General features: G+C 41.2%; 2 protein-coding genes and 1 non-coding gene across 12 annotated transcripts; 2 read left to right on the forward strand and 1 right to left on the reverse strand.

Moving 5' to 3' along the window:
• The first annotated feature begins 554 nt into the window (after positions 1–554).
• On the forward strand, positions 555–672 carry LOC116280133 (small nucleolar RNA SNORA76). The gene has a single exon (XR_004189464.1). It is a non-coding gene; the product is annotated as a small nucleolar RNA SNORA76 (small nucleolar RNA).
• Positions 654–64680, forward strand: ESM1 (endothelial cell specific molecule 1). 9 transcript variants are annotated; one of them, XR_012071491.1, is made up of 10 exons: positions 654–810; positions 4171–4256; positions 4973–5094; positions 7745–8949; positions 22394–22621; positions 51017–51125; positions 55609–56350; positions 59401–59553; positions 63149–63374; positions 63757–64680. XR_012071491.1 is itself a non-coding variant. In XM_072958685.1 (10 exons), exons 8-10 carry the CDS (start codon positions 56050–56052, stop codon positions 63247–63249), a joined length of 555 nt encoding a protein of 184 aa, XP_072814786.1. In that variant the 5' UTR covers positions 654–810; positions 4171–4256; positions 4973–5094; positions 7745–8949; positions 22394–22621; positions 43318–43532; positions 51017–51125; positions 55609–56049; the 3' UTR covers positions 63250–64680. The 9 variants fall into 9 exon arrangements, 8 of the variants coding, with proteins under 8 accessions (XP_072814786.1, XP_072814784.1, XP_072814785.1 ...); XM_072958685.1 differs by adding an exon at positions 43318–43532 and having other exon boundaries at positions 63149–64680; XM_072958683.1 differs by having other exon boundaries at positions 63149–64680.
• GZMK (granzyme K) lies at positions 24952–43862 on the reverse strand. Of its 2 annotated transcripts, none has more exons than XM_072958681.1 (5): positions 43792–43862; positions 32870–33017; positions 27705–27855; positions 26659–26928; positions 24952–25335 (listed from the first exon to the last, which is right to left on the reverse strand). In XM_072958681.1, the coding sequence occupies exons 2-5, from the start codon at positions 32959–32961 to the stop codon at positions 25174–25176; spliced, it is 675 nt and encodes a 224-aa protein (XP_072814782.1). In that variant the 5' UTR covers positions 32962–33017; positions 43792–43862; the 3' UTR covers positions 24952–25173. The 2 variants fall into 2 exon arrangements, with proteins under 2 accessions (XP_072814782.1, XP_006206054.1); XM_006205992.4 differs by lacking the exon at positions 43792–43862 and adding an exon at positions 33290–33404.
• Positions 64681–132956: the final 68276 nt, after the last annotated feature.

The following is a 132956-nucleotide window of genomic DNA, read 5'->3' on the forward strand; positions in this document are numbered from 1 at the left end:
TGCCTGGTAGGGGGAGTAATGAGGTGGAGACAGGGTTTTTGGAGAGTTCTTGAATGTCAGAGCTGAAAGAGTTCTTGGAGATCTGTTTTAGAGCGGTGCAGTCCAATATGGTAGTCATTAACCACATACAGCTGTTTAAATTTAAATTAAATTGATTAAAATGTAAAATCCAGTTTCTTGGTCTTAATAGTCACATTTTAGATGTTCACTATTCACATATAATTGGTGGTTACCACATGGGGCAGCACTGATATAGAACATTTTCATTCTCTTAGTTCTTTTGGACATTGCTGTTCTAGAGTCTTCTGGACTAATCCTCCAGCCACCCCCCCTCACTTTTTGAGCAAGAAATAAACTTTAATTGTTAAATCCACACGGTTTGAGATCATTTGTTACTGTAGCATAATTTAGCCTAAGCTGGTGAAAACAGTTGAACATTTTAATTATGAAATAAAAACAATGGTAGAAGTATATAAAAGTATATGTAAATTCTTCTTAAAGACTTCAAAGTACAACTCAATGTCTTAGCATAAAAAACAAAGATATTTTCTAACGCGGAGCCTTTCAGTCCTGACGCGCCTGCGCGTGGCGCCGCGGGTCAGGCGGCTGCGCTTGCGCAGAACGGGCCGCTGGAACCGGCCTTGTTGGCTCTTTTAGCCACAAGCAAAGAGGCCGACCCTGGCTGCCAGCGAGTGAGGGGCTGCGGTGACTCAGGCCTCAGCCCTACGGCCGAGGTTGAAGTTCCTTCAGGAGACGCCGGGAATCCTGCAGTGTCTGTTACTCAGTGCCCAGCGTATCCTGTGCCTCCTTGTAAGTCCGAGCATCATCTCTTTGTGCCAGTCCCCTTGTCTTGAAAATGAGGAAACTGAAGCTCAGGGAAGGGACTTGCCCGACTGGTTCATACTGGAGCAGGGACCAAGACCAGGTTATTGGCACTTCTTGCCTGGGGCCACCAAGACACGTCCTAATTAAGTTTATGGCACTGTGCCAGGTATTAGGGGTAATGACTGGTACAGCTCTGACCTCTTGCCCTCCTGGAGAGCACAGTCTAGTTACATGGGCTACACCGGTGTTTTTCAAATATCTTTTTTTTTTTTCAAGCAGGGAAGATTTTTCCCGTGAAATCATCTGTGGAATAGTAAAATATAAACCAGAGCTGCTTTTGCTGAAGCACAACGTGAGTGTGTGTGTGGGTGTGTATGTGTGTGCGTCCTAAGGCCTTGCCATCCTAGTCTCCTCATGGCTCTTTCACCCTCTTGGAACTAGAGGCTCCAGGGAAATGTTGGAAAATTGTGGTCTATACTTAGACTTCTTTACTAAAGGAATTGGGGCTCTGAGGTTTGAAGTGACTGTAAGGCTGGTGGTAGAGGTGTGCAGAAAGGGGCCACGAGGATTATTGCTTGTCTGGTGTTTCAGAGGCTCTAGGGGTAAAGATAGAGGTTTGAAGATGATGGCAGGCCTTCCAACTACAACCCCTGTTTCCTGCAGAGGTGAGGAGGAGCAGGGCATGGCCAGAAACACAGGCATTTGAAAAATGAACGGTTGGTGGCCCAGATTTTTCCAGGCTTGATGGGCTTTTCTTGTAGGATTTCATGCATGCATTCGTTCATCGGTTTATTCATTTATTCATTCAGTTGTGAGATATTTACTGACTTCCTCTTATGGGAGAGATGCTGAACTAACATTCTGTGTGGGGTGTGTACTAAGGTGAATCAGACAGGGACCTTGTCTTAAAGGAAGTTAGAGCCTAGTAAGGGAGATAAGATAGAAAAAGCAATACCTAATATACAAGGTAGAAAATGCTAAATGCAAAAACCTGAGTATTGCCAAAGTATTATGGGATTCTGGAAGAAGAAGAAATTACCTCTGACTGTGGGGATTAGGTAGGGATTCGTGCAGGAGAGGGTTGGATTTGCATGAGCAGAGACTGGGGAGAGAGGGCAGAAGCATCTCTCTCCTCTGAAGGGAGGCTTGTGCACGCCGCAGGGTGGTGGGAACTGAAGAGCAAACAGTTCAGTTTGGTGGGGGCATGAGGTTACTGAAAGCCATTAGGAGGCTTTCTTCTCACTCACCCCCTGCACCTTCAAGAACAAGACATCCTATGGAAGACAGACCCAATCAGGCCCCAGTCTTGCCTCAGTTAGTGCTAATGAGATAGGAGTTGGGGACGAAAGCTACCTCCTTCGTGGAGTCTTGAGGATCCAGCTGAGGAGACAAGCCTGCCAATAGGTCTTTGAAAAGGCACTTGAAAATCGCCTTCTCTGATGGCTTTCTAAACAGATTCTGACAACCATTCCAAAGGGGGCAGGTGAACCAGCTCTCATCACTGACACCCTTGGCAGATCTCTGCTGCCAATTCTTTCTGGGTATTGAAAACTTCTGGTTTCTTAAGCTGTCTCTTTGCACAAACACTAGAAACATACAACTGTAAGTGAACCATGTCTTGGAGAGAAAGCTGAAGCGAAAGCATTCCATTTTTGGACCTAGCACTGCCTTTATTCTGGCATGAGGAAGACCTTGGATGTGTATGCAGTATCTTAAAAAATTCATCTGTATTGCTGCATAGAATAGCAGGTCATTCATTCATTTTTAAAAGTTTAAAATTTTGCAGGATTTAAAAAATTGCAGTAAAATATACATAAAATAAGATTTACCATTATAACCATTTTTAAGTGTACAATTCAGTGGTACTAAGTGCATTCACATTGTTGTACAGCTTTCACTAGTATCCACCTTCAGAACTGTTTCCATTTTCCCAAACTGAAACTCTGTGCCCACTAAACAGTAACTCCCATTCCTCCCTCCCTCAGTCCCTGGAGATCACAGGTCTGCTTTCTGTCCCTATACATTTAACTGTTCTTGGTACCCTGTATAAGGGGAACCACACAGTATTTGTTCTTTTGTGACTGGCTTATTTCACTTAGCATAACATTTTCAAGGTTTATCCATATTGTAACTTGTGTCAAAATTTTCTTTCTCTTTTAAGGCTAGATAATATTCCTTTATATGTATATACCACATTTTGTTTCCCTGTTCATCCACTGATGGACACTTGAATTGCTTCTGCCTTTTGTCTGTTGTGAACATGGTGTATAAAATACCTGTTTGAGTCCCTGCTTTCAATTCCTTGGGGTATATACCCAGAATTAGAATTGTTGGATCATACGGATAATTCTGTTTTTAAGTTTTTGAGGAACTGCTATACTGTTTTCCATAGCAACTGCATTTTACATCCCCACCAGAAATGCACAAGGGTTCCAATTTCTCCAAATCCTTGTCAACACTGGCTATTTTCTGGTTTTTTTTTAAATAACTATCATAATGGGTGTAAAGTGAATGAATGCCTTTTGAATAATAATAATGTGCTTAGCTTTCCACAGCGTTGATTACTAAACGAAACAATTTAATACATCTCTGTCCCTAGATACCTATTTGAAGTTTCACATGGATGTTACCTGACTTCTCTATGAAACTTGAACAATTAAATCTGTATTTCTCAAAGCAAATAGAAAAGCAATGGCATAGTAATGTGAGATTACCTCTCAGCCTATGAGCAGAGCAGCCTTGAAGTGTTGGGGAATTAAAACCTCTTGGGAACAGCCCTCAACTAATGACTGGTGGCAGTTAGTGCAGAAATACCCTAGCTGTTTCACTCCTTGGTTGGGCTAACTCTGCAGCGTGTTCCACACTGTCTCCCAAAGGTCTCCAGTGGGGACTGAGCCCTGCTCACTGACATCCTTCTCTGTCTCACTTCCTCAGTTTCCTGCTTCTTGGAATCACCTCCTAAAGAAGCTATTTGCATTCATATCTGTCTCAGCTTCTGGAGGAACCCAACCTACTACAGTCGTTACAGTGATGACTGTGAGGACTTTGTTGTTGTTACATGGTAAAGAGTTTATAAAATAATGATAACTGGATTAAAATTATGTTTGTGTGAAAATAAGTTTCAGACCTAGTTATACATTTATGTAAACAGTTTTTTTCCTGGTGAAAGTATTCTGTGTGTTTTCCTTGTGAAATTATTTACATATGTGATAAAAATGAATTTTCTTGAGTACTTTAAGGTTTTGACCATCCTGCTGTATACATTTGAAAATGTCTTGTCTCTATTATCCTTAGAAGACAGCCTGTATCTTTCACAGATGTCTTAGGTTATGTTTGATGTTTCAGATACATGCAACATCCCACCTTGGAAAGATGGTTTCATGCTTCCTCCTGGGTATATTATTGTTTCCAGTTGTGCTTAATCTTAAAAGGTAAATGGGACTTGAAGTTCTATTCTTCTCACTTTACGTAGGTAGGGGAATATTTATTGCCTTTTCCTTTTGTGCTCAGAGTCTCATTGGTGAAATTTAACCCCATCAAATGTATACCCTTTAGAATGGGAAATATTTTAAATTTGACCTGATAGACCATTCTTTGAATTTACTAGTTCCAAATGTTACTTTCATGAATGTCAAGAAAGAAGATGATTTAAAGAGTCTTGGACAAGTTACTTCTAGTTCTGTGAGAACGTGATTTGCCATAAGTTGTATACTCTGTATGTCTTAAGTGAGGATTTATGTGGAACATGGAAAGTATGTGGTCAAGGAGTTATTTTTAATTTTTTGAGTGCTATTGGCAGTCTAAATGTTTCATAGCAGATTCACTAAGAAAATTTTAAATCAGTTGAAATTTATAGCCAGGAGCTCAAGGAAGGGGATCCTGTCCAGGGGAAAAATGCAGTCTCTGAGGAGGTAACTTCTGGTGGGAAAATGCAATTTCCATTAAAGCTTTGGGGCCAGATGGCGGCTAGATCTAGTTGATAGCCAACAATCTTACAAACCAACCTGAAGATTTTCTCTGAGAAAGTGAACCCATCATGAGTGAGGACATTATTAATTTAAGGAGAAACTGTTTGACCTTGGTGTGATTGTTAATTAATTGTTACAAAATAGGTGATAGTAAACTCATTTTCCTTAATAATTCACAGAGGTTTGGAGGTGAGATGCACAATTTATAACCTTCCCGTAGGCCTTCCAGCAATAGAAACATTTCTGAGAAGCTCTTCCTTAGGACTCTGGACAAGTGCAGCGAGGCACTGAATTCCAAAGGGTAAATTCATTTTGCTTATCAGTTCCTTCTTTATATAAATCTCTCTGCATCGAGGGCATGGAGCTTGCTCCTGAAGAATGGAAGCATCAGATACCATTGCACATCTGCTGGGTACTGTGTTGGGCACTGGGGACACACCCCTGAACAAAAATCCTCAAGAGTGCGGATTATCCGTATCTTTGCTCGAGCACATTCTGATTTCTACATGTGCCCATCTGCCTTTTTGATCTTTAGGAACAGCATTAAATTTGATATAGAGTTTGTTGTCAGCCAAGTGGGTTCTAAACTACCAGTTTATCTTCTTCAACTACAATCTTCCCCTATCTGCCCTTTGTCCCCCATTCATGTTGTTTTTGAGATGGATAAAACTGTAAAGATGGCACCTATATTGTATTTTATTTTAATGGAAACATGCAGAAGACTGGGTTAGGCCTTTAATATGTTCAATAGAGGGATGAGTAGATGAAAGAAATCACAATTTGACAAGTCATTAACATTAAGTAAAGCAATACAGCAAACCTATTCTAAATACAAGTTTACTTTTCAGTCAATATTTACTCATGAAAGAAAACACTGGCTCAGTAGCATACTGGTTCTGGCTTGTACCAAGTCACAAGAGCCAACTGTTGAATTTTTAGGAAATTTATAAGCCCGTAGAACATAGACACTTAAACACAGTCAATATTAAAAATTAAATTGAATAAACTTGTAATTAAGTAAATCACATAAAAAGGAAGATATTTAATACTTGAAACTCATCACGTCAATAATTTTACTATGTTCTATGAATATCTGTGCTCTTGAGGTTATTTATTTCATTCATGTCTGTTCTATACAGTGGTGGGCTGATGTGCATTCTCTTCCCAGCTCCATGTTCAGTTGTTTGAAATTGGCTATAATGGAGTATTTCCTCCAAAGAAATTGGCAAACACTATAAATTAGGGTTTTTCCCGCCAAGGGCCAACCCGTTGCTAAACATTTACCAGTACACCACTGATTCTGTTCTTTCAAGGGCACTGCACTTACATTGTATTTTCAGTGAGATCTGGGAGTCATCTCAAAGACTGAGGCATCACCCCAGCTTTTGGTGGGGGCACTGGCACAGTCTGACTGGCACTAACTAGCAAGAAGTAGTTTTCTCTCTACTTTGAAGCTGTGGCTAGGGATGAAAAACATGCTGTGGCCCATGGCCAGTTTTAGGTTAGGCTGAGGGATGCAGACATCGGGACTCTGTGGGTTCACTTGCTAAGCAGCAATCTGTCTGGACAGTGTGCCTTTTCACTTTCTCAGTTTGTTGTCTAGAATTGTAAACTTTGAGTGCATTCAGTGGATGCTGCCTGATGGACTATGATCATTTTTGAAGCAACATGTGGGCCACATTGGGTGATCAATGACTTAGCTCTGTCTTGGTCAGTTGGCCAGTCACTTCCTGGCAAAAAAAAAAAAAAAAACCCAAAAAACCAAAAAGACACTTTTGCCTTTCTCAACCCTCTAGGTCTCCACTTGCAGGCTTTCAGTGTCTTCTTCACAGATGGCCCTTTAGAGTGTCCACATCTAAAGTTTCCTCCCATGCTATTCATGGTGTCTGGCTAAATGTGCCCAATCTTCTCCAGAATTTTTTTCCAGAATCCCCCACTTCCCCTTTAGTAAACATAGTATAGATTTTGTGATCAGTCCAGTTTGGTGCAAATGCCAGCTCTGTTATTTACTGGCTATTACTATTGGCTGTTTTTGCTGTTATCACCCCTGACCCAAGTTTACCTATCTATATAATGGGTGTGGACCAAATAACCCTTAGTCTCAATCATTTGAGTATATAAAGGAGACTACATGAAGTCTGCTATTATGTGAATGTCCCCACTAGGTTAGAACAGGACCTCTGCTGGCTCTTTTCAAGGTTCTGGGGGATTGGCTGGCAGGTGTCACCTCATCAGACTCCACTGCATCTGTGTCTTTGCAGTCACCTGGGTGACTTAGCTTCTGGCCACTGTGCCTGTAGTTCTGGATGCTCCCCCTCCAACTCCCCTTATTGCTGCCCTTTTATTTCTCCGGCCCACATGTGAACGTATCCTTTCCCTTAATTCCCCATAACACCACAGTAAGGCAACAGTGCTGTCCAGGCTGAGCATCCTCCAGACTGGCTCAGTTCCAGTTCCAGCTATGATGAGGATTTACATCTTAACTTCTGGTTTCCTGTGAGCCTCTCACATGAGAATATATGTCTCTCTCCAAAACAAAAATTCTTGCTTAGAGAAAAAATATTCTAATAAATTAGCAAAGGTTGTCAACTGGTCTCACACAGACTATGCTCTAATTACTGTTAGTGATTTCATTTGGTCTTCATGGTATCAACCAACATACTGTTTTAAATAATTTAAATAACTAGTTTTTATTATTTTAAAATAGGAAAATTATGTACAAAAATCTGGATGTCTGACTTCTTAAAAAAAATCGGAATATCTGGTAACATCACACCTGCAACCCCATTCACATCAACAATAAGAGCTGAATAGCAGCTGCTGCCTTTGATCAGGGTGATGACTTTCCAGGTTGCCATGGTCCCCACCACTCTACAGTGTTCTCCAACAATGAGATCAAGTGCTAATTACTATTTATTTTTGTGCTTTCGTTGTTATTTTTCTTTTGGTAGAATTAAAAGGATCCTGTAATGTGTCCTGTACTCATGCCTCTAGAATAAGCTGGAACCAAATGAGATCAGAGAAGTCTGCCTGTATCCAAGATTTACAGGTTTCAATTTAAAATCACTCAGTATACCAAAACCTAGGAAGATCTCAGAGTGAATGAAAAAAGACAAAAGTGCCAACACTGAGGTGACAGAGATGTTAGAATCACCTGACAAAAAATTTAAAGCCGCCATCTTGAAGTGTTTCAATGAACAATTATAAAAATGCTTGAAATCAATAAATAGAATATCTCAGGAAAGAAATAGAAGCTATGAAGACGAATCAAATGGAAATTTTAAAACTGAAAAGTACTATAAGCAAAATAAAAATCTCAAGAATGGGATCAATATCAGAATGGAGAGAACAGAGAAAGGATTAGTGAACTGAGATACAGAACAATAGAAATTGCCCAGTATGAACAGTAGAGAGAAAACAGACTGGGAGAGAAAGAAAAAAAAACAGAGCCTGTGGAACTAAAATGAAAGATCTATCATTCATGTCTTTGGAGTTCTGGAGAAAGGAGAAAGAAAGTGGACCTAAAAAAGCACTCAAAGAAATAATGGCTGAATGCTTCCCAAATTTGCCAAAAGATATAAATCTAAAGCTGAGTAAAACCTAAGCAGAATAAATCCAAAAAAGTTCACACCAAGACACATCATAGTTGGACTTCTAAAACCAAAGACAAAACAAAAATCTTGAAAATAGTGAGAGAGTTGACACCTTACCTTTAAGGGAAAAGCAACTCAAATGACATTCTATTTCTCATCAGAAACCATGGAGGCCAGAAGGAGGTGACAGAATATTTTTCAACTGCTGAAAAAAAGAAAAATTGTCAACCCAGAATCCTATATCCAGTGAAAATATCTTTCAAGAATGAAGAGGAAACCAAGACATCTTCAGATGAAGGAAAACTAAGGCAGACTGGTCTCAGCTGACCCACCGTAAAAGAATGTCTAGAGGAAGTTCTCTCAACAGAAGGAAAATGATAAAAGAAGGAATCTTGGAACATTAAGATGAAAGAAAGAACATAACAAGGAAAAATATGAATAAATATAATATATTTTCCTTCTCCTGAATCTTCTAAATTATGAGCTTGGACACTCAACTACAAATATCATATATCTATTGTCGTAAGATAGAAGAATAGCTTAAAGCTCTGGAAAAACATCCTGTAAGTTCTCTTTTGTTTGTTTTTGTCCCCCACCCCCCCGGGCAAAGAATGGGCAATAAACTTGATCTGATAGGAGTGAAGTCTGTGGTCCTGTTGTAAGGTCAAGGGGTCATGAAACAGACCACAGTAGGGGACAGCCAGTCCAGGAGAGCGCCCAACAGCAATGTTGATTGTCACTGCTGGACCAGATCCTCCCCTCGATTACAGCTGCAGCTTCCGTAGGCTGTCAGATGAACATGCTGTTCCAGCCAAAGCCCATCAATTTCAGGCCCACTTCCTTTATATGTAGGCCTCCCAGTAGGAATAAGATTGAGTTTGGAGACTTAGTTTAAGTTCTTCCTTCCAGCCTTAATATCTTTATCTTCTTACTTTCTTGATCTTTTGTTCTATCATTTCCACTTTTAGGGCAGCAGTGACATAAATAAACTTCATGGGAAAGTTTCTGAGGCTTTCAGTTGCTGGCAGACACAAATGGGCCACAAATTGGTTAAGAGACATGCAGCAGTCCTCTCTCTTTGGGGTATGATTGTGGCAATGCCTGGGGAACGTGGAACTGACAGACTGTTGACGGAAACGTGCTTTGGCTGGATAAAAAGAGTAATTCACAACAACCAGGTGTGGAAGGAGACTCAATTCTGCCACAGCTGAAGGGGAAGTGTGTTTTGCCATCCATGTCGTATAGCCTGCATAAGTTTTGCTTGAGAAAACCTGTGGCTCTGGCCTTTTGTGACATGATCTGTTTTCTGTCTCATCTATTTTCCTCTCTCATCTCTTACCACTTTTTTTCTCTTATCCCATGCTCCTCCCGTATGGAGCTGCTTGCTTTTCCCTCCTGTTTCATGCCTCTGTGCCTTTGTTCATGCTGTTTATTTTGCCTGTAATGACTTTTCCCTCTTTTCCTCCTGGGATACTCCTACTAATTCTTTAATCTAATTCAATAACTTCTTCCTTTGTGAAGCCTTCCCTAAATCTACTCCACCCTCACCTCTACCCCATTCCAAAGAATTTCTTCCTCCTCCATCTCTTAAAGCACTTTGTACAGACCCACTATTATAGTCTGTATCACTTTGTATTGTCTCCTCCACTAGACTGTGAAAGTGAGATCTTGTTCATCCTTGTAACTTCAGGGACTGATTCAGTGTTGGATGTGTGGTGAGAGCTCAGGAAATTCTCATTGCATTAACAATAAATGGATGAGGATACACACAATGTCACAGTGATAAAAACATTGCCTAACACATCAATGTTAGAAAGAGGGAATAAAAAAAAAGCAATGCCAGAATTCCACTTCTGGGAAGACATAATAGATATACTTTCTTCTATTCCTTCCTGGATATTATGTAAAAAATAAACATAGGAAGACTCTGAAAGTTGGACAGAAGAAGGCAGCCTGCTTAGGATCTGAGAATCTAAGGACATCAGCAGTGAGTTCTTCAGGTTTTCTTTCTGCCTTTCATGTCCCAGACTTATAGCTAAGGGAGCTGGCAACCTGGAAATACCATTATGTTCAGACAAACAAAACAAAACAAAACAAAACAAAAAAACCCCATCAAAAGCCTGCTGTCTCTAGTCAAAGAGCCAGGAAAGGAGCAGCCTAGAAAGACAGAAAACTTTTAGGCAATAACTACTCTACTCCAGCCAAACACCAGGAAAAAACCCTCAAAAAACAAAAACTGCAAACTGTGGGGCCCCTGCCATGCTAGCAGAAACCAGGTGGAAATCTTAGATGTCTATCCTGTTTGTAATGAGTTTACCCAAGCTCCCTGCTGGGATGGTGACAGAGAGAGCTGAGTAGGTAGCTGGGACTTCATCCCCACCGAGAGGTAGTGCACATCCTGTGCTCATGTGGGGCCAGTAGAGGGCATATGAGGAGCAGTCCTGAGGCACTCCTAACCCTCCCAATCAGACACTGCAATGGAGGTCTAGTGGGAAGCTGGAACAGCCCCTTCTGCCCATTAGTAATGAAGGGCCCCACCCCTCAGGAATCGATAAAGGATGAGTGGGAAACCTTGACTTCTGCCTCCACTTTCCATTAATGGGGTAGCAGCCCGTCTTCTCTCATTGGAGCAGTGTCAGAGGAAGACAGCGTAAACCAAAGGTTAAAATCAGATCTGCTACCCAGGAACTTTTTGTTTTGCACCGAAAAGAGGTGTTTCCTGTTAAAACCCTGGATTCATTTATTTGTTCAGCAATTGTTCATTGAATATCTACCATGTGCCAGGGTCAGTGCAGGACACTGAGGATAGAACTAAGAAACAAGACAGATACAGTTATAATCTCTGTCCATGAAGAGCTTACATTCTAGCAGGGAACACAGACATCACAGAAACAAATAAATTATAGCATGATAAAATAATTATAGAGCTATTAAATCGTAAGAGTATAGTGAGAGAACCACATTATCATTAACCTTTCAGCAGTGCCTACCACATATATGTACAACTACCTAGGAGCCGGACTCTATTCTCTTCCACAGTGGTTCCCAACACCTCTAACCCCTTGCTCAAAAATTGGCCCAGAAAGTAAACCCAAGATTCTATGATTCACTAAGAGAGTCTTTTAAAAAACACATCCTCATGATAAATTAGCTAGGCGTTTTCAGATTCACAGTACATTAATAGACAAAGGAGTCTTTGAGTATATAAAATATTCACTAACCTATAAGATTTGCAGTAGCCTCAACAACATTTCCCACTTTTCATTCATGTAATTAGCTGGTGTATTTGTAGATTTTACACATGAATGATTGTACTCTTTACTTAGCAAACATTTTCTGACCGTCTACTATGTGTTGGACCCTGTACCAGGCCTTAGGGACACAAAGAGGAGGAAGATACAAAGGGTTGAGCATTGAGGCAGAGAGAATGTCTCCTTCAACCCTCTATGTGTCAGTCTTACAAGAAAAAACAAAGAAGAGACATCCTATTTATTGCAGCATTGTTTAAAATTGAAAAAGACTGGAAATAATCCAAATGTCCATCAGTAGAGGACTGATCGAGTAAATTGTATGTCTATACAGTGGTGTACCATGTAGCTGTAAAAGAGATGAGGAGTATCTCTGTATAATGCCATGACATGATCCTTAGAATACAGTGTTAACTTTAAAAGAAAAGCAAGGTGGATTAAGTATATAAAGTATTCTATCAAATAAAGTAATAGAAGGATAAATTAAAAACAAATTTTGATAAAAACATAGTTATCTATTAGAAAGGAAAGGAATAAGACTGATCAAAGCTACACTTATCTGAATATTTCTTGTTCTGTAGATTTGACCTTGAAACCACATGAATGTTTCACATAGTTGAAAATAAAGTTCAATTGAAAAATATTTTCTAAAAATTGAAAGCAATAATAAACAAATAAACCTGTGTATCAAGTTGGTTGCATAACCACACAAATAAAAACTCTTTTAAGAGACTGTATAATACAGGATTTTGTCTGTACATCCTTAGTGGAAAAGGAAAAAATATCCCTGTAAAACAAACAAGTAAATCTCCCCCAAACAAAACAAAAAACCCCTTAATATGCTTTTAGTAATTATATTTTTGGTGGCAGTGTTGATATGGTCATTATGAGAGCATTATGTGTGTATTCTGTGAAAGAACAAATGAGTAACCGTGTTTTTCTATCATTGAGAACTGGGGTTTCAATGAGAAAAAGGAGCTCTGAATACAAGAATAAGATTAAGTACATACCCTGTGAACCTGAGTTCAAATAGTAAGTATCAGTGTGAACTGATTACATTACCTTCAAACAAACAAACAAATTCCTTCCCTATCTATGTCCACCAAAAAGGCCTAGAAATAATGGCTAATCCACTAGCCAGGAGCATTCTAAATTCTGAATTAGTGGATTTAGGCAATGATCAATAACTGCTAACATCACAACAAGACAGAGAGATATTTTATATTTCTAACAAATACAAACTGGACCTCAATCTGATCAAGTCTCTGGATCTTACTACCAATTCACCGAAAATAGTGTGGAGAGAAGAACATGTTAAATGACACGGTGGAAATGCAATAATCAAAAGCTGCTCTGGGAAACTATGCAGGAAAAATGGCCCAGTTTCTTCAACAACTAAATTGCAAGGGGGAAAAAAAATGATGGCAGGAAAAGCTATATATTTAAAGAAATTAAAAAGATATGTTAATCGATTTCAATATATGGAGCATATTTGGATACTGATTTAAATGTTACTTGTTTAAGAAACTAAACTATTGGAGAAGCTTGAACATTGGCTGGATATTTGTTTGATATTAATGAATTAATGTTAAGTTTTAAAATATGCTAATTAAAAGTTTTGAAAACCACAATAATGGTTATGCATTTATAAAGAGTCCTTGTCTTTTAGAGATAGATATTGAAATATTTATAGGTGGCATGATATAGATGGGCATTTGCTTCAAAAATTTCCAGAGTTGGTAGTACTGAATGGGATGGACATGAAACAAGATTAGCCATGGATTGCAAAGTGTTGAGTCTAGGTGATGGGTTCACGGGGACTCACTATAGTATTCTCTATACTTTTGCATATGTTTGAAATGTTTCATAATAAAAGATTAATAACAAAAAGAGACAACCTTAATAAAAGGTTTACTTTCTGAGTTCAGTTAGGCTTGGTCTGACCATGTTTAGGACCTGTCATCTGGTTCCCGTTTCCTTAGATACCAACAAATATTATTATAAAGAGAAAAATGACTTTACTGAGATACTTTTTCCGTATGCTCCCCTAATGTAAGAAAAACTGGGGGCTGCCAAACTTGTGAAACTGACACTGGGGTGAGAACTCATGTGGTTGCTGACTTGCTCTTTAGGGTTCTGCTTCTTCCATTTAGTCTCTGATACTGATACCCAGCAGCCATCTGTGGTTGTGGCTTGGAAATGATGTGGCATCTGAAAAGGAGGGAACTCCAACAGCAGGGCCTTGTCAATTGCTCAACAATGAGGAACATAAAATACTGCCTCCGTGTAGCAGCATAATAATTGAGAAACATTTTTGAATCTAGGGTCATGGGTTTTTAGGAACCTAATAACTTGTCTAGTCCAAATCACTTTTGGCAGATGAAAACATGAAAGCCCAAAGAAATGAAGTGACTTGGTCAAGATGGCACAGCTAATGGAAGAGATGGGATTGGAGCCCATATTTCACCAATTTCCAGAGTTCAGTGCCCTTTCCTCTACACTGCGTCTGGGGTGGGTGGGACCTTGATTTGTTTCTTTGCTCTTGGTCTGAACTCCTTATAATTGATAAAACTAATTCTCTGGAGCAATGTTCTATTGCAATGTGGAATCTTTAGTTCTTCTAGTACAAGGGGAAGAGGACTAGTGAAGTATGAGTTGGTGGGACAGGAATCTGTGATTTTAAAGTAATTAGCATAATTGGCTGAAAGAAATTTGTTAGGGAGTTGTGACTCATGCTTGGTAGTGAAGAAAGCTGCATATCAGAGCATGAGTTTGTGCTTGCCAGATCCTAGGAAAGCGTTTATAGGACAAGTGTGCTCTGGAGTCAGATAATCTGAGTTTGAATGCATACTCTACCACTTTCTAGCTGTGTGGCCTTAAATGAGTTATCAATCTCTATATCTCATTTACAAAATGAGGATAATTATATCACCTCCATCATGGTGTTGTTATGAAAACTGAATGAATTAGTACAAGCAGAACTTCTAGCCCAAGGCCTGGCACCATTCAGTCAATGTTGGTCGTGGTCTAAGCCTGGATGCTGGTAGCAGTCACTGGGCATGACCAATAGGAGAGCATTGGAATCTTGGTAATTTCAAATGGGGCTGCTTGCTGGAACTGCCTGTGGAGTGTGTTAACTACTTGTTAGGCAATTAAAGTCTCCTTCAATATAGAGCTGATACAGTGCCTGAGTCTCAGCCCCGATTAATGAAGTTAAAGACTATGTTACTATCAATTGTGTTACCTAGAAGTACAAGTGTAGTCATATAAGTCATTAACGCCTCATCACTAATTCACTTGTCATCAGAGAGAGCTAGTTGGCTAGCCAAGCTTTTATGGTAGGAAGCACAGCCAAGAACAATATTGAGGGGGTCTGATGAGCACCTCCAAAGCAGTTATAGCAGACACTGCTGGTGCCTGTAACCCCCTGGTATTCACCTATATACACTGAAGGCTGCTTTCTCAGAAACCTAGAACTCTGTCACAGGGTGCTTTTTTCTCTAGCTGTCGGAGTACATTTAGACCATGAGCAGGACAAGCTGAAAGTATGGGAACGTTACTGGAGAGACTCACCAACAATGATGGTAGGACAGTTGGTGACTAATATCCCATCTTCCTAGCCCCTTAGTCGGAATAACTCTGGGGTGTGTTCTACACTGTTTCACAGGTTCACCATGGGATTGAGTTCTGTTGCTCATAGTAGTAACCAGCATGAAAATGCACCCTTTATTGACTTTTTATTCTTTCTCTTCTCACTCTTCTCTTCTGTTGGTTTCATGGTGTGCCTCATACCTAAGCTAAAATTATGCATATTCAAATTCTGGTATCAGTTTCAGTGTGTGTCTATGTGTGTTGGGGGGTGTCTCCTCCATACCACCAAGCAATGCTCTGACACCAGCTGGAGTGTCCTACAGTTTGACTCAATTCTGACAGTATCTACCTGTCAGAGATAGCATCAAGTTCCATGTGTTAAGGGCTCAGTCCCATAAGACTGCCCCCACTTCAGATGCCAGTTGAAAGTTCAAGTTGTTACTTGTGTTTCTGACCAACTGGCTATAAATCAGAGGTTCCCATGAACCTCTTGACTAATTTTTGGGAGAAGCTCACAGAACTCAGGAAACCCATTTACTCACTAGATTATGGATTTATTACAAAGCATACTAAAGGATACAAATCAACAGTCAGATGAAGAGATGCATAGGGCAAGGTCCCAAACAAAGAAGCTTCTGTTCCCATGGAGTTTGGGCCCTGCACAGTGGCACATGGAAGGGCTCTGTTTCACCAACCTGAAAGCTCTCTGAACCCCTTCTTTTTGGGTTTTTATGGAGGCTTCATTACATGGGCATGACTGTTTAAGTTATTGGCCACTGATGATTGATTCAATCTCCCCAGAAATCAGGGGGCGGCAGGACTGAAAGTTCTAACCCTCCATTCATGGTTGGTTCCCCTGGCAACCAGCCTCCAATCGTAAGGTACTTTCCGAAAGTCATCTTATTAACATAAACTCAGTTGTGGTGGAAAGGGGCTTGTTATGAATAACAAGACATCCATTTCACCTTTATGACTCAGAAGCAATTTCATGAGCTGAAGACAAGAGACCCAGTATTTTAACAAAAGATGCTCCCATTATTCTTATCACCTAGGAAATTTCAAGGGTTGGGGAGCTGTGAGCCAGGAACCGTGGACAAAGACCAAATATATATGAGAAATACATTTTGGTCATCTAAAGGACCAAATATATATACCTAATAAATCATAATATCTCACATTCACATCTACATCATAGGATTTGCTTTTGGGGAAGCCCAAACCAAGATAGCAGCCTTAAAGTATTTGGTTGGGGTCCCACATGCCTCTTATTCTTTCTGCCTCTCTCTATTATCCACATCTCCAACTGCAATTCCAACCCCACAGTGTAGGAGCTATTTTTCTGACATAGCTATGGGTGCAATTTGGGATCGACAGCCTCTTTGCCTCAGATATTTCTATGGCAATTTCCCTGGGGTAAGTAAGTTATAGGTATTTAGAATTAATAGCATCACAAAACCCTCCTGAGATAAGCAAACCACACAGAATGACACTTGGGAAGGGGAAAAATGTCAAAAAGCCATTTCTCTGTAGAGCTTGGGACTTCAACTTCCTTTGACAATGAATTCCTAAGTGAAATCAGAAAATTTGCATTTGGGCTAAAGGCAAGTTATCTGACATCTCTTGTGTCAATACTACCAACAACAAGATTTGCAGGTTATATCCATTCTCAGACTTACTGACCCAGATGTTTTTATAATGACTACATCAAGTTCATCAGACTCTTTTGAGATACAGTTTTTTACAGAACTGGAAAATATTAACATTCCTAAATCCTTTAATTATATGATGAACTGAAGAGAACAATCACATGAAAATTAATGAAGTAATTTACCATTTAAAGTTCAATATTGCTAAAAGCTGACTAAGTATTTGACAAAGCCAAAACAAGTAACTCTGAAAGTAATCTCTTTCACACCAGGCATACTAATTATTTTTATAACCTTTTTTCCCCTTCTTACAAAGTAATGACAATGCTTACTAAGTCTTATGTAAAGAATGGCTCATTGAAATTTCAAATAAATAATAATACTCAATGTTTATATAGTGTTTTTTTTTAACCATGGTGCTCCAAGAATTATCAAATTATAGAACTTTCTAGTTCACCTGCTTTATCCCTAATACCATCTTACTCCTTGTGTTTATGAATCATTTTTAAAAATGGCTTCAAGCATGTGATAATTACATTCTTAAATGGTTTCAGGAGTAGAGATTTATTAATTCATCATTCTTTTTTTTTCAATCATTCATCAATATAATAGATTCTTCCATTCATCTGTCTGTTTATTCACCCACTCATCCATCTATTTACAAAATTTTTAAGCAACCACACATATGAGGTCCTATAGCAAGTTCTGGCTGTACAGTGGTGATCAAAAAAGATAGGGGTATGAAAACGAATATATGTATGTATATGCATGACTGGGATATTGTCCTGTACATCAGAGAAAGACACATTGTAACTGACTATACTTCAATTAAAAAAAAAAAACAGATAAGGGTGGGTCCAAGTGCTCATCGGGCTTGGTATAGTGAATTTTACTGCATAAATTCTAATAAGATTTCTGTGATTATACTGTTTCTAACTGAAATAATTTTTGAAATATGTTTTTCCTAATTGAGATTCAGTTAATTTGAGATATAATTCTTTTAACTACACAAATGTAAAGGTCAGAACACTTGAAAGGAGAAGAAGCTCCTGTCTAAATACAGCTGAGTTCAACAAACCCAAACCTGTAGTCTTTGCAGGTTAATGTGGTTAGATCACACTATGAGGTGTGCCATTCCCTTGCTTGGCAAAGCAAGGTGGTGGCCCATGCAACCAATATATCAGCCCACTTCTGTTTTAATATTGTTTTGTTGAGGTGGGTTTGTTTGTTTGTTTGTTTAATGATTGAGAGAACAGAGGCTGCAGGCAAGGCAAAATTTGGAATGCGTCTATCCTTGAATTTCCATGTCAAGTTGGGGTTCACAAATTTTTCTTCTGTTACCCGGTCATTAGATCTTCTAAAAGGGCAAATAAATGATCATTCCTGACTCACACAACAAGCTGAATCATCTCTTGGTGGGAGAAATGGAACATTTCCTCTGGAGATTTATCTATTCACATTGCTTGGTCTTGGATGTCTCCATGATGGGTTTAGGTCCAGACAGAGCCAAGTTCTCAAAAAGAGCAAATGAGTTCACCTTTATTTTTATTGACATGATTTTACTACAGCAATTGCTATAACTCTTGTTCTTTTTCATCTGGTCAGAGGTGGGTAGTACAAATCTGGTGATCTAGATATTTCCTTCCCTCTGCCTTGGGAAGTTGTTGACGAACTACTAGTGAACCAGGCCTCATCTGTATAGGCCCAGAGTGGTAGAGCAAATTGTCTTGCAGGGATCTGAATGACTCCCACTTGACTAAGCTTTTTGTTCCCATGTTCACATCTCCATTAGAACAATTTTTGTCTTATAACATAGTTGTTTTGTGTGTGTCTCCATTATGACTATTCTACGCATGTCACCTTTATAATAATTTTTGGAGCATAGTATATTTTTTTTTTTGCATGTTCATGTTTACTTGCTAGTCTATGAATTCCTACAGAGCAGGAATTGTCTTTTCTTCTTGCTATTTCCAGGGATCAGCACGGTGCTCAGTAAACAGAGGTGTTTGGTAAGTGTTTGTTGAATGAATGACTGAATTAGAGAATCTCTGAATGCTCAGTAGTGAGGACTCAGGAGTCTATGGGTTTGTTAACATGATCACTCTTTGCACTGTTGGCTGGTCTGACCACATGTGGGCCTGCTTTGATTTTCTATAAGATTGCTAATATTCAGAGTATTACTATATTCAGCTGTCTTTCAGTGGAGTTGCTTTTGTAGTTTGGATGGAAAAGCTGCTATATTATTTCAAATAGTTGTGAAATAATAAAACAAATAATAACCTCAAATGCCAGAGAACATTATTTTCATGGATCTTTACAAAAACCAGTTCTACAAGATCCACTTACAGAATATACACAAAAGGAGAAAATAGTGTTACAGGCTATTGAGTGCCATGTATTTTTATTATAGGAACAAGAATGTTTGCCATGCAGCAGTATGTGGTTAAGATAAAAGTATCTTTTCGAGTAAGTCAGGGCATTTTCTCCATGTTAAGCCACAGGATGAAACAATAAGAAGGAAGTGATTTATTGACTATAACATTTAAAAGTTACTTTTCTGAATCAATTTTTGTTTAAATAGGGCATAGTAGAAAACTAAAACCATTTGGGATTTTGGATCTGGGCATAAGGGCATAAAGACATATGTTTGTCATTGTTTGGAGCATACATCAGGAGAGAAATTTTCAGTTTCTGATTTTTATCTTTTAGGATTTGGCAGGGGTGTATGTAACAGAAAATTTCAAATAATAGTGGATTAAACATATAAGTGTTTGTTTTCTTTCACACAGAAGAAGTTCTCAAGTAAAGAGTACAGGATCGGTATAGAGGTTCCTTTCTGCTTCATTGTCACTAACACTTGGTTTCTATTCAAGTTTGCCTCATGGTTCCAGCATTGCTGCTGGAGTTCTAGCCATCACATCTACAATCCAGGCAGTAGGAAGGAAGAAGGGGAAAAGGGCACTCCTTCCTGTTGAGTAAGCTCTCTTTAAAGGAACTTCCTAGAAGCTCCCAGCCAGTGATTTTCACTTATATCTCCTTGACCATTACTAGCAGTGAGAGAGGCTGGAAAAGACCATCTTTTAGCTGTGTACCTTTGTGACTCCAAATAAAATCTGAGTTTTGCTATCTGGAAAATGTAGATGGCTGGTCAGTAGCAAACCAGCAGTCCCTCCTACTGAATGAACCAGATAAAATACAGCTAAAAAACCATAATACTTCTTGGAGTTATTGGATAATCAGAGCACCAATGGGAATATGTATGTAAAGATACTCCAAATATGAGCACATTTCATTTCCCTGGCCAGAGCAGAGATGCTAGGAGTACTCTCTAGGAGAAACACAGGTTGTTGATCTGTTGAAAAATCTCATGACGTAGTTAAAATTCATTATGTTGTCAAATTTACCAGGGTTCAGAGTTGATCTTCATTACTGGAGGGATTGAAACTTGATTTATTTTTTTAGCATATCAAAAGTGGATTTCAGTTTTAAAAGAAAAATTCAAATTATCCCAACTTTAAGGTAAAAAAAGATCATAGATGTAGAAAAGCAAAATGTTTATTTATTTGCAATAAGAACTGTCCCAGGGAGCAAAGTGCTCACAGAAGTTTGTTTGGTGAGCATCGAATTAGAAAAATAACAGACAGATCAGCTGAATGCCTAGTGGAATCAGGCTAAAGGAAGGATGGGCTTGCCAGGAGACCAGAAGGCAGGGGTATGGGCTTCCCTCCCTCCTTTCCCCATCAGTTCTTGTTGGTCCTCTTCCTGTGTTGTCTCCTCTTCCCTGCATCCACAGATGTCTTCCTTCTCTTCTGACTGGGGCACTATTGAGAGTTGTTAATCTTCAAGCAGATCACAGCCTGTAATAGGCTGTTACACAGACATTTATGGTTAAAACCAGAAAATGAATGTGATCCTTTCACGGTAGAGGAAAAAAGTGATGAGGAGGATTTGTCAGTCTAGAATTGACTGATATGACTCACCAAAGAGACTGAAGAATTTAACGTTTGTAAACAGGAAGTCGATATGAGAAACCTTAAAAGCAGGGCTGAATCGTTCAAGACTCAAGGAACCCAACTGTTTAGCCAGCATGCACTTGGCATTCAAAGAACTCATAAGACAACATCTAAGTGGTTTTCATTTGTGAAATTGTAAGCTTTTTGAGAGATCTGAGTACATTGCCCTTGGACAGTCTGCTTTCTCCCTCATCACATGTGTCCCCTTTCCTAAACTGAGAGCCTAGGCAAAGAGGAAGAGGGGTGCTGATTGACTGAGAGCAGTTCTCCTTTAACGAGATACATTTCTGAAACCATCCAGCTCTGCAGCTTTGTTCTTCCGATCGTTCAGGATGAGATCCTCTTCCTAGCATTTATTTTGTGCAGTAACTATGAGAGACACTGACTCTGCTACCTAGTTCTAGGCTGGTTTAGTCGCTCACCTGAATTAATATTGATTTATTTAATGCATTGTATTTGGACCTAATTGTTTTTAGTGTTATTATTTTCTGTTGAAGATGACTGGACATAAAATAAAGCATGAAGCCTTTTTCTGTGTCTGTGGGGAAAACAAATGTGCTCTGTCCACAGTCATGAAGAAGGGAGAAGATGGGCTAATTCAGAATGACAACAGCCGACCACGTATCCCTGAAACCTTTTGATACAGGAAAAATGTAGGGCGAGAAGATGGCCATGTCCCAGGTCTTCATTGAGTCCCTGGGATGTGCCCCGCCAAGTGTGGGTCCTTGGCTATGTGCAGGAAAGAATTAAAGAGTGAGCCACAGTTGAGTAAAGGTAGATTTATTCAGAGAGATACATACTCCATAGACAGAGTGCAGGCTGTTTCAGAAGGCAAGAGAAAGACCGAGAGGTATGTGGGTTGGATGCTTAGTTTAAAGTAAAAGTAGATACACACTCCATAGACAGAGTGCGGGCCGTCTCACTCAGAAGGGAAAGGGGCCATGAGATGTGGGGGTTGTTCATTTTTATTGGCTCAGTAACTTCATTTTGCTAACATGTGGGAGGATTATACGAACTACTTTGGGGAAAGGGCTGGGATTCTCAGGAACCGGGCAATCCCCACCCTTGACCTTTTATGGTCAGCCTTGAAACTCTCCTGAAACCTGTGGGAGTACCATTTAGCAGCTATTGTATTTTAATGAGTGTGTATTAAAGCTCAAGGTCTACTGGGAGTTCAGTCTTCCACCATCTTGGTGCTGACTGCTGTGTCATTCTTTTAATGGTTGGGCTCTGCCCCTTTCCCTCTTGTCTCTCTTTGAACAGTTTTAAAATCTGAATATTTGCCTCACTTTGACTGTCAACTTGTCTTTGAGGCCATAGATGGAATCAAATAATGTCTCAAAGACAGAACTCTCCAAACTAAAGTGCTATATTCTTTTAGGCTATGTTGGGAAGATTTTGGTATGTTTAATAAAATACTACTTCCCTGAAAGGATGAGGGATACTTTTCAGTTGCGGGATCCATCATCAGTTGCTTGTCAAAATAAACTTTTTATCTTCCAATTTCAGAGCCACCAGAACTTCCATAGCTGTTGACAGAAGCTTCCTCTCTGGCAGTCTGATCTAGTTGGACTAGTGGATGTGAACAGCATGGAGTCTAAAATCAAAACACAACTCTCAGGTTTTAGTGACAAATTTTCAGACCAAACTGCAATTCGAGGAAATCTTTTGTTACATTAAGGAGATTTACAATATATTCCATGGATTTGAAATTTGGATGAGATTATTTTTTTAATGGTGAGTCCAGAGTTTCTATAATTCCCCTACCCCTTTTTTTCTAATGAAATGTAGTCTTGGATTTCTGGGTCATAATTGGTATATTTTTAATGAATCAAGATGACACAAAATGGAATATTTAAAGAACCTTTTTATTACCTTATTCTTAAAGCAATTTTATAATTTTAATTAGGTTGCTTTTAAACTCAATGCTTCCATTAGGCTAAGTATTCATAGTGGAATAGTACTTGTTAATTGTTTCTAAGAACCGTGACAACAAACATAAAAGAATCCATTTCTATATGAATGTAAGAAAATTCAATGATGCCATCTGGAAATGAGCACTGTTTATCTTCTGAAGTCCAAATTAAACATAAAAGCTTAGATGAATACTTGGTTTCTGCCTGTTGAAGGAGAAGCCTGAATGACACTCCCATCCTCTGCCACCACCCACTCAAATTACAAATTGTTTCTATCACTGAACCACCACAGTCAAGGACAGCTGAGACCCTCAAGTGCACCTACTGAATTGCACTTTGGTCTTCAGTCATCAGTTCACATTGACGGATTTATAAAAAACAATCCATGAAACTGATCGTTCTTTTTTTGTAAGATGTTAATTATCAGTGGCTTTTGGATTTGACCATTTATCAGAATCAACTGAAATGCTTTTATACAATGCATATTCCCAGGCCCACCTCAAGCCTATTTAATCTGAATTTCTGAGCAAGGAGTAAGAACAATCTGTATTTCAAACAATCTTCTCAGGTGATCCTGATGCAGTTGGTAGAGACCTAGGAACCACAGCACAGTGTCTTTCTTAAGATGATAGTGGAAGAAAGTTCTGTGTAGTTTCAGTTCCAGCACAAGCGGCCCTACCTCTGGGCAAATGTTTTATTTTTATTTCCTGGATACTGTAATTTGTATAACTGATTGTGTTGATCTTTTTGCATTGACTCATGTGAAGCATGGGGCCAGATATGGCTCCTTCCAGCAAAAGCATAGGGAGAAAATTATGGCACTTTTAACAACACTCCTATCTTCTCTTTCTTACTCTCATTTCCACCTTCCTCAGTTTCTTCACTGAATTATTATTTATTTAAATTAATTAGTTACTTAATTAAATTTATTTGTTTATTTATTTATTTACCTTTTGATCCTTTTACCCCCTTTCTTCCACTCCTCATCCCCCACCAATCTGTTCTCTGTATCTATGAGCTTTTTTTCCCTTTTTTTTTAAGATTCCACCTATAAGAGAGATCATATAGTATTTCTCTAACTTATTTCGCTTAGCATAATGCCCTTGAAGTCCATCCATGTTTTTGCAAATGGCAACATTTTATTCTTTTTATGGCTGAATAATATTTCATATTGTGTGTGTATGTGTGTATCACAACTTATTTATCCATCATCCATCGATAGATACTTAAGTTGTTTCCATATCTTGGCTGTTGTAAATAGTTCTGCAGTGAACATGGGGGTGCATACGTCTTTTTGAGTTAGTGTTTTCATTTTCTTCAGATAAATACCCAGAAGTGGAATTGCTGGATCACATGGTAGTTCTATTTGTAATTTTTTTGAGGAAAAATTATTTTTAATTTTTACATTTTGTTTTATTGTGGGTGTTTTTTTTTCCTGGTTGAATTGCTTAATCTCTCTTTTCCTTGGTTCTTTTTTTATTGAAGTATAGTTGATTTACAATGCTGTGTTAGTTTCAGGTATAGAGAAAAGTGATTCAGTTATACTTATACATATATATATTCTTTTTCAGATTCTTTTCCATTATAGATTATTACAAGATGTTGAATATAGTTCCTTGTGCTATACAGTAGATCCTTGTTATTTATCTGTTTATGTATAGTAGTGTGTATACGTTAATCCCAAACTCTCCTAATTTATCACTCCCCCAACTTTGGTAACCATAGTTTGTTTTCTATGTCTGTGAGTCTATTTCTGGTTTGTAACTAAGTTCATTTGTATAATGATTTTTAGATTCCACATATAAATGATACCGTATAATATTTGTCTTTTTCTGTCACTTGCAGGTATTTTTATATGTTGCTTTAAATGCTTTTATATGCTGTTTTGAACAGGATTATTAATAATAATACTGTCCTAAATATTTGTATAAACCTTGATGATTCTTCCTTAACTTGAGTTGGGGTGTTTCTTATTTTAAAAATACAGCTTAGGATGATTTGGAGAAATCACAACATAGACCTGGTTGAAGGTGGTGCCATAACTGTCTTGTTTAATCACCTTTTGCCCTCTTGGAGGGGTCTGGGCGGAGTGGGGGATATACCATCAACTGTTCTTTATTTCCATAAAAGACAAACAGATAGTCTTCTAAATTTTATTCAGAATAAAATCAGCATAGTATAAATATATCAGTGGAACATGTGAAAAAGAACTTGGTTTCTTAACAAAATCAGCCCTAAGGGGTCAGGAGGGGACCCTGTGTTCACTTTAACTACATTCAACTACCTTTGAAGTTGGCCTGTAGAACGTATTATGAAACAAAAACAAAAACAAAAAACAAGCAGCTGGTAGAGCAGAGAAAATTATCTGTAGTCTTAGTTTGCGTGAGATGGGGCCAGCGTGCTTTTGATCCAAGCCTGGTATTTCTGGTTTAATAGCATGTAGATTCCAGGTTTCTTGGCATCACCACATTTGTGACCTCCAGAGACTAAGGCATAGAAAGCACCTTTGCAGACCAAGGGGCCACCTGAGTCACCCTGGGAAGAAGAAAATGAGCAGATACTTGGTAAGAAGCTGTTGAACTTTTTCCACCATCAACTGTTAATTACTCAAAGGATCATTATCTGAGTCCTTGGTTTCTGTATGTCCTGCAGAGTGCTTGATAACAGCCTCTGACTCAGTATAGGTTCTCTGTGTCTCTGTCTCCGTCCAAGACCATGGTTCTGTCCATCTTTCTGTCTGTCTCTCTTTGTCCATGTCCCGGTCTCTGTCCAAGACTATGTATATATACATCCTTTGGTAATCAGTGACTGTCAAACTTTATTCATCAAGAAGCAATTTAGACACAAAGTTTGAAATAACCCATGAAATACAATAAATTTTTAAACTGTGAATTTCATTTTGGTGCTCATGGATCTCAGATCAGGTTGCTACTGGAACTGGCAGAAAAGAGCAACGTATTAGAGTAAATGTCTTGGTGGCAGGGACTGTATCTCCTCTGTTATTTTTTTTCCTGTTTTGCATCCTCATGTGATTGAACATGGGGCTCTGTATGTACCCAACACTCAGTATATACTTGGTCAATGAACTGATTCTTGAGGACTCACTCTGCTCACTCTGACAACAAAACATGTGACAACAATTCTGTCAAGGGAAGTGACAAGGTGTTAGAGGGGGCAGCCTGGTCTTTCAGATAAGGAGCTGGCTTTTAAATCTAAAGAGCAGCCTTTGCCTCTGCTGCCACTCACATCGAAAACTGCAGTACTTTGTGCTTTGGTTGGCTGCAAAAATAGAGACTTAGGGGGATGACAGTCTTGGTGCACTGCAGCTACATGTGATCTTTGAAATCATCACATCCTCCCCTCGATAATGCTTAATACAGTATGGTGTGAATAGTGTATTCTACCTTTTAAAAAAATTACTAATCCATCTGTGCTAGGTAGCCTTTGTCACCTGTAAACATGATCATCTTTTTTTTTTTACTACCTCAGGAAACAAAAGATTTTGAAAAGTATTTTGAAAAGTTATCTTCTAATCACCACTAGTGAACTTAGAGTTAGTAGGCTTTCTAAGGATGGTAACACCCCTCAGAAGAAGTCTGTAAGAGTTATCAGATATAGTTAATTATCCTGATTAATGAACATTTAATGAGTGTTCACTATATGTTGGGGAAGTTCTTATGACTCATTCATATTGGTAGATGGGAAAGAATACAGAACACTGTATGCAGGAATGGAGTGCAACTTTTCCGAGTCGTGGTTTTGTGTTCTCCGTTTCTCTCCTCCTCTGTGCTAGTGTGCAAAGGGAATCCGACTGTAGCTCAGCACCCTGAAATATCTGTTTGAATGACAGGTTCTTACCTGGCAGGAATCCTTCTGGCCTCTGGCATCTCCTGCACATACCATGTTTTTAGTTATGATAGGATTATGGTTGTAATAACTTGGGCTGTTGCAAACTTTTCGACTTATGACAGTAACTGTGACTTCTCGCAGAGTATCAGAGGGACTAAAAAGTTCTGGGTCAGTAGCTCCCCAGCCAGTAACCTGGCATTTTGTTCCAGCTCTAATATCATTTTTGGATTTTGGGTAGAGCAGTTGGACATGCTTGTTGAGTTTTGCGGCCGTGTGAAGCTGTCAGATTGAAAAAAGAATAAATTATCATTTGTCCCCAGTAATATTCTGTTATTAGTCTGAGCGATGTATGTGTGGTCCCTCTGTTCTAGGAGGGCGTCCCCCTTCTTGAATCTACTTTGGTGGTAGCCCACAGCTGCATTTGTGGTTGTTGCTTTTCTGAACATACTCTTCATTCCCCTTAGAGTTCAGTGATGCTTGGGGAGGGAGCTTACACAGAGCAGGAATTTTGCCCAGTCTCAAGCAAACTGGCCTTTATTCTTCTTTGGATGGTTTTCTGTGGAATAACATCCATAGGTCATGACTTTGAGGGCTGCGCTGTTTCCTGCTGGATAGGACCCTTGGGTATGGTCTAGACTAAGTTTGGACTAGACTAAGTATGGTCTAGACTAAGTTGTAACTCACTTCTGTGTCTCTGAAGTCACTTGGTTGGCTCTGTTGTCTAAGTGCCTTGTATTTTTTACTTGCTAATGATAAAAGCATTTGGGAAAAAAAACTTTCAATGTGGATCTTTGGGCCTGTTGGGATGGTCTCCTCCCACATATGTGAACATCAGAGCTTTTTTCCCTTGTGTAAACACAGCCTAGATGCATTTGTGATAAATTCTCATTTCTTTCAAGGCCGTAAATAGAGTAAAATGGGCCCAATATAGAATATGTCACAGTCACCTCAAACATGGGGAGAGTGCTAACAAAATGCTTCTGTGTAGATGATTTGATAACTGAACTCGCTGTATAAGAATGTTGGAGGAATTGAAGGAGGTCAGTGTCACATACCTCAACCAGCATAATATCATTCGATTTAGGATCTGATGTAAATCTTGGGAATCGTATGAATTTTTTAATCTCAAACGTTTGTTTGGAGGCCTCATTCTTTGAGAGAGAGTGTGCTCCTAAAACCACTTTGGAAGAATGGCCTTTGGCAAACCTAAAAAAAGCATAGAGAATAGAGGCAACAGAATGATTCCCAAATCCCCCAGTGGGATTTGGAGAAATGGTGGAGAAAGCCATATGAATATAGAAATAAGGACCATCTCTAAGATAACCTGCCTAGGATTTGGTGGAGTGACAGAGGTCCAGTGGACCCAGTCATGAATGGATGATATCAAGGGCCAAACCCACCCCACTCCAATTCCCCAGTGTTACAAACGATTATCAGAACTTGTACCCTACTAGGGGGACAAAGGAGTGAAATCCTAAATTGACTGAGATCAAGTTTACAACAAAATTGTGTTAATTTATGTAAAAATAAAGGAAATTATATTTCTCAGGTTTGTGGGTTGTGATTTACATCCACCATTGTTAAGAATTTTTTTTATTAAAGTAAAATATACATAATATAAAATTTATGGCTTTAACTGTTCTTAAATGCACAGTTCTGTGGCACTAAATACATTTACATTGTTGTTAATCCATCATCACCATCAATCTCCAGAGCTTTTTCATCTTTCCAGTTTTAAGTATTTTAATAACTAAAAGGTAGAGACTCAACTCTACACTTGCTAATCTGTTATGTCTAGACATCATCTCAGGGCAATATGGAGAAATAAGGTCCATTACCTGACTGTCAACTATGCTTATATGTTCTGTCCCCTCAATTAGAAAGATGATTTGGACAAGAGAGGAAAACTTTCCTCAAGGTGAAAGAAGGACACTTCAGAGTTAGTACCTATTGATAATTCCATTGTGGGGATTTAGAGGATATAAACTGTTGAGTCAGATGAAGAAACATTTTTTTGTTTGTTTGTTTTTTTAAAATCCCTGGTCATATATAGTTTTAGTACCAGTGTTTCACTAGTGCCATAGTTGATCTTTACTGTATGTTGAATAAAATTACATTTACATCTAGTTACAAAAATAGAAGTGGTATTTTTTGAGATCTTGACCACACCTTAGAGCCATTTGCATGCTACAAAAATATCCCATTTTAATGTGTGTTCTCAGGAAGCAACTTCAAATCCTTTTTTGGAACAAGGAAGGTTATGAAAATAATTATATTTATTTATTTACATACAACTGTTACATGGAAAAGGGTCAAGGCAGATTACAATAAAAACACACACACCCATATATACAGATGAATAAAGATTAATAAAAATTAAAAAGATCACAGAGACTTACAGAAAAGGAAGAAAAGTTTGTTTCAGATTTGGGGAACCAGTGAATGGTTATGGTGGGGTGGGTTTTAATATGGTAGGGCTGTGACTGCCAGGAATTACCAATTTTTGGTTTCTACCAAAAGAGTTTATTTGGGGTTATTTTGGAAATTCTAGTTCTATTTGTTGAAAAGTTTCTGTTGCAAAATCAGGATGGGGATGAAATTTCTCAAGGGATGTGGATCAGATTTCCTAGGATTGATTCAAACTCAAATTCAGCATACTCACTAAACCCCAAACTTTGGAGGGGAAGGATAATGTAAAATCCCTGGGACTACTGGTCTAATAGAAAAGATGTATACATGCATAAATAACGAGCCTGGAGAAGCCTGGGAGGTACAAATGTGGGATATGGAAGGTGAATCTAACTACGGGAAGGGAGCTGAGAATATTTCTGATTTTCCTTCATCTTTTACCAATTTCCTTGATTAGTTATGGCTTTGCAATGCTTTGGTTATTTTTGTCTCCATATATTAATACCCAAAACAACCCAAGACCATGAATGCTTTCTGAACTTTCCATTTCTAGATATGCTTCAACTGTAATCTGTACTACAAAGGTCAATCTTTTCTGCCCACTGGATACCTGGAATTACCTGAGTTCCAAGATCCCACCTCTTTAGCTAAACTCAGGTCTGAATTCACGCTGAGGATAAGTTACAATATCGATGTCTCATTTGCACAGCACAGTGTTTCTCCCTGGGGGAGTCTTTGGACCACCTGCTTCAGAATCATCTGAAGATGTTTGTTTAAAAGCAGCTTTCTGAGTCCCATCCTGGACTCACCTGGAACAGAACTACATGCAGAGCAGAACCAAAGTATTGCTTACAGTAAATCTTGTCATCGTCTGCTGAAGGCATCCATAAACGTCTCTATTGAGCCTATCGATAAACCCTCTCTGTGTTAAAGCTGAGGGACTGTATAGTCCTTATGAGTTAAAGGGTTCTTCGACTGGCCAGAGGTGACATACCTCATAAGTAGGGGAATCAGGACCCAAACCCAGCTTCTGTGACTCTAAGTCTAGTGCCAAGGTAGACTGGCAGAGGAAATAAGAGTCTTGAAGGGGGCTTGGCTGCATGGTGCCTCTATAAGCCCTGTGCTGAGCCCTTTCAAGCCTCTTAATTCCTCTGCCGTTCTACCTTGGCACTGAGCAATGTTTCTACTTAGATCCATTCCTCCAGATGTGATAATGAAGGCAGGATCCCTATTTCTTGGAAGTCTCTTACCTAAGAGAGGAGGGAATGACGCTGCTGTCAGAGAGGCTGTTATGGTCCTATCCCATCAACATGACTGGATCATGAATTGTGTTCCTCAGTGATTACCATGGAAGGTATAGGTATAACATTAGATAACATTTATTAAGTTATTGCAGTGAGCCAGGTTTTGTGCTAAGCATTTTACATATTTTCCCTCATTTAAACTTCACAACAGCCCTGTGAAAGAGGTATTATGATTATCCCCATTTTGCAGATGAGGAAATTGATGCTCAGGAAAATTAACAAACTTGAGAAAGTCCCAATGATATTAAGTGGAGCCTCCAGGATGCAACGCAGTTGGGATTAAAGCTCAATTGGTTTGAACCCAAGGTCTGAATTTTTAACCATACTACTCTGGAAGCCTTGAATAATTTGAGATGGAGTGAGGCCGTGTGGAAGGGATTGTGGGGTTTCATCTAATCACTGGCGAGGCAGGTGAGAGGACGGGGGAGTGTTCAGTGAAAGAAGGCATTGGAAGAGACTCAGGAAGACAGTGAGGCAGTGGGCAAGAGTTGGTGAGAGTTTTGCTTCTGATAAATTAAAATGCTGAAAATAAAACAAGCTTTTTTTTTTTTAAAGCCAGTTTCCTTTTATAATTGGCATGGCAACTAACAAAGGGGTCAGGAGACTAAGTGAGGAACTTAGGATGGGTAGTGAGGAGGGAACACCCCAGGTTTGGCCTCCTTCACCATTTTGCTGAGAGAGGGGCCTGGGGTTAGTAAGCTATTCCCACAGGATACTTGGGAGTACATTTGTGGGAAGCCACCATTGAACTATTTCATAAATATTTTGGATTTCATAAAGCTTAATATTTTTCTAAGCACAATCTGCCTACATTTTTACACCCAAGTGTCCTGTAGAGGAAATCTGATACACATACTCTGGAGTTCTTTAAACTCCAGCCATTTAAAATAATATTTAGCAATAGGTTTTTTTTTTTTAACTGCAAGACCTCTTTTTCCCCAATTTGTCAATTTGGAAATCTACTTCTACTGAGTCAGTTCACATGACAAAATTTAAAATTCAACTTAATAATACTATTTACCTTTGGATAGCACTTTGTGGCTTGTGAAGGACTTCACATACTGTGTTTTAAGTTTAGCAAAACCCAAAAAACAAAACCCTAAAGAAAGCTCTCCAATTTATTTCCTTTTTTCTATCTAGCATTTGTTCAGCATTTATAATAAGTCAAACTCCATGACTGGGGCGATTATAATCCACTTGAAGTGTAACCATAAGCGTATTTGAAGATGTACATGGTTTGAATTGAATGAATATCTATTGATAGTCACCCTCTACCTAGCTGGTCCCCAGGGGACAAATGCCCTGGAAAGAACAGAAGTGATAGGGACACAAGGGTGATTTCTATGACAGCAAGAACCCCCGCTTAAATGAAGTAGCCATATTAAATTGGAAATAAGTGGCTTGCTATTTAGAAATAAAATAAAAGTTATCAATTTGCAGGGTTCAAAATTTTAAATTTGTGTTCAGTCTCATTAAAATGGGGCAACCAAACAAAACCCCCAAAACATAGAGAAGCAAGTCAATTCAGTTGTTCCATTTAGATACAGCTGACTCCTGGAGAATAAACCATTACCGCTAAGAGGTTCTTAGGTGAAATGTCATGTTTGTAAGGAAAGGGGAAAACCCCATCTCTTCTCTTAGCTTATTCAGTCAAGGAATATAAGGAAGAAACTTACAAGCAAAAAACAATCCCCCAAACACAAACAAACAAAACAACCACAAACACCAAATTAGTTTTCTATCGCTTTTCCTTTTGTGATGGTGGCAGCATGCCAAGAAAGGTTTCGGACATTTTTATGAAGTAAGAGAATCATAGGGTGAGAAAACCTTTCTGTCTTTAGAAAACCTTTCGTTCTAAGTATCCCAGAAAAATGTATTCTACAATTGTATTCTACAATCTCTCTCTCTTTTTCTGTGTAAATCAGTAATACTTTCTTTTTTTCACCTGGGAAGACTATTATCCCTTACAGCTGTGATTCCCAAACTGTGGGTCTCAGACCTCATGTGGGGGGAGTGGGCAGAGGAGTTAAGGTAAGGGGTCTAAAAATCTACTAGCAAAGCAACTCCTCATACAGATAACAGTAATAATAGCTGCAACTTATTTGTATTCACTGTGTGCTAAGCATGCCAAAATGTTTAAATAGATAGTATTTAATCATCAGAACCCCAAGAAACAGGTATGCACTACTATTATTATTACCCATGTATAAAATGGGGAGCAAACTCAGATTGTCTGATTTCTCCTAACAAGCCCAGGAGTACTGTGGCTTCAGTAATTACTGTTGCTGAGTTCCCTGGCATTACACTGAGGACTTGAATTTGTCTAACGGGTTGCCTAGATCTCCCTAAAAAGAAAAACGCAGGCAGAATTGCAGATATGTGAGAGAGTAAATAAACTCCAGTTGGTCAGTTATCTCAGAAGCTAAGGGAAGATCAAAACCTCTCCTGGGAGAAGTGAGCTCTTCTTCTGGCCAACTTGGGGAAAAACATGTAAACATAGTACTCACCGAGAGTGGCAATGGGCGGCTGTCAGCACCCACTGCGGATGGATCAGAACTCCCCCACAAATGTGATTACCGCCATACTGGATGGAAGCCATAAATGGCCTGGAATGAGGTGACACCTCTCTCCCTCCGATAATCTCCACGTTGAAACCTCCAAAAGAAAACCAGAAGATTTAACGTAAAAGATCTAAGCCGATTACTTCATGTAATTCTTATTTTGACTGCCACTGTATCATTTTCCAAGTTAAAAAAAACCCTATAGTCACCTAATAGTTATTATAATTACTGACGAACAATTGTTGAATACATTACAATATAGAGGGATCGACGTGGATGTAAAAATCATTTTCACTTATAACATGACAATAGAATCCCTAGAAATTCATTTAATGCTCACATGTGGTAGGTATAGGAGATACTTACACTCTGGAGTCATAGAAGTCCCAGCTATTAGGAAACACAGAGAAAGAGAAGAAAATTTAGGCATTTTAATGGCTTAGATTTAAGAGGCCCAGGTGAAATATTCTGACTGTATTGGTGAAGGAAGAAGATTCTGAAGACTGAGTTTTGATTCTGCAGATTTAACTTTCTCACCACAAGTGTAGTAGAGTAAAGTTTTTTTCACACCTAAGATTAGAGGTATAGAACAGTTCGGGAAGTTTCAGAATTATGGTTTGGCACTTTTTGGGGAGAGGTATGTGTGCCATCAAGAACTCATTTCTGGAGTTAACCATCTTCAATATCTGTATGTACTCATGTTATAAATGGGGAGAGAATAAAAATATGCAAGCCATAAGAACTTAATGAAGTTGCAGACAGAGTTCAAAGATGTTCATTGCTCTAAAGCAATACTTACTATTTTTCCTGGCAGCAAATGGTGCCTATCGTATTTAATGTCTTTCTATTTTTCTTTTGGACGTAGATTTATTATGTAGAGAGACACAGAACCTTTCACAGATCGCACTTGCCTTACAATAAGGCTTAGCTAAAGCCTGAACATCATCCAGAGAAACCCATATGTTTTGTAGCAAACTTATTCCTAGTCATGCCATTTTCTCTAAATTTGACCAAATTTCGTTAAATTTTAGTTACATTTTTGGGAGATTTCATAATGTTATTAAAGGGGAACATTGGCAACATATTTTTAATTCCGATTCTCTCTTTTACTCATTTTTAATTGAAAATGACCATGTTTTTATCCAGGGCCTTGATAGTATCTTTTAAAAATCAAGGACTGCATCTTGTCATTCTCCCCAGGAACAGATAAAATGCATTGCCAGGCTTTCTACACTACTTTCTTCTTTACTATGAAAGGTATTAGACTCTACAAGATTCTGCTCGTACCAGGTGCAAATGTTATAAAATGAGTACAGATAGACAAATCAGGCACCATGACCCCAAGAACTTTCCAGAAACACTGACTAAAGTTTACCTTGAATTAGCAGATTTTATTTTCTTTTTTTCTAAGATACGTATATCCTATCTTTAATTTTTTTATAAAGGAGAATTGAAATCCAGAGCTATTATTCTTGGCAGATTGCAAGAGACTCCTACTAAATTGTTTTCTAGCATTAAGACAGTAGTAATAATAATAATATTATAATTATATATTATAATTTAATAATATAAGTAAAGTACCTTAAATTATTTCCCAAATTCTGTTTACATGGTTATTTATGTTTTCATATCTTATATCCATGAGGGAGGCAGGACAAACTATTATATTCATGTTACATCTGAAGAAATAGGCTCAGGGAGGCTAGGTAATTTGCCTGCGTTTACACAGCATACTACCTGGACCAAGTCATTTGCCTGACCTGAAATAACTTATATATTAATAAATATACCACCAGAGCACAGAATTTGAGAAATATCCTGTTTTCACTTTACAGGGATGCAGTAACCATAAAATTTTCCTATATATTAAATAAGAAGAATGAACAAAACCATTGTAGAGCAGTGACTTCCTGTTTTGTAAACCTGTGGGTGAAGCAAAGAGGAGCTGGATTAAGAAAAGCCACAAACTTAATAAACCAAACTTGTTAGTTCTAGCCAAATGTCCCCATTAATTTTCAAGCCATCTTTGTCACTGTTGGTGTGCCTTCGATGGATTCCTCATGTGCCACTTTTGCAAGCTGTAAAGTGGACCTCATGATGCCAGCTCCCCACTGTATCACAGTGATGTTGGAAACATAAGGAAGATAATGTGTGACATTTGGAAATGATTTGAACTATGAGGAAGAAATGAACTGTGTAAAGACGAAGCTTCATTTCTGGTGGGGCCTGGAGGGAGGAGGCATAGTCAAAACCATCTTTCAGCTGCTTATTTCTGTGTAGGAAGGACTAACATCCATTTGGATTTTTACCAATTGCTAGGCATTTTCAACTCTGTTTCCAGGAAGGTGGCTGTCATTAGTCTTGTTCTGTGGATAAAGACTGGCTGGAGATTACTGAACTGGCAGGTGGCAGAGTCAGTTCTTAAACCCTTAGATGCTGGCTCCAGGCTCCATGTTGCCTTCAACCTGACCACATGCCTGCCCTGCTCTGAGAAGTTCTGAGGCTTAGATGCTTTAAGAGGCAAGCTGGCTGTGCGGAAGGAAAAAGGATTTAGCCATATACACTGCAATTAGACATGGTGAGATTTAGTTCAATTGGGAGGACAGTCTCATAACTCTTTCTTGTAGCTGACCCGGAAAATTCTGAGAATCATGTCGATTTATAGTAACGAGTTATTTAGTTTTGGCTTTAGACTGATGCACGGGTTAATAGTATCATTTGTTATAACCTTCAGGATCCTGGATTTGAGAACAGTGGGCTGTGTAACATGATGAGCTCCGCGATCTAATTTATTTCTGGGTGTTGGTTTTTGTTCTGTTGAGTCTGCTGCGGGAAGAGCTGTGTTTGCTTTGGATGGATTTTGCAGCAGCTGTGCTGGGCTGAGCAAGTGTGAGGTGGTGCTTAGCGCGGGACTGGTTCCTGGGTCAGAATCCTTGTGGTTCTCCTTCGCTGTGTTGTGTTCAGCTGTCCTCATTAGTTGCTCATAGGTATGCTGATTTTGAGCATGGGGATTTTGTTTTCCTCCATCCCATCTCTTTCTCTCTTGACCCTTCTGTGTTTTGAGAGACCCATATAGAGTAGCTATCTGGAAGCTCCAAAGGTCACATGTGGTTCTCTCCATTGAGCTTTCTTTACCAGCCCACACATTGGTTTCATCACATTCATTAGCCACCCGCTCACTCTAAAGCCTTGTCACTCAAAGCATGCCACCCAGACCTGTTTATTACCCATCCCAGGCAAGGTGGGGACAGAAGTTGAGAGTCAGAGTTCAGAAGCTGTTACAACCATTTATCATGATCTGATACTAATTTATTTTATTTACTGAAGTTTAATGTCTGTCCAATCTAATCATAAAATAGAGCAGGCATTTTGTATGCTTTTGTTTTTAAATTTAATTTAATTTTTCTACTCATTTGTGTTGTACTGTATAGAAGTATCAGTCCACAATGAATTGAAATTAAAACCAAACAAATGAACAAACAAAATTCCAAAACACACCTGGTTTTCCGTATGGTAGCTGGAGCACTGCTCTGTAGACAAAACTGCAAAGCAGGTCTGTTTCAAGCCCTTCCTATCTCTTCCCTTTGGGCCTCCTTTGAAAAGTTTTCCAACACTAAGGTTTCCAAGACTCCCATGGCTGTCCAGTCCTCCCCTGCCCCAGGCACTTGAGATCAGGATTTGGCAGAATTCCCCTGGGTCCTTCCTTTATGACCACCACCCTCTGGGCCTTGATTTCTCTCCAGTAATGGTTTAGCTAATCTGATAAATGCATCTGTTAACAATTATCATGAAACTATGGCAGTTTTGAAAGTTAGAGTAGGGAGGGCTATTGGGATGCTGTATGATGACATTATACTCAAAGGTCCCAGGAAAATAAATCCTACTTCAGATTCCAGCCATCTCTCCCATGAGTTTCCTTAAAATGGATGAACTGGACAGCAATTGCAAGGGAAAGCAAAGTATCTCTTGACTCAAACCTGGAGCTTTGGCCTTAATCTCAGTGCAGAGAAACTGAGTAGGCTGGGTTGGGGCATATGAAGCACTGTCTTTTCCTAAGCTATTTAATTTAAAATACTTTAGAGAGCAGCTCTATAACCTCTTGGTGGAATAATGGTGGTGATGAGAGTAGGATAGAAGGAAAATTGTTTTTATCTTTCTCTAACTTTTAATCAGAGCATATTTTGCATATTCATTCTCTTTCTTTATTAAATATAAATGTTTCCTACTCACTACTATTGAGCTAAATAACAAAATAGTCCTTTAACCTCCTGCTCCTTTACTTCTCTCCAAGTCAGCTGTGAAATGACTGCAGTGGATGAGAGGTGCAGTGGGTGAGCACAGGATCTTGGCATGAGGAATAACCACTTGAAAACACCCTGAGAATTTGGCAAATGGGGATTTCCCAGTAGGCCTGGAGCTGGCTACCTGGTCAGACACTGTCTTCATCTCAGGTTTTCTCTAGATCTCAAGTGCCCTTTTGTGATACCTCTTTTTCTTCTCTTCTTCAAGGTGACTTTTGATGTTCATTTTCACTGAGTTGAAATCGTATAGGAGGGATGGGGAAAGTCCCACATGGGGTGGTCCCATGATGTCATTGGACCCAAGGCAGATCACACACTATCTGCGGTATTTGTCCTCAAAGATTTATACATGTGAAAATCTTTTTAACAGGGATGACTGCCAAAGGAAGGTTTGCAGCCCTGACCTCTCTCCCAGCAACCGATTTGTAGGGACACTGGCCTTGCACAGAGGAATTGAGGACTTGGACAAGCCTAGTGGGACATTAGAGAGAAAGTTGGGGTCAACATGTAGTCAAGTCAAGGGAAAGATGTCAGGGAAGGAATTCAGTGATAGACACCAGAAGAAAGGTGGAAGCAGGAAGGGAAAGGAAGGAAATAAATAAATATTGTGGAGGAAAGAAGGAAACACTCAGTTGAGGATGGAAGACCTTATAATGAAACACTTCCATTTATATTTGAATATCTTAGATACTCTTATGTGTCCTAAGCCAAATATATCATCTCTTTAAAATAGAGATAGTTCTGTTAAAAGGAATAACCTTATCATATTGAAAGCAATTTGGTTGTTTAAATGAATCATATTGGTTTCATGAAATAAAGTCACAGCAGGCCAAATAGTAGATATTTCAGAGAGGATGATCAGATTCATTAATGAAGGAAACACAGTAAATGCTGTGGCCAAGCTAGAACTCAATAACTCAATCGACTCAGTATTCCTTAATTTTTCACGTACAATGGATTAAAGTAGAAATTGTCATACAGTTCTAGGTGAGATAAAAACACTTTTTTCCAAAAGTGAATGATTAACCAAAGACCCACACATTCACGCATTCCCCCACCCCACACTCACTCATCCCTAAATCCCTATGCTAGTCTTTATCATAAATTCCATGTACAGCAAAGATTTTCTATGAAAAAAAGTGAAATCATTGTAAACACTAAATGAAACAGTAAGTTAAAAATAATGTTTGAGAGAGGAAGGTGTAAAAAAAGCCACCGATATATTACAGTATATAAAACATTGACTTTTGTAAGGCAAAAACCACCATAGGCAATATCCAAAGACATATGACCAAGCACTTCCCCCTAAAGATAATATCTTTAATATATGAAGAGCTCTTACAGCTCCATCAAGAAGATAACAATAATAAATGAGCATGATGATGAACAAATCCATATAAATGCAAATAAAATAATGCTTTAGTTAAATTTCCTTATTAAGGACCTAGCATATAAATAATATTTTAAAAAAATCTTGGTGATTGTAGGATAAAAGATAAAGCACATTTCACATATTTTCAAGTCTTAGTAAGCATAAGTTTGGTGCACTAATAGCAAAACAACTACAGCAAGTACTGATAAAAAGACCACCAAGCTGAGAAGAGATAAATCAACAAAAGCATAATCTACTAAATTCTCATTGCTGGTTGATGGGTTTTAGCAACAATATGATGATTGTGCTATTTCTTTTAGATCTTGAACTTTGGAAATCCTCTTCCTCTCTACAACTTCCTTAATTCACTTACATTTCTCTCTAAATTCCAAAACACATACTTCCTCTTCTCACCAGAATTTCAGAGTACTGCCCTTCTTACAATTTAGCCATGCCCATTATCTTCCTTCTGGGCACATCTGCCCTCTTTTCAGTCTGAACAAGACAGTCATGTTAACAAGGCCCACCTATCAACTTCAGCTGTCCATGCCCCCTTAATCTTCTACTGTGGAACTGTCTAACCCTACCTCTGCCTTACTGTTTGCTTTCTCAGATTAGAGCTTAAAAAGTATGCTGCAGAAAAGTCACAGGACCCTATTGGGCTAACCCACCAGCTCAAGAGTAGAGTGTTCACTGTACTCCGGAAATCCTTTCACTCATCTCTTGTTCATTCTCTAAATCACTGGCCACTTCCAGTAGCTTTCCAGACTATCTTCATTTTTCCCAGGCCCCCATTTCCCTCCATCACTTCACCTTCTACTTCAGATCTTGAAGGTGAACTCTCTCTTTGTATTTAACTACTCATTTTTTTCTTCTTGGTCAAGTGGGAACATTTCCACAGAGGGGCACCTCTATCCTTCTCCTCATCTCCCAGGGTCTTTAATTATTTCTTTATATAGCAACTTAAATTTCTACATCTTCACTAGTTTATTCTTTCAGTATCCATCTATCTATCCATCCATTCTTTCATACATTAATTTTGTATACAAGCACACACACTCCTATCGCACTTGAACATGTTTGATCCTCAGTTTATCATTTCTTTTCTTTCATAATCAGAGTTCTTTCTTTCATAATCAATTTCTTGCTCTCTTGTCATCCTGACAAACTGTTTTCATTTCTCACTGCACTAGTAAAACATGCTGTCAGTGAATCTTGTGGGCTGTTATCAAACTGCATTCTCCTTGATTTCTTTGCACCTTGCCTTTCTGTTGACCAGCTTTTTCTTGAAGCATTCTCTGCTCCGACTCCTGTCATACTCTGTTCTGATATTTTTTACCCCTTTGACCACTATTTGTCTCTTTACTGCCACTTCCTCTTCCTGTTCTCCATATTCTCTCTGTAAGTCTCTTATATTCTCTTTAGCCCAGACTTTTCTACCGAGTACTAGCGTAAGGTGTGATGATAACACTTGTCTTGAGAAAAAAGAATTCTGTTGTCCAAGAAGTTTCAAAAACAGATAGGCAATTAAACTGTTAAATGTTGTTCTAGTCTTCAGGACTTCTCAGAGCCTTTCAGTGCTAATTTGTATTGTTAATACCCAAGGGAATATGTGGGGATATAGTTTGCTCAGTGTCTCAAACTTGTTGAACTAAAGAACATTTATTTTCACAGAGCATATCAAGGGACCTGGGTTCCATAGAACACATGGTGGAAAAATTGTGTACATTTCCAATTTTCCACCTGAACTTCTCTTCATAATGTTGCTCCAACAACGTTTCCTTCTGCTGCTCTTCACTGGTCATCTTACTCTCAAGAGAGAAGAGATTGTTTTCTACTCACCACCTCTATGTCATACAAGCACTTACCTTATTATTCAAGTCCTACAGGAAATTCCACCTTCTCCTTGAAATGTTTCCTACTCATTCCAGGTGGAGGTACTTTTTCCCTCTTTCCAAAGCAAGAGGAATCCTTAGGAGTAATGGTTAACATCTTGCTCTATGTTATTATGATATTCATCATATTCAGCCTACTAATCTCTGAGACTGTTAACTTCTTGAGGGCTGTGTCTGTGTACTTTGTGCCAGCAAGGAATGCTTTTAGCTGCAAGTAACAGAAAACCCAACCCAGAGGGATTAAACAGCAAAGAAATTCACTTTCTCACATAACAAGAAGCTCAGGGGTAAAGTGGCACCAGGGTTGGTGAATTCAGTGGCTCAATGTTACTATGAAGACTCAGGTGTGCATCCTCAGTCCTCATGTTCACCAACTTCATGGTCCCAGATGTCACATCTGGCTATGACAAGGCTAAAGGGAAAGTTAAAGTATGCAGCCCTTCCTGTAGGCTTATTTTATGATCTCACATCTCTTCCAGAAGCATGATGGCACTTCTCCCCTCCCACATCTAGTTGGACAGCACAAGATCACATGCTTTCCTGAAACCAATCACTGGCAAGGGAGTTTTCCACTGGACTGGCTTAGACACAGATGCCAAGCTGGGGTTTGGATCATTCATGATAAGGAATAGAGACCTGAAGAAGGATAAGGATTCTGTTAGCAAGGTGGGATGGGCAGAGGTGGATTTCTATCTTAATATCCTGTTCAGCTTCCCACAGAGTAAGCTGCACATTCTGTAGATTTGCTAAGCGAGTAAAAGGATGAACAGAGGGTTGTGCCAAAAACGTGCTTACTCAAGATTTTATAACTTGTAACCCATCTACTGCCTTTCCTGAATTTCTAGGAGGAAGATTCAAAATTTACATTATAAGGAGGAATATTTGTGGGTGAACATTTATAGTTGCTAATTCTATATTTGAAAGATTAAAAACCACTCTCCCTCACCCCGTACTCTTCACATCAGTAATATCAGGAACTAGGAATATAATAGAGCCATTCTGAATAAATGTCTCCAAGGGAATTAACAATGATAAAATCAAAATAACATAAAATAGAGTCTAAATTAAGATTTTCATTGTCTTCATCAGCAAAATTATAACGTTGGGAAGCTTCTTTTTCTTCTCCCTCGTATTTAAGATAGCAACCATATTTCATTGCAAGTGATTTGATGCCAGTAGTTGAATCAGTCTGTCTTTTAGTATTTCCTCCAGACATTCTTTGAACATGTGTCAACAGGAAAGAACATGTTTCAAAATCCGCTTCTGCCCATTTCTCCCTTAATAAACAAAATGAAGTTTGAAAATATGTCTTTCAGTTCTCGTGCTTTCTAAAATTTGCCAAAACTCAGAATTACCAGAGCTGGCCAAGACCACATTCTGAAGCAGGTAAAATTGATGGTGGGGACCCTTTCATTTCCATTCTCAGTGTTCCAATTTCTCTTAATAGTCCTCATCTGCAAAGATTTATTGTCAGCAAATACTCATAACATCTCATAGCTCAAGAAAACATATTTTAAATTAATGGAGGTGCTGAGGGTTGAACCCAGGACCTCCTGCATGCTAAGCATGTGCTCTGAGCTATACCTTTCCCCCAGCTCAAGAATATTTTAAAGTGTTGCTACTTTACAGTGTATTCTCATTTTATTTAATGTTTCTTAAATAATAAAAAAAACACCTTTAAATATTCAGAAGAAGCATCTCTAATGATGAGCTTCCAGGTATGGTTTCAAGGATGGAGATAGTTTGGGTAGAGATTATTCCTTGCTTGGATTAAGTCACATCACATAGATACCACCTACTCTGAGTATGTAACAGGCTCGCTCTAGGAATGACTCTTTTTTTTTTTTTTGCATATTGTTGGCTAAATGATAAGCCAGAAGTTCCTGCACTGCTGCTGCCAGGAGGATGTTTAAAACTGTCACACTACAAGTGCTAAGGCACCTATATTTCTGCCCAGTGTGTGTGTAGGTTGTGTGGGAGATGGCCAGAGAAATATTTTAAGTTTGGACTTCAATCAGAGAGTGCTCTACTCATTAGAATGAGTTTTAAATTCCTTTCTGCAGAAGCAAAGAACACAAAGAATGAGGGCTCCAGAAAGAGTGTGGGCTTCTGGTTCACAGACTGCACCCCCCGCCCCTGCCCAGAAGCCATTTCCAGGTGATATGTACTAAGGATACAGGAAGCCAGGCAGTAGAATAGCACGATATTAGGGAAGAAGGTCCTTCTCTGAGTGACACTCCCCTTGAGTTACTAACTGTCAGACACCTGCTATAAGAGCAAAGTCTCATGCAGTCAGAAGTCTTTGAAAAGTGACAGGATCCAAGCTAGCAGGTTGCAGCCCCAGCTGACAGCATGCAAAGAGAGCGACCCAAACCAAAGCCAAGGATGCTTGTGGGATCTAAATCAAAGTACTCAAGATGTTCTATACGATGAGGAGGCTTTTAATAATTCATAGTTCAGGGAAGAAGGAAAACTCTCTTAGCAGACTTGTCAGCTTTCCATCCCAGACATCTAGATCACTCTTCATTCTTCAGGCTTTTAGTCTTTCAATGTTGTTTTGTGAGTTTCAGAAGAGGTCCAGAGAGAGAAGAGACGGGTGATGAGAAAGGTTGTGTGCATCTAATGGCCAATCCTCTTGGAAGAAAGGGTCAGAAAAATTGATGTAAAAATTTCTGGGTCAAAAACCAACATGTGGTAAACCTCTATTTTATTTAAAAAAATCATTTTCTGGGGAAAATCTCTTCCATCTTGAGTTTTAAAAGCAGTAGTAATAACCATTGGCAAGAACTGGCATCTTGAACTATATTTTAAACTTATTAAATACAGGTTACCCTTCCGGTGGGAAAACAAGGGATAAAGGAAGTAGGCAGTCAACATCTTGCCAAGTGTGTCAGAGCGAAGCCAAGACTCCATAGCAATTTAGCAATGAAGGATTAGTCCCTGCTGAAATTCACTTTATAGACCATGAATCAAGTCCTGGACACAAAACAAGATCAACATGGAACATACACAGAAGGCTTGTCAGAATGTGGACAATGCAAGTAAGAGAGAAGACGATGCAGACAAGTCTGCAACAGGGATGACTCTGTTAGTGAATGCAAAGTTTATATATGAACTCTCACCAGTAATGCTGTTTAGTATTTATATGTGTTTATGTATATGTCCTTTTAAAGGTAACTGTTTAGTACACTTGATACAATTAGGTGCAATCGTTACCAACAAATCCTTTTATAGTCTAAAGTCCTGAGTTAAGAAATAGCCCAGGGAGGGTACTTACTGGTGGAGCAGAACAAAACCCACCTGAGTTAAAAGTTGTAGTTCTGGTGCCCACAAGGTACTTCTTTCAGGATGTTGTTGCAACAGAGTGTCTGCCTGGGCTGTTAAGTGTTAGAATCACAGGATGTTATTGCTGAAAGACACCTGTCGCAATCAGATCCTGTCAGGGCATAGACTCTGACTCAGGTGATTCAAATGAAGAAACTTTAATGAAGGGACTATTCACAGAGCTGGGCACAGAGGCAAGGGACTTGAGGCACCCAGGGACCTGCGACTGCAGGCAGCCCACAGTGAGAACCCAGTGAGAGCTCCTGAGAACCCAGTGAGAGCTGAGTGTGGAAGGAGGGTGCCCCACAGGAGCTGGGAGCATGGAGGGATCCAGTCCCTGCCGTAAATGCAGGCCAGAGCAGGGAAGGCGCAGGGAAGAATTGCCACGGCCCCTCTGCCCGCCTTGGATCTTCTGTAGGTGCCTCGCAGAGGCCAAACCCAACCAGAAGTCAAAGTAAGGAAGCTCAGGTGATGTCGTCCATAGCAGGCATGGAGCAGGGTAGGAAAGGGCAGAGACTGGATTTGGGATGGGGGGGAGGGCAAGTGGCAAAAACCACACAGTTCCTTAGAAATTTGTCCCTTGTGCTCTGACGGGAAACTCCAAATTCTTTCTTTGGTCATAGATGGGGCCCAGGCATGCAGTGCAGGCAGCAAATATGTGACTATATAAAGCAGCTTACAGTGGGTAGAGGTAAGAGTTCACTTGTTAAAAGCCAGAGGGCTGGCCTCCCCAGAAAAAAGGTGGCCTTCTCTGTGAAAACCTGGGTGCCCCAGTGCTTCCAGCAGTCAGTCCTGGTCAGCCTATGATCATGCCAGGAGAGGGGCTGGTACGTGCCCAACCACCAACACTTCTAGGGGAATTCTGCATCTAGCTGTGGCATCCTAGAACCGTAAGAGTCAGCCCACAGCCCCTATGCCAGGAAAGAGCAGCCTCTACCCAGGTGTGAGTGCTGAGCTGGTGCGACAGGGCTGGAGTTAAAGTAACATGTCGTGTTACTGTTGTGTCTAGTCTCTGATCACACCAGATAAGGAGCTGGTGCTTCCTAGTCACGCAGTCCAAAGTCTAGTTCTGTTTGGCTTTCAGTGCACTGTTCTAGGATGGGTCATGAGGAAACAATTCCCATCTCCCCAGAGAACTCTGCTCTGTCAGATCTGGTTCATGTGTATGGCTTTGCCAGTTGCCCTTGTTTATAAGAAACCCAGGCAGGAACTGACAGAGTAGTGTGGGTGGCAGCAAGGCTCCCACAGCAGACTTGGAGAGTCCCCTGTTCCCCAGCTCTCCAGTCAAAATGTCCTTTAACCAACTGCATGTCAGCTCAGGAGGCCAAGATGACTGTGCAGCACACCTATGTTGCTTTGCAAAGTGAGCCGGTCAATGAGATGCATCTTGAACGCTGTGTCTGGCACATGTGACGTTACTGTGACGCCTCACCTGTGGCTAGTGGGCAGGATTCAACAGGAAGAGCAGAATAGATGTGTCCATTACAAAACAGTTACATAAGTGCCCCCGAATAAATAAATAATATTTATTTGCAGTGCATTGCTGGTAGCTCAGTTACGTCCGTATTTATTTCTGATCGCTTTGCAAGTTGCTCAGTTATGTCTTTAATCCCTTCATCACAAGTAATGTTTCCCCTTCCATTCATTTTGTTTGGGGGAGGGTATTGTGAGAAATTGGCTTTTTATTATTCCACTGAAGCCCACTTTGTCAGGGATCCAAGTGGCTATAGCAACTAAATCTCCTGTTGACTCTTCCTCTAGACTCAATCCCTGAAAATTAGTTGGAACAGATTATAGTGAGCCCTGTGAAATGCGTCTTTTGGTTTCAGAGGGGCAGTGAGCTGGAAGGCTCATCCGTTCTTTGATCCTCCGTGACTTCTCTGATCCTGTGAGTCCGTGTGACTCATCTTATACCAGGTCTTGTTGTGTTTCACTGCCTTGGAAACTGATGGACTGTCATAAATAAGACTCACTCCTGGCTGTCTTGATTTTCAGACCCCAGAGCCCCCAGAGCCCCGGACCAGTGCTGAGGGCTCTTTCCAGAGGCATGAGACTGTCTATAAAAATAAAACACTTTAACAATTTGGGTTTAGATTGACTTTTTATTGTATGAATTAAGCTTCGTCCACACTTCCCTCCCCCATAAGTAAGTGGAATCAAAGGGTGTAGTGGATGGAGACGTAGCCTAAGGACCTTTTCTATGCCTTCTTTTCACACTGTGTACGTCCTGCGGAGACCAGGAATTACGGGGTCATGGAGAGCTGGGGCAGGAGGGGGTGTCTGGGGGAGACCTGGTCCAGGGCCATGTTGTTATCAACATATTTGAGTGCTCGCTCCTTACCAGGTGCTGGCTCGGTGTGTCATTTTAATCCTAGGAAGTAGGTCATGCGTGTTTGCACCTGGGGAAACCAAGACTTAGAGATTTAAATGTTGTGCTCAGTTTGTACTATTAATAAGTTGTGTACTCAGGATTCAAACTCAAGTGGTCTGACCCCAAACAAATCATACATTTTTATCCACTGCTCTATATGGTGAAATAAATCTGCTGCCTCTACCTCCCTTTAATTCCTGACAGTCGAGCTAGGGGGTCATAGAGAGAGGTAAACTTGGTGCAGGAGGGAATAGTAGGGGTGGAAGGCACAGGGCAGAAAGGAACGCGATCTGATAAACTCTTTCCCACTAATGTGCTCAATATGTAACAGCCAGAGCTGTTTTTAGCGTTTTAACTTTAGAAAAGGATGAAGTGAGGGGGCAGGCCTGCAACTACAGCTCCCTGAGAAGTTGGCAGGACGGGAGGATGACAGCCGCGGACGGCTGTCTCATTCACTATCACTTTAGAGTTGGGGTTTGTGAAGCTGTCCCTGAAGTTTGCTTACCCTTTTTAGAGCCTATGTCATTTCTCGAGCCCTTCTGATGTGCAGGACCTGAGGGAAGCATCATGAAGACCATGATAATGATCATAAAATGGTGCCTGCTCACTGGAACTCGAGGGGGCCCTGCACATCAAGAATTGTGTTAGGAGTGCAGAAATGCCAGGTTGGGTGAGGGATTCATTCTGGCCTGGAGGAGATGGGCGAGGGCATCACACAACCCTGATATTTCAGCCTGGAGGGGTGAAGTGTTTTGGTGGATGGAGAAAAGAGGTTAAGCCGGCTGGAGGAGCAGGCTCAGGCCAGGGCCACACTTGTCATCGACTGTGGACACATTTGTTTACAATCTGTTCCTTTTTGTTTTCTGGGAAGAGAAGTATTGGTAAGTTACTCAACTGTAAATACTATTGTATAATAACTATAGGTCAAGATTAAAAATCAAAGTTTCAAAAATATTTACTTAATTATAAATTATAAAATTCCAGGTTATTAAATGTTTCTTAACTCTGGTTTCTTTGGCAGCTGAATAAAACTTACTCAGGACTACTTCTTAAATCAGACCTTTTCTAGCTCTAAGCTCTCGTATATTTAGAGCTTGAGAGGTTTTCTGGGGTCACGCTTATGGCTTCAAGCTGTTTCTCCTCTTTTCAGATACTAAAGGTCTTTGATTAGCTGTTTATTCTAGTTGCCCTAGTAGTGGGACTGAATGTGGAGGGAAGCGTTATTTTGCATTCTGAGGTCTTGGACTCCTCTAACTGAATGTGAAGAGCTCTGATGATGCATCCACCCCTCATGGGAGAAGCCTGTCTTCCCGCAGCAGGTTTGTGTGGCTTTCTAATTACAGGTGAACAGTTCTGAAGGCTCACCACATAGGATTGTTTGACAGAGTGAATCCCTTACAGTGTTTGTTGTTGCTGCTGTTGCCTTTATGGGTTGTGTGTATGTTTGTTTTAACCAAGGAGGAAGATGTTATCACGGCAAGCATGCTACACATGTTACCCTTTTTCAAACAGCTTCACTAAGTGGCTTCCTCTCCAGTCACTTCAGTAATGCCTGTCAGGTATTTGATGGTATACCTACATTTTCTTGTTTTCACTCTAAGATCTTGTCTGGATGTGGGGTGCTTAAAAGGTGATCATTTGTGGCCTTATTTGAAGTTCCATTATTTTAAGTTTGTAAAATGAAGGCATTAATGCTAAAAAATAAGAATGTCAATGCACATAAAATTGTCCATTTGTTATACTCTTAATTCTTCATAGACTAGCTTTCTAGACCAGGCCACATGAAAGCTGAAATTTTGATTTGCCGTCTTAAGAGCACTTTGAATACAGAAAGCCCAGAGTACATTGGATTCCTTTCATTCTTGGAGACATTGTTTGGTGTTTTATTCAGTGAGTACTTCCTAAATATATTTACAAAGGAGTCAGGCTCAGCATGTTGTCTGGAAGTGGTGGTGTGCACATAGGCTCATGATCCACTGTTAGAAATGTAAGCTGAGTATATGTGCATGTACGTGTGTGTATGTGTGTGCACTTTGGAATGGAGAGTGAGATATTAAACTTGGGCTTTACAGCACATATATCTCACCCTAAAATACTTGATCAGGTTAAGATGATGTTTTTCAGGTAGGTTGCAAGAGTTAGACCTTTGATTTTACTGTATAAAGTTCTCGTAGAAGATTAAAGACTGGTAAAACAGTTCATTTTGCTGCTAACTATTGATGGTGGATCAATAAAAATAAAAGCAAGTCTATTTATTTAGACAACTACTGTATCTCATTGAATCTAAAATGTTATTAGTATATTATGCCATATGTGCCATTATGTCATATATCATTCAGAAAGAAACAAATTCTTCCAATTAAACTGACATAATGCTTTTGTATTACTAGAATTTTATTTTAGTAATTGAAAAGTACTCTTTTGTGTACTTACTGAAAGTACTCTTTCAGGATTATTTAAACATAGATTTCTATCATTTAGAACTTTTGAACATTCATAGGAAGGAAAGTATACATTCAGTAAATTGGTTAAAATATTCCTAAACAACTCCACATTCATATCTGGTCCTGTTGAATCACATGTCAATGTCGTATCTTTTTGATAGATTATAGATAGACCCCTGGGCCACAGAAATGCAGCATTTCTTAAAAACTGGCTCCACTATTCTCTTCCAAGTGACTGGCATTCATTCAGTCATGTTAATGTGTAAAGACGTATGTCTTAGAATTAGTAAACTATGCTAAAAAAAATTTGAAGTGCATAATATAGTTAAATCTTCTAGGTCAATCTCTCAAAGATAGGCTTTTCCTGTCAGAAATCTCCAGAGTGAATAAGATGTACTAATTCTGCTAACACGAAGAGATGTGACTGGGAGAAACCACTAGTTTAGAAGTTTCTCAGATTTTTCAGTTTATCAGAAACAAGTAGCTTCCCTGTTAAAAATGTTGATTCCCAGCCCTGTCAAATTGGAATCTCTGGCTGTGGCATTTTGACAAGCTCCCCAGGACACTCTGATGCAGGTGGTCTGGGGAACAGTGCTTTAATGCACACTGCACTGAGCCCTACAAGGCACCCTCAGTGTACATTAAGCTCTCAGATTGTAGGCTTGGAAACTTCATGAACTCCAAGGCAGCCAAAAGAAAGCAAGACACTTAAAAAAACAAAAAGAAAGTCACAATGTGGCCTTTCATTGAGAACATCCCAGGAAGAAAGGAGCCAAGATATTTCAACACCAGATAGAGAGTGAATCTGAAATTGCCAATTCCTTAAAAAATTCTAAATAAGAGGTTTGGAAGTTATGCTTCTGTTTCTCCTCTTCTAGGGCTTACCTTTATTTTTTCCCTGAGCATTCAATCATTTATTCAACCCACATATCATGTAAAGGCTAAGGCTCTTTCTTCATCACTAGACAAACTGATGAGTCTGATGAGGGTGGTCCTGATTAATATTTTACTACATTATGAAAGAGGTCAGTTTAAGGTTAGGCAAAGAAAGTGTCATGTTATTAGAGGAGCAACGTAGCAGAATCATTTCCTATGATTCTTGCATTAATCAGAAATCTTAGTCTTTCCAAAATTCCTAGTGAAAATTCCAAATGTCTTAGCAATAACTTCTAACATGACTTTTTAAACCTGTGTTCTCTGATGTCAGATAGCTCTAGTATCTAAGTGACTTCCAGTGCCTAAGCTAACTCTTTAGTCATTTAGGAAACCAGTAATTAAAAAGAAAACTCTTTTGGCCCACAAGAGCAGTTTGTGGGCCGTTTAGTCATCCTGCTCCGGATGGGGTGAGGCTGCAGGGAGAGGTGGTGGAGGCTTCCTGAGCCAGAATGTAGAGGTTCAGCCATCCTTCTGTGTACTGAGTAAATGAAAAATTACACCACCTCCAAGAAACCGAGGGGAATGGAGGAGTGGGTGAGGCCTGAGATAGACAGCCCTAGGCTCATTTTCTTTCATGGAGTATAATTTGTCTTATAAAAGAAGTCATCATGTTTCACACCTGTATGGTAATTTAGAGTTGACAATATGTTTTCACATCTATGCTATCTTTGATCTTCACAATGTCTCTTTAAGAAAAGGCTGACGGTGGGGTGGGTATAGCTCAGTAGTAGAGTGTATGCTTAGAATGCTTGAGGTCCGAGGTTCAATCTCCAGTACCTCCATTAAAGAAAAAAAAAGAGATGACAGTGTTTCTACCCCTTATATTTTGCTGAAAAAAAAAAAGACATCATGTTAATCAGGAAGGCTGGTTGGTGTCTTCCTCCAGGACCGATGGTGGAGCTTGACTCAAACTTATCTTCTGGTACTAAGTACAGAGCTGCTTTCAGTACTCAAGCTATTTCTCTCTCGTCTGGGATCTGGGCAGTGTCAGGTGCTTGTGGACATGGGTTTATATTTGGAGGCAGAAGGACACTACATGACATCGTGAAGATAGGTTCATAGACTTGGAACCCTGATTTGAAAAGCAGCTAGCTGTTAGAAAAACTTGCCTGATTCCTCACATTATCACCTGCTAGAACTGGGGGCAAAGGAGACATAGGCAGCTGGGGAGTGAGAGCTTCCCACATGTCCCAAGTTCTAGACTTTCTCACTCTAAAAGAATTCCTGCCAGTGTGAACCCACAGAAGAAGATTCTAGTTTTGGCCAGGGTTAGAAAAACAACCTGATTCTGTGTCTGCTTTCTCAGGGGACTTCACTGGAATCAGGGCTCTGGATAGGGTGTAAAGTTCTTTGAGGGGCGCCCAGAGATTCAGGATCAAGGTTTGTCATAGATACTGTAGGTATCCTGTTCTTGTCTTCTCAAAGTCCCCCACACTAACTGTTCTTGCAGGGCTGTCTGCTGTGAGCAACTGTGATGGTCCCCCACCTGCCTACAGCCTTGACCTGCTCATTAGGAGAAATCAGAGGGCCCCACGCTGGCAAGGAGAAGAATTAAAAAGGTACACTGCTCTTTACTCTTCTGAGCAAGTGTAGTTTTTGAAAATTGCCTGTAACACCAAATCCTTCTTTACTATTAAAATTATCTTTATTAAGAATTGAAACTAAAGAGATATTTCTTTGGGAAAAATATTTGCTCCAAGATATAAGATCATTTTTAAAGAATGAAGCAAATCTTTAGAAATTTAGACTCTTCATATTAGTAGTCATAATGCCCCTTTTGGTTTTCTTAACTCATCACTGAAGTAGAGAGGAGAGATGAGAGGTTTATAGTGACTTGCCTAAGATCACATAGTTTGGTAGTGGCAGAGCTGTTTCTAGAACTCCTGCAAGCTGTTCCTAGGTCAGGAGGCTCTGGGAGGAGTCCCCAGGGCCTGTGACAGCAGACCTGTGGCTGCTGTAAGTAGTCAGTTTGGCAGAGATGTCTCATCAGGGTCTATAGGCCAGGAGGAGCTCCTGGGAACTTCTCCTCAGGGTGGATGTGGTGCTCCCAGATCCAAGGCTGGAAGGTCACGAGGACAAATTTGGTTGGTTGTGCAGGAGCTAACCTGATGGGACCAATGTCTCTGCTCAGCCTCCATCCATCCTTAGCTGCTTCTGCTGTCTCTGCTACCTCTCCCTCATTCTGTCAGGAAACTGGACCTTACTTTGCTTTGCCTGGGGAACACACTGGTGCCCACTTTAACTTACAACTCTCTGAAAATGGTTATGGGAAACAGTTAATTATGTTTACATGTTTATTAAGTATTAAGCTCTTATTATATGCTAGCCCTTGCCCTGGACACATGCAAAATTGCCATCAGCTGGTGTGTCAAAGCAGGAAGACTTTCAGATGATACCAAAACGAAAAACTAAACTAGAAACAAAGTCTCATTCACCTGAATTTTTCCACTTGCCCCTTGGAAACTTTCACCTTCAAGGCTGCCTTTGTAAATCCATTTAAATCCAGCCAAGCTGGTAAAGAGGTTTGTGAGGATGGCACAGTAAACATGGTCCAATTTGACTTGACCATGAGGGTTTGGAACCTTCTCAGAGCCGTTCCCACTTTAGCTATCCAGAAAAAAAAGCTTGGTGTTTGGTTACAAGCAATTATAATGTGCAAAATCAAGCGCAAAATACCAGTGCCTATTATCTAGGCTTATTTTCCTGCTTGGCATAAAACCAAATTTAAGAAAAAAATCACAATGGTATTTTAAATGCACAAGGTGCACTAGGTTGAATAGTTATGCAGTTTTATCGTGGTTCTGGCCTCCCCCTGCAGAAGGCCGCACACAACCTTTTGGAACCCCAGATAGTTCACCATAGCTTGAACTGGCATTTTCAGGGTCGTGAAAGCTTATGTGGTTCCCCTTGGCCTCACTAGATACCAAGATGTAGAGAACAAGGTTAGTGATTGGCCAGTCCCAGCTCAAAGCAAGCCCAGCAAGGTGGACCTCATGCCCTCACCATCACCAGCTTTGCCTTTACCTTAATTATTTTTTTGCTTCGGATGAAAGTTGGCTCCTTGTTTACTCATGCTCTGATTTCCTAACTCTTAGTGGTCATTGCTAGCTTTCCTCATAAGACTGGTTGATCTGAGCTCAAGGTTGGGAAAGATGGGAATAAAACTAGACAAAAATCCCTTAGGGGCTTTGGTGGGATGACCAGTTTTTGTTGAGTCTTGGAAGGAATTGAAGGGTCCCCCAAATGAGCTGTTATGTACTATGTATTGAGATAGTTCCACCACTTATGAACTCTGTTGAGCGTATTTTCTCCACTCTTCTGTGTACTGTCTTTTGATTTACTGTTACTGTGGGTTTGGTACCCTCAGCTTATATCTTCTCTCTGTACCATAGTCATTTTCCAAAGGTATTTATCAGTTTTTAGAAAAATGCAGAAGATGGTTGTCCACAAGTACCTTTTTCCCTTCCCTTCAACACTTGTGATTTTGACATTCAAAGGCCCTTATTGTTCTTCCTTAAATTCCTATGAAAACCAGAAGGTTCTTACCTTCTTATTATTTTTCTTTATTCACTGCCATGATGACAATATTTTAAAATGAAAACTAGCCACCATTTATTGAATGCATATTACTTGATTGGCACTTTCCATCCCTTATCTTATCAATCTTAACAATAACCCTGTTAAGAAGGTATCACTAGCCCATTGTACACAATGAGGAAATGGAGGCTTAGAGACATTAAACTAAGTTCCCGAAGGGAATAAGCTTCAGAGCAGAGATTCAGATCTAGCTCTGACAGAATCCAAAATTTATAGCAAGACCAAACTAGTGTGCAGACTGGATCCAGTCCATAAGAAATGAAGGCACATATAATGTTTTTCTAATTCAAATGAGATACTGGCCAACATTTAAAACTTAGGGGATTACATTCAAAAGTCTGGGTTCTATCTTCTATTTTAAAAAATTAAAAGATTGAGCACAGTGTGCTCATCTTCCTACAGCAGTCAGTTGTCCCTAAGGAGCTGCTGCTTCCCTTATTTAAGGCATGTACACTCTGGTGGGTAAAATCCCCTCTTTCTCATTGCAGTGCACCTGGTTAGCTGACCACCTCACCCACTGGGGTTACCTGTTTGGCACCTGCATGTGTTTAATTTTGCCATCTTTAGTCTCTGGACATGATTGGTCTTAAGGTTGGCGTCCTGACTTTGTCGTTTGCTGACTGTGTGACCTTGGACAAATTACTTAATTCCTCTAGTCCTCAGTTTTGTCATCTCTAAGACGGAGATTAGAATAGTACCTAGCTGTTGAGGTTGTTTTGAAAGTTAAATGTGATAATCCACATCAAGTGCTTTGCATGGTCTCTGGCACTTAAGATTTCCACAATAGTTAGGTGTTGTTATTAACCACTTTTACAATTAACTACTCCCGTCAGAAAGTAGAGTTCAACAAAATTGGAACAGGAAAACTTTCCCAGGGTCATCTTAAATTGCGAACTAGGCCATCAGAACCACTGGCCATGGAAGCATGATTATGTTGAAAAGGACAATAGAGTGTGTGGCTTTGACATTAGACTGACATGGTTCGAGTTCAACCTCTGATATTATGGGATCTTGGGCAAGTTATTTAATCTCTTTCTGACTCAGTTTCCTCATTCATAAAATGATAATAGCACCTACTTAATAAGGTTGTGGTGAGGATCAAGTGAGTTAATACACGTAAAATGCTTCAGAACAGTGCTTGGTACATACCATGCACTCAGTGGATGTTACCCAGTATTGAAAACAATAAATCAGAGTGTCCTGTTTGTCAAGTATGTGTTTGCTTCTGGAGGTGAAGACAGGATATTTAAAAGTGGATTGTCATGAAAAATTTGGAAGCTAGGACTCTTGCCTTCATTTCCCATCTCCTCAAATCCCTGCAATATGGATTCTGCACCCCCCAGTCCAGATTCTGTTCCCTCCAACCTCCTAAAATCGCACTTTTGAAGGCTAATCATCAAGTCACATCCAGTGACCTCAGGCTCACCTTCTAGAGGGGACAAAAACTTTAGAGATCAACCAGCCCAATGCTGTCAGCTCTCAAAAAAGTAGGCTGAGGCTGAGAGAAGTCCTGTGGCTTGCCCATAGTTAACTTGTGACAGACCCAGAGGTATCAGCTGTATTGGTTGTGCATTTACTAGATGACAATGGAATTATGTCTGTTTTGACAGGTGGGTGGGGCTTGGAATCCAACATGTAGCTGGAGTAAGAACTCTCCTTTCTCCTCTTTTGACTTGCTCCTTCTGCCCCACAAACCTTGCTTAATGAGGCTTTGATCTAGTTAATGCTTTAAGAGGACCACTTTGTCTTCCCTGGTGGGACCTAGGCCCTGTGACCCCCCATAGCATGAAGACCTTGTTTCCAGATGGGTAATGTTTTCCCTTCCCTGTGACTAGCCTCTCTGGGCCATGGTCCGATTTCCCTGCTGGCTCATTTGTTTCCTTGGGCTGGCTGCCTTGTTTGGCAATTTTTAGTGAGGGTTCTGATCTATGCCAGGAGGTGAGGGGAAGGGCTGCGAATGGGCTCCATCATTGGACAGGCAGTCTTGGTGATGGATGATCCCTCTCCCCAGTGAGTTTTGGGTCAGCAGGAGTCCAACTGATAAGTTTTTCCAGAATGGAGTAAGCCAGGAACAGTGCCAGCAGCATCTTACCTCTTTTGTGGTTTTTGTATTGATTTTAAAGGAAATTCTCAGCGGCAGCCCCACATCTTACTAGAAATACAGCTACATCCATGATAAACTTAGATATATGTCATATGAATTGTTTTAGAAATAATATTTGAAGAAGGGTGGGAGGAAGGAAGAGGGGGTCTCTTAAAAAAATAACCCTTTCAAAATATTTTCTTTCTTCTAAGTATTGAAAAGGCACACTCTAACCCTTTCTTCTTCCAAATGAGCTCATGGCTGTTTATTGAGGGGAAATACCAAATGTTTATTTATTTTTTTAAAAGGAGCTTCTTCGGTCCTGATGATTCATGTTGATATAATTTTCCTCCTGACTGCAGAGGCTCTGAGACAAAGCTACACCACAACTGATGTGCTGGTGTCAGAACAATTCCTGTCCTGGAGGAGGGCGTGCAACCTTCTTTATTCCCCCTTCACAGACGTCCTTGAGCCCCCGAGACGGATGTGAGCGAGTTTTTTAGTCCTCATGCAAAACAACCATCTAAACATAACAGATGACATCAGCTCGGGCTTTTCAATTCCTGGATGGCAGCAGCGTGTTAATCCAGCCTTCATCCTGGATTTCATAAACTAAAACAAGAGAGCCTGGCAGGAGGACAGCGCTGCTGCTGGGTTGAGGAAATTGATGACGGGGAAGCATGCGGGCAACCCAGTGTATAAAACTCATAAACGAGTAGGCAGAGGCTCAGCTACCACTTTGGACGGCTGCTTCCCGCCAGCAAAGACCCCCGCCGCGGGAAGCGAGCCGAGCCGCGGGAAACATGAAGAGCCTCTTGCTGCTGGCCACGCTCCTGGTCCCTGCGCACCTGGCGGCGGCCTGGAGCACCAAGTACGCGGTGGACTGCCCCGAGCGCTGTGACAGTAACGAGTGCAAAAGCAGCCTGCGCTGTAAGAGGACAGTGCTGGACGACTGTGGCTGCTGCCGCGTGTGCGCCGCGGGGCTGGGAGAAACTTGCTACCGCACGGTCTCAGGCATGGATGGCGTCAAGTGTGGCCCCGGGCTGAGGTGTCAGTTTTACAGTGAGGAGGATGATTTTGGTGACGAGTTTGGTATCTGCAAAGGTAAAGAGTGGCCCCTTGTTTCCCCCCGCCCCGCCCAGGGCATAGTGAGGGCTTTCAGCCAGCGTGGGAGGCAGGAGCCTTTCCTCCTACAGACAAAGAGGGAAAATGCAAGTGCGTTAGGTCCCCACAGGTGGTGTGGTGGGGAGAGAGAGAAAGAAAGATAACGCTGCACATTGTAGCTGAACCCAGTGTGCAGGAAAGCCCAGAAAGAAATACAGCATTTCACTCATTATATTTAGGAGATTAAAAAAAAAAGTTGCAATTGAAGATTGAGTTTCCTCCTTTCTGGAACACTTTAGGAACTTGACAGGTTATCTGTTACGGATGGTTTAGGTACTCTCTTCTGCAGACAGTGATTACAGAGGTCTGCACTCGGTAACCTGTTGGGAGAAGTGGCTAGCCCTGGGGTTTAGTGATTCTTTGATCTTAAAAGGGTCCACAGGTTGGAGGGCACCTCTCAAGACCAAATATTTCTGATGAACATTAATGCACTTTGTGAAATTGGGTGGCTTAAGTCATCTGGCAAAATGACCCACATTCTCAGAAGAGGTTGTCCTGGAGTATAAAACAAGCCTCATTCCACTTTATGAAAGGTTTGGATCATCTAGAAAAATAACAGATAGTGTAAGATAAGCAAAAATAACAGTAAAGAAAAATAAAAATTGGAAGTCTGTAAAGAAAGAGGTTGGCAGTCTTACATACTTAAAGAAAAACCTTATTAGGTTGAAATGATAGATAAACAATTTGGTTAAGCATTTGCAGAATTTATTTCAAACTTAGTGCTGTCGTTTAAAATCTTTAACATGTTTAGAATGGAAGGAATGGTGATTTAAAAATACTCTGTATGTGGATGCCTCATGATCTCATCCTTAAGAGTTAACTTTAAGATGCAACACATATATTATAGCCCTATTCATCAGTTTTATAATACAAATAAGCTTTTAAAATTAAAAGGACTGGAAAGTCTCTAAATCTTATTTTTATGGATTTAATATAAACTTTTTATGAATGATAATCATCCAGTATTGAGCTAATCTCAGTAACTTTTTTAGAAAAAATATTTTGTAAATCAATCACCTTTTAAGCCACAAAACATTCTAAAGTTTAGAAAATAAATTCTTGAACCATTGGGAAAATTTTATTGTTTGCTTAGTTTATTTTTGTTTATAACCAATACAAACTAGAATATTGAGGAAACATTTTCTTTGATGGACTTTCATATACTGTTTCTTTCAGCTGAGTAGGATTTGCATTTTCTGTAAATTATAGGGCTTATCAGCCAAGAAAAAGTACTTCACATAAGGAAATTAGGGAGGAAGTGGTTAACACAGTCCTGTTTCTGATATAACAAGTATATGCCATGGATTGCTTTTTCTCTTGGCATAAAAATTGTCTCTGTAAGTGTGATTCTAAATGTTCAATTACATATGGAGAAAGAAAGAAGCTGTAAAGCATCCAGAGTCTTTAGCTCTCCAACATTCACTGAATGATTGAGGTAGCTGTTAATAAGATTTATTTTTTAAAGCTATTTAGGATAGCTCTTGGACATCCTTCAGACTGCAAGAGAGTCTAATTTCAAACATTTTTCTCTCTGCTGGAAATAGTGAGTCTGTGTGAACCTCGGCAGCTAGATAGAGACATTATATTTTGCTCTAGGCAAACGCTCTCCTTCAGCTTTTCTACAGAACACTCCTAGGAAAACTGTATATTTTAGCTGCATATCCGGACGTTCTCTAAATATTCAGATGTTTGGCATTGTGTTGCCCAGATAACAATCAGCCAGCCCACACATCATTATTGAACACCTACTATCTGCCCAGCAGTATTCAGTACATTCAGGAATACAGTAGGAGCATAACTGAGAATTTGGCTAAAGTTTAAGTTTTCAGCATCACTGGAGACAGAATCCTATCCTGTGTGCTTTTCTGCTAGAGGCTTTTTCAGGATCGCTTTTCAGGACTGTTCTTCCCAGCAGAGTGGCCAGTGTTGAAAACCTGGTGCTTCTCTAATCTGAAGGATGCACGGTAGAGAAACTTTAAATCTCTTTTCAAAATATATTTCATTAATACCTGTCTTGAGGAAGATTAGTTTGCTGAAGGCTCAGATGCCTCACATGTTGTTTCTTCACCCATATGTGATTGTACATTTACAAGGATAGTCTCCTGCCAAGAAAATATTCTACATCTATTCTCCTTGGCTGTTGAGGACTGGCTACTCTATTGAGATGCCGTTTACATTACAAAAAGCATGCATTTTAAATAAAGGAGTTTGTTCTCTTTTTCTCAATATGATATGTTTTAATCTAAGTATGAAAACATCGAAGCTCTAAAAGCTTTTGGATTTTGGCAGGTATACAAATAAATTCTGAGCTTTCTTCATGTTTATCATATTGCATCTTAGCTCTGCAGAGGGTTTCATTAGTGCATCTTCTTAACGTCTGGAGAAGTTAGGTTAATTTGTCCTGCTCTTTTAATAAATAAGGAAGTTGCTAAGAGTTGGAGCAGACTGAGGATTGATCGCTTTATAAAGAGCGGAGATAGCAGCTTTCTTAGCCCCTGGTTAGTTTAAGCCAGTTTAGTTTCTATATATTTAGAACAGTAAATTGTCTGTGAGTACAGGGGATTGATTCAAAGACAGCATCATACCTTTTAAACTCTGTGAGGAGCTGACACACATGTCTGTTCAACTGCCCACGTTCACTGAGCTGTCACAGAGGTAGCCCATGAGACCCTGTCTTTTGGTGTCTAAGCAGAAAGTAAATAGAATTAAAACTGGTTCAAGGATATTGATTATATGTATCTGTCTTCAGCTCAACTTCACAGCAAGATACTATAACTGGGGCGTTCATCATTATCTGGTCTTAGTGGGTGATTTCACGTATGTGATTTGAAGTTTTAATTTTCAAAGCCTGGGATTTTTTGAGAATTGGGTTTTATCTGATGGTCAGGATTCATGAGGTTTGTCAGTTCCTGAGTGCACCCAGGGGCTGTGAGGGTGGGCACTTCCACACATCCAGCAGCTCCCTCTCTCACCCTTCCCTTTGTCCTCAGACTGCCCATACGGCACCTTCGGGATGGAATGCAAACAGACTTGCGACTGTCAGTCGGGCATATGTGACAGGGTGACTGGCAAATGTCTGAAGTTTCCCTTCTTCCAATATTCAGTTGCCAAAGCGTCCAACCAGAGATTTGTTTCTCACACAGGTAAGAACCGATTCCCGGATAAATATTGAAACAATAATATTGTTTTCAGTTTGAATAACTTAAAAAATATGGCTAATAGAATAAGATGTTGATATAAGTGATTTTCTTGTTGGGGGAGGGTGTAGCTCAGTGGTAGAATGCGTGCTTAGCATGCACAAGGTCCTGGGTTCAATCCCCAGTACCTCTATTAAAAAAATAAGAAAATAACCCTAATTACCTCCCCCCATACAAAAAAGGTAATAAAGTAAAAAAAAAAGGTTAAATAATTTTGTTTCTTTTATTTTACTTAGGGAATGGTGGGTGGTTGTTAAATCTTGTTGCTATTTTTCAGAGACCTCATTAATAATGTTGAAGATTATATTATTTTTCATACAGTTTACCCAATTTAGATGGGGGAAAAATATGATTGAGTCCCAAAAAACGTGTAATAAAAATGAGCCAAGCTATGCAAAGTTCTTTAAGTTTTTCGGGGATCTGTTTTACTTACGAACCAGACAAAGCTGCTTGTCTCCCAATTCACACAGGAAAAGTACTCTGAGGAATTTATTGGATAAGACTTCAGAGAAGCCTCTTTACATAGAAAATATAAAACTTTTTTTAACCAAATGGAAGTGTATAAATGGAATAATTCCAAGCATGTCTTTTTGTGGATTTGGGAGAGAATAAAAGTATCTGTGATTGGAATTTTGGAATTACCTCTAAACCTTTGAGTCAAAGTGTAGTAATACTCACACGCTGCTTGTTAGTGCTCGTGTAGTTCTCGTACAGGTTGTCAGAACGTGAGAAACAGTTGTAAGGTGTAAACTGTAAGATGATAGTAGGCACGTGTTCGGATATCTTGTTGACTAAATGGTTAGTAAAGCTTTATTAAATTGAAAATAGCTCATTTAAAACAACATGTAGCCGCAGCAACTAATAGTATCAGAAGAACTATATATGTTTCCTCCTTAGATAGAAATAGTTGACAATCCAAATCTATCTTAGTTTTTGATTCTGGTTCTTTGCACTTCAAATTAATCAAGATTTGAAATATTTGGCAAATGTGCTTATTTCCAAGCTTTACCTCTTTCTTACACATGGGTACAGTTAAATACATCAGGATAAAGTGGGAAACACTGCATTTTTAAGTGATTATTATTTTTAAGTTCGACTATGCCCTTAAACATAAAAAATGGAAACTTTTTTTAACCATTAGGTGAATATCTTGGTGCATATTTGATCTGGAAATTGAGATCAGTATTAATATTTTAAATACTTATTATGACTTGTCCCTATAGTCTTTGAAAAGCAAAGTGGAAGAAAACTGAGTTTTAAGTTGTGAAAAAAAACTTTTGAGGTGAAATTCACATGACATAAAATTGACCATTTTAAGATGTACAATTCAGTGGTATTTAGTACATTCACAGTGTTGCATAGCCACCACCTCTGTCTAGTTCCAGAATACTTTTCTCAGCCCCAAATAAAACCAGTACCCATTAAGCAGTTACCCCCATTTCTCAGCCCCTAGCAACCACCAGATCTACTTTCTAAGACCAGAAAATTTTTTGAATGGCTTGATTGCTTTCAGTACAGCTTTGAGACCTATTGAATTCTCAGCATAACTAGCTATCTCAAATACTTGCAACTTCTTTTGTCTTATTTTGCTTTCTTAAGGCCGTAGGCTAAAAAGAACATTAAGGGAACAACTTTCCAATTCCTCTTCACTCGTTTAAGATTGTACCTTAACCTTTTCCACCAAGAGAGAATTGAATCCCTGGTGAACCTTTATTGCTGTTTGGGATGTCTGGGGAGCCTCGAGAGTGCCTTTGAAATAATCCTCAATGATGCAACTTTCATGTCACCTCCATCCTTCTTGCTGCACACACAGTAGCATCCTTTCTCTTCTCCGCTGGACCACTGTGCCGTCCCTTTCCCTTGGCCCTGTCACCCGTCTCTCATTTGCTTGCAGATTCTGCAAAAATCTTGACCACTATATAGATGCCTTGGAAACAGATACCGTTGACTCTTAAACGACATGGGTTTGAACTATGTGAGTCCACTTATATGTGTATTTTTTCCCCAATAAATATAGTATTTGTATTTTCATTTTACAGATCTTTAACTAGGTGTGGGGAAAAGGGTTTTTTCGATTAGAGATCACAATCTGTGGAGTCAAAAGAACTAGGGTTTGAGTCCTGATTCTATCCACACTGTTTCAGCTTCCTGCCCTTGAGTGAGTCATTCACCAGTTTCTTTGTTTTGGGGGCAGACAGCAGTAGGTGGATTTTCGACTGTGCAGAGGTCGGCACCCCCAATACCAGTGTTGTTCAAGGGGCAACTGTATTTTGCTGGATGAAAGTTACACTAAAGGTGACACAAAAAATATTTCTATACCCAAATTAAGTATCAAGATTCTTATTAGAAATTTGTGGAAAAAGCATTTTCTGACCTAAGGTGTTTCCCTTTATGAGCTAAAGGAGCAACTGAGAATGGCTATTGGTGTAATCTCGGTAAACCTGAGTCAGGTTCAGGATGGAAGGCAGAATATCCTAAAGACCTCTTGGAAAGTCTTTCCGGGAGCCCTTCTGTTCAGCTGTGCATTGTTCACGTGTGACTTCCTGGGCTTCAAGCACTACTGTTTACAGGAAGGGGCTTGGGGCCCTTGTCCTGCCATGGGCTTCACATCACCTCTGCACAAGTCCCTTTGGGCCCAGCCTTTGTAAATGGCACCAAGGTTCCTCAGCACAGGGATTTCTGGTGGTGCCTTTTATGCTTTGATTGCATGAGGTGGTTTTTTTTTCTGACTGTCTATCTATTGGTTGCAACATTCTTGACACGTGGGCTTCCTGGTTTCCCGTCTCCATTTGTTGTTGTTGTTGAGTAGTGGGCTCTCCAACTTTCCAAGAATGGGAATTTACAACCAACTCTTTTTTGGGGGAATGGGTAGTGGTAAGGTCTGGAAAGTTTCATGAATTTACATACATTTATCTGGTGGGCCATGCCAGTCTTCTCACAGCCTACCATTTCAGGAGGTGCACTGCTGAAACAAACACACTTCCCTACTCTTAGAAGCAGAAAATTTCTTTTAAAAAAATATAACAGTGTTATTTCTTATGTAGAGCAAGAACTATCTTTATAAGTTCTGCCCTTTGGTCTGCCTTCTGCATTCTGAAGCTACATCAATAAGCTAATCCCTCTTCCATACCAGATAGGATAAGAATCTTACTTCGAGACCTATACTTACAGCACTTGCTCATTCTGTATTAATTAAGCACCTACTCTGTTCCAGGGTACTGTTGTACCAGTGCAGAAAACAAAGTCCCTGCTTTCATGGAGCTGATATTTTAGTGGTGGAGTGAGAAAATACAGGGGAAAAAAAGACAAATGCATGTATAGAATAATATCAGGTGATAACAGGTGAATGAAGAGAAATAATTCAAGGGGGTGCTAACTTAGATGGGAGGTCTCTCTAACAAGAGCAGGTGAGCACAGCATAGACTCTGAATCTGTTAGAGATTTCATTGTAGATCTGTCATAATACAGAAATAAGACAAAAGTGTACTGGGTCTTGGAGTTATAAACATTTGGACAAGATGTGTATTCCTTCTAATTTCAGAGCATGATGTGGCCTCTGGAGACGGCAACGCTGTGAGAGAAGAACTCATGAAGGAGAATGCTGCCCGGTCTCCTGTAATGAAGTGGTTAAATCCACGCTGATTCTGGGTGGGATTTCCAAGAGAAGACTCTACTTTAATGATCATTCAACACACAGCCAACATTTTAGGGACTGTCTATGTTATAGCATATGGACATGTAATTTTGGAGACCAAGAGTGATTCAGGGTGGGTCCAGGAAAAAAAAAGTAGGCTACTAACAATCCATAAAATGCATATGACTGAACGTTTTTAGATATTTGTTAAATATTTGAATGCATATAGATTTGTTAAATATGTGTTTATAGTAATAGCAAAGAGCTAAAAATGCAATTTAGATAATCTTAACTTGGAGGGAGATCAGCCAAAGAGAAAACTAGCCAAAGCTGAGGACCACAGTGAGTCCACAGTTCTTTGACTCGATATATATTAATGTTGGGGATATGGGACAGGGGACGAGTTAGCAGCAAGAGAAGGTGGGGGTGGGGTGGGAGAGTATGATGTTTAGGTCTTCCTTGAGGTAGCCTCAATAGAATTTAATTTTGCTTTTTTTTTTTAACTTTGGAAAAAGTCAAAACACAATAATCCCTGAAGGAAGTGGGCTGTTTGAAGCTTGTGAGAGTTTGAGTAGCAGCCTTGAACAGAGACAGATTTCAAAGGGCTGCTCATGGCATTCCCAGATTACTGCATCTGAAGGGGGTTCTGGAGCAGAGGACAAACATACACTTCCATAAATGGTTTTAAAGAATGCCACCTCAGATCGCGAGAGCAAGGAAGTATTTTGTCCGCTTGGGGGAAGTGTGAAGGTAAATATTTATATATTATTGTAAACAATTGTTAGTACAAGTCATCCTCCGTACCCGTATTTATCACCTTCTTGAGAAAATAAACATAATATTGTTTGTTTAAAATGGTTAGAATAAAGGTATAACTGTATAAGGTTTTCAAACATCCAAGGCATGGTAAATTTATTATTAATAATTATAATAATAGTAATAAGGCATAAGGGAAACCTAGAAAAATTTAGTTACTATGGATTTATAAAATGTCCAAACATTAGCAACAGGAAATTTATTTAAAAGTAAGTGCAGTGACTTAAATGACTTCTAAATTTAAAGTAGAAAATGCTTTTTAGGATGTTTGGAAAAGAGTCAATTTCAGCAGGAAATGTCAACTTTAAAATATAGTTCATTTTTATTTTTTTTTTCTTTAAACTTGGTTAATAAGTGGAATTATGAGTATACTTGGAAGGATCTTAGCACAAACAGGACTGTTGTACTAGATTTTGTTAGGAAACATTTGCAGAAGTATTTTATTTGGAGTGAAGAATTATTTAAGAATTATTTCACTATTTACCTATGTTTTATTCTCGAAGTTTGCCAACAGAGTTGTGAATGTGTGTGTGGGAGGGTCTTTGAACGTAAGCTAAATAAGCTGTTTGGATTTGTTTTAAAAGGACACGTTTATGATTGATCAATAAAAAAGCAAGACAGCTGCTCTGAGTCCATTCATGACTTTGTTAATCATTAAAATATTTAAATGATTCATTGAATGAATAGAAATCTTTAATGCATATTAAAAGACAGGCTGCTCAATTAAATTTTCTGTCACAGATAAGCATCTTCTATCAAAACACGAGGCCAGAATATTTATTTCTTTGCCTCTGATTTTTGTTGCCTTAGAGCTTCCTAAGAAGTTGGTCCTTATGTATTAGCCCATTCTACAGAGGCCAAAAAAATTTTTTTTCTATTGGTATTTGAAAGTAGTTACACTTTAGAAGATATGGGTGAAAACAAACCTTTCAGTGCCTATAAAAGAATAGAGTAACATACAGCCTTGAAGCTTGAGTGTATGGTATTCAAGAATAGTATATGTTCACTCAGCCTTATGTGCAAATTACAGAAACATTTTAACTAAATTGATACAGTGCTGAAAAAAATTATGCCCATATTAGAAAAAACAGTTTGCCTGAAATATTTTTTTTAAGAAGGGAGAAACTAGATGCAAATAATATAAAAATTAGTAAAAATAAATGCAAAAACTTAATGCAAGATGTAAGTATTATTATTAAATAAAACCAGAAAGCACTGAAAATCTTTACTTTCAGTAGTGTGCAATGAAGTGTCAGGGTATGCTCTCAGGGAGTGGGGTTACTTCAGGATCTGCCATCTTGGCCTGAAGCCTGGGACAGAGTTCATTTACTCCTTTGGGGTAATGTGGACAGTGGAACAAGAGCTAGACTAAGGCAGGGCTTGCCTCTGCTCCTGGCTCTGCGGCAACCAGCTGTGTGACCATGGATGATAAAATCAAACAAAGGTGGGCTCTTAGTTACTGACATGTTTTCCAGCTGCCCAGCTTCAGGCTCCTGGGGTCTTTTTGTGCTCTTCACTCCAAACGCTAGTACCTGTCTTCTGGAATTGCTCTGTCATCTTCTGACTCTGTTCTTCATAGTCATCGTCTCCAAAATCTTTGGATGTTGCACTTTTTGATTGCAATTTTTTTGAGCATGCAGTTTTAAACTATATACATAGTATAGTATTAGTACCTTATATTCATTATAAAATGTACACTCAAACTAGAAATTTTTTAAAGGATAAGAAATAAATTGAAATAGAAGTTCTAAAATTTTCTTCCTACACCTCGATGGGCCATCTTGGGAAACACTTAAGAAGCAAAAGAAAATGCCATGGGTCAGTGGTCTCAAATGAAGCCCAACCTCATTTGATATTGAAGAGAACCCAAGCTGGCACATACTCCATACAATAAATATTTCTGGAATGAATGGATGGATGGATGAGTGGAAGGGTAGATGGATAGATAGGTGGATAGGAGGATAGGTGGTTAGAAGGATGGACGGGGATAGAGATGGATGGTGGATGGATGAATGAATGGATGAAGCAGGTGCGAGGCCTCCTGTTTCCAGCAGAGTTGCAGCTACTGAGGGAGTAGATGGCCTCTCCTTTCCTTTCATCTGCTGGCTTCCCTGTCCCTTTAATGTCTAACTTATTCTGCCTATTGGGACATAAGGTGATTGAAAAAATTGGAGGCGTTCATTAGAGTCAATGAATATGACAAATAGGGTTGCCCAGGGCAACAGAGACAGAGAGTGCCTCTTTTCAGGAATCGGGGATATCACTGTGTAGCAAAAAGTATAAGGTAATTTAAATGGTAGCCAGATTGGGTTGTCGTTTTCTGTGAGAGGTAATTCAGGAGGACTCTTGTTTCCATTCTACACTTTATTCCTTTCCTTTACTGTGAGCTCCCTTGGAGAAAAGAATCCACAGATGTAATTCAGCATCACACAGATATTTAGAGGGTGAATTGATTAAGGCTTGGCTTTAAAAGGGTGTATAATATAGAACAGTGGTTCCCAAACTTTAGTATGCATCAAAATTACCTGGAAGCCTTGATAAAACAGAAATTGCTGATTCCCAAGGATTTTCCATTTTAACAAGTTGCCAGGTAATGCAGCTGCTGCTGGTCCTGGGACTTTGAGACGCCCTGATATAGTGAAATCTAGACTTGCCTAGAAGGGAGATAAGCGGTGATCAGAAGTGATTATTGCTGGGCTTATGAAAGAATGCACTGTAATATTTCTTAACCACTTGGTTCATTTAATTTTTTGTTTGAAGATACTTAACTATTTAAGTAGCAGAGAGTGTTGAAATGCCAGAGAAACTTTAAAGCTAAACTGTGGAAACTTGTGAGGGACAAGTGGAAGCAGACCATAGAAGGAGGATAGACGTGGAAGAACCAAAGACATAGGAAGTAATCAAGGAGCCTGTGGCCTCAAGGAGAGTGGTGCCATGTGTCATGGAGTGATCAGGTGGACCTGAAGACTCCCTGGTGACCAGTCCAGCAGTGTCCATGAAGAGGTCAGGGTGGAAGTGTGAGTGAAGGGCACTGAAAACTGCAGGGCAAGTGAGCACTTTTCCAGAAGATCTTCAGGAAGGACAGAAGGGCAGTTAGCCTGCAACAAGAGAGAAGGGACCCTAGTTACTAGCAGAGGACCTCTTTCTTTCTGTCACCCTCCCCCCACAAAATTAGAGACATCATTCTAAGCTAAGGGTTATCAGTTAGAAATGGAGATAAAGACCTTCTGAAGCAATGATATAGTTTGATGTGATTACATGAAACCAGTGGAAAATTCCACTTATATAGCTTTTTGAGCCATAACTCTTACAAAGTAAATATATTTATACACTTTTCAGACGCCTAGAAAATACAGCAGTGCGTGGAAATCTGAGACAGTGGGGTTGAGAAGAGGGGCGTAAAGAATTAGTCTAAACCTTTAATTTTACAGATAAAAACACCTATGTGTAAATAATTTCAGTGATAAAATGTTATGCTTAGTGGTAAAAACTATGACTTACCTTTGTACCACTTTTAGCCGTTGATTTTTAGAAATTAAAATATTAAAATCTTTAGTTTACCTACCCAATATTTAAAAATATGCACGTACACACATAAACATATATATGAAGGCTTTAAAAGTATACATCCTTTTGTGCAAAAATTCTACTTTTATGAATTTATTCTAAGGAAATAATTTTGTTAAGTGTTCAAAGTGCTTTTACAACTAATGTTGCAGTGGTTTTACAATATTGAAAAATTGTGAATAATCTGAAAATGTTGTTGCTAAGGTATTGGTTAAAGAAATGACAGTGGAGCCAAGAACAGACTCTGATTTAAACATTGAGAATGATGAGGTGCATAGAATGATTGACGTGTTCACTGCAAAGCAGAGGGTGGCAGCATATCCGGTGCTGGGACTTGGTCAGATTGTGTGGCTGGTAATGAAGCCATGCGGTCTTCTGTGCCTAAACCACAGTCAGGGTGCAAACTCCTTCTAGATTTTCATGACTCCCTCTCCCCAGTTTGAAAGCAGTTTTTTTTTTAAAGTAATACCTTTATCAGATTTCCCCAAAACATTCACCTTGGCTTTTATAGAAACAATAATCCTCTTTTTGTGCTGCTAGCTTATTGAATTTTTTAATATCTAAATATCCATGTATCAGTGATAACTGGCTCAAACAGGTTTGAGAAAAATGCAACAGGTTCTTGGTATGTTTTTATTCCAACTAGTGGAAATGCAAGTGTGCAGATGCATACCAGAGGGAGTCCTGCCTGCCTGCATCTGTCAGTGGACACCTTGCATGTCAGTAGTCATATGTTATCCAGAGAGAATGGAGATGCATGGTGATTTCGGTGAGACTATTAAGTGAAGGTTGCCTAAGAGCATTTCTAATGTATAGTAAGTGAAAAAAGCATGCTAGCATGCCATATGAACTATCTTATTTTTGTGAAAAAATAGAAATGGATTAAAAATTGAGATGTTAACAGTGATGCTTATTTTATTCTTTACATCTTTAGCTATTTTCTAAAATTTTGCAGTGAGTTTTATAATTGAGAAAATGAATAAATCTCTTTCCATTTTTGAAAATTTAAACTGCAGCAAATTTAAACAAATGAAAACAAATTAGTAGTTTACATAAATGGTGAATTAAGAACATCATTGTACATTGCAGTTGTTTGAGATGTACTTTGTCATCCTGGTGCTTTGTTAGCTATGAAGTTAAGATTTCAGACCAAGTGAATGTAGAGAATTATAGTTTTCTTGTAAATACTAGAAAGGCTACAATGCTCATTAGCATACACTGCAACTTTCTTGTGAAACAAATCTTGACCCAATAGAAGCAAAGCCAGTGAATCCTTAGAAAGTAAAGATAAAGGTCTGTGGATTATAAGTGCACATTGTAAAGTAAAATATACCTTCTGCATCTATGCACAGAAATGCTATGTGCTTAAGTGGGTGGTCACCAGGGTTTTTAAAGTATTTCCTGACACCTGTGAAGTTAGTAAATATTTCCTGTTTTTGTTGTGTCTAGAGAAAACAGGAATTAACAACTTGGAAGTGATTATTAAACAAATGTTGTGAATGACTTCTCCACAGGCAGTTCCCAGTATGAGATTTCATTTTCTTAAAATCTATCATAACATATTTCTCTTAAGGGAAAGGGTAGTTGTCATAATAATGTGACAGCTGATTGAATGGTGGAAGATAAACCTTATGTTCAGGAGGAATGGCCTATTAGTTGTGGGATGTGCACTATGCATTTTCAGAATTTAAATATACATCCAATTTTAAGTCTTCAAAAATAAGCAAAACTAAGAAAGTAAGCAACGAATAGCCTATCAATGGTTCTGTGCTAACTATATGTCATTAGCCTTTTTGAAAAATATTTTTGACTATTTTAAATACTGTGGGAGGACCCTAGAGTTTTTGACCAGAGGGAGCCAGGATTAACTCACTGCAATAATCAGGTGTGTTATTTAACCACCCTGTTCCTTCGTGTCCTCTGTGCAAAGTGTAGGCAATGGCTTCTGTGCAGTTTTAAGGACCTTTGCACATGTTCTATGTATGCCATTTTATCCTATCCCTGTGTCTGCATATATTAAGCTTTTCAATTATTAATTGTATTATATAAGCCACCCTCATTTTGGGGGCATTTCAGATGCCCATTCATTGCAGCAAGACTGAAGTATTTAAAATATTTTACATGTTCTGTTAAAGATGAATAAATAAAGAGACTGAAGAAAATCAACTGACTCCTTAACAAACTTGAGGGTGTCTATAAAAGGTGAACAGCAACGAGTGAAATTCAGTTAGTATCGTTTGAAACTCTCTCACAATTCTACAAAAGAAGTGGCTATTTTTAAAGGACGAATAATAGCATTCTATTTAAATCTCCAAACAATTATTAGCATGCTCCTGGAAAAAAAAGGTACAATGCTTCAGGAGAATGCAAGGGAGTCCTACAGATGTGGTACACTTCCCTGTGTTTTATTTTTAGTTTTCTATTCCTGCCTTTTATTTTGGGACATGGCCCGCTTCCTTTGTAGTTTCCCCTTAACTTGTTCATACTTTTCTTTCTTATATAATGCATTTTAAGCTGCCTTTTTTCCTACCTCTCAAAGGAAACTTAAGGAATGTTGACCTGTTCAGAAACCCCCACTAATCTTGGCAACAGCAGAGTTCTTCGTTTGAAAACAACCTTGGAAATGCAGGATTATGGCTGACTTTCTAGTTACTTAATGAGTAACTTTCTAGTTATTTAATGAACTACAGAAAGACCTGAGGACAGAGATTGGTAGATTTTCAATACTGTTTTCACAAAATTATTTCATGGCTTGTAGAAACTGAAGGAATTTGAAAATGGACTGTTTTCTATAGATTTATACAAAAGCCAAATCCAGTTTACAAAATGAGAAAGTGCAATAAGCCTAATTTAGGGCTATTTCAACTTTTATTGATGAGCAGTTAGGCAACGTGGCTGGAAGAGTGTTCATCCTGCACAGTGTTAACAGAAGCAGAGTGAGGAGATGGAAAGTTCTGGTGCTTGCCTTTAAAGAGCCCTATAGAGAAACTGGAGATGAGACAAACAAAACTGAAACCAACAGGTGCACAATCTAATCATGCGTGGTAGTTTATGGTTCTTTAGTGGTGAACAAAACAGTGAAAACACTGACTTAGGCCAACTTCAACAAAGGTGTAATTCATTGGTAGGATATGGAGTGTCCCACAAGATGGAAAAACAAGACAACTCCTGAGTAATTGGTTTGGAGGATGCAGCGCAGCTTGGAGGTGCAGGTGACAGGAGCAAGCAGACATTCTTACTGGAGCGCTACTTCTAGGACAAAGAACTGCAATTTCTTAGTTTCTATTCTAGGGCCACTTCTCTTTGAAACTCCTTTTTTGGGGATATTACCCTCAGACTGTGTGGCCCATTTAAATGAAGAGCTTAGTTGTGACACACCTTCTTCCTTTGTAGGTGGATTTCATTTTTGGATGGAGCCAAAGCCATTCAAAGCCCAGTCTGGCCAATGAAATGTTGATTAATTTGGGCAGAACAATTTTGGTAAAAAACCCACTTGTGTAAGATAACAGGATAAGATAATGCATAGGAATAGGATTTGGACAAGAAAGGAAAGGGTTTGGTGCCTTGGGGAACCAAGAAACTCACCTTGTGGTCTTGTGGTATCAGGAAGTAGGGACCCACTGTAGGTCATTTGTGCTTTTGATGCTTCGGGGAGAAGCACCAGATGTGATATTTAAGTGTCTCTGTGGGTTGATTGCAGCTTCTCAGTGAATGGAGTGGAGGTAGGACCAGGTTCAGATGGGACCAGCATTGGGGCAAGGGCTGGGGTGTTGGTGGCAGGAAGCAGTCACCATTTAACCTGTCTCATAGTCTGCCCATTGATTTCTCTTTTTTTCTTAAATGATTTTATTTGCTGTCAAAGACAAAAACATTGTTACAATGGCATTAAGGCAAAATTGTCTTTTAAAAAAACCTAATTATTTAACATCAATGACTTTTTGTTCTTCATCTTAAAATGTGTTTTTAGAAACCTCTTCCTTTCAATCCTACCTAAATAGCTGCAACTTATGTTCAAACAGGAGAAGACTATAAAGTGCATACATATTGAGAGAGGGAATGATAAAGGAAGTGTGATAAAATCTTAACCCTTGGGGAATCTGGATGAAAGATATATGAGAAATTTTTTTCTATTTTTGAAACTTTTCTATAAATCTGAAATTAGGTCAAAGTAAATGTTAAAAAAAGTCATCACTGATATTTTGATCAGCCCTCCATGCTGCTTCCTTCAGTGTCTTTTCCTCATTATCTTTACAACAATTAGGTCAGCATAACACCTATTAAAAACCTTGAAAAGCTGCTACTCTTAAGAAATGTGCTCAGGATGGTGACCACCGCCTTGCTTCTGAAGCCCCAAAAAGCACTACTTCTCTATTTCTGAGCCTGCATAGGGTCCTTGACACCCAGAAGTAACAGGAAAAGCCAAGACTGCATCATCAAGGGACCAGAACATCTTTTTGCAAGTAGAAGTGCATCAGGTCTGGAAGGGTCAAATCAAGGCTGACTCTGATACCTGCATCAAGTAAAGGCAATGATTGGAGGGAGGTGTCCACGCCCAAGGGAGATGGTATGTCTGAGGCTGAGGAAGGGTTTCCCAGGGCAGATGCAAGTTTCCTCTTAACTCTATAATTATTGTCACTCATTGTAAAGTACCACATCTGGTCAACATTGTCTTCTTTTGTGTAATAATTTTTCAGGCAATAAAGAAATAATGGATCCAGCTATTCCACTTGGGTATTTATCTGCAGAATACGAAAACAGTAACTTGAAAAAATATCTGCACCTCTAAGTTCATTGCAGCATTATTTACAATAGTCAGGATGTGAAAGCAACCTAAGTGTCCATCAATGAATGAATGTGGTATGTACACAATGGAATATTATTCATCCATAAAAAGAAAGAAATATTGCCACTGACAACGTGGAGTAACCTTGACGGCATTATACTAAGTGAAATAACTCAGACAGAGAAATACTGTATGAGCTCACTTAGATGTGGAATCTAAAAAGCAACAAGAAGAAAAACGCAAGCTCATAGATACAAAGAACAGATTAGTGATTGCCAGAGGCAAAGGTGGGTGGGGAGGTGGCAAAATAGGTGAAGGGGGTCAAAAGGTACAAACTTCCCAATTATAAAACAAACAAATGACGGGGATTGATGTACAGCATGGTGACTATAGTTAGTGACACCGTACTGCATACTTGAAAGTTGCTAAAAGAGCCAACCATAAAACATCTCATCGCATGAAAAATAAGTGTAACTATGTATGGTGATGGATATTAACTAGACTTGTGATCGTTTCTCAATGTATAAAAATATTGAATCATTATGTTGTACACCTGCAACTAGTCTAATGTTATACGTCAATTATGCCTCAATAAAAAAGAATTAATAACTATGGTTAGCTGTTTCTATTCAATCAAGATTAATATTCCATTTTCAGAGAAACACTCAAATTGATGGGGATATTATTAATATATTTATATATTTCCATCTTTATAGGTTGGTGGCAATCACTGAGACTGCGCTGGTATATCAGGGTTGTAATTCTGAAATTCTGACATTCAGGATAAACATGAATTTTTTTCTTTTTCATTGAAGTGTAGTTGATTTACAATGTTAGTTTCAGGTGTACAGCAAAGAGATTCAGTTATACATATACATATTTTTTTTTCAGATTCTTTTCCATTATAGCTTATTACAAGAAATCGAATATACTTCCCTGTGCTATACAGTAAGTCCTTGTTGTTTATCTGTTTTGTATATAGTAGTGTGTGTCTGTTAATCCCAAACTCCTAATCTGTCCCTCCGCTGCCCTTTCCCTTTTGGTAACCATAGACTTGTGAATTTTGACAGCTTGATGAGTGAAAACTCAGATGGGAAGAACTGGGCCAGATGTTTTCACCTCTTCCAGTGCCTGTTTTCTTTCCTTTGAGTGCTTGCCTGGTTGCCCTCATTTAGTTTTCTATGTGTTTTGAAGTAACAAGAAAACGTATGAGAGGGAGTGGGTTTCCTGGGGAAGACTGCATGTGAGGGCATCTGAGTAAATCTTCTCAGACACGTTGTTTACTGACTGATGAGGGAGCTGGAATGTGTGTGGCTTTGGGAGACATTTTATTTGTGTCTTTTGAAATGACACACCTTGGGGGTGTTAAAGTGAACTTTACTCATTATGCCGTGGGAAAAGTTTTTTCCTTAATGACTCGAAAACATGGGCTTGTTATTCTGAAAAAGCAGAGCACATCCTCATTCCACACAAACAATGTGACACGGACCTGGAGCCCGGCCAAGGTTTTCTATGAATAGAACTTGGCAAAGAGAGTGTTAGAAACACTTTGGATTCGCCTGGCTATCCTAGATGCCTGATCCCAACAAAGGAAACGATTTACTTGCTCTTCAAAGGTAAAAATGAAGAGGATTCCCTCTTGTCCTCCTACACAGCACCAGTCCTGGGTAGCACAGCACACTGTCCATACAGCTGAGATAATGCTGGTGCCTGCCACCCAAGAGGCATTTGCTTCTGAATTGTTTTTCCAGAAGTAAGATGATTTCAATGGAGAGAGTACACATAAACGATGTGCCCGGGGAGCAGGGGATGGTTAAACAGGGAAGTGCCGTCTGGTCTGGCCTGCTCTGTGCTCTGCAAACACCATGCTTTTGTCTAGGCTTGTTTGATGACAAGGAACAGAAATCCAATCAACAGGGTTTAAGTTTTAAAAAACGGTGGGAGAGTGGGTGGCTATTTTAAGGATACAGAAATCTAAAGTCTGGCTGGCCCTACGGGGACTGGAGAGGCATCTGGAATAGAGATAACTCCTCTCTTTCCCTCTGTGGTCAGTCATCTTGTGAATTTGTTCCTCCTCTTGTTTGATTGTTTATGCTTGGTCCCATCTCCTCTCTGTCATATGGCTTCTTCTGCTTCACCATAATATTAATAATAATGATACAAATGTTAGCTAACACTTATTGAGTGTTTACTCTGCACAAGCTTTGTTTTGAGAACTTTACGTGTACTAATTTGTTGAGTCCTCACAATAACCCCACGAGGGAGGTACTATTTTTATACCCATTTTTCAGATGAATATACTGAGGCATACCAAGGTAGGGTAGCTTGCCCAGAGTCAACAGCTATTATGTGACAGAGCTGGGTCTTGAACTCAGGCAGCTTAGCTTTGTGTTGGCTCCTCCATTACCTTGGCTTGCACAATGTATTGCCATGTTTTGGCAGTCATTTCTTCCTCAACCCTACATAACCTTTTTATTCTTAGAGCTCAGACTCATTGGTTGACTACAGGACAGTCTCTAGGTATATAAGTACACATTTTTGAGAGAAAAATTCTGCTTGGTCACAAATCAATAAGTTCATCTTTTTTAAAAAAAAGCTGAAAAGGGTGAACACAGTTGTGCGGGTCTATGCTGGAAACTCCAGACACTGCCCATAGACTCCGTCAGGAATGAAGGGCTTCCTCATCCATTTGCTGGGAGTGCTGCTAGCAGGCAGATGCCCTCAGCTGTCAGCTTCCTTTCAGAAACGCCTCTGAAGAGAGGTCTTTAAGGAGAGTCTTTCTGGGGGTGGGGTGCTGTGCTGTCTGCATCTACAAACTAACCAACATGGGTGTCTAAGGAGTGAGTCCCCTTGCCACAACTTGGGAAAACTCTGAATAGTCTTCTCAGCTTTAAAACTCCCAGCAGGCTCCCCTGAGGTTTCACAGCTCAGCTTCTCCTTCTGTCTAATCCTGTTCACTTCCCCTTCCTTCTCTCCTGCTCCCCTTCCCTCCGCTTCCCTTCCCTTCCCTGCTCCCCCTGCCTTCATAGGTGTTGCTCCAAGAGTACTCCCTAAAAAACCACCTGCCCGTTCATCTCCATCTCAGAGTTGGCTTCCCAGGGAACTCAACCTGTGACAAGCACCCAGCCTAGGGGGACAGTGGGGGTTTCCACACAACCCACCTTTGCTCACCAAGTTGTAGCCAGTGGGGTATAACAGCTGCCTTTTTGTGATCGTTGGCCTTGTGTGGGCGCCCTTTTAACTCCTCTGCCTGGAGGGGGCGCCTTTGTGTAATTCATCTGCTGGGAGGAACCACTTTTGTAATTTGTTTGCCTAGTGGGTGTTCTTTTGCAATCTGTATTGCAAACCCAACCAACCCAAGATCCATATCGCCAGGGTGCAGACCTATTACTCAAGTTTGGATAAACTACAAAAAAAGATAAAAATATTTCTGGGAAAAAAATCGAGGAGGAAGTGAAATACAGTGTCTTGAATTTGAGGGAAAAAAATAAACTGAAAGGAAATTCCATAGGTAGTTCATCAGAGCTCAGGTCCTTGGGATTTTATTAATCTGAAGGGGAAATATGCAAAACGGAAATCGCTCTTTAGAATTAAAGGCAACTTCTGAGGTGGCAGGAAAATGGCCGAGGAGTCCATGGCTGTTTGCTATTTAGGCACAATCAAGAAATATTTTCAGTGTTGTGTGGCATCTCCTGGGTATTGCGATAGCTCACCGCAATACCCGTGGGCTCTTGGCAAACAATAGACAGGAACCAGAGAAAAGGCACCACAATTCTATCAGGACTACTTATGTTTAATTTTAGGCCAAGTAAAAGAAACTCTAGATGGGACATCCAAAGTGTTCACACAGTAAAAATAGAAAAATTCCTTTGTAAAGGGGACTTGGGATAGTGAGATAGGTTTGAAGGTTTGCCACCCTGAATAGAACAGAAGCTCCTTAAAGACAGGGGAAGTCATTTTGTATCTTCAATAGACTTTGATAAACATTTCACACATATTAGAAGAGTAGTGAGTACAATGACAGCAATAGTTATGAATGAATGAATGAATGAATGAATGAGTGAATGAATGAATCCAGCTCCTATGATCAACCTTGGTCTTTTAAAAAGATGACTTTTCACTGATCTATTCATTCAACTAATTTCCTTCCTTCTGGTGTCTTCCAGGAACCAGATCCTGGATCTACAAAGAGAGAGGACAGACTCTTATACAGAGAGGATAATACAGAATACAGAGCTTCTACAAGGATAATGGGGACAAAAAAGCATTTTGATAGACAGGGACAGGAATCAGACCCCCTGGAAAGCTCTGAAGTGAGGTGTGTCCAGGTCTACTAGGGACTCAGGAGCATCTCAGAGAAGGTGAACTGATATTTGTAGGAGTTTGATCAGGAACAATGTTGGTCAAGGAAGTTTAAGGTGGAGGGAACAGCATGTGCAAAGGCATGGAGATTTGCGATCATGGCACATCTGGAGAATTTTAAGTAATTCTATATGGCTAATGGGTCTGGGGAGGGTGATGGAATTTAGGATGAAGTTGTAGAGGCAGGCTCAAGACAGATTGTGCAAGGTCTTTAGTGCTGTACACAGGAGGTTGCTTTCTCTCTTGTAACAAACAAATAGCAGCTGCTCACATTTCTGTGCACAATTGTACAGTGATAAATTCAATTGTGCTTTGGTGTGATGGGCACAGAATGAAGATGAAGAAGTGTTCTTTTGGCCCCGTCAAGGTAGATATAGTCCAGCAATGAAACAATGAGGATGATGGATGCAGGGGGCAGGAAATTCGAGCTGTCAGGCTGTTTATTATGTGGCAGGATGACCTCATATCCAGACCTGGATAAACACAAATAATACCCTTACAAGTATAGAGACTTTCAATCTTCAAAGCTCTTCTAAATATAACACCATTTCAATCTTTCCACAAGGCTATGAGATGAAAAGGACAGAGCTATTCCAGACTCTCCAGTGGGGAGTTAAACAGCACATCTACAATCACACAACGGCAGGGACATAGTAGGGGTAGGGGATTATGAGCTACAAACTACTTACTATGTGTGAAATAGACAAGCAACAAGAGTATATTGTATAGCACAGGAACTTAGAGCCATTACCTTGGAATAACTTTCATAATCTATAAAAATATCGAATCACTATCTTGTACACCTGAAACTAATATAATATTATAAATCAACTGTATTTCAATAAAAAATAAAGTCCCACAACAATTTATGGCAAATACCTACTTTCTGTAGAAATTTATGGTTGCCGGAAGTGACCCATCTACTGGGAAGGCAGAGGTCTGCAGGTGGGCCTTTTCACGCTATTAGTTACTCCTCTCTGTGGAAACGTGGCCCTGGCCTAGCAGACACCCTGAGGAGCAGACCCAGACAGGAGATGTGTCGGGATAAGGTGACCTGACTTTCAGAGTGTTGAAGAGGGGTGGGTTGGGGGTGCTTCTTGAGCCCAGATTTGCCTATTAACGATACTCTAGTCACTTAGCCCATGTTAAATTTTATTGGATCTGAGCCAAGTAGTTCAGACTCTTCTTGAGCAAGATTCCAGAATAGGGAGGCGGATGGTGTATAGGCAGCTATAGTAAAGAAAGCAGTAATTCTGGGAAATAATTTTTGAAAAATTCTGAATTTTTGGCTCCAAATTGTGCTATTAGATTTAGAGTTTGTTTGCTTGTTTGTTTTAGTGCTTTGCACAAATGTGAAGGTTAGCAAGTTTAAAAAGGTAAAAAATTTAAATATGTTTGGGATCAAATATTAAAATGAAGACTTTTGCATTACTTTTGAGTGCTTTTTATTTTAGCTTATATAATTTTTTTGAATGGAGTCTTTGCCAAAGAAATGATTGCATTTTAAAAAGTCTGAGCCAAAAATCCATACATAGGCATATTTTGAATTTCCTATGTTACAGTTTAGAATCTTGGCATGTGTTTTTGTGGTTCTTCAAACCAGTCATTAACTTTACACTTAATATGTTCAACCTAGTATTTAGTCCATACAGAGTGTATTGCCAGGACAGTTTTTATTTTATATTGAATGTTTGTTTTTTTTGAAAATGGAATATACTTACAACTTAATAGTCAAGAACCAAAATTACTGTAAAACCACATTGCCACCAACATCTTAAAAATGTCTCCAGAGATAACAAAATTTTTAACAGAATAAAAACACATTAAAATTTTTTAAATTACAGTTCTCTTTCACAATTTAAAATGAGTTTCCACTTCATATTTGTTTTTTCAACAGAGGTAGGGTTTAAAAGGAATATATTACTTTAAAAAAAGTAATGTTTTCTTTTTGTTGTTGTTGTTGTTGTTGTTGAACATAAAATTAATAAAACACTTCTGTCAAAATGGCTCAATAAGTTCCTGTTTGAGTAAACCCTTCTGGGCCAAACACGTATATTGAAAACATAAAAAAGGCATAGCCAGATTGAACAATAAGATAAACACCCTCATGAACCAGCCTTGTGAAATAGAAGATACTTGAATGTGGCACGCACGGCGAAAGCTGTGCGCTTGCTGAGCTCTCGGTTGGAGCTGGAGGTTTAGCTTCTACAAGGATAATGGGGACAAAAAAGCATTTTGATAGACAGGGACAGGAATCAGACCCCCTGGAAATGAAAAGAGAGGGTGGGCTTTTGCAGACATGGAAGGAGGTTGAAACCTCTGCCAGAAACTGGCTTAAGCAAGTTTCTGAACTAGGGAAATCCCGCTGATGCAGCCCTACGAACCAAGATGCCCTTTCGCTGAATGGATGGATGGATCTGCAGTCTCTCCTAAAACTCTTCCGGTGCAAGCTCAGTGCCTGGCTGGGTTCTGTGCAGTGGCACCTGAGGAAGTCAACTACAAAACCGCTGAATAGGGAAGGGAGCGCACAGAAGAGAGAGAGAGAAGACCCACAAAAACAAATTCCTATAACATTCCACTCAAAAATATGCCTGGATAAATCACAGAGAGAAAAATGTGACAATGAGTGTGTATATGTCCATGAATGACTGAAAAATTGTGCTGAACACTGGAATTTGACACAACATTGTAAAATGATTATAAATCAATAAAAAATGTTAAAAAAATATGCCTGCACACCAGAATCCAAAAATGCAGGCTAAGAAAGACATCTAATAAAATCAACAATTGGAACATGAATTTTCTAAAAATGAAGTTAATATTATAAAACCTGAGGACCTAATTTTAGGTCCTAATTTTAGGTCCTCAGGTTTTATAAAATTAACTTCATTTTTAGAAAATTTTTACACAGAAATACATTCATGCAGGCAAATAGAACAGAAAGAAATGTGTTAAGAGTAGGTGGTTAAAAGAATCGATTAGAAATCTTGGAACTATAAAATATTGTTATTAGATAAAATATTAGGTAAATGCAGTAGTATTAAGCAGTCCTGGATTACTGGATTCAGAGATAGAATTATGAATTAGTAGGTGATACTGAGAAATTCAGCCAATGAAACACATGGAGACAATAGAAATCTTAATGACTATACTTAAATTTAAAAAAAGACACAATTGTGAACACAAAAACCATTTTTTTAAGATTAGTAAAAATCATCATTGTATGTGTGCACATGTGTAAGCATGTACATGTTTAAAATAGATAAGACTGAATTTTGACAATATTACAATAGGAAATAATGTTGAAAGAGTAGTTGAAGTATGTATAGATCTTTCATTTGTTCAGAAGGAGGATAGAATAACTTCAGTAAGGGATATTCAATTAGTTTTAAAAACGCACATACTTAAGAGTAATCACAAAAATAAAAAATACAGCCAATAACTTCAAAACTTACTGAGGAAAAAAGAGAATGAATAAAGGAAATTTTACCATCCTTTAAAAAAAATTTTTGCTTTCTGTTGAATTTATGAACAGAAAAAAATTTAAAGATAATGGAAGAAATAAATTCAAATGTATCAGTAAGTTTAATAAATGTAAGTTGATTCCATCCCCCTTCATTTAAAAAAAATAGACTCATAGAGAAAAAAATGTGACAACGAATATATACATGTTCATGTATAACTGAAAAATTGTGCTCTACACTGGAATTTGATACAACATTGTAAAATGATTATAAATCAATAAAAAATGTTAAAAAAAATAGAGGTTATTAGTTTGGATAACAGAACCCCCAAATCTATCTGTTTTCAAAAGTCATACTGTAAAATAAAGTGATAAAAAAGGTTGAAAATAAAGGAATGGAAAAAATATCTTGGGAAAATATGGATAGTAATAATTGTATATTCATTTACTTTAGGATCATTTTAAAACTTCAAGGTGAAAATGGAAGTATTCCTGTAATCCCCTCTCTCCATATCACCAACAATAGTTTTATGTATAAAATAATATGTTCTTCAATTCACCAAAAAAAACCATACATACAATGCCATACATGAAGATGCAATTTATTCATATTTTCTCTGAATTATTTAGCTTTTAATGGTCTGTAACCTCATGACTCAGATTTTGAGGTCTAAGCTGGCAGCAGCAGTACTGGGTTCTGGGGACCTGTCAGTGCATCACAATACATCCATTTACTGAGGAGCACATCATACATGTGAAATCATATTAGTGAAGACAAAATTCTAATCCTAAAAACAAATAGTTATTGGGTGTATTGTTTTGCCTTACAGCAAATATGTTTCACCCAAAGTAGAGCCTGAGATAAAGTCTTGCATGTAGATATTTTAAAGTATTCTCAGGGAGCAGGAGAGAGGGGTAGAGAAAAAAACAGGGAAGCAGGAAAAAGCGTAATTAGAATGTGTTGTCAAGTTGACCCGTTTGGGGCAATTGGTTCTCCATCCATGGGTCTTGTTAGGAACTTTATGAACTGTATCTCAGAACAATACTGTCGTGAGGGTGAAGCATGGATTCATTAGCGCCCATTCTCCGTTAGTCATGGCAAACCCTTGAGGGTATCAACTGCTACATTTCTAGGCTGTTCTTGCTCCCGTCTATATGCAACTTCACAGTGATGGAGAAGCCTTCAGCCACGAAGTGAGAGGTCCTTGGCATGGATCTGAGGGGAAGTACTGAAAGTTACACCTCAGAAGCTTATCAAAGCCCCAGTGGAACTGGTTGCATCTTCAGTGGCTGAAATAAAGGAGGATGAAGAGGATCTGAGATCACATACAAGGTCTTGGGTACAGATTTCAACTTTTCATTTTCAGAGAAAAATACATTCAAATAGTCTATGCAGCAGATGCAGGTTAACTGAGTTAAAATAGAGGACCACTCTGATAGATTTTATCTCCAGATTATCCCCTCAGTTTATATACTTAGACCTGGTTGCCCTCTATTTGAATAATGAGAGCCTATGCTACTCTATGCCATTTCAGTAAACAGAAAAACAATTTAGGAGGAGGATGGAAGATTCAAGTTGGAGGTTAGAAAGGAAGGCAATGAGTATGGATAGAAACTGCCAAAATTAATTTAAAACCACTTTGGAATGTTCACTTTCTCTTGGTTGATTCTAGCATTTGATTGCCTGAAGAATGGCTTTGACTGGGGTGGCATGCCACCACTCAGTGCTCCTTGTACGTCAGCCCCAGGAGACTGGCTTTCTCCTTGCCAGCCCATTCAGCCTTGCTTTTCATGTAGCTCAGGCACTGAACTCTGGCCAAACAGGCTGTGGTGACAATAACTGGCTTGGTTTCACTCAGTGGCAGTGGTAAAAATTATAGCAACTTGGACAGAAAAATGCCCTTTGGAGCCTCGCCTCCTAAAAGAGACAATGTAATTGATAGGCATGTAAAGGTTGTGTGACGTTTCTAGTACAATCTGGCTTCTCTCTCTAGTTCTTGATGTGCCCAGAGTGCCTGATCGTCCATACTGTAGGACTGCCCCCGGCTAACCCTTAAGTACACCTGGCTAGGATGGAAGAGGTAAGAGGCAGTAAGTCAGAGTGATGACGTAGGAAAGAATATTACTACTGTAATATCTGATGCCAGAATTTCCCTTGGAGAAAAATCAGTCGATGGAAAAAGCCTGGAAGGGCTGATAGCTTTAGAGAAGAGAGAAGAATTCCTCTGCATGAAGAAGAAAAGGCATTTACTGTGTCTCTAGATGGGGAGAGAGGGTCGTCTGATTTTGGCTCCATGATACTGGACTCTGACCACAACACAAAATTCTGTGTTGCTGGAATACATACCGTGCTTTGCCACCTCCTCGTCACTGCTTTCTTGTTTTCCTGATACTGAAGCCTCTTTTCTTATAGCCTCTTAGCTGTTCTTATGCTACTTAATCTTCAAATCACATATATGCCTATGTGTATAAATATACATATATACACATATTTTTGTGCATAAACACATGCATATGCATAAACACTCAATATATACTGATCAACGTTTAATAACAAGCTTTCTGCGGGGAAAGCCTCAATTTGTAGTGTTTTCTGATATTCATGATATAAATATTTCACCATAGCTGATTCCATGCTCTGAATTTGGTATCACGGGACTAGGGGTTGAGAGGAGAGACATACTCTGAGCTTTTCTTCAGCCAGTGGGGACTGCCTCCAGCACAGCACTGATATATACACTTATATGTACGGATATGTACATACACACGTGCATGTTTGTGTCTTTGTATTTTTATTGTGTGTATTAGTATAATTGTTTAAATACCCTGGCAACTCATATTAACTCTTTTTTAGGACCTACCTAAAATTGTCTTTGACCTCTGAGATAAAATAATGTAAGATAGCATCATCTAAGTAGAAATTTAACATCCTTTCCCTAAAATGAAAGTGAGAGCAATAGTGAGCGAGAGAAGAGATTATCGTATATATTATTCATCTTCCTGCATTAAAATATTTTAATTTTATTTTCATCATCTTCATTAAAGGTGATGTATAGACAAAAATAAAATATGACTGCCTGCTTTAATTTGGGGGTTCAACTTTGTTTTCCATCTTTGATTCATTAGATTTATGTATGTCAGGGCTTCTATAAGATGCCAGTGGAGACAACTTAAAAGAAAGGTGAAATGACTGAATATTCACAGGAATTCTGGGCAACCTTCCAATAGCTACCCAGACACAAGAGTTATTTAACACTTAAATAGTTCTAAAAAAGCAAAGCTTGGATAGCTCTTTCAGGCTTGATACAAAGTTCTTTTTCCCTTATAGCTTTATGTACATATTTAAAGTTTCTCTAAGGAGAAATGTCAGAAAAATCAAGAATATATGTTACAGCCAAAGAACCAAATTTAAACACAGGTTTGCAGTTAGGAAAAACAATTACCAAGTTTATTTCTGTAATCTTCCTAGTTTGGAAGGCTGGTGTGTTCATTTAGGCCATTTAGACATGAACACATTTTAATTTCATAAGGCTTGCATTTCCCATCAGGAAGCTGGATGTAAGTGGTATGTCTAAGCATTAAGATATTTATTAAGTCAAGTATCCTTATTTAAGCAATTAGCTTTGCAAATAGAAGGTTAAACAGAAGTCCAGTGTAGAATGATTTCTTTTCCCCTGCAGGCAATCACCATTTTCTGGACTTCAGCCATGACATATGTACCTATGACTTGGAATGAGGACTGTTCATTGGAAGCTCTGGTGCTGTGGCATCCCTGTTCAGAAAACCTCCCTCGTTCCCACTGACTAGAGCAGAGATCCCCTACCCCCCTTCCCACCCATGTGCCGTGGGATCCAGCTGTGCACAGGAAATGATAGATGTGCTGAGATGTTGATCCCCTTGGCCTTTGGGGAGCTCCAGGCTATGGCCTCCAGCCAAAGGCAGTCTCACCCACTTATTCCAGTGTGCTGTGCAAACATGACTCTTTTCTATGTGTGCCATGACAGGGAAAGGGCGGAGGCCCTGGCCCTGGTCACAAGATCTAACTCTTTGCATGGCATTAAAGGTCTTATGATCTTGTTTTCCCGGTGAGCCTGACGTCTCTAAGTTCTCATTTACAGCCCTTTCCATATTCCCTGGGCTCCCATCTTTTCCTAAAACCCTTCACTTTTGCCTCCCATGCTTTGCTCTTTCCATTTCCTCCACTTAGAAAGCCCTTCCTCCTCTTCTGCAGAGTGGATCTCTTATGAGCCTTTAAAAGACAGAGCCCATGCTGTCTCCTTCGTGAAATCATAAGTAATCTCTCAGTCTGAATTGTTTCTCCTTCCTCTGCGCTTCCTTTTAAGTTTGCTTGTTCCCCTCTTACGCACTTGTCATGTTTTCCCTTGTGTTAGTTATTTGCACTCTTATTTTATCACCCCTTCTAGAGTGTAAACGACTCAAGAGTGAAAGCCATTTTATTTGTCATCACTTCCCTCCTGGTGCCAGCTGGGTCTTGCACATTCAGTAAACGCTGGTTAAACTGAATCGACTCTGCAAATACAAGAGGGAGAAGATCCATTCGTATTTATTGTGTGTCTGCCACATGCCAAGCCCTGTGCTGGCATGTGAAATGGGATAATGTGTGCAGTCTCCACAATACCCCTTGTAAGATAGGCAATTTGTAGATGCAGAAACGGAGGAACAGCAAGGTTAATTACCCCCAAATAATCGTTTTCATACTGGAAAAGAGAACCTGTAGAAACTGCGCCATTCAAGTGTCCAACAGAGAACTTGGCTCTGTGATGGTTTCAGGGCTTTAATATCAATCACTCTGACCCTGCAAATCCCCAAAGAGCCAGGGGGAACAGCAGAGGCTTGCTGGAAGCCTGCTCAGAGGTTTGTCTGAGCTGGTAGAGTCCTGGCAAGAGTTCCATTTCATGAACTGAAAAAATCAATCATTCTTTCGTCAGAAAAGAACCCTTTCTCCCTAGAAGCAAATCTGAGATGACTAGGAATAAAAGGGATAGAACAAAAGTGATTTTCTTCTTGGCTTGGAAATAATTTTCCAGTGAAGCTTAAGTGGAAAAATAGAACCAACTGTGTGCAAATTATAGATACTCTGTTTGGATAGATGTTTCTCCTCTGTTCTTTTTCATTTGTTACACTGTGATTTTACTTATTCTGTTAAGCTTTCATTAATATTACTTCTTAAGGAATAGAGTTTTGAAAACAATACCTAAATTAGATGACTTAAAAATTAATTATATAGATTCAATTACATTCTTTTCCGATAAGGAGCTTCAGTGTACAAGGTCCAGTGGCTTTGACTGGCCGAGACTTGTTGGACAAGCATTTTAACGCTGAGTGTTGGCTACCTCATCTCTAAAGCAAGATGAAAACTGGTGATGGAGGATCCTAGAGTTGACAATGAGTCGACAAGTCTAGTTTCCCTGGGGCTTTCCATACACCGATTGTCCTTCCGTGTGACTTTCAGGTGCTGTGGCCTCCAGAGCCTCGCGCAGGGCCAATAATGTCAAATAACTGGTGGGAATAGCCACTGGCTCTACTACTTTCGTGGTGCCGTCACATCACATGGGGCCTTCACAGCAACCTTGTGGAGTGGAGATTCTCAGCAGCATCCCTCATTTTATAGGCGTAAGAAGTCTGTCACTCAGAAAGGAGAAGTAGCTCAAGTTAAGTCAGCACATGCAGGACTCAAAACCTGAGCTGGAGCCTTTTTTTGGTGTTCCTCTCTTTAGCATATTCAAGTGGGCAACAGGCTGGAGGGAAGTCTAGGGATGGGGAGATGGGTAATACAATTTGAGACACTAGAAAAAAGGGATTTGATGCTAAGGGCAAACAGATCATAGGGAAATTTTCAAACAACTGACTTCTATGTTTATGTGCTTTGATGTCCACCTAAACCTGCACTTAAGTTTGGCATTTTAAAGGAGTGGGAGGAAGAGAAAATGAGTTAGCATCAGGCAAATTGTCAGTTGGCCGCAGTAAGCTCAACTGCCCCAGGACACAATATTGTTTCTCAATCCTTTATAATCTTTCTGATGCATTTTTTCAGGTTTACCAGGGCTATACACTTTATCAACTTGTTTTTGAAATGAACAAAAACTACGGTGGCCAGAGAAATGTAAAGGAGATGTTAGGCTTAAGAGAGTCCCTTTCATTGTAATTTTAAAAAAAAAAAAGGAACATTTTCAAACCTAAGGAAAGTTTAGCTATAATTTCCATTAGTAATTGTTCACCTCGAAAAGTATTAATTTTCTATTTATTGGATTTTAATACAAGGTGAATCCCATTTAAGGACATTGTTGTCCAACAGATCTTTCTTTAATGATAGAAATATTCAATAATCCATGCTGTCCATATGATACTAGCTACATGTGCCTATTGACGGAGTAGCTGAAATCTGACCAGTGTGACAAAGACACTGAAATCTTACTATTATTTAATTTTAATTAGTTTAAATTGAAATAGTGACGTGTGACTTGTGGCCACCATATTAAACTGTACAGTTCCAGAAAGTCATTTGCTAATGTCAGTCATCAGCTCATATTTTGTACCTATATTGATATAGAAAAGAGGATTTATAAAACCAGCTCTGTTTTCCTCCATGTTTTCTCGGATAAGGATTCTTGTTTTTACAATTCAAGTGGGCATTAGAAATCATGATAAATGTGTATTTAAGTAATAATAAGACTAGAAAACTTGGGTACATGTCATATCTCTTCAGATTATGTAGTCTCAATTCAGTAATTAAGTAATGCTATTTTCTACTCAAATTGGCATGAACTTTAGCTCATGAGATTTCTTACCTAACTATACGGTTATTTGGCAGATGAAAAAAATCAAACTGAATTCCTATATTTCAGAGCTTGAAAAAATTGATTATTTCTCATTGATAAATCTCTTGCATTGTTTTCTATTTTAGTACAGGCTCTTTCTAGACTGTGGAAGTTCTCCTACATAATGTAATGCACATTCACCAAGATAGCTATCTGAAGCACATGGGAAAGCCAAGAGAACAAATGAATGATAACCAATTGTCTGTCTAGACAATTTCACAGCATTTGGCCTTGCCAGAGTGCCCAACCCTGATGAAAACACATTTGTGAGGTCCCCAGATGATATCCCACAACTGTGATAATTGTCACGTGCCTGTTTATTTTTCCCTTGAGAAACTGAATGAGTAAAAAAAAAAAATCACAACTAAACAAAAGCATATCAATAACAGGAAACTGTTGGTGAGAAATACCCTGATGTTCCTGTAAATTCACGTCATCAGATTCCCCAGGGACAAAGGTGCATGAACTGCATGGGTAAATAATTATGATTTAATACAGAGACCTTGCAATGCTGTTTACAGTAAAACAACAAAAAAGAATTGTCTCTGGAGGCACAAATAAGCAAATAATAGAAACATATCAATATAATCAGGAAGTGATGATGCTATGTCTGGGTTGGCTACTGAAAATACTCTGTAATCTATCAAAGTATCTTCTTTGCAGTTGCAAGCAGTACAAGAGAACCCCTCGTCCCTTGGGTGATTAGAAATGGCAGAGAAAATAGGATATTCATCTTAGAGAATTTCTGAAAAGGTTTCTGCATCATGACACCTATCTGTTTGCAGAATTTTCTTCCCATGGATGATGAGAGAGACTAAGAACAGAATTCTCCCTCCTTTGAAAGGTCCCAGTCAGAGAGCAATGGCAGCTTGTGAAAGCATGCCAATGGGTGCATGCATGTCGCAGCTAAGAAATGTGTGGACAGGCGTCAGTTGTTCAACTGTGTTCCCATATTCAGGGTCCTTTCCTTTCTTTTTATTATAGATGATGTCTTTCTTGATAAAAGTGAGAAAATCATAATTTACTATTTTTTTCATCTCAGAGTCTACTTACTAGAAAAATCATTATGGACTTTGTCTACTAGCCTGGAGAGGAACCTAAAGTTTTACTAGGGAGTTTGGTGGGAGGCATGAAGGGAAAGAGTGAGCAGTAGTGAGAGTCAGCACAAAATTCTCACCTGAAATCTCTGTGGTTTTTTCTGGGTGATAGTATAATTCTGGACGTCTCAGTCTCAGATTCTAAGAAATTTTGAAAATTTACCTACTTATGCAACCAAAAATAACCTCACTTTGATTATCCTTACCATCTCTCCATTCTTGAAAGATGCTCTTGTAGGTAGAATAATGAACCCCAAAGATGTCCACCTCCTGGAATGTGTGAAAAATACATCTCCTTACATGACAAGATAGGCTTCGAGGATGAGATTAAATTAAAGACCTTGGGAGGGAGAGATTATCCTAGATTAACTAGATGGACTCAATATAATTACAAGGGTCCTTATAAGCATCAGGGAAGTAAATGTGACAATGAAAACAGAAGGAAAGAGGTATTTGAAGATCCTATGTGCTGCTGGCTTTGAAGATGGAGGAAGGGACCACAAGCCAAGGAATTTAGGTGGATTCTAGATGCAGAAGAAGACAAAAGAGCAGTGGATCCCCAGAACCTCCAGAAGGAATGCAGCCCTGCCAACACTCTGCTTGTAGTTCAGCAAGACTCGTTTTATCTCTCTGACCTCCAGAACTGTAAGATAATACATTTGTGTTATTTTAAGCCACTAAATTTACAATCATTTTTTACAGTAGCAATAAGAAACTAATAGACCCAAAATGTGATTTTACATTCAATGGCAGTATTAAGTCTATAAAATTGCCCTCAATTTTATAGTTCTAATATTAGACTATTAGGATGCACATTAGAATCAACTGGAACACTTGAAAAAATACTGAGGCTACCGCTCCATCCCCAGTGATTTAGATTTAGGAAGTCTGAAGTGGAGGCAATGCCCTGGTATTTTTACAAAACTCCAAGATGATTCCAATGTTCATCTAAGGACGAGAACCCCATTGTTAGAGGGCTGCCTCCTTTGTATGTTCTCTGCTGTTGGAACTCAGGAAACGTGCTTTGGATCAATAAAAAATGAAAGGATAATTTCCCCATTGCTGAAGCACTAAAAAGCGTTCTAATTCCTTTGGTCTTTAATGCTGTTTGATTTGCGTCGCCATCTCAGTGTGGAATATCCCCTGGGACTGGATGCCTGGGAAGCAAAGCCTCCTCTGGATCTCAGTTTTTATTCAGACGTAGCGGAGGATGACTCACCCAGCCAGGATCCCTTACAACAATACTTCTGGCACTTGTGTAAAAGAGGTGTTGAGTGACACACAGCATGTAGCATGGATGGTGTTGCAGGAACAAGGGAGTGATGCACAGAAAAGACTTCACTCCTCCCTGAGCCAGTGTGGTTCTTGAGAGAAAGATGGAATTACTGCTCGTATATCCCTGCTGGCCCCGTTTCTTGTGAATATCATAGTAGAGACTTGAACTGGTGCCAGGCAAACTGTGCTCTAATCTTAGCTCTGCCTCTCATTTCATAGTAATAGCTCCCCATCCCTGTCTACTAGGCTCCAGGCTGAGTATTTCACACCATGATGATCTCATGGAGTCATCTCAACCACCTTGGGAAAAGGTTGCCATTATGATCAATTTTACAGAGACATTTTAAATTTTACAGATGCTAAAACTAAAGTCTAGAGAGATTTGAGGAGCTTAATCCAAGGCCACATAACTCGAAAGTGGTGAAACCAGATGTTGCGTCCAAGCTTGTGTGAGCCAAAGGCCATGCTCAGAAAATTGGAGGAGGCAGTCGGGTGTGGTGCCTGAGGGATCCTGGACAAGCCACTTTCCCTTTCAGGACCCAGTTTCCTCCCTGTCAACCTGGGGGGCTTGTGAAATACTCCACATCGGGCCCCAAGGCTGCTCTAGCTGGGATTTCCTGCAAATCCACGCAGGACGTGTTCAGCCGCTTCTCTGGGTCCAGACTCAGACACAGGCAGAAATGTTCTTCCCCTTCTCAGACAGTGTTCTAGGAGCACAGTCTCAGGCAACCCTTTTGCTCAGAGGAAGGCTAACTTCACACGTCCCTGCATCCGTCTGGAAACGCAGTTCAGGAGGACAGGCTCTCTGCTGCAAAACCTCCACGTGGGCCGTGTGAAGGGGCTTCGTCATGCAGCCGTATCCTGTGACAGGAGAGCTGGAATGGTTTGTGCAGAGGCCCCTCAGACAGCCAGGCCTTTACCGGTTGCAATCACACAGAGCTGAGCTCTTTTCTAAATGACAGGACATTATTAGGGGCTCTTTATCACTGTTAAAAAGCAGCTGGAGAAGGAGAATTTGGATTTTTCCAAAACTACCAAGTGGAACAATAGATGATAAGAGGTTTTTTGTTTTTTTTTCTTTAGCCTTCGAATTTGATTTGTATTCTTGGTGAACTCTCCTTCTGGTCTTTTTAAAAAATATATTTTATTTATTTATTATTGTATTTCTTAGTTATTTTATTTTGTTTGGGGGAGGTAATTAGATTTGTTTATTTTTAGAGGAAGTACTGGGGACTGAACTCAGGACCTCGTGCAGGCTAAGCACATGCTCTACCACTTGAGCTATACCCTCCCCACCCCATCTGGTCTTTACCAAGAATAAAAATGATTATTTTAGGTATTACAAGAACAGTAGTAATATTAATCGAAGATCCGTAATGAGAATGTCATGGTTCACATCTTTTGGAAAACCCTGATTCCCAGTAATAGCATGTTTCAGTCCATTATTTCACTAGAAACTGCTGAATGCTCTGCTGAAAGTCACTATCTAGCCACTACTGATAATCATGTCAGAGGGTGATTCCCAGATTCCATCAGGGAACTCCAGCTATTAATTAATCAACAGCTCCTGATTCCATGAGGAGAACCCTGGATGAGGAGACACGGGTCCCAACCTCGAGGAGGAGTAGCATTTACCCTGAAAGTGTAAGTCTGTCAGTAAGCCATGACCATCAGTATGCCCAGGAGGAGCCAGAAGGGCTGTGTGGGGGTCAGCTCATCTTGTCCTCATGAGGATACCTGGTTCTGAGACTCTTCTTGATTTACAGGGCAGCACACTCCTCCCGGACCCCTGGAGTCTTATCTTTTGGGCACTCCTTTATGCCTCCGTCTGTAAGCCACCCAATATCTTAAGTGCTTAAATGGGATTCTATTTCCTAAACTTCTAAGTCAGCCCTTGTTATGGGTTGACTTGTGTCTCCCCCAAATTCACATATTGAAGTTCTAACCCAATGGCTCAGAATGTGACTGTATTTAGAGATAAGGCCTTTATAGAGGTGACAACGTAAAAATGAGGACATTAGGGTGGGCTCTTATCCAGTTTGACTAGTGTCCTTACAAGAAGAGGAAATCGGGACACACAGAGACACCAGGGATGTGTGCACACAGAAGAAAGACCATGTGGGGACGCAAGGAGTAGGTGGCCATCTACAACCAAGGAGAGAGGCCTCAGGGGACACCAAACCTGCTTACACCTTGATCTTGGACTCTTAGCCTTCAGAACTGTGAGGCAATACATTTCTGTTGTTTAAGCCACCCAGGTTGTGGTATTTTGCTTTGACAGCCTTAGCAAAGTAATCCAGCCCTCCCACACTGCCCTACACATACAGCATCAACGTAAGCAACCAAGTTGAAGCTGCTCAGCTGAGACCTCTCTCGGAGCTGCTGCAACAGGTTCCAGCTCACTCACAGCCTAGGAAGCCTCTGAGTTCATGGTTGCCAACAAACTTCCAAGCAGGTTAAGAATAGATTTGCCAAGTTGAGTCAAAGCAAGTGAGATGCCTCCAAAAAGTAACTTGAGCCCAGTGCACCAAAGATAGCTCTGGAAGGACAATGGACCCACGAAGAAGAATGCGTGGGCGTGAATCCACCCAGTCATTCGAAACATGTCAGGAAGACTGAGCTGATCATGAGCAACAAAACAAGCAAAAGTACCCAGTGCCCTCTCTTTGTCAAACATCTGAGCCTGCTGGTTAGGTGCAATCTGGGTCAAGGTGAACAGACCAGTTGAGGTTCTGGTTGTTTCAGTGCTCACATCGTGAGAGCACTGTTTATAACTTCAGGGCTCACTGCCTTATCAAGTTAAAACAAATCAGGCTTTTCTTCATTTCTAAATTTAGAAACTGTTTGATGTGAAAATATGACCATTTGCTTACCGGAGTTCTAAGAACTTGGGATGAAGTGGGTAGAGCTAACTTTTTTTGTAGTTTACTGCACAGCAGGTACCTCACAAATAATATGATTTTGTACTTGTGGACTTCCTGCTGTCAGTGTTGTTATTTGCTTGCTACAGACAAGGGAAATGAGATTTAGGAAGATTATTTATTTGAGTTAGGTCATTATATGGTCAACAATAATACTGGGCTCCTTCTTAGGCTCCTTTAGTAGAGTCTCATCTTCTCTTAATGTTGGAGTGTCCGTGGCTCAGTCTGTGTATGTCCCCTCCAGCTACACTCACCCACTGGTCATCTCATTCAGCCTCATGACTGCAAATACCATCAATAGGCAGCAAAAGCATTTCTTTCCCAAGAAAAGAGGGCAACCTCGCCTCTTTCAGACTCATACATCCAACTGCCTGCTACCTGCCATCAACTACTGGATTTCTACTAGACTTCTTGAACTTACCATGTCCAAAACTGAACTCCTGGTCTTCCTTCTGTGTCAGTCAGGTTTAGCCAGGAAAACAAAAACACTATGCACGTCTCAATACAGGGCGGCGTCATAGTTGTTGGGAGGGCTGGAAGTGCAAAATGGAGCTGGGGAGCTGGGCTGGAGGCGATAAAGGGAAAAAGGGTGATACACAGGAGGGAGAAGCTGCTTGCTCTCCCATTTTGGAGCCACAGGCTTGCACTGTTGAAGATGCTATTGTATCAGAGCTGCTGGGTCGGTGCTGAAGCTGCCAGAAACCTGCTGCCCCTGCGTGGGCTCCTGGAATCGCTTCTACTCATTCTCAGTTCAGCAGCTATCATATTGTGTCAGAAGCAGGAAAATTCTCTCTTCCTCCCCGCTTGTGATCTCTCACCTGTACCTTCTAACAGGAAGCCAAATGGCAAGGGAGCTTAGAAAGGTATTCTGTAGACTTCTAGCCCCAAAAGACAGAGCAGAGTATAGATGGGCAAGTAAGGGGCCGAGGGAAAACCCTCCAAACCTACTACATCCCCAGTCTTCTCCATTTAATTGAGGGTAATTCCAAACTTTGAGTTGCTCTCACCCCAAAATTTGATGCTATCTGGACTTCTTTTTCTCTAACATACTATATCCAATCCATCAGGAAATCTTGCTGGTTCCATCTTTGAAATACACCCATATCTGATCAATTCTTATCACCTCTATTGCTACCACCATCCTCATCTACTATCTGAATTGTTGAATTAGTCTTTTAATGGATATCCTTGCTTCTCTTGACCCCCACAGTCTTCTCACTATGGCAGACATAAATCAGACTGCAGTGTTACTCTGCCCCAAACCTGCTAATAGCTCCCCTTTTCTCTCTGAATAAAAGCCAAAATGTTTTAAACAGCCTATCACCTGCCCCCCTCCCTCACATTATTCCTCCAATTGCAGGGTGAACACTTGGCTTAAAATTTCAACAAACTCCCTCTCAGCATTTCTATTCCTCTTTCCTTTTTCAATGGGACTTACGATTTTCTAACAAACTACATAAGTTACTAATTAATTACATTTACTTGTTGTTATCTATGTCCTCCTGACACACTGTAAGCTCCACAATGGAAGGACTTTTGTTTTTCTTGTGCATGGATGTATCACAAGTACCAAGAAAAGTGCCTGGCATCACAGAGCAGCCATTCAAGTATTTGTGAAAATCAGTATCAATTGTTACATAGAAACACACATATATATACATATATAATTTAGAACTTATATAGATTACAAAAATATTTTTATATCATAGCATAAAATGTATGTGTTTATGCCTACACCAAGACCTCTACTGAATTAACGAGGGAGAAGGAGAAGAGGAGGAGGGGAGAAGAAAAGTAGAGAGAAGGAGGGAGAAGAGAGTGACTCAGAAGGGGAGATAGAGGATAAACAATCCTCTTAAAGATGTTACCCAAGGAATGTCACAATCTAACAGCACTTGCCTTTCAAACAATATCTTCCAACTCTATAACTACTCGCCCAGTCTCCTGTCCTTGAACATTTTGGACTTTCATATCTCCATTTGGTTGGTTCAGATCATCCAATATTGGGCACAACTGGTCTCTGGGGCTCCCCCTGGCTATGCGTGTCATAAGTAGGAGTGATGATCTCAGATACTTTAAACTGTACATGATGAACTCTCACAGACAGTAGAGTTTTCAATGCTCTACCATCCTCTGAATTCTCTGTCAATCATAGCCTGACCCCTTACAACATTTACTGATTTCTGTTAGGTCTTGTAGTTGTTTGGGCTTATGTCCTCTCTCCCTGGGGAGGAAGGAGTCGAAGCAGCCAGCCAGTGATCCATTTTGTCTCTCTGTTACTGGAGGATGCTCTCAAGGGGAGGAAAGGAAGGCAGAGGACCTGGTTGAATCTCCTTGTCAAAGTAAAACAATAACTGGATCTCTGGGAAATAGACTAATGGTATTTCCTAGGAGGAGAGTCTTTTTCTGTGGGTTTCTCTTAACAGGATGTGCTTGATTTGCTTAGGAAAACATATTCAGGATCTACAGGTTTATGAAGTATGGTTCTCTGGAGAAGTCTTATGAGCTATACAATTTTCTTGGGTATAAAATGAAGATATATCATAACTCCTATGCTCTCTGTTATGCAAAGTGACCTACAAGTCTCACTTACAAACTTTAGCTTTGCTGAACCAGAAAGCACATGTCTAGTGTGGTAGGAAAAACCTGGGGAGCCACATGGGAGAGCCCAGACTTCCCTCTGCTTTGTCTGTAGTTCCTGAGTGCTGTATCTTTGAATTATTAATAAAGCTTGATATTTGGTTTGAAAATATACTCCTTCATATTAGCTCAATCCCCTGTTAGACCATAAGTTCATGAAAGACCAGAACTATAAGAAACTCATCTTTGTGGGCCTGGTATTGTGTTTTTAGTATGCTAGCTGCTTAGCATATAAAGATAACACAATATATTAAAGGATTGATGGGTTATAAGAAACCCAGAAGATGAAAAACTCGTATAAAATGTAGGAATATAAATTTACATAAAGGGAAATGACACACTTGTTAATGTGTGTCACCATTATTGGACCATTCTCCCTACGATGGGTATAATGTATTTTAAATGTAACTGTAGTTCTTTCTACATTAAACTCGAGATTTCTTTATATGAATGCAGTGAAAACTGTAAGATGTAAGACTGTAACTTAAAATTTTTTTCCATTTAAATTAAATTATAGGGCTCATAGACATATTTTGAATGCCATTTGACCATTTTGGTTCATAGCAGATCATCAGTCAATGGTTGTATTTAGTAGTGCCAATTTTAACTTCCCTCAGCCTTTACCACATTCGTCATTTGCAGTATCAACTGATCCCCATGGAGAAAAAGTAGTTTATATCTTCAATGAAAATGCAGCTTTTCCAGGCATGGAATCTCAATTTATTCCATTGTGGTTGTTGGTGTAAGTATGAGCAGGCATGTTCTCATCTTTATACGGGGCATATCCTGTTAGTATGGGTTTAAGTGATATGTTTTGGGGGTATTTATAGGTGCCATGTGCCTCAAAGTGTCCCCTCTATAGTCTACAATTGTGCCCCAAATCAACTCAATTGTCACTCCTTTATATTAAGAGATTCTTTTCAAAATTTCTCTAGAGAAGGCATCTGTAAGCTCTGAAGTGTAATCTAAACAGGACAACCAAATAACACAGTGACACATAGAATATGTAATGCCTCTTTTGGGTTTCCTCCCATAAGGCAGGCTTAGCAAAAGTCTCTGATGCAGGCAGTTTATTTGGGATGTGATTCCAGGAAGGTAGGAGAAGGTGGAGGAGAAAGTTAGACTGTGAAGGGAGAAAAGCCAATAAAAGTTGTGTTAAAGAGAGAATTACTGCTGTTGGCAACTGGGCCTCTCTCCAGCTGACGATCATCTAAAGAAATAAGAGAAATGCTCACCAGGACTATTCCTTTGAAAACCAAGAACTCTTCCCCTGACACTCAGCCCCCGACACTCATCCCCCAGTGGCTGAGGGTTGTCCCTGGGGCTGTTTGATCTCTGGACCACCCAGGACGCTGTGTGCAAGGGCTGAGCAAGCTTCTAAAGCACAGGAGAAAGCCCCAGACAGAGGACAGTAGGGTGGGAGTACCTGATGTGGGCATGATGGGCGGGACTGCCCACTGCAGCTGCAGGTGAGCTCTGGGGTGGGGTGAGAGAGTATGGGCATCACAGTTCCCGCCTCAGGTGGGATCTAGAATAAAAGTCTGAAAGAACAGGGCAGAGATCAGGTGACTTGTTTTGGGGAGAGAGGATAAAATGAGGAAGAATAAAGAGGAAAAATGTTGAGATGATATTACCTGAAGATAGAGTTGAGGGGAGGTTTCAATGTTGGAAGCTCTGGGTCTGAGAACCTGAGAGATGGAAACTAAAGGACACACTTCATAGCTAGTCTGGAACCTGCCCTGACTCTTTGGGCCCTTGCTGAACTTTGGAGATACTGTCACTATAATGAGAGAGTAGTGGGGCGCACAAGGCAGCGTTTTAGAAAGCCTCTCTCCCAGCCCCATCGTGACTGATTTTTCACTTAGGTGGAACGCCCTTGGGCATGACTCATCACTCATTAGCTTTTTTGGGTCTTTGTCGCTCTCTTCCATGAGCGTTTGGTACATCTGTGTGGGTGTGGGGTCAAGTATGTGAGACTCGCCTTTCCGCACTCTGGCTGGGCAGGGGGCACTGCTCCAAAGCTGATTAGCATTCACACCCCACTTGTTTTTTCTCACTCAGCTCTTAAACTTTCAGAGTCACTTGGACCCTATATATGTTCCTTTTTTCCAGCAAGAATGTAGTGTTTTATTTGTGCTGATGCATCTGCATTTTATTGTGCTTTGCACCTCCTTTCTCTTGGATGCCTGTTTTAAACGTCTACCCAAATGCTGCACATGACCTCCCACCTAACCTACAGCTGTAGACTTGTAAGTTGTCTACCTGCCCTCCACTCCTCCTTCCCCAGGCTTTCCTGTCTGTTCTTCTCTCTGTCTCCAGATTAATCTTTTTCTAACATAACTCATATAATTCCAGTTTTCTGCTCAAAAATATTCAGTGGCCTTCCAGTGTACACCAAATTGAGTACATTGCCAAGCCTAAAAATCAAGGTTTTGTTTGTTTGTTTGTTTGTTTGTTTTTCCTAATAAAGCCCTAGCCCAACCTTATTAAATGTTTCCCACTTTGTCCCACTGTTACTTCACAGTAGAGGTTTTAATCTGCCTTCGGGCTGTTTATTCCCAATTTGTAGACTTTGTTCAGTTAGCAGGCTACTTTTCTTAAATTATTAATTTGCTGTTCACATTTAGATATTGTCCTCATAGTTTTGCCTTTTCCAGAATGTTTTATTGTTGGAATCATACAGTCTGTAGCCTTTTCAGATTGGTGTCCTTCACTTAGTAATAAAGCATTTATGGTTTCTCCACATCTGTTCATGGCCTGATAGCTCATTTTCTTTTAGTGCTGAGTAATATTTTGTTATCTGGATGCACCACAGTTCATTTATCCATTCACCTACTGAAGGACATCTTAGTTGCTTCCAAGTTTCTGCAATTATGAATAATGCTGCTATAGACATCTGTGTGCAGGTTTTTGTGTGGACATAGTTTTCAATTCCTTTGGGTAAATAAATACCAAGGAGTGTGCTTCCTGGATCGTATGGTAAGTGTACGGTAGTCCTCCCTTATGTGTGGGAGGTAAGTACCAAGACCCCAAGTGGATGCCTGAAACTACAAATAGTACCAAACCCTATAAAGGCTGTTTTTTTCTATACAGACATACTTATGGTAAAGTTGAATTCATAAATTAGACACAGTGAGAGATTAACAACAATAGTTAATAATAAGCTGGAACAATTATAACAATATACTGTAATAAAAGTGATGTGAATGCGGTTGCTCACTGTCTCTCAAAATATGTTAAAATTTAATGCCTTTTCCATCCTAACGAAGCACTTATCAAACACTGTGGCCGTAACTTTTGCAATTTGAGGTGTGAGAGCAAAACTAGCATGAATTTCTTTTTCCTCTTCACATCTTTACTGACAGAAGATTCGTTTTTACCATAGATCTTAGCAACCTCAGCATGCATTTTTTTTTAAGTTGAGCACATTCACCTTTTCACTTAAAAAAAGTTCTTTACATTTTCACTTAAAGGAAGAATTTTATAGTTTTCCCCTTGGCATATCTGAATTGCCAGCTTCACTACTCTTGTGCTTTGAGGCCATTATTAATTAAAATAACAAAATCACAGCAATACAGCAACGGTCAATCTGATAACTGAGAGGGCTACTAAATGACTAATGGGTGGGATACACTGGACAAAGGGATGATTCACGTCCTGGGTGAGACAGAACAGGATGGTACGAGATTTCATCCCATTACTCAGCATGACCTGAAATTTAAAATATTAGAAATTGTTTATTTCTGGAATTTTCCAGTTTATATTTTCAGACCATGGTTGACCATGGGTAACTGAAACCACAAAATGGGAAACTGCAGATGGGGGGACTACTGTATGTCTAGCTTTGTAAGACGCCTCTAAAGACAAAACCACTTTGTCTCACAAAGTGGCTGCACCGCTTTCCATTCCCACCAGCAATGTACGAGAGTTCCTGTTGCCCCACCCCCCCACCAGCATTTGGTGTTGTCAGTGTTCTGGATTTGACCATTCTAATAGGTGTATGGTGGTATGTCATTGTTTTAGTTTGCATTTCCCCATGACATATGATGTGGACTATCTTTTCATATGCTTATTTGCCATGTGTACATTTTCTTTGGTGAGGTGTCTATTAAGATTTTTGGCACATTTCTAAATCAGATAATTTATTTTCTTATGTGGAGTTTTAAGAGTTCTTTGTTTATTTTGGATGACAGTCCTTTATCAGATGTGTCTTTCATAAATATTTTCTTCCAGTCTGCGGCTTGTCTTTAATCTTCTTGATATTGTTTTTCACAGAGCAGAAGTTTTTGGCTTTAATGAAGCCCAGATTGTCAGTTATTTCTTTCATGGGGTGTGTTTTTCATGTTGTATCTGGAAAGGTATCACCATTCCCAAGGTCATTTATGTTTTCTCCTATGTTATCTACTAGGCGTTTTATAGTGTTGCATTTTATGTTTAGATCTATGATCTGTTTTGAATTAATTTTTTGAAGAATGTAAGGTCTGGGTCTAGATTCACCTTTTATGCACGTGCACGTCCAGCACTACTTGTTAAAGAGACTATCTTCACTCCACTGTATTGCGTTTGCTCCTTTGTCAAAGATCAGTTGATCTTATTTATATAGGTCTATTTCTAAGCTCTCTATTCTGCTCTGTTGATCTATTTGTTTGTTCCTTTGCCAGTATTACATTGTCTCGAATCCTGTAGCTTTCACTGTAAGTCTTAAAATCAGGTGGCATCAGTCCTCCAACTTTGCTCTTCTCATTCAGTAATGTATTAGCTATTCTGAGTCTTTTGTCTTTCTATGTAAACTTTAGAATCAGCTTGTTGATAGCCATAAAGTAACTTGGAATTTGACTGGGATAAAATCAACTTTTTCAGAAATCAAGAAATTAACTGAAAGCTTGCAGAAAACTATGGATAATTTAAGTAGAGAAAAAAATGACTGACTCTCAGTAAGAAAAGTGAGGTTTGTGGCATTTTCATGTGCCCTGTTCTCACCCTCTGTGCCCCAGCTCAATGGTATTCTTGAAAAATCTGGCCTGCATGCCTGGTACTAGAGAGAGCAGAACAGAGTTTGAGATCTTTCGAAACCTCATTCTCAAGAACTGTTATTATTTGATTAGTCTGGTGGTTCCCTGGAAGAGCCAGATCAAAAGGCTTTTCTTTATTTGACTTGATTTGAGCTCACCCAAGGCTAAAAACCTTTCCCTGAGGTCATTTGTTAAAAATATTTATAAGCAAGTACAGATACTTCATAGCTGCCTCAGGTGATGAATAAAAATTAAGGCAAACAATAGAGTAAACAAAAGCATAAAAGGAAATGCTGAAGAGTGAATTATCCATAGGTGCTTTAAAAAGCGCCAACACATTCCTGAAAATCTAGACAACCATGTGCAGGTGTAGGGCTGTGGACATGCTCATGAATAATGATAGAAGGCCCTGTGCACTCACCTGTGGTTGACCTTGAGGGTCTGTACAGGTAAGAAGTGAAGGCTAAGGCAGAGTTGTAAGCTGCTTGGTTGAATGTTGAAGGCATGCCTCAACACGCACACAGAGGCCCTCAGTGAAGACTGGAAGATTTATTGGTTCTAGGCATTTAAGAAATTCTCCATCCAATCACTAGTTGATTATAAAGCTAACTGAGCAGAGACTTCAGTGGTAATACATGACAAAGAATACATGTTTTACAGAATTCATTCGGGAAAGTCGCTGAACAAACAACAACTCCAACAAGCAGCAACACAAACCACAGGGAGGGAGCAGAATCTGGTTTCCAGAATTGCCACATTATATTATTTGAAATGTCCAGGTGTCAATGAAATTTATGAGATGTGCAGAGAAACAAGGAAGTCTGATCCATATGTTGCTGGTGGATGCAACCAGTGTTCCAGGTTCTCCAGTCCCAGGAGGAACTCAGAGACAAGACGTAGTGGTTCAAAAAAAGTAAAGTGAGGATTTATTAAAGGATGGGTAGTACACTCTCAAGGGGAGAGCGGGCAGGCTCAGGTGAGCGGCTGCCCTGAGTTTCTTTGGTGAGTTAGTTATATAGGGTGTAAAAATGAATGGGCGGAATATTCACTGGGGAGGGAAGGGCTTGGGGTTGTATTTACCGATTATCATCCTTTTGTCCTTCGTCTGGATCAGAAGTGTCATGGCGTCAGTGCATGATGGGTACTTCTGATCTGCAAGGCTAATTTGATAGAAATGAGGGCATAATGAGCAAAAGGTTACATTCGGACACTGGAAATTGCTGACTTTTCTCACCTTTCTTTGTTAGTCTCCAGGCTAAAAGGTGTGGCCCCTTATCAGCCCAAAGGTTCCTGCTTTTCTTTCTCTGCCCAGGGACCCCTGGTGCTTACATGATGTATGTTTTCCTGCATTTGGCTTGTGCCCCTTCTTTCTGCCCAATTCCTGCCATTTGATCTGTGTACCCCTTTCTCTGCTCATATTTAGCTATCTGCCTGCTCTAACACATACACAGGGGAAAAAAAACGATTAGTTGGAACTCTGCTTCTGAGAGAGGGAGAAAAGCCTTTGCTCCCCGTCATAGAATCCTTTGAATGTAAACCAGTTCTTTCAGAAGTTAAGTGTTAGCGATTGCAAGTTCATGTGCCCCACACGCAGTGAGGCCAAACTGTAACATAGGAGTCTGGAGCAGAGAAAGGTTTGTTGTAGGGCCAAGTGAGGAGAACTGGAGCCTTGTGCTCAAAAACCCTGAACTCCCTGATGCTTTTCGGGGAGAAGTTTTTATTAGGCAAAATTCGGGGTGAGGGCTGCAAGGCGTGTGACCTTCTTCTGGTTGGTTGGTGGTGAGGTAACAGGTTCCAGGAATCTTGTGCTCAGCCTGAAGTTACCATTCTTCACCTGGCTGGGGGCCTTAGTTGCTACAGAAGAACTCAAAGGTATTATTATGTATATTCCCTGAGGAGGAACCAGGACCCCACCCAGGGCTGCACTTTTGTTTCTTGACTGCTCCTCCCTTGTTTCTGTATTCCCTCCCTTCCCTGATTAACAATTGTTTTAATCTGTCCGTTAGAACTCAGGGATGGTTGAGGAGGCTGAATAAAGCCTATTTCCTACAAACGAGAAAACAACAGAAAGGATTTGTACCAGGGAGGGCCCCGCAGGGTCCTGCTCCGTTTCAGTAAAGGGGAAACTTCCTACCCTGGAGTACAAGCAAGCATTTGCTCCTGGGGAGGTAAGTTTGGTTACTCTATGAATGGGAGCTGATGGCTTCAGTTCTAACACCCTATAACTTCCAAGGTTTGCCTTTTAAGCCAAGTTTCAGTTTCCTTTGCTTGGAAAGCCCTAAACATGCAGAAAAGGAAAATATTTTCTCTACCATCCCACAGTAATCAGGCTGACCAGCCAGGACGATGACCACTGCAGGGTGGGACATAACAACTGGATGATCTTACAGTTGGTTTGCCCAGGACAGTCCCAGCTCATACTCAATTGTAGCTCAGTTAACACTTAATGATTTTAGTGTCCCGGTGTGTTGATTGGTTGTGCACACAACACACTAATGGCGCCTGTTCGGCTGTAGAAGGGGAAGGAAGGGAGATGGTGCCTGGGCACTGACTGATGTGCCAGCTGGAGTGAATCACATTTTCACAGAAGTTTCATTTTATACAGCCAATATTTCCAACTTGATCCCACACTTCTTTAGCCATTAATAAAATTATCTGATTAAGAGATATCTGTGTCGTTTTGCATTGAATAAATTCCATGGTAGGGCTAATCTAAGCTTCAGGAAATTATAGGAAGTAGATAAGCTTCAGCCAAAGAGAATAACAAAGAAAATTACACAAAATAGTGAAGAAATGAATCAGCACTGAGTCACAGGTTTAAAAAAAAAAAGGCCTTGGTCCATTTTGGAGATGGGAATCAGAAGGGGAAAAAAAAAGGGAAATGATCCCAGCAGAGTTTGGCTTTCAAGGAAGCCCAAGAGTCAGTGAGTATTGATTCTGATCTGAATTTTTCTTCAGGAAACACTTTGATATTAATGATGCATCTGTAAGGTATTATCTGAACTAAGCTCTGGTGTTGTTGAACCCAAGGGTAAGCTTTTGCCAGTCAGTACTGGTGTTATGGAAATGACAGGCCAGCCAAGAAACAAGCACCACTCGGAGGGCTGGAGCACTCAGATTTATTACGCCGGCGGGCTCAGAGGGGCTTCTGCTCCGAAGCTCTGAGCACCTCCAAGACGTGCACATGAGGTTTTATAGGGTTAATTACAAGTATGGGGCTATTAGCCAATAAGGTTCAAACAACAAAAAGCAAGGAATCAGTACACTGGAGCTTATCAATTTGGAACAGATCACGTTACTGACACTTGTTGAGCTTGGATTTACGAGTTAGCTTGTTAGCCCAGTAAACTGACACTAAACTTTAGATTTACAAGTTAGCCCGGCAGAACTTATATCAGTAAACCGACACTTCTCACACTTAGATTTGTGACTGAGCTCGTTAGCCCAATAGACTGACACTAAACTTCAGATTTATGAGTTAGCCCAGCAGAACTCAGATCAGTAATCCGACACTTGTTGCACTTAGATTTGTGACTTAGCTTGTTAGCCCAGCTGGGCTTTTCCTTCACATTCCCCCCTCTTGATGCTTTCACAACCCTTGTTGGAGTAAGCATCATCATTTACCTGTTGCAGGGGCTCATAATTGGAGGCTAACATCTGAAGTTTTATAGCCTCTATCCGCTCACTGACAAAGCGGGTCAGGAAGTTTAGGACACAGGGCCCAAACAGCAGAACTGCAAAAATCAGGAGTAAGGGACCTATGAACGGTGCCAGCCAGGAGGTTCAGCCCCAGGGGCCTGTCCATGGGCTCTTATCTAAAATATGTTTTGTTTTTTTCCACTCGGTCTTGTAACTCTTGAACCATTCCTCTGACAATTCCTGATTGATTGGCATAAAAACAACACTCTTCATTTAGGAAGAGGCATAGTCCCCCCTCTTTGGCTGTGAGTCTAGACCCCTCCTGTTTTGTAAGACCACCTCGGCGAGAGAGTCAATCTGATTCTGCAGAGTTCCCAGGGTTTCTGCTATTTGTTGGAGATCGTGGCTGAATTTACATTTAACAGCTGCGTTGAGCTTTCCTCAGGCTTCGGCCGTGCGTTGACTAGCCAGCTTCCGGGTGTGGCTACAGCAGGGCTCGTCGATCCTTTTCTGGTCCCTCTTGATCTTGAGCGGGTCTCCCGGGACACTCTCAATTTTCCAGGGACCCTCTGTCTGAGGTGCAGTCGCTCTCTTGACTCTGGAGTGGTGGATCCAAGGGACGATTCCTGCAACTTTAACAGCTGTAGGAGTAGTTAATACCACTAAATATGGTCCCTTCCATGTTGGTTTGAGAGGTTCCTTTTTCCAATCCTTCACCCATACCTGGTCACCTGGTTTATGGGGATGCACTTGAACCCCTAATGAAATGGGGGGTTTCTCTATCACCCAACCCCAAACTTCTCGTAGTGCTTTTCCTAGTCCCAACAGTTGTTGGTGGAGCCCTAGATTTCCTATTTCTGGGGTGGGGTTTCTCATCCTGACTAAAGGTGGCGGTCGCCCATAGAGGATTTCAAAGGGAGAGTACCCAATATTAAGTCTTGGGGTGCATCTAATTCGCAACAGAGCCAGGGGTAGAATGTCCACCCAGGGGAGCTGGGTTTCTTGACTGATTTTAGCTATCATTTGTTTTAGAGTTCTGTTCATTCGTTCTACCTTCCCTGAGCTTTGAGGCCGGGATGCTGTGTGCAGGTTCCAGTGGATGCTCAGTGCCTTTGCCACTTGCTGTACAATTTCTGACACAAAGGCGGGTCCATTGTCAGACCCGATGGAGGTAGGCATTCCAAATCGAGGGATAACATCCCTGAGAAGAGCCTTTGTCACTTCCCTTGCTTTCTCTGTCCTGGTGGGGTAGGCCTCTACCCACCCTGTGAAGGTGCAGACGAAAACCAGCAGGTACTTATATCCCTTACTGGGCCCAAGTTCAGTAAAGTCCACTTCTAAATCTTCAAAGGGAGCCAATCCACATCGTTGTATTCCCATTGGCCCAGTGAGCCCTTGTTTTGGATTGTTTTGTGCACAGAGCAAGCAGCGTTGGGAAACTGATGCACATAGAGTAGGGAGACGAGAAATTAGGAAATGTCGCTTTAAGAGGGCCTCTAAAGCCGTTTTTCCCATATGTGTGGCTTCGTGCTGTTGTTGGACTAAACGATAAGCTAGTCGTTCTGGGATGAAAACCCTTCCATCCGTCATGATCCACCATCCGTCCTTTCCTTTCTTTCCTCGTTCAGCCTGTGCCCACTTGTTTTCATCATGACTATATTCTGGGGCAGTGGGTAGCTCTGGCGCTGCCATAACTTTAATTACTGAGTGTTCCCAGGCGGCTGCTTCTCTTGCCTTTTGATCAGCTAGCCTGTTCCCCTGGCTCACAGGGTCATTTCCTCTTTGATGTCCCTTACAGTGAATAACGGCCACTTCCTTTGGATCCCATACTGCCTCCAGTAACTGTAAAATTTCTTCTTTGTTTTTGATTTCTTTTCCCCCAGCAGTCAAAAGTCCTCTCTCCTTATAGATGGCTCCATGTACATGCAAGGTTGCAAATGCATATTTGGAATCAGTGTATATATTGACTCGTTTTCCTTTCCCTTTCCTTAGTGCCTGGACCAGTGCCCAGATCTCTGCTCGCTGAGCAGACCATCCTGGGGGAAGGGACTCTGCCTTTATTACCTCTCGGGTTGTTGTTACAGCGTAACCTGCTCGCCGTTGTCCATCTTGCATGTAACTGCTGCCGTCTGTGAAAAGTTCCAGGTCTGGGTTTTGCAGGGGCTTGTCGGTTAGATCAGGCCTGCTTGCATACACCTCTTCAACGATTTCTTCGCAGTTGTGGTCAGGCTGCCCTTCCCCTTCAGGCAAATATGTGGCTGGGTTTAAGGTTTGCACAGTCTCTAGACGGACTCTTGGATTTTCACATAGAAGCCCCTGGTAGTGGGTCATCCTTGTGTTAGTTATCCATTTGTAACCTGGGCCATTCATCAGGGCCACCACAGAATGGGGCACTTTTACATTTAAAGTCTGTCCCAGTGTGAGTTTGTCTGCCTCATTGACCAGGAGGGCTGTGGCAGCGAGGGCCCGTAAACAGGGTGGCCATCCTGATGCTACAGGGTCCAGTCTTTTAGATAAATAAGCCACAGGGCGCTGCCATGGCCCCACATTCTGAGTTAGGACTCCAAGAGCAGTTTGGTCTCTTTCATGTACAAACAGATTAAACTCTCGTGTTACATCTGGTAAGCCTAGTGCTGGGGCTTGGGTTAGCAGTTCCTTTAATTGCCTAAAGGCATTTTCTTGTTTAGTTTCCCATTTGAGGGTTTCTTTTCCTGATCCAGCAGTTGCTTCATAGAGGGGCTTGGCTATTCTTGAAAATCCGGGGATCCAGATCCGGCAAAACCCAGCTGCGCCCAGGAACTCTCTCAGTTTCCTTTTTGTTTCCGATCTGGGTATGGCACAAATAACTTGTTTTCGTTCTGGTCCTAGGGCTCAGTGTCCCTCTGAGATAATAAATCCCAAGTATTTGACTGTCTTTTTGCAGATCTGGGCCTTTTTCCATGAGACCTTGTACCCAGTTGTTTGGAGTAACCCTAGGAGGGCTCGAGTTCCTTTCCAACAGTCCTCTTCACTGGGGCTGGCTAACAGCAAGTCATCCACATACTGGAGCAGAGTACAGTTCAATGTTTCCCCAGGGAATTTTACAAGGTCTGCGGCTAGTGCCTCTCCGAACAAGGTGGGCGAGTTTTTAAAGCCTTGGGGAAGACGTGTCCATGTCAGTTGAGTTTTTCCTCCTGTATGGGGATCCTCCCATTCAAATGCGAATATGGGCTGGCTCACAGGTGAGAGTCGAAGACAGAAGAAAGCATCTTTAAGGTCTAGGCATGTAAACCATTTGGCATCTGCCGGAATGAGGCCCAGAAGAGTGTATGGATTTGGCACTGCTGAATGTATTGTAGTGACTACTTCATTTACTTTTCGTAAGTCCTGCACTGGCCTATAATCTGTTCCTTCTGCTTTCTTCACTGGGAGCAACGGTGTGTTCCAGGGAGATCTGCACTCAGTTAGGATTCCCTCTTGTCTGAGGCGCTGTATATGCTTCTGGCTTCCTAGGTGGGCCTCTCGAGGCATGGGATATTGCTTCTGTTTGACTGGGCTGGCTCCAGGTTTGAGGTCAATCACCAGCGGTGCCTGATTATGTGCCAAGCCTGGTGGTCCATTTTCAGCCCAGACTAATGGAAACTCTTCCAGGAGTTTGCAAGGATTTTCCTGGAGTTCTTTGCTCTCATACAGATGCCACTCTTCTTCTCGGGGAACTGAGATGGCTAGAATCATAGACTCTCCCTGTAGGCCAGATGTGCCTGTTTCCCGGGGACAAAGGTAATTTGTGCCCCCAATTTAGACAGGAGGTCTCTTCCAAGCAATGGTATTGGGCATTCAGGCAAATATAAAACTTCATGTGTCACTAGATGGCCCCCTACTTGACAGGATCGTGGTTGGCAGAAATGGCGGGCAGTTGAGTCCCCAGTAGCACCAATAATAGTCGCCTTTTTTTTGGTCAGGGGGGCTACAGGTTGGGTCACCACAGAATACTCTGCTCCTGTGTCTACCATAAAAGTCATTGGTTGGCCCCCTATAAACATCTTGACCTTGGGCTCCCGGGGGCCCAGGGGCAGGGAGCCCGGTCTCTCCTATTCTGAGTTAACCCCAGCCAGTCCGATGTGATTACTGGTTGGTGGCTCCAGCTGATAAGTAGGCCTTTTAGGGAGTGCTCTCTTCCCATCCTTTCTGTTTGGGCACTCGTTCTTCCAGTGCCCAGTCTCCCGGCAGTATGCACACTGGTCTCGGCCCAGGGGCATCCATGGTTGGGGTCCCCTCTTCCGGGGTGGTGCAGGGTTCTGGCTGAAGCCTGTTTTCCCCAGGGCTGCTGCAAGGAACGCGGCTTTCTGCTTCATTCGCTGGTCTGCTTCTCGCTGGGCTTCCCGTTCTCGGTTTACAAAAACTTTGTTTGCTACTTCCAGCAGCTGTGTACCGTTCATCCCTGCGAATCCATCCAGTTTTTGGAGTTTCCGGCGTATATCTGGGTATGATTTGGCTACGAAGGCAGCGTTGACCATCCGTTGGTTTTCTTGGGCCTCAGGATCAAAAGGAGTGTAGACTCGGAATGCTTCACACAGTCTCTCATAGAAGTCAGTGGGGGTTTCGTCTGGCCTCTGGGTCACCGTGGTCGTTTTAGACATGTTCGTTGGCTTCTTGGCTCCTGCTTTTAGCCCTTGTAGGATGGCCTCCCGGTACTCATGTAGTGCTTCTCTTCCTTCTTGAGTGTTAAAGTCCCAATCTGGTCTGGTGTCAGGGGCACGTGTCATGGCCCACGCCTCAACATCCATTGTGTCCCCAGGGGCTCGGCCCTGCAGCCATTTTCGTGCTTCAGTGAGAATGCGTCTCCTCTCTTCTGTATTGAAAAGAGTCAGAAGCAGCTGGCGGACAACTTCCCAGGTGGGCCGGTGAGAATGGAAGATAGACTCTATGAGGTCAATCATAGCCTGCGGCTTTTCAGAGTAGGAAGGAGTGTGATGGCGCCAATTGAGAAGGTCTGTGGTGCTAAAGGGTTGGTAGTAGAGTACGGGGTGCCCAGGCTGAACAGTCCCGTCTTCCCCAACTTGCTGTGGCCCTTGTGTCTCCCGCAGCGGCATTTGGAGGGCCGGTGGTGCTGGCTTCACGGCTTGTGCTGAGCGGAGTCTCCTTCCTACCGGCTCAGGCTGGGGGCTGAGTTCTGCCTCTGGGTCCTCAGGTTGGGGAGGTGGTGACACAGAGGGTGGTGGTGTCTCCAATGGGACTGGAGGTGTTTGTGCCTTGGGGGCATATGGAGGGGGCAGGCATATCTCGTCTTCTGCGCCTCCCTGGAAAATCGGCTTTTTTCTGTCTGTCTTTTTGGCTTGGACTGGCTGAGCTGCTAATATCTTGCATTGCCCAGGTCCATTTGAGCAAAACCGAATCCATGGGGGTAGAGTCTGGGCGATATTCAGCCAGGAGTCAATGTAAGGGAATTGATCTGGGTGGCCTGGGGTTCCAGTGATTATTTGATAGACTGCTCGCACTATTGCTAGGTCCAGAGTTCCTCCTGAGGGCCACCCGACTCCAAAGGCAGTCCATTCAAGCTCACACAAAGTGCGCAGCCTGCCAGGGGTCATTCGAATTCCATAGTCTCCTGAGAACCCCTTTTTGAAATTCTTAATCATGCAGTCTAGAGTGGTGGGTTTTGACTTAGAGCCTCCCATTCTTTTAGATATTTAAGGATAATAGTTCTGTTGCTTTAGATGTTTGGGAAGGTAGCCTTTATATCTTTTTCTTCTTCACTCTTCAAAACACCAGAGTTCCCAGAGAGACTGCTCTCTTGCTGGGTCTATGAGTTGTTTTAAGGCTAACTTGGTCAGGGACTCTGGGTTCCAGTCACAGCTGATGTCTCTGGATCTCAAGGCCTCAAGCAGTTTCAGGGACTTTCTTCATTAAATCCTCTCTATATTCTGAACTAACGTATCAGGGGCGTGGGACTGACGGCAGATGGCAAAACAAATGGACTAGAAAAGGGACCTCCAGGGCTGGGCAAGCCCGGTCCTGAAGGAATTCGTCTTCTAAACTTACGTCCTGGGTGTCTGGGGCTAGGCAAAAGGGGCACTACTTGGGTCAGTTCAGTAGGGGAACAATAAGTCTCGGGTGTTCTGTGACAGAGTCAGGTAGGAGACTTTCTCAAAGAAATAGCATCCTAGCCTCCAAGGGCACAGGGGCGTTGACTCATTGGCTATGTCCTTTTCCCTCCCAGTGTAGCCACCCTGTGCCGGTGTCGCAGACAAGACAAGGGAGGGTTTTCGTTGCGTCCGCCTGGCCGCTCCCCTCGCGGGGACGAAGGTGCCTCTTAGCTTTGGCGGGTCAGTATAAGCCGCTGACTCCGATCGGGACCCTGAGGGGCCGATACCGCCCTGAGCCGTATGAGGTCACCACGGAACCGCAGGTTGGGACTCACTCGAACTCCGTAGCAGAATGCCGTGGAGCTACAAACTCGAGCCTGATCGCATGCTTCACAGGCCGCTCATTCACTCACAAACACACACACACACACACACACACACAGAGGTTAACAACATTCCTCCCACCAATACCAATATCCTGTTTCCTGTAGGAGGGGATCAGCCTCCTCTTCTGTCCACTGGGACAGGACCTGATTCCTGACCTGATTCCTGATTTCCCCGTCTGAGTTACCATCAGACGGAGAGCCTGTAGGAGGGGATCAGCCTCCTCTTCTGTCCAATGGGACAGGACCTGATTCCTCCCGGGGGATCCTACCTTGTCCGGACGGCCACCTGGTGAGTCTGTCCGTCCCTCCACGGAGTCTGGCTCTGGTTGTAGCCCAGCCACCCGGGGGGCCGAGTTGCCGTCACGAAAGAGAACCCGGAATACCGTCGGGTGGCGCCACCTCGTTCGCTGCCGGAGTCCCGTCCCCCGGTGGGCCGGAGCCACCAGTCCAGCGGCTCAAGGGGCCGGCGTGGTTGTATCTCGCTGGGGCCTCCAAAAATGTTATGGAAATGACAGGCCAGCCAAGAAACAAGCACCACTCGGAGGGCTGGAGCACTCAGATTTATTACGCCGGCGGGCTCAGAGGGGCTTCTGCTCCGAAGCTCTGAGCACCTCCAAGACGTGCACATGAGGTTTTATAGGGTTAATTACAAGTATGGGGCTATTAGCCAATAAGGTTCAAACAACAAAAAGCAAGGAATCAGTACACTGGAGCTTATCAATTTGGAACAGATCACGTTACTGACACTTGTTGAGCTTGGATTTACGAGTTAGCTTGTTAGCCCAGTAAACTGACACTAAACTTTAGATTTACAAGTTAGCCCGGCAGAACTTATATCAGTAAACCGACACTTCTCACACTTAGATTTGTGACTGAGCTCGTTAGCCCAATAGACTGACACTAAACTTCAGATTTATGAGTTAGCCCAGCAGAACTCAGATCAGTAATCCGACACTTGTTGCACTTAGATTTGTGACTTAGCTTGTTAGCCCAGCTGGGCTTTTCCTTCACACTGGGATGGTGAGATGTTGAGAGCTTATCCCAAGGCTTTCTTGTCCATGATTTCCTTCGAAGATCCATGAAAGGGCTTATGCGTGGTAACATCTCTGAGAGGCTCTCATTAATCCCATTGGTCTCCTGGTTTCTCAAGCATTTTACCCAGATGTCTACTGTAGATTTATCACATCAAATTGTTTCTATACAGCATCTGATGCTCTTACAGGGCAGGGGCTGGGTCTTATTTACCATGGTCATGAGTAAAATCTCAAGATTTAGCCATAGAGTGTGTCCAGCACAGTGTGTTAAAATGAAAGTAGTAACATCATTTGTGTGCCTTTGTTTTCAGAATCATCTTTCTAGGCCTTTCATTCAGTAATGCCCAGCCCACCATCTGCCTCCTGCTAGAGGATGGTGGCCTGAATTTGGGAGCAAGGAGAGAGCTGGTGAAGAGCTGTGGAGAAGGGGGTGCCCAGTTACGAACTCCTCTCTCTTTGACATCAGACATTCCCTTAGGCACCCTTCGTGTGATGATAGGATAATGGAGAACTCTAAGTCCTACTTTTGGATTCTCTACCCACACCTCCCTTGTCTTTTATTCAACCTCACTTCAGAACTAAATCTAGAAGTGCCAAGTGGCATGCTGCAACAGAAAATTGTCCAGATTTCCAATGTCAAAAAGATGGAAAATGGGTCACAGAGTTGCTTTCTGGAGGTGAGTTGCTCAGTCAAGGTTACTGGTGGTGGACTCTTGCAAGAGCCCAAGATAAACTCATTTGGATTGTATGCTGTTGTAAGTAGACTCCCTAGCCAATGCACCATGTATGAGATCTTCACTCCGTGGACAGCTTTTTCTGTGTGGTCAGTGAAAGTGGTTGCCACTAGCTCCAGATGGACCTGGTTCCAACAGAAAGAGAGCTTCCTCCTCTGTCTGTCCATATGCCAATGTCCAAACAGCTTTCATCATTCCAGACCTATAGCCCTATTCTCGGACCATTTATGGTGTGTGATGAAATGGTGTGACTCAGTGGTTATGAGCATGAAGTCTGAAGCCAGACTCCCTTGATTAGAATCCTGGATTATCACTTTCTACCTGGGAGACATTGGACTGGCTCCCTAACTGTCCCATATCTCAGTTATCCCATGTGCAAGATGGGAATAATAAGAGGACATCCTGGCATTATTGTGAGGAGAAAATGGGTTAACGTGTAAATTTAGAACAGTGACTGGTGCGTAGAAGAGCGAGCAAGCACTTCTACTTCTACAGCCTTGGTCCAGCTGTGTCATCTGATTATTGCTGTGTATAAGAAAGCATGTCCACACTGGGAGATGCTGTAATTGAAGGAAATATCAAGAGTAGAGGTGTTCTGCAGTGTACCAAGTACTTTTTACGTCTGTTTTTTCATTTGCTTCTTGCTTCAATCATGCAAAGAGTTCATAGAGGACACAGAGGCTCAACTAGCCTTAGATCACACAATAAAGAGCAGTGGTGAATCTTGAACCCAGGGAACTTTCTGAGACACCCTGAGTGACATGGATGTTGCTGAAGAGGTGGTGAAGGCAGGCTTAGGCCAGCCAGAGTAGCTTGGTGATACTGCTAGATAACACAGCTTTTGGAAATCTGTGATTTAAAGTCATCCTCAGACACAGGAAACAGACTTGTGGTTACTAGGGGAGAAAAGGGGTGGGAAGGGATAAATTGGGAGTTCCAGGCTAGCAGATACATGCTGCTATATATAAAAGAGATAAACAACAAGTTTCTACTGTATAGCATAAGGAACTATGTTCAATATATATATTTTTAAATCTCACCAGTTTTTTTTTATTGAAGTATAGTCAATTTACAATTTTGCATCAATTTCTGGTGTACAGCATAGTGATTCAGTCATACATCTATATATTCTTTTTTATTTTCCTTTTCATTATAGATTAAAAAAGAATATGAAAAAGAATATATGTATGTACATAAAGACTAAAACATTATGCTGTACACCGGAAATTGACACAGCATTGTAAACTGACTGTACTTCCATAAAAATAAATAAATAAAAATTTAAAAAATTGAAGTCATCCTCAGGAAATGATCTGCAAGATGCTGTAAGGCACTGTTCTCTGTGCTTTTGTTCTCTAGTCTTCAGGGATCTGGCAGCTAGAAGCACTCAGGTCCACGTTCTGCTTCCTTTTGGTTAGGCACTCTTTGGCTTGAAGTTCGGGGATGGCCGTGGTGCTTGACCTCTAGCGATATTACCCCATGTTTAGAAGTCTATATAGAGTCTCATGAACAAAGTGGCACGGAAAAGTTGAAAGTACAAAATGATCTGGACATAAAACACCTTCCTTAACTTAAATCTGACTTTGCCCTCTCCCTCTTTTTAAAAAAATCTGAATATGAGCTATGAATGTCAATTAATTTATGCCTCTTACAGGGATCTTTTAGACCGAGGCAGTGGACCTAGAAGTTACAAGCAGGAACTTGGTCATTTGACACAGACTTTTTTTTTGTTTTTGTTTTTGGGTATTAGGTTGGTTTTCATTCAAGACAGATGAAAGTAAATACTAGACATAAAACAAAAGTGAAGTGAATGTGCTCAGCTTGAGCCTTAAATCTGGGGATGAGGAGAGGGAAATGTTGCTCAGAGAGAAGGTCTGGGAGCTGCGTGGCAGCGAGGAGGGTGGCAGAGACAGCAGTCTACACACAGGAGGGCTGCCGCTCCCTTCTGCCCCTGCACACACGTGCTGCTCCACCCAGCAGAAGAGGGCTCTCTTTCCTTTACGCCTGAATCTGCACTCACCTTGAGACTTACTTTGAGCCATAGATGGCCAGAACTGACACTGAGCCAGTGCTAGGCCAGCCCTTCGAGAAGCTAGGCCGCCCTTCCCTCCCTTGGAGAAGCTGGAGGCCATGCTGTAGAGAAGCAGAGCCTGGACTCCCGAAGAAGCAGTGACCAGGTGGAAAGAGAGAAACCATGTGGAGGGGCACCGAGGGACAGGACATGTGAGGGAGGCCTCCTTGGACCTTCCAGCCCAGTCACCTGCCAGCGGAAGGCAGCTGAGTCAGGGACCCCAGCCAATGCCTGGTGGAGCAGAACTGCCCACCGAAGTCCAGACTCACTGTCTGACCCATGGAACTGTGAGAAAGAACAGATCGTGGTTGTTCTAGCCAGTAGGTGTTGCGGCGGTTTGTTACTGAGCAATAGATCTTCCTGAAACACGACGTATCCCTCGGTAGCTCCTGTGAAGGGAAGTCAACCTTGTCTGTATTCTTGACGTTAATTCCACAAAGATGATGACAGTGGAAAGTTAACCAGAGCAAGTAGGGTTGAAAAGGGTAGTAGCAATTTAAAAGATGGAGCCCTTAGACTTATAGCCTCTTTCCATTTTTCTCTTCAGAAATAGCTTCTTCTGATCATTGGAAATGGCATCTGCTGGGTCCATTCAAGTGAATCTCAAATCTTCATTCAATTCCATTAAAAAATTACTTCCTGAGCCCCTTCTTTGTACCAGGTTCTGTCCTGGTTGCTGGAGGCACAGCACTGGACGGGAGGGACAGGACCTCTGTTCCAATGGAGCCAGCACGGAAATGACGAATATGAAGGATGTCACAAAGGGAGGCCAGGGAATGTTTCTCAGGGGAAGCAACCTTTAGGTTGAGACTGGATGAGGAGTAGAACTCAGCCAGGTGAAAGGGCAAAGGGAGGCGGAGGTACTGGGGAGAGCCAGGCCGAGGCAGTGGGAGGAGCAGCAGAGATGTCCTCGGGTGACGGCCCCCCTCAACCCCCCCACCCCCTGCTCAGCTGAGGGTCTGACATCACACTGTCCAGCCCCGTGTGCCATTTCCAGCACCCCTTGTTTTCACTCTCCTTCCAGAATCAAGGCCCACACTGGAGCTTGAAATGATCGTGTGGGTGTTTCTTTCCGCCCAGTCCTCTTTCCCTTTCAGATGTGGGTTCCGCTCTGATTTCTCGGCTCCCCAGGTGGCGATGTTCCCATCAGTCAGAGTCCCCTGGGCTCTGCTTTCAGGGATCCTATGACGAGAGTTTTCTTTGCTTCTGGGCACTGGGGCTTTTATTGTTTCCCTGAGCTCAGTCTCCTTTTCCAATCAGCACACGTGAACTCATTCTCTCTCTGCCTGTTTCTCTCTCATTCGATTTAATACACACAGGCACACACATTGGTTCCATGATATCTTTTCAAGTCAAGAGTTCATGCTCTCTCTTTCTCTTTTCAGACCACTACGGTCATCCTTTGAAAAGGTCATGGCTCTCTGAGATTTTTTTTTCCTCTGTAGTCATCAAACATGGACTGTACCACTTATCCAAGATTATGAATCAGTGAGACACATACCTTATTTGAGAATGTTTCATGATTTATAAGCTGGGAAAAATAATACCTGCCTCTTCAAAGAGTTATTGTGAGGAATAAATTGATTGATATTCATGAAAATAGTATTCAAATGGTTACTTATTACTCTTCCTGGTCAGGGAATCCCAAGTAGACTGTGTCTGATAAAAGCATGAATCATGATATTGAAAAGGTTAAAACAAAACTTGCAAGAAAATCTATCAGCCGGGTGGAAGCTGCTGTGTCAGCCTTGGACAACGATCATAGATTATTTGGTGAACATCTAAAGGCTGGAGCCCCTGGAGAATACGCTCGGTGAGTGGTCAGAACAGCACTACACAGATGGTGGGAACATAATGGACACATTCTGCCTCTGTGGATGTTGATGGTGGTGGTGATGGTGATGATCACATCAGAGGCCTTTGCACATGTGAAGGCTGGTGCATAAAAGTGCTGCTGGCGGTTGCAAAGATGGAGCCATTTTCCTAATGATGCTCTCCGGAGGTCTTCTCATGTCTGGATTCACTGATGTACAGACAATTATTTTCCACTGATCTGGTTCTACTCTTTGGCTGTCCAATTTACTGCCTGACTGCAGAGGTAATCAGCAGGTGTTTACAGTGGAATTTTGCTTGTTGGCTGAGCACCAAGCCTCAGAGCTGCGTCTGGAGGGTCCTGGGTGATTAACCACACAGCTCTCTTTCAATGAACCAGTTTTCAAGGGACTCAGTGATGATGGGCTGATGTCTTATGAAATATTCTTGTGGATCTGAATAGAGAATAATGGGCCACTTTTCATGATTCAGGACACATGACCACCTTGACTGTACAGTCAAATTTTCAGGGAAAAAAAAAAAGATGAGTTTTAGGAGAAAGCCAGGTGAAACAGGATAGTCACCACTTCATCAAGCAATACTAACCTGCCATCTTTTAGACATCTCTGGTGGCAGTTAAAGCTCTTGGAGAAAGTACACTGAGATTGCTGTGTTACCAAGGTTCAATTTAGATTACTAACACGGTTCAATAAATTAACGTTTGGGTGACAATTCCCATCTGGGGACTAGTTTGATTCCTGCCTTATGTTAAAGTACACATTGTTTCTCTAGGAGATACAACAAGGCTACAGTGTGATAAGATAATCCCTGGTTCAGCTTCCACAAGCAAAAGCACTAGATCCTTACCATTGCCACAGACTGCTCATTGCTCATTGCTCATTGCCTCAGACTGGAAAATAAAAGAAGGCGCTGTGGAAACCCCTGAGGACCAAGGATTGAATAGATCGGGCTAGGGGGAAGGCAGGGGGAGGAAATTCCAGTTCGGATCAATGGTGCTCTGCTCTGTTACCTAACTCTCTGCTGTGGTCTATTTGCCTACTAAATGTCTTATGCTGAAAATTCTGCATGAACACTGATACACTCTATTGAATTGGAAAATTCACTTTGGAGCCTTTCTCATCCCATCCTGCAGGAACCCTCCGCAGCACCAAGTTTGGGAATTTCAGTCTTCCTTGTCATTTTCTATTGTCCCCCACTGAAAGCAGGACCTGCATCAGGCAGACAAAGCCTGGTAAGGAAGCTGGGGTCACATATCAGCTTTTCTTCTCTCTGGGAGTTTTCAAACACCCAAGTAAAGCAAAGTTTCCCCTATGGAGCCCAAACAGCTTAAGTTTCCAGTTTAAAGCCAGAAGATTCCTATTATGCAAGTTGTCCCCACTATTTTTCTCACTTCCCATTGGAATGTTGATCTTAAGCAACTGTCTCTTCTACAAAAATATACAGGGCATCTTTTAGCACAATATCCCTTTTTATTTCATTTGGCTGGGTAAAGGCAGCTTTGTAAAAGGGAATTGGGAACTTGTCAACTGAATTTTGGTTAATTTCTCTTGAGTTTAAAGAGACTAGATTACTGTTCCCTTCCTCTTCCTAGAAGTGAGACCGAAATTCAGTCATATTTCACAGAACTTGTTGGACATAGATCTGGGCACATTAAAGTAGCAGAAAGCTCTTTTCTTAAAACCTAATGGCGCCCTCAAGCGGCATGTTCCATTTCAAGACTCTAAACCTGATGACAAGACTTGGAGAAGCTTTGCTTCTTAGAAATGTAAGAACTTATTTTTTCAGTAATCAAAGCTGTCAGTTCAGTTTATTATCTTTTAAGACGACTGCCCAAATTCTCCCTTGCTAGCCTTCGGTTCCTGGGGAACTTGAGATGTGCCTCGCTAGCTGCTTCACTGAGAACAGAACTTAGATAAATGCACTGATGCTATGGGTGGGCTCTAAGAACATTCTCACAGGAAGGGTGAGGTCACGCTTAGAATCAGTTACTATGCTGAGCTGAGGTTTGAGCAAGGGAGGAAACTTGGGAAAATCGATACAGGCTTTGAAACAGCACGCCCTTGGCCTTCTTCCCCCTACACGTGCAGTTTCAAGAAAGCACAGTGATTTATACTTCACAAGGTAGTAAATATAGCTGAATTCTTTGGTTTCCTCTCAAGTGTCAGTGGTCAGGTTACTGGTGGGATGAACAAACCATTTCAGTCATTATTTTTCAAAGCTGAATTAGAACACAAAACCTTTGAAGCATTCTAAGTAGATGGATTCAGAGCTTCCTATAGGCTGGCAAACATTCACCAGACCTACTCACACTCCCCAGTACCATGGGAGTGAGGCCAGCAAAGAGATGTGGCTGGACAGTCCAGTCTTTGTTGCATGGGGTTTTTTGGTTTTGTTTTGTTTTGCTACTTGACCCAAAGAATTAGCTCCCTAAGAGCTGAGAAGCACTGAAACTCCCCTTACTCCACCAGGATGAGTGGTTTGATCAACAGTCAGCCCAGACCTAGCTTGGCACATGCAGACATGGTCTGTGGTCTGGGAGATGCAAATTGCTTCACTCAACATCTGTCAGGGGACTTTCCTGATAATTCTGGCCATTTATACAGGCCCAAAGTAAGAGTCATAGCAAGTCTCTGAAAGCTTAAAAACTACAGGAGTAATAAAGAAAAGCTTTACTGATGTCCCTTCATTGCTTGGAGAATGGAGGATCAATTTCAGGAGGGTGTCCTGGAGATTTATGCACAAGCAAGGAGGTTCTTCGGCTTCAGAGACACCAGGATTGAGCTGTTGTTGCTACACTCATTGGTATTTCCAGGAGAGCAATGAAGATACCACTCTGCTAATTCTGGGAGCACAAGTCGCCACACTGACTTGGGAGACTGAAGGAGTGGAGAAAGAGAAAACATAAATATAGGTGTGTTTAGTTGACACAAGGGAAAAGAGTTCCCTGGTTCTCTTGCTCCCTCTTCTGGGAAGGGAACTGTGTACTCTTGCCACACAAAGCTGTTTCTGTAAAGTTCTAAAACTTTACAGAAGGTTGGAGGGGTTTCATCATGAGGGGAAAAGCCTCATGCTCCGTGCTTTCTCATAAATTCGTGTGTGAGGGAGGAGGGCACAGCCCCGTAAAGGATAAGACATCCCTTCTAGCTCTTTCCAAGAAAGCTGAGCAGGCAGTGGGGAGAGGATTGAGACCTGGAGATGCTCACTGGGATTTAGGCTTCTGATTCACACTGGCCACTGGAGGGCGCTCGTTAGTTGTCACTGCCCAGAAGCTCTGACAGGCCTTCTCAGATGCAGGTCCAGATGAACTGCAGGGTTTCTCAGCCTCAGCACTGGTTATATTTTGAACTAGATAATCTTTGTGGTGAGGGGGCTGCCTTGTGCACTGTAGCGTGTATAATAGCATATCTGGCCTTTAACCACTAAATACAGTAGCCCCTGAGATCCCCCCATGCCCCCCAATCAGTCATGACAAAAAATATCCCCCGAATTGCAAAATGTCTGGGGGCACAAAATCGTCTTCCACTGACAATCATTTGTGTATTGAATGTTGGGTTCTAAGGCTCAAATTCTCTTTCCCTAAACTCTTGTTTAGCCCAGGGTCAAAGGACAACTGCATAGACATGAGTGGCTCTGGCCAATATCTGCAGTCATACCCCAGTTAAACCGCAAACACGGGGCTCCCAGTCGGATACAATACAGGTGCACACCCTGCCTTCTCCGCACTTGTCTTTGCCCTCTCTTTAAAACCTCTTCCTCCAGCTCCACCCAAGAGGGCAGACTACTAGGAAGTGAGGCATTTTGTCAATTAATTTACACAAAGATTTCTTTTTCATCTGGAATATTTCTGGGCATCATCACGCTGAGGGATATGCACATTTAAAATGAGAGAACTTCCTGAAAGAGGATGTGGTCTCAATCTAGTAAATGAGTCTCTAACAACAGAATTCCAGGTACCATGGGATCTGTAGAATGGGGATATTAATATTTATCTCATGAAGTTATAATGTGGATTAAATAAGTAGAGCACTTAGAACAGTGCCTTACAAAAAGTAAACACTCTAAAAATACTAGTTGTTTTTGTTGTTACTATTACTTTAATTATCTATCCAAGAGATGTGTTTGGGAAGAGGTAGGCTAGCTTCTGGCCTGAACCAGCTTCCTATAAAACTACCCTTGTCTGGGACATCTGACCTTCATGCAGTGTCAGGATCCCTGGAACAGACGTGCCGGTGGAACAGAGCTCAATGCTGAAAACTAATCCACCTTAAAACTCCCCTTGGAAGTCACCTTTGAATATTCTACCCTGAGTTTAAACCTCATTGAATAAATGAATGAATGAGCTATAGAGAAAATGGAAATAAATATTTGTGAAGCATCTATTCCATGCAAGGTGCCATGAGGCTATCTAGAATATTAGACATAATTGCAATGAGTAGCAAAGACGCTGGCACTCAAATCACCAGGATGCAGCAGGGCTAATGAGAGTACAGTGAAAGGTGTACGGGGGTGACCAGGTGACGGAGAGGGAGGCTGACTCCCCACACTGCAGTGTGGTGGTGGGTCTGGGCCGGGGGGAAGCACTGTGCACCTTTATTTTGGACCTGGTATTATTGTGTTACTAGGAAGCGGTAGCCCCTTGATCTCTGAGTCTCAGACTCAACGCAGGGCATGTCTCACCTGCGCCATTTTCACAGCAACACCTGGAGACTCTGACACCTCAAACTCACACAAGGACCTAATCATCTTTTCTGAACCCTCCCGTCATGTCCCGGCATTCAGGTTCTCAATGGTTTCTGAGAAATGCTTCATGGAGAGTAAATGATCTAAATTGCAAGTTTTGCTGAGCCAGGGAAATCAGAGCCTTCGTGAAAGTGCACAGCTGTTGCCTAATTTCCTCAGTTCTTCCAACGCAAGCAGAGAAGTACATTGAAGATATGTGGGAGGAGTATGCCGTGTGTGTCTGCTGTGTGTGTGTGTGTGTGTGTGTGTGTGTGTGTGTGTTAGGGGGAATGGGGTGGGGGTGGAGAAGGGGAGAGAGAGAGGGAGGGAGGGAGGGAATAGGGGGAGAGAGGGAGAGAGCTAGCAAGCCAATTGTTGTATATTGGAAGGAAGATCTGGGCTGCCCTTGAGTGAAAGCATTAGGATTTACTTGTATTTTAGCAGCAGAGAGTCAATGCAATATTGTCTTTGGATTAATTTACTTTAAAATAATTTGTATAAACAGTGTGCTCCAATCTTTATCCCAGAGGTGATTAACAATCTTTGAAACTCACTTAATTAGTCATGGAGAATACTAAACAGCAGTCTAAACCCCGAGTTGATTTCTTGGCTCTTAAAGTATTCTTACTGAAGTAAGACCTAAGAGGGCCTGTGAATTAGCATAAGGAATGTCAGATAATTTACATGGTGACACTCATGGTGTGAGCTAGAGTTTGATTGGGAGTATTGGGCAGGACTGGATGTCCTTGAATGAATGGTATTTAAGAATCTGGCAAGCCCAGGACATTAATAACTGCTTTCCTGACCTAAAATCCCCTTGTCCCTGCTTCTGCTAGCTACAAGGACTTGGTCAGTGGACTTGACCACAAAGATGGGTGTTCAAGCATCTTGGACTGGGCCTTTCATGTAAGGGTGATCATGTGGCCAGAGCAGAGACTGGGGCTTCTGCCAAACACAGGCTGTGAGACAGAATTGTGACTTTGGGTGGAATTTGCCTCTTTCTCTGGTACCACCTTGTAGAGCAGGTAGTGGGTAGAGTCTAACCCCACCCACTTAGAACCACCAGAGTCAGCTTCTGGTATTTACCCCGAAAGAATCAGACATTTGCTGAACAGCTAAATGGACTTAGGCCTGTTTGCAACAGGGCAAGTAGCCCTCTAATGGCAGCCCTGGGGACAGGGAGCTGCTCAAGATATGTTGTTCAAAAGTCTCATTTGGGAATACAGGCTTCCCGAGGAGCGAGGACCCTGGCCCCCCATAAATGTGAAGTGAGTGATGGAGTGAGCCACTCTCGGGAGGCTCTCCTGAAGCCTAAGAAAGGATCTGTAAGGAGCCACAGAGCAGCAGCCTCCCTGAACAGACTCTGCGGGTATGTCATGCTATCTCTAGGCTGTGCTTCATCAGATGACAATTTCCAAGCAGCTGAAGATGGCGGATGCCTTGCAGATGCTCTAGCCAAGTACCCAGCCCAGTGCTGTGGATACAGGAGGCAATGCAGCCTAGGGCCTGGGGGCTTTGGCTTCACAGAGACTTGGCTTGTAGCTCAGACTCTCTTACTAGTAGAAGAGGAAGAGAAACAGGAAGGAGAGTCACTCCTCAGCTCATAGGTTCTCGCATCTGATTTCCCTCTAGATCGGTGTCCTCCTTTCTCATGATGTAAAAATAGAAGCTGTCACTCAGTTGCTGACTAGGAAGGAGAGATGATGGGGTTACAGGGCTAGAGGAATGAGAAAAGAGCAGGTATATTTTCATGGCGTCAATTGGCCAACTTCTACAGTGTTAGCAACTGGTCCTGTAATTCTGTGGCCTACAGAGGATTTCTGTGTGGCTCGTGTGGATAGACTAATCCTGAATTTAATCTTGGCTAAAGTAAGTGCATTACACGGCCCTGAGTCTCCAGAGCTGTCTCTTAGAGGAAATAGAAGAAAATCCCCACTGGCTCATATCTGCTTTAATACTTTCTTTCTTCAATTTAAGGCCTTGCTTCCAAATGCTCTGGGAGAACAGTCCTTAAAATGACCATCACTGATCTGCATTTCTCTATAGGCAATTTCATCTACTTCCTTCGGAGTAGGTTTTCATGATGAGAAATTATGAAGACAGCAGAGGAATAGAAGGGTCCCACGGGAGCAAGAGCAGGCCTGGCATTGGGGGTATTGGAGGGTACGCTTAACTGACTTCTAAATTTTTCTAACTGTCTCTGAGTTTTGCTGTGAAAGTGAGAGAGGTGATTAGGCAGGCTTACCGACCCTGGCTGATTAACAAGGGAAAGAAAGTACGAGGCCTTTAAAAAACAGGTTGTTTCTTTTATCCTGCAGCTGGCTCCTTGGTTCCAAGGACACAGGCATACAACAAGGCATTTAATGTCCCACAGCTGCTGCACTGAGCTCAAGGACATGCCCCAGTATCTCTTTGTTTGTTCCTTTTTTCCCCACTGAAGTTTCTGCCTTGGGCTGAGCTCCAAGGGAGGAAAGAGCCAGACTGAAGGTGACTGGCACCATCGGAATGGGGATCATGGTGGCAGAACCTTCCAGTGAAAGACCCCGTGGCCCGATCAGGGCTGGCGCTGTCCTGACCGGCCGCCTGGCTGACGCTCCCCACTTGAGTGTCTTCTTTTTTTGCTTCTTTTCCTTTCTCTTTCTGGGCAATAAGGAAGCTTTTTTTTTTTTTTTTCCACTTTGTCCTTCGGCCTCTTCTGAGAATTCTTTTTCAATCAGCAGGAGAGGACCCACATGTTTTGGGGGGACTTGCCCACCCATTTGGTGGGCTTTCCAATTTGGAGTGTCTCTATCTGCTAACAAAAGAATTTTTGGACTTCAAGTATTCTCCAATACACAGATAACTCCAAATTGGAAAAAAAAAGTTCAAATTCATTTTTTCATCAAATACTTATTGAGTGTCAGCCACTGTTCCAGACTCTGGGGGTATAAGACAGAGGTGATGGTGAGGTGGACTAGGGTAGCAGTAGAAACATGGAGAAACAGGTTAATTCAGGTCATGTTTAGAGGTAGAGACATGGAATTTTGGATGTGAGGAAAAGAGATGAATGAAGATTGATGGTTAAGGTTTGGACATGAATCATTGAGTAGCTGGTAGTGTTATTTATAGAGATGAGGGATATGGGAGGAGGACCAGGCTTGGGAGGGCAGAAATAAATGCGTTCTGGTTTTGTCATATAATTTTGAGATGTCTATTTGGACATCCAGGAGAAGATCACAAGTAGGTTTGTCTTAGCTTGGGCAGCTATAAGAAAATACCACAAAGTGGGTGGTTTATATAACAAACATTTATTTCTTACAGTTCCGGAAGCTGGGAAGTCCAAGATCAGGGCACTGGCAGATCCAGTGTCTGGTGAGAGTTCCCTTTCTGGTTTGTAGATAGTCAGCTTCCCGTTGCATCCTTGCACGGCAGAGAGCAGAGAGGAGGACAAGCTCTCCTGTCTCTTCTCATAAGAGCACTAATCCCATTGATGGGGACTCCAGCCTCCAGCACTAATCACCCACCTCCAAATACCATCACACTAGGGGTTAGGACTTTAACACAGGAATTTGGAGGGCGGAGGCGGACATATTTAACCCATAAGAAGGCTTTTGGAAGCAAAAGTAAGGCTGAAATCCTGGGGCAGGCTGAAGGTGGGCACAGGTTACATGGGCCTTTTGGGCAGTGGGAGGATGTTGGCTTTTCCTCTGAGAGATGCCTAAAATTGCAGACTTTCCTGTCTTCTTCTTCACAGAAGCAGCATTGTTGGATGTCTTTATCTCCATGCTACTCAATTATCAGAACTTTCAAATCTCTTGAATTCCCAGCCTTCCACTTCACCAACCTAGAGAAATCCCAATCCTGGGTCAATACCATATTTTGCCTCCTCCATGTCTGGATGCAGGGGTCTGCACCATAGGAGAAAAGTTACAATTGTGCAGGTTGATAAAACACCAGTCTCACTGTCTCTCTCTCTCTCTCATTTATTGTTCCAACTGGGACACTGTTGAGAGTGAATGGATACTGCAAATAATTACACCAGGACAACAGGCATAAACCAGGACTGTCTTGGACACACCAGGTATCATGGTCAACCTTCTTATAGAGAATTTTACATAATCAAAGAAAAGGGAAGGAAGATCAGATCAAGGATAATTCTAAACCTTCCAGGCCCGAGTTGTACTTAGTAGACACCTTTCATCCCATTTCACAGAGAAAATTGAGGCTACCAAGCTCAATTCCCTGGGCTCTGACCTATGAACTTGCCATATATTCAAGTTCACGACCCGCCTCCTCTCCTCTTTTTCAGGGCAAACCTCCACTTGCATCTGAACCCCATTCCTTCCTGCCTCTTCCAGGACCCAAAGCCAGCAGCCCCTCTCTTTCCTGTAATCTTTGCTCTCTTTCTCTATTTTTTCCCACCCAAAGGCAAACTCTAATTCTGAAAGTCCCTTTCCTCCTATTATGATCCCCTCACCCTAGAGTCTCACTTCATTCCTGTCTCCCGTCCCAACCCTCTGAAGCCTCTCTGCCCGTGATGTCTCCTTTTCGGGTCCCATCCACTCAGTCCTGTATAATTTCTGTCTCCCACTGAGTTATTAAAGCTACTCTCGTCATGTTCGCTTTATCCAAGTGGCCAAAATCGCTGGATGATCTTTATCTTCCTTGACTTCTCTGCTGAGCCTGCCTGATGAATACTCTCCACCCCCTCAGCCTCCAGGAAACTAGACCTCCCTGGGTCTCTTGGTGCCTCTTAGGCTGTTCCCCTGCCATCTCCTGTATGCGCAGTTGTCACTGGTACATGATGTGGCCTAATACCACACAAAGATACAAAACATTTGGCTGTTTCTACTTCCCGCAGATGGCACCAGACACACAGGGTCATGAGTGGGCCGAGAAGGGGCTCTGGAAAAGCTGGTGATGCTCTTTATTTCTGAAAATCCTCGGTGCTCTGGATCTGGAGGAGTCATGTGGCCGAGGGGTCTTTTTAGCATACATTTTTATTTCAAGTGTCACCCAACTGTGGGGTAAAGGCAGGAGCGAGTCACGTGTGTGGCATGCACAAGAGGGGGAGGCCAAACGCAGCACTAAATGGTTCTCTGGGAAGACGAGTTCAACAATTTTACATCAATGTTCTCGTTCTAAGATAGCCAAAAATAGTTTCCTGTGGCTTCTTCTATTTCTCTAACTGGGATTACCAGAATGCGGCTTTGTGCTAGAAATGCAAGTTCAGCAGAAATGTGTCTTCCCCTAATGAGGCCTGGTGCCTGTTGGTACTGTCTGAGCCCCTGGGGCTGTTCAGTGGGGGGTGGCGACAAGCTCTGATTTTCCAGTTGCAGAGAAGTCCATTGCATCCTGCAGACATATTAAATAGCCATAAACTACCCTGAATTTTTGGGCTTCCGTGTGGGGCCTAATGCTAATGGGGAGCAGCCTACCACTCAGAACTGGCTGTCTGGACCCCTTGTCACTTGGTGGGTGGCTTTACATTGAAGCCTGTGGCCTGGTGGAGCCTTGACTCTGAGTGAGGCTAAGCAGGAGACAGGGCCGTTGGAAGCAGAGGGTTCACCAGTCGTGGGAAATCTGCAAGAATTCCCGTTGTGACTACAGACAAGAGTCACCTTTATGTGTTCTGGGTTACTGGAAGGCCTCCGTAAAAGTGCGTTTGTTCAGGGCCTCACGGAAAGTCAGTGCTGACGGGACCTCAGAGACCTGCTAGCCCAGGCCTCTCCTTCTTCTTTATATAAATTTCAAAACACAGACGGTGGTTTGACTCCATAATTGCATCCAGTCGTGTGATTTCAAAATGGTTTACATTCCTTCAATGTTAAGCTCTTTGTTGCTGACAGTGAAATGAGAAATGAGAACCAAGTGAAACCTGAGGGTTTTTAAAGTTAAATTCTTTATACTGCGAGCATCCCTACATTTTATTAACCTGCTGCCAACTACCTTCTGTTCTCACCCTCTGCAGAAACAGACCTCAAGGCCTTTATGTCCGCCTTCCTCTAGGGCTCTTAGGCCATCTTCACTGACCATTTCTTCAAAGTCTGGTTTGAATACCAAAAAGGGCTCTTGTTTCCCTCATGTTCATCATAAAATCCCATTTTTGTTCTACTTAAAGCCCTTTTAGTGGGATTCTGTTCCTTGCAAACAGACTAGTATGGCAGAGTAATATTTTGTATTTTTTATTATTTATTTTGAGGAAGTCTTTCTTTTCTTTTTTTTATTGAAATGAAGTTAATGTATAATCATATAAATTACAGATGTACAATACAGTGATTCACAATTTTTAAAGGTTATACTTCACTTATAGTTATTATAAAATATTGGTCGTGTTCCCTGTGCTGCACCATATATCCTTGTAGCTTATTTATTTTATAATTTGTACCTCTTAGTTCCCTCCCTCTCTTGCCCCTCCCCACTTGTAACCACTAGATGGTTCTCTGTATCTGGGAGTCTATTTCTGTTTTGTTATGTCCATTTTTATATACATATATATATTTTTAGATTCTACATATACAATGGTAATTTGTCTTTCTCTGTCTGACTGGTTTTACTAAGCATAATACCCTTTAGGTCCATCCAAGTTGTTGCAAATGGAAAAATGTCATTCATTTTAAAAGGCTGTGTAATATTCCATTGTGTGTGTGCGTGCGTGCGTGTGCGTGTGTGTGTGTATGCCACATCTTCTTTATCCGTTCATCAGCTGATGGACACTTAGTTTGCTTCCATATATGGCTATTGTAAATAATGCTGTTGTGAACATTGGGGTGCATGTATTTTTTTTGAATTAGTGTTTTCGTTTTCTGGTATATATACCCAGGACTGAAATTTCTGGATCATATGGTAGTTCTATTTTAGTGTTTTAAAGAACCTCCATACTGTTGTCCATAGTGGATTTACCAACTTACATTCCTATCAACAGCATACAGGGGTTCCCTTTCCTCCACATCCTCGCCAACATTTGTTACTGGTGGTCTTTTTGATGATAGCCATTCTGACAGGTGTGAGGTGAAATCTGACTGTGGTTTTGATTTGCACAGAGTAATACATTTTACATGAAACAAATCTTCACATCCTTCCACACGTAGCTATTTCCTTTTCCCCTTGGTCTTTGCACAGCTTTGAACAGAATTCTTCAAAGAAAGGATATCTCACGTTGCTTAAAGGCAACAGGAACAGCCGGCTGTCCAAAACACCGCCTACTATCACGGGACGAACACATTATGTGGACAATCTCAATTAACCTTGCCACTTCCCGTGGTGGCATAGTACTTCCTCAGACGATAATATTGAGGCACAAAGGTTAAGTAACTTACTTTGCTGAGTGGTGAAGCTGGGATTTGAACCTCTCACCACTCACCCAGTCAGGGGTTAGAGAGCCTACATGAAAAGCTGCCTCTTAAATGTTGGGGCTGTTACCCAAACTGCTCTAGTAGCTGAATTATTCCTCCCTCCTGTCCTTATAATTACTATTTAAACTTGGGCCTTTGGGTGGTTCTTTGACCTCCTGGGGACAGAGGGCCTGAATGAGCCTAGGTTCCACAGAGGCACACTGGCCCCACCCCAGTCTTCTGGCTTCCAAGCCTTCTACCCACAACACTCTCCAGCCCCCACCAAATATGCCTCAGCTTCCACATTTTTAGCTGTGGGTTCTCTTTTGGGGTAGAATCTTCTCTAAAATGTTTACCTTCCTACAAGTCGAGGAAGAGCAGAAAACATTTGCACTTTCCCACTTGAAGAACATTTCCCCTTTTCTACCCAGAGCAGCTATCTTGAAATAGTCCCCCTGGGGTAGGCAGAGCTGGCCTCTGGCCTGGATACTGAGTCCCTGCATGTGCTCCAGGCCCTGCATGTCAGTGTGGCATGAGCTGTGTGAGTTTTGCAGGGGAACAAGGGATCCCCTGAGTGCTGGAGGTACTTGGTGCAGCTGGAATTGCTTTGCTGCCCCCAGAAAGAGGTTCTGTTTTTTGAGAAGTTCAGAATCCTTGACAGAGGCCCTAAAGTGTTCCTTGACTTTCCTCAGGTGGCTTCCTAGAACTCGCAGAATTTAATCTCTGCAGCAAACTCTAACAGGGCTTCACTTGTCTTTTCTCCCTTCCTTCTGTTGACTTCCCAGGAGACTTAAAGCATCCTGAAATATTCTTTTAAAGACTGGTAATTCTGAAGCTAGCAGTGACTTCGAGAGCCCACCTCATTTTTCACACTGACTCCTGCTGAGGTCACAGCCACTGCCTCCAATAAATCAGCTCAAACATCTGTAAACTAGTCTGGGTGTGGGGTAGGTTCCATGAGACTTCTTAGCGCTCGTAGGTCAGCTCCTTAATGTGACAAATACAAACCCCAGTCTGTATTTCCAATTTGCAAGAATGATAACTTTATTTTCAATAATCATACTCGGGATTTCATATCCATTGTGCTGAGTGGCTAAAACTCTATGTTGGTCTCTTTAGAGTTGCCCCTCTTACCACCCAGCAGGCTGAGAGGAAAAGGATTTCCTGTTTTAGGGGACAGGACAGTTAGGGGGGAGTAGTCAGAGCGATGAGACTGGTGGATCCTAAAGAAAGGCAGAGCCCCCATGGAAGCAGCAAAACCCCACTGCTAGATATATGCACTGAAGGAAGACAGTAAGTCTTTGTGGTGAGTCTTGGCAGCCAAGGCCTTGCCCAGCCTCATGGAGAGGATCTACAGCAGGGTGGGCAAAGAAAGTTCAAGGTGGCTTGAGAGAAGCAGAAAAGGTTGCTGGCACCTGACAGAGTCATTCAGGTGGGAATGAGGCTGTCTCTATAGAGCCTACATTGGACTGACACCCCAAGACCACATGGGATGAGGGATGTCTCAGTGGGTGCCTGCACAGGGCATCCAGGAGCAGCAAAGTGCCTCACCTCTTCTCCCAGTCACCCCTGTCCTGGTACCACGTAAGTCCCATGGAACATCAATACAGCCCAACACAGGGAGATGCTGGAGAGAAAACTTCAATGGACTGAGATACAGTTTTTCACCCACAGGAAACTGGGAGGTCAAAACAGAAATCAAATTGAGTTTTGGAAAAATATAGAAAATTATCATGTATGCATGATATTTGTGAAGCTTGAGTGGTAAACTAGCTCAGTAAAGTGTGGATTTATCAGAAGAACCCAGAAGAATCTCACAGAAACAAAATTCAGGAAGTACATCTGGGCTTCACAGGAACAAGAATGCCCAAAGGCAGCTACTGTCTGTGGCTCTGACTGTCCCTTATAATCAGCTTTTCTCTGGGACACGGTGCCGATCGCCTCTCTGCAAGGACCAAGACAGAGGCAGGTGGCTTCCTCTCCTGACTCATGATCCCTCCACAACCTTTGTGAACACAGGTCTTTGGCTGGTGCTCACTAAGGCGCCATCTCCACAAGACTGTCTGGTCTGTGATCTCCACCAAATCATTGCATTCTTAATGCCTCTTGGTTGAAAGGCTTGAGAGGGAATCAGCTTGGACACTCTTTTGCCCTGGGTCATGCTCCTTAGACCAGGAACCCACCCTGGCCCAGTCATGTAGGGTCAGAGGGTGAGAAGTCATGTGAGTGGGACATGGTGCTCAAGCCAGTCATATCATCAAAGATGTGTGGATTGGACAGTTCCAGAGAAAGGTCTTGGGCCCAGTTTCTATTTAACTTTTATTTAAATTACTGCTGTACCTTAGACTCCTCTCTATATTGCCACTTCCTTGAAAGCAGGGGCTCTAATTCATCTCTGTATGCACCATCACATCTTTCGTGTGCCTTTTGCATTTGGAAGAGTTCAATGAATATTTGTTGAATGAATGCACATCCCTATATTCATTCTCTGTTCTCTCTACCTTCATTTCTGAGTGAACAGTGTTCAGCTTAATATCTGAATAGAATAATTCCTGTTGCTGGGGCATAGCAGGTGAGTGGCAGTCAAAATGACTAGATGACTCAATTTAAATGACTGTTATATGGGCGGATTTCCTGATCACACACAATCAACATCCCCAGAGTCACTATATTTACCATTGGGTTTTCCTAACAACTGAATATGCTAATTTCTTGTTATTCGAGAGCCACCTTAACTGCTATGGACATTGGCTGGAGACCTCATCTATTCTTTGAAGCATTTATGTGATAGGTTGGAACTAATTTAAAGAAGAGGAGCAAGTGATACTCTACAGGGAAATAATTCCTAGTCTCTTTTTGACACTTAGACTAATTTTTCTAAATTAAAAGCTTAGAGTTATCAGCCATCACCACTTTGAGTAAAGAAATTCAAACATTTCATGTTTCTCTGTGCACTAATTAAACGGGCTCTATTTAATTGAAAGAGCTTCCCTGATGCCAGCAATGACAATTTAGAATCGTACAGTTTTGAACCTAGAGGGAACTTACAGATCATTTAATCTAACCCTTCTATTTTATACGGGAGGAAATGAAAGCTGTCATACATCTAGAGGCAGAGCTACCTCCCCCACCCACCTGGTCCAGGGTTCTTCAGCCCCAAGAAAATCTGCACTATTACCAGCAGAGGTCGGGGGATGCTGGAGATCACTAACATGGGTAACATAAGTAGTCCTACGCAGTAAATATGGCTAAGCCCACAGAAGGAAAATAAGACAGCCCTCCATCCTGAAGGAAAGATAAAAGATGGCTCATTCTTAGGAATGTGTGTCTAGCCAGGGTTGCTCAGAGACTGGCCAGTGAGTTCTTACCATGAACTGGATACCATGTTCAACACTCAGTCCTCAGGAGCTGGATGAGCCACATAACCTACCTATGGGATCAGCATTATTATCTTCATTCTACAGATGAGGAGACTGAAGTTGGGACAATTAAGAGATTCGCCCAAAGCCACATACCAAGCTCACTTACTAATAATATCTGAGCTGGGATTTACACTCAAGTTTCTCAAGGTACTAAGCCTGCGTTCTTAACCCAGGGTGATATTTGAGTAGAGGCTCCCTGGGGACATGGGTGACAGTCTGGGGCCTCTCTGGGGAATCCTGCTTTGCACTATTTATGCTTTTATATTTATGTGGATACCTGCGCCTGCCAGGAGGTATTCTGTCTGCCTGGATCAGCCTGAGCTGAACTGGTCTAGCTCCGGGCAGACTTTTATCACAAACTATACCTCCAGCTCTTTGCTAGGACAGAGCCAGCCCAGGGTGGGGCCAGTCTCTGTGCTGGTTAATTCACATTCCTTGTGGAGAGACTTGCCATTTGTTGAGAATTTGAATGTGAGACTGATAAACCTGGAAGGACCATTGAGATTTGGTGCAATCTCCATGTTTTAAAAAGGAAGAAACAGAGGCCCAGTTTGTTTCGTTGATGCTGACCTGTAAATGCTAAGAGAGCCAGAGTGGCTCGGAGAAACAAGTTTATGCAGAGCCTGGAAAATCAGCCCTTTTATGACTAGTTCCCCTTTTAGCTGCTTGTCAGCCCAGCTGATGGTTCCCTTCTTGCTTGCCAGTCAGACAACACTGAGAAGGTACAAATCTTCTCTTTGCTCTCTCTCTCTTTTTTTTTAATTGTAGGCTAGCTGTTTTGGGACACAAAGGCAGCTTGTCGGTGACACGGTGACATGCAGGTTGGTAAAAGAATTTACTGGAGATAAAGTATGAGAATAGAAAAGGAGTTTATTATGTTCCACTGTCATAGACAACAGTGGGCCACACAGATAAGGGGTGCCTGTGTGAGCGCCGAGGGCTGGTTGGTGGGGTCTTTTATAAAATTGGGTCTCAAGGTGCCTGATTGGCTAGTGCACAAGTCTCTGAGGTTGTAGGTGAGGTGAGAGGTTTAGGGCCTATGAAGGGCGGTGGGGTTTATGGCTCTGATAAGGTGGGCTGAAACAAGCCAGCCTGAGCTACTGTGAGATTAGGCATTAACTAGGGCTATTAGTTTGTTAGGGCAAACATGCCCAGTAAAGAATGTCCTTTGTTGAGGGATCATGGGCAGACATCCGAGATCCCAGAAATTGGGGTTGTTGGACTTCGAAGGATGTCAATTGACCTAACACTAGCTTCTCTGAAAAAGCAGAGGACTTGGCTACCTATAGCTTCCTTGCTTCTCTTCCAGAGAAGAGCAGATCCTCTTCCCTTAGAAGTCTCCCAGAAAGTTTCAAAATGGAAGTGACTGGCCCCATTTTTGGTCAAGTGCCCACCAGCCCGACCAACTACTGTGAGCTGGAAAGGTTACAAAAGTTGGCGCTAGCTCCCATTTTCAACAAGGGGGTGGAGAGGCAGGGAGTGGGGAGCATTTCCCCTAGAGAAGTCGGGTGAGTCTCCCAGGAGAATGTAGGGTCTGGACAGATGAAACTTGTCTGCTCAGGGGTAAAACAAATTACAGATCATCTGATAAAGGAAAGGTCAAAATTGGATTCTATGCTTAAACAGTACTTTATTACAGAACTAAAAAAGGAAAGGAAGGTGAAATAAAGTCATCTCTAATTTGATTAGGAACAAAATATCACTAGCATTGATTGCACAAGCAT

Source organism: Vicugna pacos, chromosome 3 (genome assembly GCF_048564905.1).
Source record: "Vicugna pacos chromosome 3, VicPac4, whole genome shotgun sequence".
Classification (NCBI taxonomy): Eukaryota; Metazoa; Chordata; class Mammalia; order Artiodactyla; family Camelidae; genus Vicugna; species Vicugna pacos.

Coding starts and splice junctions, on each gene's coding strand:
- GZMK (XM_006205992.4), bottom strand. CDS start 33,353: ATGCCTAAATTTTCTTCTCTTTCTCTGTGTTTCCTAATAGCTGGGACT. Junction 27,856..32,869: donor GCCGCCCATTGCCACTCTCG/GTGAGTACTATG, acceptor TGCTTTTTTTAG/GTTTGCCAAAGGCCATTCTT. Junction 25,336..26,658: donor GCCAGAAGGATTCCTGCCAG/GTAAGAACCTGT, acceptor TCTTCTTCCCAG/GGTGACTCAGGTGGCCCCTT.
- ESM1 (XM_072958685.1), top strand. CDS start 56,050: ATGAAGAGCCTCTTGCTGCTGGCCACGCTCCTGGTCCCTGCGCACCTG. Junction 56,351..59,400: donor CGAGTTTGGTATCTGCAAAG/GTAAAGAGTGGC, acceptor CTTTGTCCTCAG/ACTGCCCATACGGCACCTTC. Junction 59,554..63,148: donor GAGATTTGTTTCTCACACAG/GTAAGAACCGAT, acceptor TTCTAATTTCAG/AGCATGATGTGGCCTCTGGA.